Source organism: Alosa sapidissima, chromosome 21 (assembly GCF_018492685.1).
Source record: "Alosa sapidissima isolate fAloSap1 chromosome 21, fAloSap1.pri, whole genome shotgun sequence".
Classification (NCBI taxonomy): domain Eukaryota; kingdom Metazoa; phylum Chordata; class Actinopteri; order Clupeiformes; family Clupeidae; genus Alosa; species Alosa sapidissima.
In genome coordinates, this window is record NC_055977.1 from 31,648,278 (window position 1) to 31,792,456 (window position 144,179).

Below are 144,179 nucleotides of genomic sequence, written 5' to 3' on the forward strand. Positions count from 1 at the left end.
AGACAGATTTTTGACAAATTTCAAAATCTGTCAAATATTGTCCAAATTATTTTTTAATTCACGTCTAGACATGTGAAATGCATAAACTATGGGAAAAAAAGTGAAAAGAAATTGGTCTGATTTTTTTCGTTCTTTTCAGATTTTCTTAGTTTTCACATAAGGTCCGGGGTCAGGAAAAAAGACAGATTTTTGACAAATTTCAAAATATGTCAGATATTGTCCAAATTATTTTTTAATTCACGTCTAGACATGTGAAATGCATGAACTATGGGAAAAAATGTAAAAAAAAATTGGTCTGATTTTTTTCATACTTTTCAGATGTTCTTAGTTTTTCGCGGTCAGGATGAGAGACAGATTTTTTAACAAATTTAAAAATCTGTAAGATATTATCCAAATTATTTTTTATTTCACTTCTAGACATGTGAAATGCATGAACTATAGCAAAAAAAACGTAAAAAAAAAATTGGTGTGATTTTTTCGTACTTTTCAGATTTTCTTAGTTTTCACATAAGGTCCGGGGTCAGGAAAAAAGATAGATTTTTGACAAATTTCAAAATCTGTCAAATATTGTCCAAATTATTTTTTAATTCACGTCTAGACATGTGAAATGCATGAACTATTGCAAAAAAATGTGAAAAAAAAATGGTGTGATTTTTTCGTACTTTTCAGATTTTCTTAGTTTTCACATAAGGTCCGGGGTCAGGAAAAAAGACAGATTTTTGACAAATTTCAAAATCTGTCAAATATTGTCCAAATTATTTTTTTAATTCACGTCTAGACATGTGAAATGCATGAACTATGGGAAAAAAAGTGAAAAAAAAATTGGTCTGATTTTTTTCATACTTTTCAGATTTTCTTAGTTTTCACATAAGGTCCGGGGTCAGGAAAAAAGACAGATTTTTGACAAATTTCAAAATATGTCAGATATTGTCCAAATTATTTTTTATTTCACTTCTAGACATGTGAAATGAATGAACCATGGTGAATAAAGTGAAAAAAAATTGGTCTGATTTTTTTCGTACTTTTCAGATTTTCTTAGTTTTCACATAAGGTCCGGGGTCAGGAAAAAAGACAGATTTTTGACAAATTTCAAAATCTGTCAAATATTGTCCAAATTATTTTTTAATTCACAACTAGACATGTGAAATGCATGAACTATGGCAAAAAAATGTGAAAAAAAATTGGTCTGATTTTTTTCATACTTTTCAGATTTTCTTAGTTTTTCGCGGTCAGGATGAGAGACAGATTTTTTAACAAATTTAAAAATCTGTTAGATATTTTCCAAATTATTTTTTATTTCACTTCTAGACATGTGAAATGCATGAACTATGGCAAAAAAAGTGAAAAAAAAATTGGTCTGATTTTTTTCGTTCTTTTCAGATTTTCTTAGTTTTCACATAAGGTCCGGGGTCAGGAAAAAAGACAGATTTTTGACAAATTTCAAAATATGTCAGATATTGTCCAAATTATTTTTTAATTCACGTCTAGACATGTGAAATGCATGAACTATGGGAAAAAATTTAAAAAAAAATTGGTCTGATTTTTTTCATACTTTTCAGATTTTCTTAGTTTTTCGCGGTCAGGATGAGAGACAGATTTTTTAACAAATTTAAAAATCTGTAAGATATTATCCAAATTATTTTTTATTTCACTTCTAGACATGTGAAATGCATGAACTATAGCAAAAAAAACGTGAAAAAAAATTGGTGTGATTTTTTCGTACTTTTCAGATTTTCTTAGTTTTCACATAAGGTCCGGGGTCAGGAAAAAAGACAGATTTTTGACAAATTTCAAAATATGTCAGATATTGTCCAAATTATTTTTTAATTCACGTCTAGACATGTGAAATGCATGAACTATGGGAAAAAATGTAAAAAAAAAATTGGTCTGATTTTTTTCATACTTTTCAGATTTTCTTAGTTTTTCGCGGTCAGGATGAGAGACAGATTTTTTAACAAATTTAAAAATCTGTAAGATATTATCCAAATTATTTTTTATTTCACTTCTAGACATGTGAAATGCATGAACTATAGCAAAAAAAACGTGAAAAAAAATTGGTGTGATTTTTTCGTACTTTTCAGATTTTCTTAGTTTTCACATAAGGTCCGGGGTCAGGAAAAAAGACAGATTTTTGACAAATTTCAAAATATGTCAGATATTGTCCAAATTATTTTTTAATTCACGTCTAGACATGTGAAATGCATGAACTATGGGAAAAAATGTAAAAAAAAATTGGTCTGATTTTTTTCATACTTTTCAGATTTTCTTAGTTTTTCGCGGTCAGGATGAGAGACAGATTTTTTAACAAATTTAAAAATCTGTAAGATATTATCCAAATTATTTTTTATTTCACTTCTAGACATGTGAAATGCATGAACTATAGCAAAAAAAACGTGAAAAAAAATTGGTGTGATTTTTTCGTACTTTTCAGATTTTCTTAGTTTTCACATAAGGTCCGGGGTCAGGAAAAAAGACAGATTTTTGACAAATTTCAAAATATGTCAGATATTGTCCAAATTATTTTTTAATTCACGTCTAGACATGTGAAATGCATGAACTATGGGAAAAAATGTAAAAAAAAATTGGTCTGATTTTTTTCATACTTTTCAGATTTTCTTAGTTTTTCGCGGTCAGGATGAGAGACAGATTTTTTAACAAATTTAAAAATCTGTAAGATATTATCCAAATTATTTTTTATTTCACTTCTAGACATGTGAAATGCATGAACTATGGCAAAAAAAGTGAAAAAAAATTGGTCTGATTTTTTTCATTCTTTTCAGATTTTCTTAGTTTTCACATAAGGTCCGGGGTCAGGAAAAAAGACAGATTTTTGACAAATTTCAAAATATGTCAGATATTGTCCAAATTATTTTTTAATTCACGTCTAGACATGTGAAATGCATGAACTATGGGAAAAAATGTAAAAAAAAATTGGTCTGATTTTTTTCATACTTTTCAGATTTTCTTAGTTTTTCGCGGTCAGGATGAGAGACAGATTTTTTAACAAATTTAAAAATCTGTAAGATATTATCCAAATTATTTTTTATTTCACTTCTAGACATGTGAAATGCATGAACTATAGCAAAAAAAACGTGAAAAAAAATTGGTGTGATTTTTTCGTACTTTTCAGATTTTCTTAGTTTTCACATAAGGTCCGGGGTCAGGAAAAAAGACAGATTTTTGACAAATTTCAAAATATGTCAGATATTGTCCAAATTATTTTTTAATTCACGTCTAGACATGTGAAATGCATGAACTATGGGAAAAAAAGTGAAAAAAAATTGGTCTGATTTTTTTCGTTCTTTTCAGATTTTCTTTGTTTTCACATAAGGTCCGGGGTCAGGAAAAAAGACAGATTTTTGACAAATTTCAAAATATGTCAGATATTGTCCAAATTATTTTTTAATTCACGTCTAGACATGTGAAATGCATGAACTATGGGAAAAAATGTAAAAAAAAATTGGTCTGATTTTTTTCATACTTTTCAGATTTTCTTAGTTTTTCGCGGTCAGGATGAGAGACAGATTTTTTAACAAATTTAAAAATCTGTAAGATATTATCCAAATTATTTTTTATTTCACTTCTAGACATGTGAAATGCATGAACTATAGCAAAAAAAACGTGAAAAAAAATTGGTGTGATTTTTTCGTACTTTTCAGATTTTCTTAGTTTTCACATAAGGTCCGGGGTCAGGAAAAAAGACAGATTTTTGACAAATTTCAAAATATGTCAGATATTGTCCAAATTATTTTTTAATTCACCTCTAGACATGTGAAATGCATGAACTATGGGAAAAAATGTAAAAAAAAAATTGGTCTGATTTTTTTCATACTTTTCAGATTTTCTTAGTTTTTCGCGGTCAGGATGAGAGACAGATTTTTTAACAAATTTAAAAATCTGTAAGATATTATCCAAATTATTTTTTATTTCACTTCTAGACATGTGAAATGCATGAACTATAGCAAAAAAAACGTGAAAAAAAATTGGTGTGATTTTTTCGTACTTTTCAGATTTTCTTAGTTTTCACATAAGGTCCGGGGTCAGGAAAAAAGACAGATTTTTGACAAATTTCAAAATATGTCAGATATTGTCCAAATTATTTTTTAATTCACGTCTAGACATGTGAAATGCATGAACTATGGGAAAAAATGTAAAAAAAAATTGGTCTGATTTTTTTCATACTTTTCAGATTTTCTTAGTTTTTCGCGGTCAGGATGAGAGACAGATTTTTTAACAAATTTAAAAATCTGTAAGATATTATCCAAATTATTTTTTATTTCACTTCTAGACATGTGAAATGCATGAACTATAGCAAAAAAAACGTGAAAAAAAATTGGTGTGATTTTTTCGTACTTTTCAGATTTTCTTAGTTTTCACATAAGGTCCGGGGTCAGGAAAAAAGACAGATTTTTGACAAATTTCAAAATATGTCAGATATTGTCCAAATTATTTTTTAATTCACGTCTAGACATGTGAAATGCATGAACTATGGGAAAAAATGTAAAAAAAAATTGGTCTGATTTTTTTCATACTTTTCAGATTTTCTTAGTTTTTCGCGGTCAGGATGAGAGACAGATTTTTTAACAAATTTAAAAATCTGTAAGATATTATCCAAATTATTTTTTATTTCACTTCTAGACATGTGAAATGCATGAACTATAGCAAAAAAAACGTGAAAAAAAATTGGTGTGATTTTTTCGTACTTTTCAGATTTTCTTAGTTTTCACATAAGGTCCGGGGTCAGGAAAAAAGACAGATTTTTGACAAATTTCAAAATCTGTCAAATATTGTCCAAATTATTTTTTATTTCACTTCTAGACATGTGAAATGCATGAACTATGGAAAAAAAAACGTGAAAAAAAATTGTGTGATTTTTTCGTACTTTTCAGATTTTCTTAGTTTTCACATAAGGTCCGGGGTCAGGAAAAAAGACAGATTTTTGACAAATTTCAAAATCTGTCAAATATTGTCCAAATTATTTTTTAATTCACGTCTAGACATGTGAAATGCATGAACTATGGGAAAAAAAGTGAAAAGAAATTGGTCTGATTTTTTTCGTTCTTTTCAGATTTTCTTAGTTTTCACATAAGGTCCGGGGTCAGGAAAAAAGACAGATTTTTGACAAATTTCAAAATATGTCAGATATTGTCCAAATTATTTTTTAATTCACGTCTAGACATGTGAAATGCATGAACTATGGGAAAAAATGTAAAAAAATATTGGTCTGATTTTTTTCATACTTTTCAGATTTTCTTAGTTTTTCGCGGTCAGGATGAGAGACAGATTTTTTAACAAATTTAAAAATCTGTAAGATATTATCCAAATTATTTTTTATTTCACTTCTAGACATGTGAAATGCATGAACTATAGCAAAAAAAACGTGAAAAAAAATTGGTGTGATTTTTTCGTACTTTTCAGATTTTCTTAGTTTTCACATAAGGTCCGGGGTCAGGAAAAAAGACAGATTTTTGACAAATTTCAAAATATGTCAGATATTGTCCAAATTATTTTTTAATTCACGTCTAGACATGTGAAATGCATGAACTATGGGAAAAAATGTAAAAAAAAATTGGTCTGATTTTTTTCATACTTTTCAGATTTTCTTAGTTTTTCGCGGTCAGGATGAGAGACAGATTTTTTAACAAATTTAAAAATCTGTAAGATATTATCCAAATTATTTTTTATTTCACTTCTAGACATGTGAAATGCATGAACTATAGCAAAAAAAACGTGAAAAAAAATTGGTGTGATTTTTTCGTACTTTTCAGATTTTCTTAGTTTTCACATAAGGTCCGGGGTCAGGAAAAAAGACAGATTTTTGACAAATTTCAAAATATGTCAGATATTGTCCAAATTATTTTTTAATTCACGTCTAGACATGTGAAATGCATGAACTATGGGAAAAAATGTAAAAAAAAATTGGTCTGATTTTTTTCATACTTTTCAGATTTTCTTAGTTTTTCGCGGTCAGGATGAGAGACAGATTTTTTAACAAATTTAAAAATCTGTAAGATATTATCCAAATTATTTTTTATTTCACTTCTAGACATGTGAAATGCATGAACTATAGCAAAAAAAACGTGAAAAAAAATTGGTGTGATTTTTTCGTACTTTTCAGATTTTCTTAGTTTTCACATAAGGTCCGGGGTCAGGAAAAAAGACAGATTTTTGACAAATTTCAAAATCTGTCAAATATTGTCCAAATTATTTTTTAATTCACGTCTAGACATGTGGAATGCATGAACTATGGGAAAAAAAGTGAAAAAAAATTGGTCTGATTTTTTTCGTTCTTTTCAGATTTTCTTTGTTTTCACATAAGGTCCGGGGTCAGGAAAAAAGACAGATTTTTGACAAATTTCAAAATATGTCAGATATTGTCCAAATTATTTTTTAATTCACGTCTAGACATGTGAAATGCATGAACTATGGGAAAAAATGTAAAAAAAAATTGGTCTGATTTTTTTCATACTTTTCAGATTTTCTTAGTTTTTCGCGGTCAGGATGAGAGACAGATTTTTTAACAAATTTAAAAATCTGTAAGATATTATCCAAATTATTTTTTATTTCACTTCTAGACATGTGAAATGCATGAACTATAGCAAAAAAAACGTGAAAAAAAATTGGTGTGATTTTTTTCGTTCTTTTCAGATTTTCTTAGTTTTCACATAAGGTCCGGGGTCAGGAAAAAAGACAGATTTTTGACAAATTTCAAAATATGTCAGATATTGTCCAAATTATTTTTTAATTCACCTCTAGACATGTGAAATGCATGAACTATGGGAAAAAATGTAAAAAAAAAATTGGTCTGATTTTTTTCATACTTTTCAGATTTTCTTAGTTTTTCGCGGTCAGGATGAGAGACAGATTTTTTAACAAATTTAAAAATCTGTAAGATATTATCCAAATTATTTTTTATTTCACTTCTAGACATGTGAAATGCATGAACTATAGCAAAAAAAACGTGAAAAAAAATTGGTGTGATTTTTTCGTACTTTTCAGATTTTCTTAGTTTTCACATAAGGTCCGGGGTCAGGAAAAAAGACAGATTTTTGACAAATTTCAAAATCTGTCAAATATTGTCCAAATTATTTTTTATTTCACTTCTAGACATGTGAAATGCATGAACTATGGAAAAAAAAACGTGAAAAAAAATTGGTGTGATTTTTTCGTACTTTTCAGATTTTCTTAGTTTTCACATAAGGTCCGGGGTCAGGAAAAAAGACAGATTTTTGACAAATTTCAAAATATGTCAGATATTGTCCAAATTATTTTTTAATTCACGTCTAGACATGTGAAATGCATGAACTATGGGAAAAAATTTTAAAAAAAATTGGTCTGATTTTTTTCATACTTTTCAGATTTTCTTAGTTTCTCGCGGTCAGGATGAGAGACAGATTTTTTAACAAATTTAAAAATCTGTAAGATATTATCCAAATTATTTTTTATTTCACTTCTAGACATGTGAAATGCATGAACTATAGCAAAAAAAACGTGAAAAAAAATTGGTGTGATTTTTTCGTACTTTTCAGATTTTCTTAGTTTTCACATAAGGTCCGGGGTCAGGAAAAAAGACAGATTTTTGACAAATTTCAAAATCTGTCAAATATTGTCCAAATTATTTTTTAATTCACAACTAGACATGTGAAATGCATGAACTATGGCAAAAAAACATGAAAAAAAAATTGTGTGATTTTTTCGTACTTTTCAGATTTTCTTAGTTTTCACATAAGGTCCGGGGTCAGGAAAAAAGACAGATTTTTGACAAATTTCAAAATATGTCAGATATTGTCCAAATTATTTTTTAATTCACGTCTAGACATGTGAAATGCATGAACTATGGGAAAAAATGTAAAAAAAAATTGGTCTGATTTTTTTCATACTTTTCAGATTTTCTTAGTTTTTCGCGGTCAGGATGAGAGACAGATTTTTTAACAAATTTAAAAATCTGTAAGATATTATCCAAATTATTTTTTATTTCACTTCTAGACATGTGAAATGCATTAACTATAGCAAAAAAACCGTGAAAAAAAATTGGTGTGATTTTTTCGTACTTTTCAGATTTTCTTAGTTTTCACATAAGGTCCGGGGTCAGGAAAAAAGACAGATTTTTGACAAATTTCAAAATCTGTCAAATATTGTCCAAATTATTTTTTAATTCACGTCTAGACATGTGGAATGCATGAACTATGGGAAAAAAAGTGAAAAAAAATTGGTCTGATTTTTTTCGTTCTTTTCAGATTTTCTTTGTTTTCACATAAGGTCCGGGGTCAGGAAAAAAGACAGATTTTTGACAAATTTCAAAATATGTCAGATATTGTCCAAATTATTTTTTAATTCACGTCTAGACATGTGAAATGCATGAACTATGGGAAAAAATGTAAAAAAAAATTGGTCTGATTTTTTTCATACTTTTCAGATTTTCTTAGTTTTTCGCGGTCAGGATGAGAGACAGATTTTTTAACAAATTTAAAAATCTGTAAGATATTATCCAAATTATTTTTTATTTCACTTCTAGACATGTGAAATGCATGAACTATAGCAAAAAAAACGTGAAAAAAAATTGGTGTGATTTTTTCGTACTTTTCAGATTTTCTTAGTTTTCACATAAGGTCCGGGGTCAGGAAAAAAGACAGATTTTTGACAAATTTCAAAATCTGTCAAATATTGTCCAAATTATTTTTTAATTCACAACTAGACATGTGAAATGCATGAACTATGGCAAAAAAACATGAAAAAAAAATTGTGTGATTTTTTCGTACTTTTCAGATTTTCTTAGTTTTCACATAAGGTCCGGGGTCAGGAAAAAAGACAGATTTTTGACAAATTTCAAAATCTGTCAAATATTGTCCAAATTATTTTTTAATTCACGTCTAGACATGTGAAATGCATGAACTATGGGAAAAAAAGTGAAAAGAAATTGGTCTGATTTTTTTAGTTCTTTTCAGATTTTCTTAGTTTTCACATAAGGTCCGGGGTCAGGAAAAAAGACAGATTTTTGACAAATTTCAAAATATGTCAGATATTGTCCAAATTATTTTTTAATTCACGTCTAGACATGTGAAATGCATGAACTATGGGAAAAAATGTAAAAAAAAATTGGTCTGATTTTTTTCATACTTTTCAGATTTTCTTAGTTTTTCGCGGTCAGGATGAGAGACAGATTTTTTAACAAATTTAAAAATCTGTAAGATATTATCCAAATTATTTTTTATTTCACTTCTAGACATGTGAAATGCATGAACTATGGAAAAAAAAACGTGAAAAAAAATTGGTGTGATTTTTTCGTACTTTTCAGATTTTCTTAGTTTTCACATAAGGTCCGGGGTCAGGAAAAAAGACAGATTTTTGACAAATTTCTAAATATGTCAGATATTGTCCAAATTATTTTTTAATTCACGTCTAGACATGTGAAATGCATGAACTATGGGAAAAAATGTAAAAAAAAATTGGTCTGATTTTTTTCATACTTTTCAGATTTTCTTAGTTTCTCGCGGTCAGGATGAGAGACAGATTTTTTAACAAATTTAAAAATCTGTAAGATATTATCCAAATTATTTTTTATTTCACTTCTAGACATGTGAAATGCATGAACTATAGCAAAAAAAACGTGAAAAAAAATTGGTGTGATTTTTTCGTACTTTTCAGATTTTCTTAGTTTTCACATAAGGTCCGGGGTCAGGAAAAAAGACAGATTTTTGACAAATTTCAAAATCTGTCAAATATTGTCCAAATTATTTTTTAATTCACAACTAGACATGTGAAATGCATGAACTATGGCAAAAAAACATGAAAAAAAAATTGTGTGATTTTTTCGTACTTTTCAGATTTTCTTAGTTTTCACATAAGGTCCGGGGTCAGGAAAAAAGACAGATTTTTGACAAATTTCAAAATCTGTCAAATATTGTCCAAATTATTTTTTAATTCACGTCTAGACATGTGAAATGCATGAACTATGGGAAAAAAAGTGAAAAGAAATTGGTCTGATTTTTTTCGTTCTTTTCAGATTTTCTTAGTTTTCACATAAGGTCCGGGGTCAGGAAAAAAGACAGATTTTTGACAAATTTCAAAATATGTCAGATATTGTCCAAATTATTTTTTAATTCACGTCTAGACATGTGAAATGCATGAACTATGGGAAAAAATGTAAAAAAAAATTGGTCTGATTTTTTTCATACTTTTCAGATTTTCTTAGTTTTTCGCGGTCAGGATGAGAGACAGATTTTTTAACAAATTTAAAAATCTGTAAGATATTATCCAAATTATTTTTTATTTCACTTCTAGACATGTGAAATGCATGAACTATAGCAAAAAAAACGTGAAAAAAAATTGGTGTGATTTTTTCGTACTTTTCAGATTTTCTTAGTTTTCACATAAGGTCCGGGGTCAGGAAAAAAGACAGATTTTTGACAAATTTCAAAATCTGTCAAATATTGTCCAAATTATTTTTTAATTCACGTCTAGACATGTGGAATGCATGAACTATGGGAAAAAAAGTGAAAAAAAATTGGTCTGATTTTTTTCGTTCTTTTCAGATTTTCTTTGTTTTCACATAAGGTCCGGGGTCAGGAAAAAAGACAGATTTTTGACAAATTTCAAAATATGTCAGATATTGTCCAAAATATTTTTTAATTCACGTCTAGACATGTGAAATGCATGAACTATGGGAAAAAATGTAAAAAAAAATTGGTCTGATTTTTTTCATACTTTTCAGATTTTCTTAGTTTTTCGCGGTCAGGATGAGAGACAGATTTTTTAACAAATTTAAAAATCTGTAAGATATTATCCAAATTATTTTTTATTTCACTTCTAGACATGTGAAATGCATGAACTATGGAAAAAAAAACGTGAAAAAAAATTGGTGTGATTTTTTCGTACTTTTCAGATTTTCTTAGTTTTCACATAAGGTCCGGGGTCAGGAAAAAAGACAGATTTTTGACAAATTTCAAAATATGTCAGATATTGTCCAAATTATTTTTTAATTCACGTCTAGACATGTGAAATGCATGAACTATGGGAAAAAATGTAAAAAAAAATTGGTCTGATTTTTTTCATACTTTTCAGATTTTCTTAGTTTTTCGCGGTCAGGATGAGAGACAGATTTTTTAACAAATTTAAAAATCTGTAAGATATTATCCAAATTATTTTTTATTTCACTTCTAGACATGTGAAATGCATGAACTATAGCAAAAAAAACGTGAAAAAAAATTGGTGTGATTTTTTCGTACTTTTCAGATTTTCTTAGTTTTCACATAAGGTCCGGGGTCAGGAAAAAAGACAGATTTTTGACAAATTTCAAAATCTGTCAAATATTGTCCAAATTATTTTTTAATTCACAACTAGACATGTGAAATGCATGAACTATGGCAAAAAAACATGAAAAAAAAATTGTGTGATTTTTTCGTACTTTTCAGATTTTCTTAGTTTTCACATAAGGTCCGGGGTCAGGAAAAAAGACAGATTTTTGACAAATTTCAAAATCTGTCAAATATTGTCCAAATTATTTTTTAATTCACGTCTAGACATGTGGAATGCATGAACTATGGGAAAAAAAGTGAAAAAAAATTGGTCTGATTTTTTTCGTTCTTTTCAGATTTTCTTTGTTTTCACATAAGGTCCGGGGTCAGGAAAAAAGACAGATTTTTGACAAATTTCAAAATATGTCAGATATTGTCCAAATTATTTTTTAATTCACGTCTAGACATGTGAAATGCATGAACTATGGGAAAAAATGTAAAAAAAAATTGGTCTGATTTTTTTCATACTTTTCAGATTTTCTTAGTTTTTCGCGGTCAGGATGAGAGACAGATTTTTTAACAAATTTAAAAATCTGTAAGATATTATCCAAATTATTTTTTATTTCACTTCTAGACATGTGAAATGCATGAACTATAGCAAAAAAAACGTGAAAAAAAATTGGTGTGATTTTTTCGTACTTTTCAGATTTTCTTAGTTTTCACATAAGGTCCGGGGTCAGGAAAAAAGACAGATTTTTGACAAATTTCAAAATCTGTCAAATATTGTCCAAATTATTTTTTAATTCACAACTAGACATGTGAAATGCATGAACTATGGCAAAAAAACATGAAAAAAAAATTGTGTGATTTTTTCGTACTTTTCAGATTTTCTTAGTTTTCACATAAGGTCCGGGGTCAGGAAAAAAGACAGATTTTTGACAAATTTCAAAATCTGTCAAATATTGTCCAAATTATTTTTTAATTCACGTCTAGACATGTGAAATGCATGAACTATGGGAAAAAAAGTGAAAAGAAATTGGTCTGATTTTTTTCGTTCTTTTCAGATTTTCTTAGTTTTCACATAAGGTCCGGGGTCAGGAAAAAAGACAGATTTTTGACAAATTTCAAAATATGTCAGATATTGTCCAAATTATTTTTTAATTCACGTCTAGACATGTGAAATGCATGAACTATGGGAAAAAATGTAAAAAAAAATTGGTCTGATTTTTTTCATACTTTTCAGATTTTCTTAGTTTTTCGCGGTCAGGATGAGAGACAGATTTTTTAACAAATTTAAAAATCTGTAAGATATTATCCAAATTATTTTTTATTTCACTTCTAGACATGTGAAATGCATGAACTATAGCAAAAAAAACGTGAAAAAAAATTGGTGTGATTTTTTCGTACTTTTCAGATTTTCTTAGTTTTCACATAAGGTCCGGGGTCAGGAAAAAAGACAGATTTTTGACAAATTTCAAAATCTGTCAAATATTGTCCAAATTATTTTTTAATTCACGTCTAGACATGTGGAATGCATGAACTATGGGAAAAAAAGTGAAAAAAAATTGGTCTGATTTTTTTCGTTCTTTTCAGATTTTCTTTGTTTTCACATAAGGTCCGGGGTCAGGAAAAAAGACAGATTTTTGACAAATTTCAAAATATGTCAGATATTGTCCAAATTATTTTTTAATTCACGTCTAGACATGTGAAATGCATGAACTATGGGAAAAAATGTAAAAAAAAATTGGTCTGATTTTTTTCATACTTTTCAGATTTTCTTAGTTTTTCGCGGTCAGGATGAGAGACAGATTTTTTAACAAATTTAAAAATCTGTAAGATATTATCCAAATTATTTTTTATTTCACTTCTAGACATGTGAAATGCATGAACTATAGCAAAAAAAACGTGAAAAAAAAATTGGTGTGATTTTTTCGTACTTTTCAGATTTTCTTAGTTTTCACATAAGGTCCGGGGTCAGGAAAAAAGACAGATTTTTGACAAATTTCAAAATCTGTCAAATATTGTCCAAATTATTTTTTAATTCACAACTAGACATGTGAAATGCATGAACTATGGCAAAAAAACATGAAAAAAAAATTGTGTGATTTTTTCGTACTTTTCAGATTTTCTTAGTTTTCACATAAGGTCCGGGGTCAGGAAAAAAGACAGATTTTTGACAAATTTCAAAATCTGTCAAATATTGTCCAAATTATTTTTTAATTCACCTCTAGACATGTGAAATGCATGAACTATGGGAAAAAATGTAAAAAAAAAATTGGTCTGATTTTTTTCATACTTTTCAGATTTTCTTAGTTTTTCGCGGTCAGGATGAGAGACAGATTTTTTAACAAATTTAAAAATCTGTAAGATATTATCCAAATTATTTTTTATTTCACTTCTAGACATGTGAAATGCATGAACTATAGCAAAAAAAACGTGAAAAAAAATTGGTGTGATTTTTTCGTACTTTTCAGATTTTCTTAGTTTTCACATAAGGTCCGGGGTCAGGAAAAAAGACAGATTTTTGACAAATTTCAAAATCTGTCAAATATTGTCCAAATTATTTTTTAATTCACGTCTAGACATGTGAAATGCATGAACTATGGGGAAAAAAGTGAAAAGAAATTGGTCTGATTTTTTTCGTTCTTTTCAGATTTTCTTAGTTTTCACATAAGGTCCGGGGTCAGGAAAAAAGACAGATTTTTGACAAATTTCAAAATATGTCAGATATTGTCCAAATTATTTTTTAATTCACGTCTAGACATGTGAAATGCATGAACTATGGGAAAAAATGTAAAAAAAAAATTGGTCTGATTTTTTTCATACTTTTCAGATTTTCTTAGTTTTTCGCGGTCAGGATGAGAGACAGATTTTTTAACAAATTTAAAAATCTGTAAGATATTATCCAAATTATTTTTTATTTCACTTCTAGACATGTGAAATGCATGAACTATAGCAAAAAAAACGTGAAAAAAAATTGGTGTGATTTTTTCGTACTTTTCAGATTTTCTTAGTTTTCACATAAGGTCCGGGGTCAGGAAAAAAGACAGATTTTTGACAAATTTCAAAATATGTCAGATATTGTCCAAATTATTTTTTAATTCACGTCTAGACATGTGAAATGCATGAACTATGGGAAAAAATGTAAAAAAAAATTGGTCTGATTTTTTTCATACTTTTCAGATTTTCTTAGTTTTTCGCGGTCAGGATGAGAGACAGATTTTTTAACAAATTTAAAAATCTGTAAGATATTATCCAAATTATTTTTTATTTCACTTCTAGACATGTGAAATGCATGAACTATAGCAAAAAAAACGTGAAAAAAAATTGGTGTGATTTTTTCGTACTTTTCAGATTTTCTTAGTTTTCACATAAGGTCCGGGGTCAGGAAAAAAGACAGATTTTTGACAAATTTCAAAATCTGTCAAATATTGTCCAAATTATTTTTTAATTCACAACTAGACATGTGAAATGCATGAACTATGGCAAAAAAACATGAAAAAAAAATTGTGTGATTTTTTCGTACTTTTCAGATTTTCTTAGTTTTCACATAAGGTCCGGGGTCAGGAAAAAAGACAGATTTTTGACAAATTTCAAAATCTGTCAAATATTGTCCAAATTATTTTTTAATTCACGTCTAGACATGTGAAATGCATGAACTATGGGAAAAAAAGTGAAAAAAAATTGGTCTGATTTTTTTCGTTCTTTTCAGATTTTCTTAGTTTTCACATAAGGTCCGGGGTCAGGAAAAAAGACAGATTTTTGACAAATTTCAAAATATGTCAGATATTGTCCAAATTATTTTTTAATTCACGTCTAGACATGTGAAATGCATGAACTATGGGAAAAAATGTAAAAAAAAATTGGTCTGATTTTTTTCATACTTTTCAGATTTTCTTAGTTTTTCGCGGTCAGGATGAGAGACAGATTTTTTAACAAATTTAAAAATCTGTAAGATATTATCCAAATTATTTTTTATTTCACTTCTAGACATGTGAAATGCATGAACTATAGCAAAAAAAACGTGAAAAAAAATTGGTGTGATTTTTTCGTACTTTTCAGATTTTCTTAGTTTTCACATAAGGTCCGGGGTCAGGAAAAAAGACAGATTTTTGACAAATTTCAAAATCTGTCAAATATTGTCCAAATTATTTTTTAATTCACAACTAGACATGTGAAATGCATGAACTATGGCAAAAAAACATGAAAAAAAAATTGTGTGATTTTTTCGTACTTTTCAGATTTTCTTAGTTTTCACATAAGGTCCGGGGTCAGGAAAAAAGACAGATTTTTGACAAATTTCAAAATCTGTCAAATATTGTCCAAATTATTTTTTAATTCACGTCTAGACATGTGGAATGCATGAACTATGGGAAAAAAAGTGAAAAAAAATTGGTCTGATTTTTTTCGTTCTTTTCAGATTTTCTTTGTTTTCACATAAGGTCCGGGGTCAGGAAAAAAGACAGATTTTTGACAAATTTCAAAATATGTCAGATATTGTCCAAATTATTTTTTAATTCACGTCTAGACATGTGAAATGCATGAACTATGGGAAAAAATGTAAAAAAAAATTGGTCTGATTTTTTTCATACTTTTCAGATTTTCTTAGTTTTTCGCGGTCAGGATGAGAGACAGATTTTTTAACAAATTTAAAAATCTGTAAGATATTATCCAAATTATTTTTTATTTCACTTCTAGACATGTGAAATGCATGAACTATAGCAAAAAAAACGTGAAAAAAAATTGGTGTGATTTTTTCGTACTTTTCAGATTTTCTTAGTTTTCACATAAGGTCCGGGGTCAGGAAAAAAGACAGATTTTTGACAAATTTCAAAATCTGTCAAATATTGTCCAAATTATTTTTTAATTCACGTCTAGACATGTGGAATGCATGAACTATGGGAAAAAAAGTGAAAAAAAATTGGTCTGATTTTTTTCGTTCTTTTCAGATTTTCTTTGTTTTCACATAAGGTCCGGGGTCAGGAAAAAAGACAGATTTTTGACAAATTTCAAAATATGTCAGATATTGTCCAAATTATTTTTTAATTCACGTCTAGACATGTGAAATGCATGAACTATGGGAAAAAATGTAAAAAAAAATTGGTCTGATTTTTTTCATACTTTTCAGATTTTCTTAGTTTTTCGCGGTCAGGATGAGAGACAGATTTTTTAACAAATTTAAAAATCTGTAAGATATTATCCAAATTATTTTTTATTTCACTTCTAGACATGTGAAATGCATGAACTATAGCAAAAAAAACGTGAAAAAAAAATTGGTGTGATTTTTTCGTACTTTTCAGATTTTCTTAGTTTTCACATAAGGTCCGGGGTCAGGAAAAAAGACAGATTTTTGACAAATTTCAAAATCTGTCAAATATTGTCCAAATTATTTTTTAATTCACAACTAGACATGTGAAATGCATGAACTATGGCAAAAAAACATGAAAAAAAAATTGTGTGATTTTTTCGTACTTTTCAGATTTTCTTAGTTTTCACATAAGGTCCGGGGTCAGGAAAAAAGACAGATTTTTGACAAATTTCAAAATCTGTCAAATATTGTCCAAATTATTTTTTAATTCACCTCTAGACATGTGAAATGCATGAACTATGGGAAAAAATGTAAAAAAAAAATTGGTCTGATTTTTTTCATACTTTTCAGATTTTCTTAGTTTTTCGCGGTCAGGATGAGAGACAGATTTTTTAACAAATTTAAAAATCTGTAAGATATTATCCAAATTATTTTTTATTTCACTTCTAGACATGTGAAATGCATGAACTATAGCAAAAAAAACGTGAAAAAAAATTGGTGTGATTTTTTCGTACTTTTCAGATTTTCTTAGTTTTCACATAAGGTCCGGGGTCAGGAAAAAAGACAGATTTTTGACAAATTTCAAAATCTGTCAAATATTGTCCAAATTATTTTTTAATTCACGTCTAGACATGTGAAATGCATGAACTATGGGGAAAAAAGTGAAAAGAAATTGGTCTGATTTTTTTCGTTCTTTTCAGATTTTCTTAGTTTTCACATAAGGTCCGGGGTCAGGAAAAAAGACAGATTTTTGACAAATTTCAAAATATGTCAGATATTGTCCAAATTATTTTTTAATTCACGTCTAGACATGTGAAATGCATGAACTATGGGAAAAAATGTAAAAAAAAATTGGTCTGATTTTTTTCATACTTTTCAGATTTTCTTAGTTTTTCGCGGTCAGGATGAGAGACAGATTTTTTAACAAATTTAAAAATCTGTAAGATATTATCCAAATTATTTTTTATTTCACTTCTAGACATGTGAAATGCATGAACTATAGCAAAAAAAACGTGAAAAAAAATTGGTGTGATTTTTTCGTACTTTTCAGATTTTCTTAGTTTTCACATAAGGTCCGGGGTCAGGAAAAAAGACAGATTTTTGACAAATTTCAAAATCTGTCAAATATTGTCCAAATTATTTTTTAATTCACAACTAGACATGTGAAATGCATGAACTATGGCAAAAAAACATGAAAAAAAAATTGTGTGATTTTTTCGTACTTTTCAGATTTTCTTAGTTTTCACATAAGGTCCGGGGTCAGGAAAAAAGACAGATTTTTGACAAATTTCAAAATCTGTCAAATATTGTCCAAATTATTTTTTAATTCACGTCTAGACATGTGAAATGCATGAACTATGGGAAAAAAAGTGAAAAAAAATTGGTCTGATTTTTTTCGTTCTTTTCAGATTTTCTTAGTTTTCACATAAGGTCCGGGGTCAGGAAAAAAGACAGATTTTTGACAAATTTCAAAATATGTCAGATATTGTCCAAATTATTTTTTAATTCACGTCTAGACATGTGAAATGCATGAACTATGGGAAAAAATGTAAAAAAAAATTGGTCTGATTTTTTTCATACTTTTCAGATTTTCTTAGTTTTTCGCGGTCAGGATGAGAGACAGATTTTTTAACAAATTTAAAAATCTGTAAGATATTATCCAAATTATTTTTTATTTCACTTCTAGACATGTGAAATGCATGAACTATGGAAAAAAAAACGTGAAAAAAAATTGGTGTGATTTTTTCGTACTTTTCAGATTTTCTTAGTTTTCACATAAGGTCCGGGGTCAGGAAAAAAGACAGATTTTTGACAAATTTCAAAATATGTCAGATATTGTCCAAATTATTTTTTAATTCACGTCTAGACATGTGAAATGCATGAACTATGGGAAAAAAAGTGAAAAAAAATTGGTCTGATTTTTTTCATACTTTTCAGATTTTCTTAGTTTTTCGCGGTCAGGATGAGAGACAGATTTTTTAACAAATTTAAAAATCTGTAAGATATTATCCAAATTATTTTTTATTTCACTTCTAGACATGTGAAATGCATGAACTATAGCAAAAAAAACGTGAAAAAAAATTGGTGTGATTTTTTCGTACTTTTCAGATTTTTTTAGTTTTCACATAAGGTCCGGGGTCAGGAAAAAAGACAGATTTTTGACAAATTTCAAAATCTGTCAAATATTGTCCAAATTATTTTTTAATTCACAACTAGACATGTGAAATGCATGAACTATGGCAAAAAAACATGAAAAAAAAATTGTGTGATTTTTTCGTACTTTTCAGATTTTCTTAGTTTTCACATAAGGTCCGGGGTCAGGAAAAAAGACAGATTTTTGACAAATTTCAAAATCTGTCAAATATTGTCCAAATTATTTTTTAATTCACGTCTAGACATGTGAAATGCATGAACTATGGGAAAAAAAGTGAAAAGAAATTGGTCTGATTTTTTTAGTTCTTTTCAGATTTTCTTAGTTTTCACATAAGGTCCGGGGTCAGGAAAAAAGACAGATTTTTGACAAATTTCAAAATATGTCAGATATTGTCCAAATTATTTTTTAATTCACGTCTAGACATGTGAAATGCATGAACTATGGGAAAAAATGTAAAAAAAAATTGGTCTGATTTTTTTCATACTTTTCAGATTTTCTTAGTTTTTCGCGGTCAGGATGAGAGACAGATTTTTTTAACAAATTTAAAAATCTGTAAGATATTATCCAAATTATTTTTTATTTCACTTCTAGACATGTGAAATGCATGAACTATGGAAAAAAAAAACGTGAAAAAAAATTGGTGTGATTTTTTCGTACTTTTCAGATTTTCTTAGTTTTCACATAAGGTCCGGGGTCAGGAAAAAAGACAGATTTTTGACAAATTTCTAAATATGTCAGATATTGTCCAAATTATTTTTTAATTCACGTCTAGACATGTGAAATGCATGAACTATGGGAAAAAATGTAAAAAAAAATTGGTCTGATTTTTTTCATACTTTTCAGATTTTCTTAGTTTCTCGCGGTCAGGATGAGAGACAGATTTTTTAACAAATTTAAAAATCTGTAAGATATTATCCAAATTATTTTTTATTTCACTTCTAGACATGTGAAATGCATGAACTATAGCAAAAAAAACGTGAAAAAAAATTGGTGTGATTTTTTCGTACTTTTCAGATTTTCTTAGTTTTCACATAAGGTCCGGGGTCAGGAAAAAAGACAGATTTTTGACAAATTTCAAAATCTGTCAAATATTGTCCAAATTATTTTTTAATTCACAACTAGACATGTGAAATGCATGAACTATGGCAAAAAAACATGAAAAAAAAATTGTGTGATTTTTTCGTACTTTTCAGATTTTCTTAGTTTTCACATAAGGTCCGGGGTCAGGAAAAAAGACAGATTTTTGACAAATTTCAAAATCTGTCAAATATTGTCCAAATTATTTTTTAATTCACGTCTAGACATGTGAAATGCATGAACTATGGGAAAAAAAGTGAAAAGAAATTGGTCTGATTTTTTTCATACTTTTCAGATTTTCTTAGTTTTTCGCGGTCAGGATGAGAGACAGATTTTTTAACAAATTTAAAAATCTGTAAGATATTATCCAAATTATTTTTTATTTCACTTCTAGACATGTGAAATGCATGAACTATAGCAAAAAAAACGTGAAAAAAAATTGGTGTGATTTTTTCGTACTTTTCAGATTTTCTTAGTTTTCACATAAGGTCCGGGGTCAGGAAAAAAGACAGATTTTTGACAAATTTCAAAATCTGTCAAATATTGTCCAAATTATTTTTTAATTCACGTCTAGACATGTGGAATGCATGAACTATGGGAAAAAAAGTGAAAAAAAATTGGTCTGATTTTTTTCGTTCTTTTCAGATTTTCTTTGTTTTCACATAAGGTCCGGGGTCAGGAAAAAAGACAGATTTTTGACAAATTTCAAAATATGTCAGATATTGTCCAAATTATTTTTTAATTCACGTCTAGACATGTGAAATGCATGAACTATGGGAAAAAATGTAAAAAAAAATTGGTCTGATTTTTTTCATACTTTTCAGATTTTCTTAGTTTTTCGCGGTCAGGATGAGAGACAGATTTTTTAACAAATTTAAAAATCTGTAAGATATTATCCAAATTATTTTTTATTTCACTTCTAGACATGTGAAATGCATGAACTATGGAAAAAAAAACGTGAAAAAAAATTGGTGTGATTTTTTCGTACTTTTCAGATTTTCTTAGTTTTCACATAAGGTCCGGGGTCAGGAAAAAAGACAGATTTTTGACAAATTTCTAAATATGTCAGATATTGTCCAAATTATTTTTTAATTCACGTCTAGACATGTGAAATGCATGAACTATGGGAAAAAATGTAAAAAAAAATTGGTCTGATTTTTTTCATACTTTTCAGATTTTCTTAGTTTCTCGCGGTCAGGATGAGAGACAGATTTTTTAACAAATTTAAAAATCTGTAAGATATTATCCAAATTATTTTTTATTTCACTTCTAGACATGTGAAATGCATGAACTATAGCAAAAAAAACGTGAAAAAAAATTGGTGTGATTTTTTCGTACTTTTCAGATTTTCTTAGTTTTCACATAAGGTCCGGGGTCAGGAAAAAAGACAGATTTTTGACAAATTTCAAAATCTGTCAAATATTGTCCAAATTATTTTTTAATTCACAACTAGACATGTGAAATGCATGAACTATGGCAAAAAAACATGAAAAAAAAATTGTGTGATTTTTTCGTACTTTTCAGATTTTCTTAGTTTTCACATAAGGTCCGGGGTCAGGAAAAAAGACAGATTTTTGACAAATTTCAAAATCTGTCAAATATTGTCCAAATTATTTTTTAATTCACGTCTAGACATGTGAAATGCATGAACTATGGGAAAAAAAGTGAAAAGAAATTGGTCTGATTTTTTTCATACTTTTCAGATTTTCTTAGTTTTTCGCGGTCAGGATGAGAGACAGATTTTTTAACAAATTTAAAAATCTGTAAGATATTATCCAAATTATTTTTTATTTCACTTCTAGACATGTGAAATGCATGAACTATAGCAAAAAAAACGTGAAAAAAAATTGGTGTGATTTTTTCGTACTTTTCAGATTTTCTTAGTTTTCACATAAGGTCCGGGGTCAGGAAAAAAGACAGATTTTTGACAAATTTCAAAATCTGTCAAATATTGTCCAAATTATTTTTTAATTCACGTCTAGACATGTGGAATGCATGAACTATGGGAAAAAAAGTGAAAAAAAATTGGTCTGATTTTTTTCGTTCTTTTCAGATTTTCTTTGTTTTCACATAAGGTCCGGGGTCAGGAAAAAAGACAGATTTTTGACAAATTTCAAAATATGTCAGATATTGTCCAAATTATTTTTTAATTCACGTCTAGACATGTGAAATGCATGAACTATGGGAAAAAATGTAAAAAAAAATTGGTCTGATTTTTTTCATACTTTTCAGATTTTCTTAGTTTTTCGCGGTCAGGATGAGAGACAGATTTTTTAACAAATTTAAAAATCTGTAAGATATTATCCAAATTATTTTTTATTTCACTTCTAGACATGTGAAATGCATGAACTATAGCAAAAAAAACGTGAAAAAAAATTGGTGTGATATTTTCGTACTTTTCAGATTTTTTTAGTTTTCACATAAGGTCCGGGGTCAGGAAAAAAGACAGATTTTTGACAAATTTCAAAATCTGTCAAATATTGTCCAAATTATTTTTTAATTCACAACTAGACATGTGAAATGCATGAACTATGGCAAAAAAACATGAAAAAAAAATTGTGTGATTTTTTCGTACTTTTCAGATTTTCTTAGTTTTCACATAAGGTCCGGGGTCAGGAAAAAAGACAGATTTTTGACAAATTTCAAAATCTGTCAAATATTGTCCAAATTATTTTTTAATTCACGTCTAGACATGTGAAATGCATGAACTATGGGAAAAAAAGTGAAAAGAAATTGGTCTGATTTTTTTAGTTCTTTTCAGATTTTCTTAGTTTTCACATAAGGTCCGGGGTCAGGAAAAAAGACAGATTTTTGACAAATTTCAAAATATGTCAGATATTGTCCAAATTATTTTTTAATTCACGTCTAGACATGTGAAATGCATGAACTATGGGAAAAAATGTAAAAAAAAATTGGTCTGATTTTTTTCATACTTTTCAGATTTTCTTAGTTTTTCGCGGTCAGGATGAGAGACAGATTTTTTTAACAAATTTAAAAATCTGTAAGATATTATCCAAATTATTTTTTATTTCACTTCTAGACATGTGAAATGCATGAACTATGGAAAAAAAAACGTGAAAAAAAATTGGTGTGATTTTTTCGTACTTTTCAGATTTTCTTAGTTTTCACATAAGGTCCGGGGTCAGGAAAAAAGACAGATTTTTGACAAATTTCTAAATATGTCAGATATTGTCCAAATTATTTTTTAATTCACGTCTAGACATGTGAAATGCATGAACTATGGGAAAAAATGTAAAAAAAAATTGGTCTGATTTTTTTCATACTTTTCAGATTTTCTTAGTTTCTCGCGGTCAGGATGAGAGACAGATTTTTTAACAAATTTAAAAATCTGTAAGATATCCAAATTATTTTTTATTTCACTTCTAGACATGTGAAATGCATGAACTATAGCAAAAAAAACGTGAAAAAAAATTGGTGTGATTTTTTCGTACTTTTCAGATTTTCTTAGTTTTCACATAAGGTCCGGGGTCAGGAAAAAAGACAGATTTTTGACAAATTTCAAAATCTGTCAAATATTGTCCAAATTATTTTTTAATTCACAACTAGACATGTGAAATGCATGAACTATGGCAAAAAAACATGAAAAAAAAATTGTGTGATTTTTTCGTACTTTTCAGATTTTCTTAGTTTTCACATAAGGTCCGGGGTCAGGAAAAAAGACAGATTTTTGACAAATTTCAAAATCTGTCAAATATTGTCCAAATTATTTTTTAATTCACGTCTAGACATGTGAAATGCATGAACTATGGGAAAAAAAGTGAAAAGAAATTGGTCTGATTTTTTTCGTTCTTTTCAGATTTTCTTAGTTTTCACATAAGGTCCGGGGTCAGGAAAAAAGACAGATTTTTGACAAATTTCAAAATATGTCAGATATTGTCCAAATTATTTTTTAATTCACGTCTAGACATGTGAAATGCATGAACTATGGGAAAAAATGTAAAAAAAAATTGGTCTGATTTTTTTCATACTTTTCAGATTTTCTTAGTTTTTCGCGGTCAGGATGAGAGACAGATTTTTTAACAAATTTCAAAATATGTCAGATATTGTCCAAATTATTTTTTAATTCACGTCTAGACATGTGAAATGCATGAACTATGGGAAAAAATGTAAAAAAAAATTGGTCTGATTTTTTTCATACTTTTCAGATTTTCTTAGTTTCTCGCGGTCAGGATGAGAGACAGATTTTTTAACAAATTTAAAAATCTGTAAGATATCCAAATTATTTTTTATTTCACTTCTAGACATGTGAAATGCATGAACTATAGCAAAAAAAACGTGAAAAAAAATTGGTGTGATTTTTTCGTACTTTTCAGATTTTCTTAGTTTTCACATAAGGTCCGGGGTCAGGAAAAAAGACAGATTTTTGACAAATTTCAAAATCTGTCAAATATTGTCCAAATTATTTTTTAATTCACAACTAGACATGTGAAATGCATGAACTATGGCAAAAAAACATGAAAAAAAAATTGTGTGATTTTTTCGTACTTTTCAGATTTTCTTAGTTTTCACATAAGGTCCGGGGTCAGGAAAAAAGACAGATTTTTGACAAATTTCAAAATCTGTCAAATATTGTCCAAATTATTTTTTAATTCACGTCTAGACATGTGAAATGCATGAACTATGGGAAAAAAAGTGAAAAGAAATTGGTCTGATTTTTTTCGTTCTTTTCAGATTTTCTTAGTTTTCACATAAGGTCCGGGGTCAGGAAAAAAGACAGATTTTTGACAAATTTCAAAATATGTCAGATATTGTCCAAATTATTTTTTAATTCACGTCTAGACATGTGAAATGCATGAACTATGGGAAAAAATGTAAAAAAAAATTGGTCTGATTTTTTTCATACTTTTCAGATTTTCTTAGTTTTTCGCGGTCAGGATGAGAGACAGATTTTTTAACAAATTTAAAAATCTGTAAGATATTATCCAAATTATTTTTTATTTCACTTCTAGACATGTGAAATGCATGAACTATGGAAAAAAAAACGTGAAAAAAAATTGGTGTGATTTTTTCGTACTTTTCAGATTTTCTTAGTTTTCACATAAGGTCCGGGGTCAGGAAAAAAGACAGATTTTTGACAAATTTCAAAATATGTCAGATATTGTCCAAATTATTTTTTAATTCACGTCTAGACATGTGAAATGCATGAACTATGGGAAAAAATGTAAAAAAAAATTGGTCTGATTTTTTTCATACTTTTCAGATTTTCTTAGTTTTTCGCGGTCAGGATGAGAGACAGATTTTTTAACAAATTTAAAAATCTGTAAGATATTATCCAAATTATTTTTTATTTCACTTCTAGACATGTGAAATGCATGAACTATAGCAAAAAAAACGTGAAAAAAAATTGGTGTGATTTTTTCGTACTTTTCAGATTTTCTTAGTTTTCACATAAGGTCCGGGGTCAGGAAAAAAGACAGATTTTTGACAAATTTCAAAATATGTCAGATATTGTCCAAATTATTTTTTAATTCACGTCTAGACATGTGAAATGCATGAACTATGGGAAAAAATGTAAAAAAAAATTGGTCTGATTTTTTTCATACTTTTCAGATTTTCTTAGTTTTTCGCGGTCAGGATGAGAGACAGATTTTTTAACAAATTTAAAAATCTGTAAGATATTATCCAAATTATTTTTTATTTCACTTCTAGACATGTGAAATGCATGAACTATAGCAAAAAAAACGTGAAAAAAAATTGGTGTGATTTTTTCGTACTTTTCAGATTTTCTTAGTTTTCACATAAGGTCCGGGGTCAGGAAAAAAGACAGATTTTTGACAAATTTCAAAATATGTCAGATATTGTCCAAATTATTTTTTAATTCACGTCTAGACATGTGAAATGCATGAACTATGGGAAAAAATGTAAAAAAAAATTGGTCTGATTTTTTTCATACTTTTCAGATTTTCTTAGTTTTTCGCGGTCAGGATGAGAGACAGATTTTTTAACAAATTTAAAAATCTGTAAGATATTATCCAAATTATTTTTTATTTCACTTCTAGACATGTGAAATGCATGAACTATAGCAAAAAAAACGTGAAAAAAAATTGGTGTGATTTTTTCGTACTTTTCAGATTTTCTTAGTTTTCACATAAGGTCCGGGGTCAGGAAAAAAGACAGATTTTTGACAAATTTCAAAATATGTCAGATATTGTCCAAATTATTTTTTAATTCACGTCTAGACATGTGAAATGCATGAACTATGGGAAAAAATGTAAAAAAAAATTGGTCTGATTTTTTTCATACTTTTCAGATTTTCTTAGTTTTTCGCGGTCAGGATGAGAGACAGATTTTTTAACAAATTTAAAAATCTGTAAGATATTATCCAAATTATTTTTTATTTCACTTCTAGACATGTGAAATGCATGAACTATAGCAAAAAAAACGTGAAAAAAAATTGGTGTGATTTTTTCGTACTTTTCAGATTTTCTTAGTTTTCACATAAGGTCCGGGGTCAGGAAAAAAGACAGATTTTTGACAAATTTCAAAATATGTCAGATATTGTCCAAATTATTTTTTAATTCACGTCTAGACATGTGAAATGCATGAACTATGGGAAAAAATGTAAAAAAAAATTGGTCTGATTTTTTTCATACTTTTCAGATTTTCTTAGTTTTTCGCGGTCAGGATGAGAGACAGATTTTTTAACAAATTTAAAAATCTGTAAGATATTATCCAAATTATTTTTTATTTCACTTCTAGACATGTGAAATGCATGAACTATAGCAAAAAAAACGTGAAAAAAAATTGGTGTGATTTTTTCGTACTTTTCAGATTTTCTTAGTTTTCACATAAGGTCCGGGGTCAGGAAAAAAGACAGATTTTTGACAAATTTCAAAATATGTCAGATATTGTCCAAATTATTTTTTAATTCACGTCTAGACATGTGAAATGCATGAACTATGGGAAAAAATGTAAAAAAAAATTGGTCTGATTTTTTTCATACTTTTCAGATTTTCTTAGTTTTTCGCGGTCAGGATGAGAGACAGATTTTTTAACAAATTTAAAAATCTGTAAGATATTATCCAAATTATTTTTTATTTCACTTCTAGACATGTGAAATGCATGAACTATAGCAAAAAAAACGTGAAAAAAAATTGGTGTGATTTTTTCGTACTTTTCAGATTTTCTTAGTTTTCACATAAGGTCCGGGGTCAGGAAAAAAGACAGATTTTTGACAAATTTCAAAATATGTCAGATATTGTCCAAATTATTTTTTAATTCACGTCTAGACATGTGAAATGCATGAACTATGGGAAAAAATGTAAAAAAAAATTGGTCTGATTTTTTTCATACTTTTCAGATTTTCTTAGTTTTTCGCGGTCAGGATGAGAGACAGATTTTTTAACAAATTTAAAAATCTGTAAGATATTATCCAAATTATTTTTTATTTCACTTCTAGACATGTGAAATGCATGAACTATAGCAAAAAAAACGTGAAAAAAAATTGGTGTGATTTTTTCGTACTTTTCAGATTTTCTTAGTTTTCACATAAGGTCCGGGGTCAGGAAAAAAGACAGATTTTTGACAAATTTCAAAATATGTCAGATATTGTCCAAATTATTTTTTAATTCACGTCTAGACATGTGAAATGCATGAACTATGGGAAAAAATGTAAAAAAAAATTGGTCTGATTTTTTTCATACTTTTCAGATTTTCTTAGTTTTTCGCGGTCAGGATGAGAGACAGATTTTTTAACAAATTTAAAAATCTGTAAGATATTATCCAAATTATTTTTTATTTCACTTCTAGACATGTGAAATGCATGAACTATAGCAAAAAAAACGTGAAAAAAAATTGGTGTGATTTTTTCGTACTTTTCAGATTTTCTTAGTTTTCACATAAGGTCCGGGGTCAGGAAAAAAGACAGATTTTTGACAAATTTCAAAATATGTCAGATATTGTCCAAATTATTTTTTAATTCACGTCTAGACATGTGAAATGCATGAACTATGGGAAAAAATGTAAAAAAAAATTGGTCTGATTTTTTTCATACTTTTCAGATTTTCTTAGTTTTTCGCGGTCAGGATGAGAGACAGATTTTTTAACAAATTTAAAAATCTGTAAGATATTATCCAAATTATTTTTTATTTCACTTCTAGACATGTGAAATGCATGAACTATAGCAAAAAAAACGTGAAAAAAAATTGGTGTGATTTTTTCGTACTTTTCAGATTTTCTTAGTTTTCACATAAGGTCCGGGGTCAGGAAAAAAGACAGATTTTTGACAAATTTCAAAATATGTCAGATATTGTCCAAATTATTTTTTAATTCACGTCTAGACATGTGAAATGCATGAACTATGGGAAAAAATGTAAAAAAAAATTGGTCTGATTTTTTTCATACTTTTCAGATTTTCTTAGTTTTTCGCGGTCAGGATGAGAGACAGATTTTTTAACAAATTTAAAAATCTGTAAGATATTATCCAAATTATTTTTTATTTCACTTCTAGACATGTGAAATGCATGAACTATAGCAAAAAAAACGTGAAAAAAAATTGGTGTGATTTTTTCGTACTTTTCAGATTTTCTTAGTTTTCACATAAGGTCCGGGGTCAGGAAAAAAGACAGATTTTTGACAAATTTCAAAATATGTCAGATATTGTCCAAATTATTTTTTAATTCACGTCTAGACATGTGAAATGCATGAACTATGGGAAAAAATGTAAAAAAAAATTGGTCTGATTTTTTTCATACTTTTCAGATTTTCTTAGTTTTTCGCGGTCAGGATGAGAGACAGATTTTTTAACAAATTTAAAAATCTGTAAGATATTATCCAAATTATTTTTTATTTCACTTCTAGACATGTGAAATGCATGAACTATAGCAAAAAAAACGTGAAAAAAAATTGGTGTGATTTTTTCGTACTTTTCAGATTTTCTTAGTTTTCACATAAGGTCCGGGGTCAGGAAAAAAGACAGATTTTTGACAAATTTCAAAATATGTCAGATATTGTCCAAATTATTTTTTAATTCACGTCTAGACATGTGAAATGCATGAACTATGGGAAAAAATGTAAAAAAAAATTGGTCTGATTTTTTTCATACTTTTCAGATTTTCTTAGTTTTTCGCGGTCAGGATGAGAGACAGATTTTTTAACAAATTTAAAAATCTGTAAGATATTATCCAAATTATTTTTTATTTCACTTCTAGACATGTGAAATGCATGAACTATAGCAAAAAAAACGTGAAAAAAAATTGGTGTGATTTTTTCGTACTTTTCAGATTTTCTTAGTTTTCACATAAGGTCCGGGGTCAGGAAAAAAGACAGATTTTTGACAAATTTCAAAATCTGTCAAATATTGTCCAAATTATTTTTTAATTCACAACTAGACATGTGAAATGCATGAACTATGGCAATAAAACATGAAAAAAAAATTGTGTGATTTTTTCGTACTTTTCAGATTTTCTTAGTTTTCACATAAGGTCCGGGGTCAGGAAAAAAGACAGATTTTTGACAAATTTCAAAATCTGTCAAATATTGTCCAAATTATTTTTTAATTCACGTCTAGACATGTGGAATGCATGAACTATGGGAAAAAAAGTGAAAAAAAATTGGTCTGATTTTTTTCGTTCTTTTCAGATTTTCTTTGTTTTCACATAAGGTCCGGGGTCAGGAAAAAAGACAGATTTTTGACAAATTTCAAAATATGTCAGATATTGTCCAAATTATTTTTTAATTCACGTCTAGACATGTGAAATGCATGAACTATGGGAAAAAATGTAAAAAAAAATTGGTCTGATTTTTTTCATACTTTTCAGATTTTCTTAGTTTTTCGCGGTCAGGATGAGAGACAGATTTTTTAACAAATTTAAAAATCTGTAAGATATTATCCAAATTATTTTTTATTTCACTTCTAGACATGTGAAATGCATGAACTATAGCAAAAAAAACGTGAAAAAAAATTGGTGTGATTTTTTCGTACTTTTCAGATTTTCTTAGTTTTCACATAAGGTCCGGGGTCAGGAAAAAAGACAGATTTTTGACAAATTTCAAAATCTGTCAAATATTGTCCAAATTATTTTTTAATTCACAACTAGACATGTGAAATGCATGAACTATGGCAAAAAAACATGAAAAAAAAATTGTGTGATTTTTTCGTACTTTTCAGATTTTCTTAGTTTTCACATAAGGTCCGGGGTCAGGAAAAAAGACAGATTTTTGACAAATTTCAAAATCTGTCAAATATTGTCCAAATTATTTTTTAATTCACGTCTAGACATGTGAAATGCATGAACTATGGGAAAAAATGTAAAAAAAAATTGGTCTGATTTTTTTCATACTTTTCAGATTTTCTTAGTTTTTCGCGGTCAGGATGAGAGACAGATTTTTTAACAAATTTAAAAATCTGTAAGATATTATCCAAATTATTTTTTATTTCACTTCTAGACATGTGAAATGCATGAACTATAGCAAAAAAAAACGTGAAAAAAAAATTGTGTGATTTTTTCGTACTTTTCAGATTTTCTTAGTTTTCACATAAGGTCCGGGGTCAGGAAAAAAGACAGATTTTTGACAAATTTCAAAATCTGTCAAATATTGTCCAAATTATTTTTTAATTCACGTCTAGACATGTGAAATGCATGAACTATGGGAAAAAAAGTGAAAAAAAATTGGTCTGATTTTTTTCGTTCTTTTCAGATTTTCTTTGTTTTCACATAAGGTCCGGGGTCAGGAAAAAAGACAGATTTTTGACAAATTTCAAAATATGTCAGATATTGTCCAAATTATTTTTTAATTCACGTCTAGACATGTGAAATGCATGAACTATGGGAAAAAATGTAAAAAAAAATTGGTCTGATTTTTTTCATACTTTTCAGATTTTCTTAGTTTTTCGCGGTAAGGATGAGAGACAGATTTTTTAACAAATTTAAAAATCTGTAAGATATTATCCAAATTATTTTTTATTTCACTTCTAGACATATGAAATGCATGAACTATAGCAAAAAAAACGTGAAAAAAAATTGGTGTGATTTTTTCGTACTTTTCAGATTTTCTTAGTTTTCACATAAGGTCCGGGGTCAGGAAAAAAGACAGATTTTTGACAAATTTCAAAATATGTCAGATATTGTCCAAATTATTTTTTAATTCACGTCTAGACATGTGAAATGCATGAACTATGGGAAAAAATGTAAAAAAAAATTGGTCTGATTTTTTTCATACTTTTCAGATTTTCTTAGTTTTTCGCGGTCAGGATGAGAGACAGATTTTTTAACAAATTTAAAAATCTGTAAGATATTATCCAAATTATTTTTTATTTCACTTCTAGACATGTGAAATGCATGAACTATAGCAAAAAAAACGTGAAAAAAAAATTGTGTGATTTTTTCGTACTTTTCAGATTTTCTTAGTTTTCACATAAGGTCCGGGGTCAGGAAAAAAGACAGATTTTTGACAAATTTCAAAATCTGTCAAATATTGTCCAAATTATTTTTTAATTCACGTCTAGACATGTGAAATGCATGAACTATGGGAAAAAAAGTGAAAAAAAATTGGTCTGATTTTTTTCGTACTTTCCAGATTTTCTTAGTTTTCACATAAGGTCCGGGGTCAGGAAAAAAGACAGATTTTTGACAAATTTCAAAATATGTCAGATATTGTCCAAATTATTTTTTAATTCACGTCTAGACATGTGAAATGCATGAACTATGGGAAAAAATGTAAAAAAAAATTGGTCTGATTTTTTTCATACTTTTCAGATTTTCTTAGTTTTTCGCGGTCAGGATGAGAGACAGATTTTTTAACAAATTTAAAAATCTGTAAGATATTATCCAAATTATTTTTTATTTCACTTCTAGACATTTGAAATGCATGAACTATAGCAAAAAAAACGTGAAAAAAAATTGGTGTGATTTTTTCGTACTTTTCAGATTTTCTTAGTTTTCACATAAGGTCCGGGGTCAGGAAAAAAGACAGATTTTTGACAAATTTCAAAATCTGTCAAATATTGTCCAAATTATTTTTTAATTCACAACTAGACATGTGAAATGCATGAACTATGGCAAAAAAACATGAAAAAAAAATTGTGTGATTTTTTCGTACTTTTCAGATTTTCTTAGTTTTCACATAAGGTCCTGGGTCAGGAAAAAAGACAGATTTTTGACAAATTTCAAAATCTGTCAAATATTGTCCAAATTATTTTTTAATTCACGTCTAGACATGTGAAATGCATGAACTATGGGAAAAAAAGTGAAAAAAAATTGGTCTGATTTTTTTCGTTCTTTTCAGATTTTCTTAGTTTTCACATAAGGTCCGGGGTCAGGAAAAAAGACAGATTTTTGACAAATTTCAAAATATGTCAGATATTGTCCAAATTATTTTTTAATTCACGTCTAGACATGTGAAATGCATGAACTATGGGAAAAAATGTAAAAAAAAATTGGTCTGATTTTTTTCATACTTTTCAGATTTTCTTAGTTTTTCGCGGTCAGGATGAGAGACAGATTTTTTAACAAATTTAAAAATCTGTAAGATATTATCCAAATTATTTTTTATTTCACTTCTAGACATGTGAAATGCATGAACTATAGCAAAAAAAACGTGAAAAAAAATTGGTGTGATTTTTTCGTACTTTTCAGATTTTCTTAGTTTTCACATAAGGTCCGGGGTCAGGAAAAAAGACAGATTTTTGACAAATTTCAAAATCTGTCAAATATTGTCCAAATTATTTTTTAATTCACAACTAGACATGTGAAATGCATGAACTATGGCAAAAAAACATGAAAAAAAAATTGTGTGATTTTTTCGTACTTTTCAGATTTTCTTAGTTTTCACATAAGGTCCGGGGTCAGGAAAAAAGACAGATTTTTGACAAATTTCAAAATCTGTCAAATATTGTCCAAATTATTTTTTAATTCACGTCTAGACATGTGAAATGCATGAACTATGGGAAAAAAAGTGAAAAAAAATTGGTCTGATTTTTTTCGTTCTTTTCAGATTTTCTTAGTTTTCACATAAGGTCCGGGGTCAGGAATAAAGACAGATTTTTGACAAATTTCAAAATATGTCAGATATTGTCCAAATTATTTTTTAATTCACGTCTAGACATGTGAAATGCATGAACTATGGGAAAAAATGTAAAAAAAAATTGGTCTGATTTTTTTCATACTTTTCAGATTTTCTTAGTTTTTCGCGGTCAGGATGAGAGACAGATTTTTTAACAAATTTAAAAATCTGTAAGATATTATCCAAATTATTTTTTATTTCACTTCTAGACATGTGAAATGCATGAACTATAGCAAAAAAAACGTGAAAAAAAATTGGTGTGATTTTTTCGTACTTTTCAGATTTTCTTAGTTTTCACATAAGGTCCGGGGTCAGGAAAAAAGACAGATTTTTGACAAATTTCAAAATATGTCAGATATTGTCCAAATTATTTTTTAATTCACGTCTAGACATGTGAAATGCATGAACTATGGGAAAAAATGTAAAAAAAAATTGGTCTGATTTTTTTCATACTTTTCAGATTTTCTTAGTTTTTCGCGGTCAGGATGAGAGACAGATTTTTTAACAAATTTAAAAATCTGTAAGATATTATCCAAATTATTTTTTATTTCACTTCTAGACATGTGAAATGCATGAACTATAGCAAAAAAAACGTGAAAAAAAAATTGTGTGATTTTTTCGTACTTTTCAGATTTTCTTAGTTTTCACATAAGGTCCGGGGTCAGGAAAAAAGACAGATTTTTGACAAATTTCAAAATCTGTCAAATATTGTCCAAATTATTTTTTAATTCACGTCTAGACATGTGAAATGCATGAACTATGGGAAAAAATGTAAAAAAAAATTGGTCTGATTTTTTTCATACTTTTCAGATTTTCTTAGTTTTTCGCGGTCAGGATGAGAGACAGATTTTTTAACAAATTTAAAAATCTGTAAGATATTATCCAAATTATTTTTTATTTCACTTCTAGACATTTGAAATGCATGAACTATAGCAAAAAAAACGTGAAAAAAAATTGGTGTGATTTTTTCGTACTTTTCAGATTTTCTTAGTTTTCACATAAGGTCCGGGGTCAGGAAAAAAGACAGATTTTTGACAAATTTCAAAATCTGTCAAATATTGTCCAAATTATTTTTTAATTCACAACTAGACATGTGAAATGCATGAACTATGGCAAAAAAACATGAAAAAAAAATTGTGTGATTTTTTCGTACTTTTCAGATTTTCTTAGTTTTCACATAAGGTCCTGGGTCAGGAAAAAAGACAGATTTTTGACAAATTTCAAAATCTGTCAAATATTGTCCAAATTATTTTTTAATTCACGTCTAGACATGTGAAATGCATGAACTATGGGAAAAAAAGTGAAAAAAAATTGGTCTGATTTTTTTCGTTCTTTTCAGATTTTCTTAGTTTTCACATAAGGTCCGGGGTCAGGAAAAAAGACAGATTTTTGACAAATTTCAAAATATGTCAGATATTGTCCAAATTATTTTTTAATTCACGTCTAGACATGTGAAATGCATGAACTATGGGAAAAAATGTAAAAAAAAATTGGTCTGATTTTTTTCATACTTTTCAGATTTTCTTAGTTTTTCGCGGTCAGGATGAGAGACAGATTTTTTAACAAATTTAAAAATCTGTAAGATATTATCCAAATTATTTTTTATTTCACTTCTAGACATGTGAAATGCATGAACTATAGCAAAAAAAACGTGAAAAAAAATTGGTGTGATTTTTTCGTACTTTTCAGATTTTCTTAGTTTTCACATAAGGTCCGGGGTCAGGAAAAAAGACAGATTTTTGACAAATTTCAAAATCTGTCAAATATTGTCCAAATTATTTTTTAATTCACAACTAGACATGTGAAATGCATGAACTATGGCAAAAAAACATGAAAAAAAAATTGTGATTTTTTCGTACTTTTCAGATTTTCTTAGTTTTCACATAAGGTCCGGGGTCAGGAAAAAAGACAGATTTTTGACAAATTTCAAAATCTGTCAAATATTGTCCAAATTATTTTTTAATTCACGTCTAGACATGTGAAATGCATGAACTATGGGAAAAAAAGTGAAAAAAAATTGGTCTGATTTTTTTCGTTCTTTTCAGATTTTCTTAGTTTTCACATAAGGTCCGGGGTCAGGAAAAAAGACAGATTTTTGACAAATTTCAAAATATGTCAGATATTGTCCAAATTATTTTTTAATTCACGTCTAGACATGTGAAATGCATGAACTATGGGAAAAAATGTAAAAAAAAATTGGTCTGATTTTTTTCATACTTTTCAGATTTTCTTAGTTTTTCGCGGTCAGGATGAGAGACAGATTTTTTAACAAATTTAAAAATCTGTAAGATATTATCCAAATTATTTTTTATTTCACTTCTAGACATGTGAAATGCATGAACTATAGCAAAAAAAACGTGAAAAAAAATTGGTGTGATTTTTTCGTACTTTTCAGATTTTCTTAGTTTTCACATAAGGTCCGGGGTCAGGAAAAAAGACAGATTTTTGACAAATTTCAAAATATGTCAGATATTGTCCAAATTATTTTTTAATTCACGTCTAGACATGTGAAATGCATGAACTATGGGAAAAAATGTAAAAAAAAATTGGTCTGATTTTTTTCATACTTTTCAGATTTTCTTAGTTTTTCGCGGTCAGGATGAGAGACAGATTTTTTAACAAATTTAAAAATCTGTAAGATATTATCCAAATTATTTTTTATTTCACTTCTAGACATGTGAAATGCATGAACTATAGCAAAAAAAACGTGAAAAAAAAATTGTGTGATTTTTTCGTACTTTTCAGATTTTCTTAGTTTTCACATAAGGTCCGGGGTCAGGAAAAAAGACAGATTTTTGACAAATTTCAAAATCTGTCAAATATTGTCCAAATTATTTTTTAATTCACGTCTAGACATGTGAAATGCATGAACTATGGGAAAAAAAGTGAAAAAAAATTGGTCTGATTTTTTTCGTTCTTTTCAGATTTTCTTTGTTTTCACATAAGGTCCGGGGTCAGGAAAAAAGACAGATTTTTGACAAATTTCAAAATATGTCAGATATTGTCCAAATTATTTTTTAATTCACGTCTAGACATGTGAAATGCATGAACTATGGGAAAAAATGTAAAAAAAAATTGGTCTGATTTTTTTCATACTTTTCAGATTTTCTTAGTTTTTCGCGGTAAGGATGAGAGACAGATTTTTTAACAAATTTAAAAATCTGTAAGATATTATCCAAATTATTTTTTATTTCACTTCTAGACATATGAAATGCATGAACTATAGCAAAAAAAACGTGAAAAAAAATTGGTGTGATTTTTTCGTACTTTTCAGATTTTCTTAGTTTTCACATAAGGTCCGGGGTCAGGAAAAAAGACAGATTTTTGACAAATTTCAAAATATGTCAGATATTGTCCAAATTATTTTTTAATTCACGTCTAGACATGTGAAATGCATGAACTATGGGAAAAAATGTAAAAAAAAATTGGTCTGATTTTTTTCATACTTTTCAGATTTTCTTAGTTTTTCGCGGTCAGGATGAGAGACAGATTTTTTAACAAATTTAAAAATCTGTAAGATATTATCCAAATTATTTTTTATTTCACTTCTAGACATGTGAAATGCATGAACTATAGCAAAAAAAACGTGAAAAAAAAATTGTGTGATTTTTTCGTACTTTTCAGATTTTCTTAGTTTTCACATAAGGTCCGGGGTCAGGAAAAAAGACAGATTTTTGACAAATTTCAAAATCTGTCAAATATTGTCCAAATTATTTTTTAATTCACGTCTAGACATGTGAAATGCATGAACTATGGGAAAAAAAGTGAAAAAAAATTGGTCTGATTTTTTTCGTACTTTTCAGATTTTCTTAGTTTTCACATAAGGTCCGGGGTCAGGAAAAAAGACAGATTTTTGACAAATTTCAAAATATGTCAGATATTGTCCAAATTATTTTTTAATTCACGTCTAGACATGTGAAATGCATGAACTATGGGAAAAAATGTAAAAAAAAATTGGTCTGATTTTTTTCATACTTTTCAGATTTTCTTAGTTTTTCGCGGTCAGGATGAGAGACAGATTTTTTAACAAATTTAAAAATCTGTAAGATATTATCCAAATTATTTTTTATTTCACTTCTAGACATTTGAAATGCATGAACTATAGCAAAAAAAACGTGAAAAAAAATTGGTGTGATTTTTTCGTACTTTTCAGATTTTCTTAGTTTTCACATAAGGTCCGGGGTCAGGAAAAAAGACAGATTTTTGACAAATTTCAAAATCTGTCAAATATTGTCCAAATTATTTTTTAATTCACAACTAGACATGTGAAATGCATGAACTATGGCAAAAAAACATGAAAAAAAAATTGTGTGATTTTTTCGTACTTTTCAGATTTTCTTAGTTTTCACATAAGGTCCTGGGTCAGGAAAAAAGACAGATTTTTGACAAATTTCAAAATCTGTCAAATATTGTCCAAATTATTTTTTAATTCACGTCTAGACATGTGAAATGCATGAACTATGGGAAAAAAAGTGAAAAAAAATTGGTCTGATTTTTTTCGTTCTTTTCAGATTTTCTTAGTTTTCACATAAGGTCCGGGGTCAGGAAAAAAGACAGATTTTTGACAAATTTCAAAATATGTCAGATATTGTCCAAATTATTTTTTAATTCACGTCTAGACATGTGAAATGCATGAACTATGGGAAAAAATGTAAAAAAAAATTGGTCTGATTTTTTTCATACTTTTCAGATTTTCTTAGTTTTTCGCGGTCAGGATGAGAGACAGATTTTTTAACAAATTTAAAAATCTGTAAGATATTATCCAAATTATTTTTTATTTCACTTCTAGACATGTGAAATGCATGAACTATAGCAAAAAAAACGTGAAAAAAAATTGGTGTGATTTTTTCGTACTTTTCAGATTTTCTTAGTTTTCACATAAGGTCCGGGGTCAGGAAAAAAGACAGATTTTTGACAAATTTCAAAATATGTCAGATATTGTCCAAATTATTTTTTAATTCACGTCTAGACATGTGAAATGCATGAACTATGGGAAAAAATGTAAAAAAAAATTGGTCTGATTTTTTTCATACTTTTCAGATTTTCTTAGTTTTTCGCGGTCAGGATGAGAGACAGATTTTTTAACAAATTTAAAAATCTGTAAGATATTATCCAAATTATTTTTTATTTCACTTCTAGACATGTGAAATGCATGAACTATGGCAAAAAAACATGAAAAAAAAATTGTGTGATTTTTTCGTACTTTTCAGATTTTCTTAGTTTTCACATAAGGTCCGGGGTCAGGAAAAAAGACAGATTTTTGACAAATTTCAAAATCTGTCAAATATTGTCCAAATTATTTTTTAATTCACGTCTAGACATGTGAAATGCATGAACTATGGGAAAAAAAGTGAAAAAAAATTGGTCTGATTTTTTTCGTTCTTTTCAGATTTTCTTAGTTTTCACATAAGGTCCGGGGTCAGGAAAAAAGACAGATTTTTGACAAATTTCAAAATATGTCAGATATTGTCCAAATTATTTTTTAATTCACGTCTAGACATGTGAAATGCATGAACTATGGGAAAAAATGTAAAAAAAAATTGGTCTGATTTTTTTCATACTTTTCAGATTTTCTTAGTTTTTCGCGGTCAGGATGAGAGACAGATTTTTTAACAAATTTAAAAATCTGTAAGATATTATCCAAATTATTTTTTATTTCACTTCTAGACATGTGAAATGCATGAACTATAGCAAAAAAAACGTGAAAAAAAATTGGTGTGATTTTTTCGTACTTTTCAGATTTTCTTAGTTTTCACATAAGGTCCGGGGTCAGGAAAAAAGACAGATTTTTGACAAATTTCAAAATATGTCAGATATTGTCCAAATTATTTTTTAATTCACGTCTAGACATGTGAAATGCATGAACTATGGGAAAAAATGTAAAAAAAAATTGGTCTGATTTTTTTCATACTTTTCAGATTTTCTTAGTTTTTCGCGGTCAGGATGAGAGACAGATTTTTTAACAAATTTAAAAATCTGTAAGATATTATCCAAATTATTTTTATTTCACATCTAGACATGTGAAATGTATGAACTATGGCAAAAAAAGTGAAAAAAAAATTGGTCTGATTTTTTCGTACTTTTCAGATTTTTTTAATTTCCGCGGTCAGGATGAGAGAAAGTTTTTTTTTTACAGATTTCAAAATCTGTCAATTATTGTCCAAATTATATTCATATTTCACATCTAGACATGTGAAATGTATGAACTATGGCAAAAAATTTGAAAAAAAATTGGTCTGATTTTTTCGTACTTTTCAGATTTTTTTAATTTCCGCGGTCAGGATGAGAGAAAGTTTTTTTTTTACAAATTTCAAAATCTGTCAATTATTGTCCAAATTATATTTATATTTCACATCTAGACATGTGAAATGTATGAACTATGCCAAAAAAAGTGAAAGAAATTTGGTTTGATTTTTTCGTACTTTTCAGATTTTCTTAGTTTTCATTTAAGGTCCGTGGTCAGGAAAAAAGACAGATTTTTGAAAAATTTAAAAATCTGTCAATTATTGTCCAAATTATTTTTATTTCACATCTAGACATGTGAAATGTATGAACTATGGCAAAAAATTTGAAAAAAAATTGGTTTGATTTTTTCGTACTTTTCAGATTTTCTTAGTTTTCATTTAAGGTCCGTGGTCAGGAAAAAAGACAGATTTTTGAAAAATTTCAAAATCTGTCAATTATTGGCCAAATTATTTTTATTTCACATCTAGACATGTGAAATGTATGAACTATGGCAAAAAAGTGAAAAAAAAATTGGTTTGATTTTTTCGTACTTTTCAGATTTTCTTAGTTTTCATTTAAGGTCCGTGGTCAGGAAAAAAGACAGATTTTTGAAAAATTTCAAAATCTGTCAATTATTGTCCAAATTATATTTATATTTCACATCTAGACATGTGAAATGTATGAACTATGGCAAAAAATTTGAAAAAAAATTGGTCTGATTTTTTCGTACTTTTCAGATTTTTTTAATTTCCGCGGTCAGGATGAGAGAAAGTTTTTTTTTACAGATTTCAAAATCTGTCAATTATTGTCCAAATTATATTTATATTTCACATCTAGACATGTGAAATGTATGAACTATGGCAAAAAATTTGAAAAAAAATTGGTTTGATTTTTTCGTACTTTTCAGATTTTCTTAGTTTTCATTTAAGGTCCGTGGTCAGGAAAAAAGACAGATTTTTGAAAAATTTCAAAATCTGTCAATTATTGTCCAAATTATATTTATATTTCACATCTAGACATGTGAAATGTATGAACTATGGCAAAAAATTTGAAAAAAAATTGGTCTGATTTTTTCGTACTTTTCAGATTTTCTTAATTTCCGCGGTCAGGATGAGAGAAAGTTTTTTTTTTACAAATTTCAAAATCTGTCAATTATTGTCCAAATTATTTTTATTTCACATCTAGACATGTGAAATGTATGAACTATGGCAAAAAATTTGAAAAAAAATTGGTTTGATTTTTTCGTACTTTTCAGATTTTCTTAGTTTTCATTTAAGGTCCGTGGTCAGGAAAAAAGACAGATTTTTGAAAAATTTCAAAATCTGTCAATTATTGTCCAAATTATTTTTATTTCACATCTAGACATGTGAAATGTATGAACTATGGGAAAAAAGTGAAAAAAAAATTGGTTTGAGTTTTTCGTACTTTTCAGATTTTCTTAGTTTTCATTTAAGGTCCGTGGTCAGGAAAAAAGACAGATTTTTGAAAAATTTCAAAATCTGTCAATTATTGTCAAAATTATTTTTATTTCACATCTAGACATGTGAAATGTATGAACTATGGCAAAAAAAGTGAAAAAAAATTGGTCTGATTTTTTCGTACTTTTCAGATTTTTTTAATTTCCGCGGTCAGGATGAGAGAAAGTTTTTTTTTTACAAATTTCAAAATCTGTCAATTATTGTCCAAATTATATTTATATTTCACATCTAGACATGTGAAATGTATGAACTATGCCAAAAAAAGTGAAAGAAATTTGGTTTGATTTTTTCGTACTTTTCAGATTTTCTTAGTTTTCATTTAAGGTCCGTGGTCAGGAAAAAAGACAGATTTTTGAAAAATTTCAAAATCTGTCAATTATTGTCCAAATTATTTTTATTTCACATCTAGACATGTGAAATGTATGAACTATGGCAAAAAAAGTGAAAAAAAAATTGGTCTGATTTTTTCGTACTTTTCAGATTTTTTTAATTTCCGCGGTCAGGATGAGAGAAAGTTTTTTTTTTACAGATTTCAAAATCTGTCAATTATTGTCCAAATTATATTTATATTTCACATCTAGACATGTGAAATGTATGAACTATGGCAAAAAATTTGAAAAAAAATTGGTCTGATTTTTTCGTACTTTTCAGATTTTTTTAATTTCCGCGGTCAGGATGAGAGAAAGTTTTTTTTTTACAAATTTCAAAATCTGTCAATTATTGTCCAAATTATATTTATATTTCACATCTAGACATGTGAAATGTATGAACTATGCCAAAAAAAGTGAAAGAAATTTGGTTTGATTTTTTCGTACTTTTCAGATTTTCTTAGTTTTCATTTAAGGTCCGTGGTCAGGAAAAAAGACAGATTTTTGAAAAATTTAAAAATCTGTCAATTATTGTCCAAATTATTTTTATTTCACATCTAGACATGTGAAATGTATGAACTATGGCAAAAAATTTGAAAAAAAATTGGTTTGATTTTTTCGTACTTTTCAGATTTTCTTAGTTTTCATTTAAGGTCCGTGGTCAGGAAAAAAGACAGATTTTTGAAAAATTTCAAAATCTGTCAATTATTGGCCAAATTATTTTTATTTCACATCTAGACATGTGAAATGTATGAACTATGGCAAAAAAGTGAAAAAAAAATTGGTTTGATTTTTTCGTACTTTTCAGATTTTCTTAGTTTTCATTTAAGGTCCGTGGTCAGGAAAAAAGACAGATTTTTGAAAAATTTCAAAATCTGTCAATTATTGTCCAAATTATATTTATATTTCACATCTAGACATGTGAAATGTATGAACTATGGCAAAAAATTTGAAAAAAAATTGGTCTGATTTTTTCGTACTTTTCAGATTTTTTTAATTTCCGCGGTCAGGATGAGAGAAAGTTTTTTTTTTACAAATTTCAAAATCTGTCAATTATTGTCCAAATTATTTTTATTTCACATCTAGACATGTGAAATGTATGAACTATGGCAAAAAATTTGAAAAAAAATTGGTTTGATTTTTTCGTACTTTTCAGATTTTCTTAGTTTTCATTTAAGGTCCGTGGTCAGGAAAAAAGACAGATTTTTGAAAAATTTCCAAATCTGTCAATTATTGTCCAAATTATTTTTATTTCACATCTAGACATGTGAAATGTATGAACTATGGCAAAAAAAGTGAAAAAAAATTGGTCTGATTTTTTCGTACTTTTCAGATTTTTTTAATTTCCGCGGTCAGGATGAGAGAAAGTTTTTTTTTTACAAATTTCAAAATCTGTCAATTATTGTCCAAATTATATTTATATTTCACATCTAGACATGTGAAATGTATGAACTATGCCAAAAAAAGTGAAAGAAATTTGGTTTGATTTTTTCGTACTTTTCAGATTTTCTTAGTTTTCATTTAAGGTCCGTGGTCAGGAAAAAAGACAGATTTTTGAAAAATTTAAAAATCTGTCAATTATTGTCCAAATTATTTTTATTTCACATCTAGACATGTGAAATGTATGAACTATGGCAAAAAAAGTGAAAAAAAAATTGGTCTGATTTTTTCGTACTTTTCAGATTTTTTTAATTTCCGCGGTCAGGATGAGAGAAAGTTTTTTTTTTTACAGATTTCAAAATCTGTCAATTATTGTCCAAATTATATTTATATTTCACATCTAGACATGTGAAATGTATGAACTATGGCAAAAAATTTGAAAAAAAATTGGTTTGATTTTTTCGTACTTTTCAGATTTTCTTAGTTTTCATTTAAGGTCCGTGGTCAGGAAAAAAGACAGATTTTTGAAAAATTTCAAAATCTGTCAATTATTGGCCAAATTATTTTTATTTCACATCTAGACATGTGAAATGTATGAACTATGGCAAAAAAGTGAAAAAAAAATTGGTTTGATTTTTTCGTACTTTTCAGATTTTCTTAGTTTTCATTTAAGGTCCGTGGTCAGGAAAAAAGACAGATTTTTGAAAAATTTCAAAATCTGTCAATTATTGTCAAAATTATTTTTATTTCACATCTAGACATGTGAAATGTATGAACTATGGCAAAAAAAGTGAAAAAAAAATTGGTCTGATTTTTTCGTACTTTTCAGATTTTTTTTAATTTCCGCGGTCAGGATGAGAGAAAGTTTTTTTTTTACAAATTTCAAAATCTGTCAATTATTGTCCAAATTATATTTATATTTCACATCTAGACATGTGAAATGTATGAACTATGCCAAAAAAAGTGAAAGAAATTTGGTTTGATTTTTTCGTACTTTTCAGATTTTCTTAGTTTTCATTTAAGGTCCGTGGTCAGGAAAAAAGACAGATTTTTGAAAAATTTCAAAATCTGTCAATTATTGTCCAAATTATTTTTATTTCACATCTAGACATGTGAAATGTATGAACTATGGCAAAAAAAGTGAAAAAAAAATTGGTCTGATTTTTTTGTACTTTTCAGATTTTTTTAATTTCCGCGGTCAGGATGAGAGAAAGTTTTTTTTTTACAGATTTCAAAATCTGTCAATTATTGTCCAAATTATATTTATATTTCACATCTAGACATGTGAAATGTATGAACTATGGCAAAAAATTTGAAAAAAAATTGGTTTGATTTTTTCGTACTTTTCAGATTTTCTTAGTTTTCATTTAAGGTCCGTGGTCAGGAAAAAAGACAGATTTTTGAAAAATTTCAAAATCTGTCAATTATTGGCCAAATTATTTTTATTTCACATCTAGACATGTGAAATGTATGAACTATGGCAAAAAAGTGAAAAAAAAATTGGTTTGATTTTTTCGTACTTTTCAGATTTTCTTAGTTTTCATTTAAGGTCCGTGGTCAGGAAAAAAGACAGATTTTTGAAAAATTTCAAAATCTGTCAATTATTGTCCAAATTATTTTTATTTCACATCTAGACATGTGAAATGTATGAACTATGGCAAAAAAAGTGAAAAAAAAATTGGTCTGATTTTTTCGTACTTTTCAGATTTTTTTAATTTCCGCGGTCAGGATGAGAGAAAGTTTTTTTTTTACAGATTTCAAAATCTGTCAATTATTGTCCAAATTATTTTTATTTCACATCTAGACATGTGAAATGTATGAACTATGGCAAAAAAGTGAAAAAAAAATTGGTTTGAGTTTTTCGTACTTTTCAGATTTTCTTAGTTTTCATTTAAGGTCCGTGGTCAGGAAAAAAGACCGATTTTTGAAAAATTTCAAAATCTGTCAATTATTGTCAAAATTATTTTTATTTCACATCTAGACATGTGAAATGTATGAACTATGGCAAAAAAAGTGAAAAAAAATTGGTCTGATTTTTTCGTACTTTTCAGATTTTATTAATTTCCGCGGTCAGGATGAGAGAAAGTTTTTTTTTTACAAATTTCAAAATCTGTCAATTATTGTCCAAATTATATTTATATTTCACATCTAGACATGTGAAATGTATGAACTATGGCAAAAAATTTGAAAAAAAATTGGTTTGATTTTTTCGTACTTTTCAGATTTTCTTAGTTTTCATTTAAGGTCCGTGGTCAGGAAAAAAGACAGATTTTTGAAAAATTTCAAAATCTGTCAATTATTGGCCAAATTATTTTTATTTCACATCTAGACATGTGAAATGTATGAACTATGGCAAAAAAGTGAAAAAAAAATTGGTTTGATTTTTTCGTACTTTTCAGATTTTCTTAGTTTTCATTTAAGGTCCGTGGTCAGGAAAAAAGACAGATTTTTGAAAAATTTCAAAATCTGTCAATTATTGTCAAAATTATTTTTATTTCACATCTAGACATGTGAAATGTATGAACTATGGCAAAAAAAGTGAAAAAAAATTGGTCTGATTTTTTCGTACTTTTCAGATTTTTTTAATTTCCGCGGTCAGGATGAGAGAAAGTTTTTTTTTTACAAATTTCAAAATCTGTCAATTATTGTCCAAATTATATTTATATTTCACATCTAGACATGTGAAATGTATGAACTATGCCAAAAAAAGTGAAAGAAATTTGGTTTGATTTTTTCGTACTTTTCAGATTTTCTTAGTTTTCATTTAAGGTCCGTGGTCAGGAAAAAAGACAGATTTTTGAAAAATTTCAAAATCTGTCAATTATTGTCCAAATTATTTTTATTTCACATCTAGACATGTGAAATGTATGAACTATGGCAAAAAATTTGAAAAAAAATTGGTTTGATTTTTTCGTACTTTTCAGATTTTCTTAGTTTTCATTTAAGGTCCGTGGTCAGGAAAAAAGACAGATTTTTGAAAAATTTCAAAATCTGTCAATTATTGGCCAAATTATTTTTATTTCACATCTAGACATGTGAAATGTATGAACTATGGCAAAAAAGTGAAAAAAAAATTGGTTTGATTTTTTCGTACTTTTCAGATTTTCTTAGTTTTCATTTAAGGTCCGTGGTCAGGAAAAAAGACAGATTTTTGAAAAATTTCAAAATCTGTCAATTATTGTCAAAATTATTTTTATTTCACATCTAGACATGTGAAATGTATGAACTATGGCAAAAAAAGTGAAAAAAAATTGGTCTGATTTTTTCGTACTTTTCAGATTTTTTTAATTTCCGCGGTCAGGATGAGAGAAAGTTTTTTTTTTACAAATTTCAAAATCTGTCAATTATTGTCCAAATTATATTTATATTTCACATCTAGACATGTGAAATGTATGAACTATGCCAAAAAAAGTGAAAGAAATTTGGTTTGATTTTTTCGTACTTTTCAGATTTTCTTAGTTTTCATTTAAGGTCCGTGGTCAGGAAAAAAGACAGATTTTTGAAAAATTTCAAAATCTGTCAATTATTGTCCAAATTATTTTTATTTCACATCTAGACATGTGAAATGTATGAACTATGGCAAAAAATTTGAAAAAAAATTGGTTTGATTTTTTCGTACTTTTCAGATTTTCTTAGTTTTCATTTAAGGTCCGTGGTCAGGAAAAAAGACAGATTTTTGAAAAATTTCAAAATCTGTCAATTATTGGCCAAATTATTTTTATTTCACATCTAGACATGTGAAATGTATGAACTATGGCAAAAAAAGTGAAAAAAAAATTGGTTTGATTTTTTCGTACTTTTCAGATTTTTTTAATTTCCGCGGTCAGGATGAGAGAAAGTTTTTTTTTTACAAATTTCAAAATCTGTCAATTATTGTCCAAATTATATTTATATTTCACATCTAGACATGTGAAATGTATGAACTATGGCAAAAAATTTGAAAAAAAATTGGTCTGATTTTTTCGTACTTTTCAGATTTTTTTAATTTCCGCGGTCAGGATGAGAGAAAGTTTTTTTTTTACAAATTTCAAAATCTGTCAATTATTGTCCAAATTATATTTATATTTCACATCTAGACATGTGAAATGTATGAACTATGCCAAAAAAAGTGAAAGAAATTTGGTTTGATTTTTTCGTACTTTTCAGATTTTCTTAGTTTTCATTTAAGGTCCGTGGTCAGGAAAAAAGACAGATTTTTGAAAAATTTAAAAATCTGTCAATTATTGTCCAAATTATTTTTATTTCACATCTAGACATGTGAAATGTATGAACTATGGCAAAAAATTTGAAAAAAAATTGGTTTGATTTTTTCGTACTTTTCAGATTTTCTTAGTTTTCATTTAAGGTCCGTGGTCAGGAAAAAAGACAGATTTTTGAAAAATTTCAAAATCTGTCAATTATTGGCCAAATTATTTTTATTTCACATCTAGACATGTGAAATGTATGAACTATGGCAAAAAAGTGAAAAAAAAATTGGTTTGATTTTTTCGTACTTTTCAGATTTTCTTAGTTTTCATTTAAGGTCCGTGGTCAGGAAAAAAGACAGATTTTTGAAAAATTTCAAAATCTGTCAATTATTGTCAAAATTATTTTTATTTCACATCTAGACATGTGAAATGTATGAACTATGGCAAAAAAAGTGAAAAAAAATTGGTCTGATTTTTTCGTACTTTTCAGATTTTTTTAATTTCCGCGGTCAGGATGAGAGAAAGTTTTTTTTTTACAAATTTCAAAATCTGTCAATTATTGTCCAAATTATATTTATATTTCACATCTAGACATGTGAAATGTATGAACTATGCCAAAAAAAGTGAAAGAAATTTGGTTTGATTTTTTCGTACTTTTCAGATTTTCTTAGTTTTCATTTAAGGTCCGTGGTCAGGAAAAAAGACAGATTTTTGAAAAATTTCAAAATCTGTCAATTATTGTCCAAATTATATTTATATTTCACATCTAGACATGTGAAATGTATGAACTATGCCAAAAAAAGTGAAAGAAATTTGGTTTGATTTTTTCGTACTTTTCAGATTTTCTTAGTTTTCATTTAAGGTCCGTGGTCAGGAAAAAAGACAGATTTTTGAAAAATTTCAAAATCTGTCAATTATTGTCCAAATTATTTTTATTTCACATCTAGACATGTGAAATGTATGAACTATGGCAAAAAATTTGAAAAAAAATTGGTTTGATTTTTTCGTACTTTTCAGATTTTCTTAGTTTTCATTTAAGGTCCGTGGTCAGGAAAAAAGACAGATTTTTGAAAAATTTCAAAATCTGTCAATTATTGGCCAAATTATTTTTATTTCACATCTAGACATGTGAAATGTATGAACTATGGCAAAAAAGTGAAAAAAAAATTGGTTTGATTTTTTCGTACTTTTCAGATTTTCTTAGTTTTCATTTAAGGTCCGTGGTCAGGAAAAAAGACAGATTTTTGAAAAATTTCAAAATCTGTCAATTATTGTCAAAATTATTTTTATTTCACATCTAGACATGTGAAATGTATGAACTATGGCAAAAAAAGTGAAAAAAAATTGGTCTGATTTTTTCGTACTTTTCAGATTTTTTTAATTTCCGCGGTCAGGATGAGAGAAAGTTTTTTTTTTACAAATTTCAAAATCTGTCAATTATTGTCCAAATTATATTTATATTTCACATCTAGACATGTGAAATGTATGAACTATGCCAAAAAAAGTGAAAGAAATTTGGTTTGATTTTTTCGTACTTTTCAGATTTTCTTAGTTTTCATTTAAGGTCCGTGGTCAGGAAAAAAGACAGATTTTTGAAAAATTTAAAAATCTGTCAATTATTGTCCAAATTATTTTTATTTCACATCTAGACATGTGAAATGTATGAACTATGGCAAAAAATTTGAAAAAAAATTGGTTTGATTTTTTCGTACTTTTCAGATTTTCTTAGTTTTCATTTAAGGTCCGTGGTCAGGAAAAAAGACAGATTTTTGAAAAATTTCAAAATCTGTCAATTATTGTCCAAATTATATTTATATTTCACATCTAGACATGTGAAATGTATGAACTATGCCAAAAAAAGTGAAAGAAATTTGGTTTGATTTTTTCGTACTTTTCAGATTTTCTTAGTTTTCATTTAAGGTCCGTGGTCAGGAAAAAAGACAGATTTTTGAAAAATTTCAAAATCTGTCAATTATTGTCCAAATTATTTTTATTTCACATCTAGACATGTGAAATGTATGAACTATGGCAAAAAATTTGAAAAAAAATTGGTTTGATTTTTCCGTACTTTTCAGATTTTCTTAGTTTTCATTTAAGGTCCGTGGTCAGGAAAAAAGACAGATTTTTGAAAAATTTCAAAATCTGTCAATTATTGGCCAAATTATTTTTATTTCACATCTAGACATGTGAAATGTATGAACTATGGCAAAAAAGTGAAAAAAAAATTGGTTTGATTTTTTCGTACTTTTCAGATTTTCTTAGTTTTCATTTAAGGTCCGTGGTCAGGAAAAAAGACAGATTTTTGAAAAATTTCAAAATCTGTCAATTATTGTCAAAATTATTTTTATTTCACATCTAGACATGTGAAATGTATGAACTATGGCAAAAAAAGTGAAAAAAAATTGGTCTGATTTTTTCGTACTTTTCAGATTTTTTTAATTTCCGCGGTCAGGATGAGAGAAAGTTTTTTTTTTACAAATTTCAAAATCTGTCAATTATTGTCCAAATTATATTTATATTTCACATCTAGACATGTGAAATGTATGAACTATGCCAAAAAAAGTGAAAGAAATTTGGTTTGATTTTTTCGTACTTTTCAGATTTTCTTAGTTTTCATTTAAGGTCCGTGGTCAGGAAAAAAGACAGATTTTTGAAAAATTTAAAAATCTGTCAATTATTGTCCAAATTATTTTTATTTCACATCTAGACATGTGAAATGTATGAACTATGGCAAAAAATTTGAAAAAAAATTGGTTTGATTTTTTCGTACTTTTCAGATTTTCTTAGTTTTCATTTAAGGTCCGTGGTCAGGAAAAAAGACAGATTTTTGAAAAATTTCAAAATCTGTCAATTATTGGCCAAATTATTTTTATTTCACATCTAGACATGTGAAATGTATGAACTATGGCAAAAAAGTGAAAAAAAAATTGGTTTGATTTTTTCGTACTTTTCAGATTTTCTTAGTTTTCATTTAAGGTCCGTGGTCAGGAAAAAAGACAGATTTTTGAAAAATTTCAAAATCTGTCAATTATTGTCAAAATTATTTTTATTTCACATCTAGACATGTGAAATGTATGAACTATGGCAAAAAAAGTGAAAAAAAATTGGTCTGATTTTTTCGTACTTTTCAGATTTTTTTAATTTCCGCGGTCAGGATGAGAGAAAGTTTTTTTTTTACAAATTTCAAAATCTGTCAATTATTGTCCAAATTATATTTATATTTCACATCTAGACATGTGAAATGTATGAACTATGCCAAAAAAAGTGAAAGAAATTTGGTTTGATTTTTTCGTACTTTTCAGATTTTCTTAGTTTTCATTTAAGGTCCGTGGTCAGGAAAAAAGACAGATTTTTGAAAAATTTAAAAATCTGTCAATTATTGTCCAAATTATTTTTATTTCACATCTAGACATGTGAAATGTATGAACTATGGCAAAAAATTTGAAAAAAAATTGGTTTGATTTTTTCGTACTTTTCAGATTTTCTTAGTTTTCATTTAAGGTCCGTGGTCAGGAAAAAAGACAGATTTTTGAAAAATTTAAAAATCTGTCAATTATTGTCCAAATTATTTTTATTTCACATCTAGACATGTGAAATGTATGAACTATGGCAAAAAATTTGAAAAAAAATTGGTTTGATTTTTTCGTACTTTTCAGATTTTCTTAGTTTTCATTTAAGGTCCGTGGTCAGGAAAAAAGACAGATTTTTGAAAAATTTAAAAATCTGTCAATTATTGTCCAAATTATTTTTATTTCACATCTAGACATGTGAAATGTATGAACTATGGCAAAAAATTTGAAAAAAAATTGGTTTGATTTTTTCGTACTTTTCAGATTTTCTTAGTTTTCATTTAAGGTCCGTGGTCAGGAAAAAAGACAGATTTTTGAAAAATTTCAAAATCTGTCAATTATTGGCCAAATTATTTTTATTTCACATCTAGACATGTGAAATGTATGAACTATGGCAAAAAAGTGAAAAAAAAATTGGTTTGATTTTTTCGTACTTTTCAGATTTTCTTAGTTTTCATTTAAGGTCCGTGGTCAGGAAAAAAGACAGATTTTTGAAAAATTTCAAAATCTGTCAATTATTGTCAAAATTATTTTTATTTCACATCTAGACATGTGAAATGTATGAACTATGGCAAAAAAAGTGAAAAAAAATTGGTCTGATTTTTTCGTACTTTTCAGATTTTTTTAATTTCCGCGGTCAGGATGAGAGAAAGTTTTTTTTTTACAAATTTCAAAATCTGTCAATTATTGTCCAAATTATATTTATATTTCACATCTAGACATGTGAAATGTATGAACTATGCCAAAAAAAGTGAAAGAAATTTGGTTTGATTTTTTCGTACTTTTCAGATTTTCTTAGTTTTCATTTAAGGTCCGTGGTCAGGAAAAAAGACAGATTTTTGAAAAATTTAAAAATCTGTCAATTATTGTCCAAATTATTTTTATTTCACATCTAGACATGTGAAATGTATGAACTATGGCAAAAAATTTGAAAAAAAATTGGTTTGATTTTTTCGTACTTTTCAGATTTTCTTAGTTTTCATTTAAGGTCCGTGGTCAGGAAAAAAGACAGATTTTTGAAAAATTTCAAAATCTGTCAATTATTGGCCAAATTATTTTTATTTCACATCTAGACATGTGAAATGTATGAACTATGGCAAAAAAGTGAAAAAAAAATTGGTTTGATTTTTTCGTACTTTTCAGATTTTCTTAGTTTTCATTTAAGGTCCGTGGTCAGGAAAAAAGACAGATTTTTGAAAAATTTCAAAATCTGTCAATTATTGTCAAAATTATTTTTATTTCACATCTAGACATGTGAAATGTATGAACTATGGCAAAAAAAGTGAAAAAAAATTGGTCTGATTTTTTCGTACTTTTCAGATTTTTTTAATTTCCGCGGTCAGGATGAGAGAAAGTTTTTTTTTTACAAATTTCAAAATCTGTCAATTATTGTCCAAATTATATTTATATTTCACATCTAGACATGTGAAATGTATGAACTATGCCAAAAAAAGTGAAAGAAATTTGGTTTGATTTTTTCGTACTTTTCAGATTTTCTTAGTTTTCATTTAAGGTCCGTGGTCAGGAAAAAAGACAGATTTTTGAAAAATTTAAAAATCTGTCAATTATTGTCCAAATTATTTTTATTTCACATCTAGACATGTGAAATGTATGAACTATGGCAAAAAATTTGAAAAAAAATTGGTTTGATTTTTTCGTACTTTTCAGATTTTCTTAGTTTTCATTTAAGGTCCGTGGTCAGGAAAAAAGACAGATTTTTGAAAAATTTAAAAATCTGTCAATTATTGTCCAAATTATTTTTATTTCACATCTAGACATGTGAAATGTATGAACTATGGCAAAAAATTTGAAAAAAAATTGGTTTGATTTTTTCGTACTTTTCAGATTTTCTTAGTTTTCATTTAAGGTCCGTGGTCAGGAAAAAAGACAGATTTTTGAAAAATTTAAAAATCTGTCAATTATTGTCCAAATTATTTTTATTTCACATCTAGACATGTGAAATGTATGAACTATGGCAAAAAATTTGAAAAAAAATTGGTTTGATTTTTTCGTACTTTTCAGATTTTCTTAGTTTTCATTTAAGGTCCGTGGTCAGGAAAAAAGACAGATTTTTGAAAAATTTCAAAATCTGTCAATTATTGGCCAAATTATTTTTATTTCACATCTAGACATGTGAAATGTATGAACTATGGCAAAAAAGTGAAAAAAAAATTGGTTTGATTTTTTCGTACTTTTCAGATTTTCTTAGTTTTCATTTAAGGTCCGTGGTCAGGAAAAAAGACAGATTTTTGAAAAATTTCAAAATCTGTCAATTATTGTCAAAATTATTTTTATTTCACATCTAGACATGTGAAATGTATGAACTATGGCAAAAAAAGTGAAAAAAAATTGGTCTGATTTTTTCGTACTTTTCAGATTTTTTTAATTTCCGCGGTCAGGATGAGAGAAAGTTTTTTTTTTACAAATTTCAAAATCTGTCAATTATTGTCCAAATTACATTTATATTTCACATCTAGACATGTGAAATGTATGAACTATGCCAAAAAAAGTGAAAGAAATTTGGTTTGATTTTTTCGTACTTTTCAGATTTTCTTAGTTTTCATTTAAGGTCCGTGGTCAGGAAAAAAGACAGATTTTTGAAAAATTTAAAAATCTGTCAATTATTGTCCAAATTATTTTTATTTCACATCTAGACATGTGAAATGTATGAACTATGGCAAAAAATTTGAAAAAAAATTGGTTTGATTTTTTCGTACTTTTCAGATTTTCTTAGTTTTCATTTAAGGTCCGTGGTCAGGAAAAAAGACAGATTTTTGAAAAATTTCAAAATCTGTCAATTATTGGCCAAATTATTTTTATTTCACATCTAGACATGTGAAATGTATGAACTATGGCAAAAAAGTGAAAAAAAAATTGGTTTGATTTTTTCGTACTTTTCAGATTTTCTTAGTTTTCATTTAAGGTCCGTGGTCAGGAAAAAAGACAGATTTTTGAAAAATTTCAAAATCTGTCAATTATTGTCAAAATTATTTTTATTTCACATCTAGACATGTGAAATGTATGAACTATGGCAAAAAAAGTGAAAAAAAATTGGTCTGATTTTTTCGTACTTTTCAGATTTTTTTAATTTCCGCGGTCAGGATGAGAGAAAGTTTTTTTTTTACAAATTTCAAAATCTGTCAATTATTGTCCAAATTATATTTATATTTCACATCTAGACATGTGAAATGTATGAACTATGCCAAAAAAAGTGAAAGAAATTTGGTTTGATTTTTTCGTACTTTTCAGATTTTCTTAGTTTTCATTTAAGGTCCGTGGTCAGGAAAAAAGACAGATTTTTGAAAAATTTCAAAATCTGTCAATTATTGTCCAAATTATTTTTATTTCACATCTAGACATGTGAAATGTATGAACTATGGCAAAAAATTTGAAAAAAAATTGGTTTGATTTTTTCGTACTTTTCAGATTTTCTTAGTTTTCATTTAAGGTCCGTGGTCAGGAAAAAAGACAGATTTTTGAAAAATTTCAAAATCTGTCAATTATTGGCCAAATTATTTTTATTTCACATCTAGACATGTGAAATGTATGAACTATGGCAAAAAAGTGAAAAAAAAATTGGTTTGATTTTTTCGTACTTTTCAGATTTTCTTAGTTTTCATTTAAGGTCCGTGGTCAGGAAAAAAGACAGATTTTTGAAAAATTTCAAAATCTGTCAATTATTGTCAAAATTATTTTTATTTCACATCTAGACATGTGAAATGTATGAACTATGGCAAAAAAAGTGAAAAAAAATTGGTCTGATTTTTTCGTACTTTTCAGATTTTTTTAATTTCCGCGGTCAGGATGAGAGAAAGTTTTTTTTTTACAAATTTCAAAATCTGTCAATTATTGTCCAAATTATATTTATATTTCACATCTAGACATGTGAAATGTATGAACTATGCCAAAAAAAGTGAAAGAAATTTGGTTTGATTTTTTCGTACTTTTCAGATTTTCTTAGTTTTCATTTAAGGTCCGTGGTCAGGAAAAAAGACAGATTTTTGAAAAATTTCAAAATCTGTCAATTATTGTCCAAATTATTTTTATTTCACATCTAGACATGTGAAATGTATGAACTATGGCAAAAAATTTGAAAAAAAATTGGTTTGATTTTTTCGTACTTTTCAGATTTTCTTAGTTTTCATTTAAGGTCCGTGGTCAGGAAAAAAGACAGATTTTTGAAAAATTTCAAAATCTGTCAATTATTGTCAAAATTATTTTTATTTCACATCTAGACATGTGAAATGTATGAACTATGGCAAAAAAAGTGAAAAAAAATTGGTCTGATTTTTTCGTACTTTTCAGATTTTTTTAATTTCCGCGGTCAGGATGAGAGAAAGTTTTTTTTTTACAAATTTCAAAATCTTTCAATTATTGTCCAAATTATATTTATATTTCACATCTAGACATGTGAAATGTATGAACTATGCCAAAAAAAGTGAAAGAAATTTGGTTTGATTTTTTCGTACTTTTCAGATTTTCTTAGTTTTCATTTAAGGTCCGTGGTCAGGAAAAAAGACAGATTTTTGAAAAATTTCAAAATCTGTCAATTATTGTCAAAATTATTTTTATTTCACATCTAGACATGTGAAATGTATGAACTATGGCAAAAAAAGTGAAAAAAAATTGGTCTGATTTTTTCGTACTTTTCAGATTTTTTTAATTTCCGCGGTCAGGATGAGAGAAAGTTTTTTTTTTACAAATTTCAAAATCTGTCAATTATTGTCCAAATTATATTTATATTTCACATCTAGACATGTGAAATGTATGAACTATGCCAAAAAAAGTGAAAGAAATTTGGTTTGATTTTTTCGTACTTTTCAGATTTTCTTAGTTTTCATTTAAGGTCCGTGGTCAGGAAAAAAGACAGATTTTTGAAAAATTTCAAAATCTGTCAATTATTGTCCAAATTATTTTTATTTCACATCTAGACATGTGAAATGTATGAACTATGGCAAAAAAAGTGAAAAAAAAATTGGTCTGATTTTTTCGTACTTTTCAGATTTTTTTAATTTCCGCGGTCAGGATGAGAGAAAGTTTTTTTTTTACAGATTTCAAAATCTGTCAATTATTGTCCAAATTATATTTATATTTCACATCTAGACATGTGAAATGTATGAACTATGGCAAAAAATTTGAAAAAAAATTGGTCTGATTTTTTCGTACTTTTCAGATTTTTTTAATTTCCGCGGTCAGGATGAGAGAAAGTTTTTTTTTTACAAATTTCAAAATCTGTCAATTATTGTCCAAATTATATTTATATTTCACATCTAGACATGTGAAATGTATGAACTATGCCAAAAAAAGTGAAAGAAATTTGGTTTGATTTTTTCGTACTTTTCAGATTTTCTTAGTTTTCATTTAAGGTCCGTGGTCAGGAAAAAAGACAGATTTTTGAAAAATTTAAAAATCTGTCAATTATTGTCCAAATTATTTTTATTTCACATCTAGACATGTGAAATGTATGAACTATGGCAAAAAATTTGAAAAAAAATTGGTTTGATTTTTTCGTACTTTTCAGATTTTCTTAGTTTTCATTTAAGGTCCGTGGTCAGGAAAAAAGACAGATTTTTGAAAAATTTCAAAATCTGTCAATTATTGGCCAAATTATTTTTATTTCACATCTAGACATGTGAAATGTATGAACTATGGCAAAAAAAGTGAAAAAAAATTGGTTTGATTTTTTCGTACTTTTCAGATTTTCTTAGTTTTCATTTAAGGTCCGTGGTCAGGAAAAAAGACAGATTTTTGAAAAATTTCAAAATCTGTCAATTATTGTCAAAATTATTTTTATTTCACATCTAGACATGTGAAATGTATGAACTATGGCAAAAAAAGTGAAAAAAAATTGGTCTGATTTTTTCGTACTTTTCAGATTTTTTTAATTTCCGCGGTCAGGATGAGAGAAAGTTTTTTTTTTACAAATTTCAAAATCTGTCAATTATTGTCCAAATTATATTTATATTTCACATCTAGACATGTGAAATGTATGAACTATGCCAAAAAAAGTGAAAGAAATTTGGTTTGATTTTTTCGTACTTTTCAGATTTTCTTAGTTTTCATTTAAGGTCCGTGGTCAGGAAAAAAGACAGATTTTTGAAAAATTTAAAAATCTGTCAATTATTGTCCAAATTATTTTTATTTCACATCTAGACATGTGAAATGTATGAACTATGGCAAAAAATTTGAAAAAAAATTGGTTTGATTTTTTCGTACTTTTCAGATTTTCTTAGTTTTCATTTAAGGTCCGTGGTCAGGAAAAAAGACAGATTTTTGAAAAATTTCAAAATCTGTCAATTATTGGCCAAATTATTTTTATTTCACATCTAGACATGTGAAATGTATGAACTATGGCAAAAAAAGTGAAAAAAAAATTGGTTTGATTTTTTCGTACTTTTCAGATTTTCTTAGTTTTCATTTAAGGTCCGTGGTCAGGAAAAAAGACAGATTTTTGAAAAATTTCAAAATCTGTCAATTATTGTCAAAATTATTTTTATTTCACATCTAGACATGTGAAATGTATGAACTATGGCAAAAAAAGTGAAAAAAAATTGGTCTGATTTTTTCGTACTTTTCAGATTTTTTTAATTTCCGCGGTCAGGATGAGAGAAAGTTTTTTTTTTACAAATTTCAAAATCTGTCAATTATTGTCCAAATTATATTTATATTTCACATCTAGACATGTGAAATGTATGAACTATGCCAAAAAAAGTGAAAGAAATTTGGTTTGATTTTTTCGTACTTTTCAGATTTTCTTAGTTTTCATTTAAGGTCCGTGGTCAGGAAAAAAGACAGATTTTTGAAAAATTTAAAAATCTGTCAATTATTGTCCAAATTATTTTTATTTCACATCTAGACATGTGAAATGTATGAACTATGGCAAAAAATTTGAAAAAAAATTGGTTTGATTTTTTCGTACTTTTCAGATTTTCTTAGTTTTCATTTAAGGTCCGTGGTCAGGAAAAAAGACAGATTTTTGAAAAATTTCAAAATCTGTCAATTATTGGCCAAATTATTTTTATTTCACATCTAGACATGTGAAATGTATGAACTATGGCAAAAAAAGTGAAAAAAAAATTGGTTTGATTTTTTCGTACTTTTCAGATTTTCTTAGTTTTCATTTAAGGTCCGTGGTCAGGAAAAAAGACAGATTTTTGAAAAATTTCAAAATCTGTCAATTATTGTCAAAATTATTTTTATTTCACATCTAGACATGTGAAATGTATGAACTATGGCAAAAAAAGTGAAAAAAAATTGGTCTGATTTTTTCGTACTTTTCAGATTTTTTTAATTTCCGCGGTCAGGATGAGAGAAAGTTTTTTTTTTACAAATTTCAAAATCTGTCAATTATTGTCCAAATTATATTTATATTTCACATCTAGACATGTGAAATGTATGAACTATGCCAAAAAAAGTGAAAGAAATTTGGTTTGATTTTTTCGTACTTTTCAGATTTTCTTAGTTTTCATTTAAGGTCCGTGGTCAGGAAAAAAGACAGATTTTTGAAAAATTTCAAAATCTGTCAATTATTGTCCAAATTATTTTTATTTCACATCTAGACATGTGAAATGTATGAACTATGGCAAAAAATTTGAAAAAAAATTGGTTTGATTTTTTCGTACTTTTCAGATTTTCTTAGTTTTCATTTAAGGTCCGTGGTCAGGAAAAAAGACAGATTTTTGAAAAATTTCAAAATCTGTCAATTATTGGCCAAATTATTTTTATTTCACATCTAGACATGTGAAATGTATGAACTATGGCAAAAAAGTGAAAAAAAAATTGGTTTGATTTTTTCGTACTTTTCAGATTTTCTTAGTTTTCATTTAAGGTCCGTGGTCAGGAAAAAAGACAGATTTTTGAAAAATTTCAAAATCTGTCAATTATTGTCAAAATTATTTTTATTTCACATCTAGACATGTGAAATGTATGAACTATGGCAAAAAAAGTGAAAAAAAATTGGTCTGATTTTTTCGTACTTTTCAGATTTTTTTAATTTCCGCGGTCAGGATGAGAGAAAGTTTTTTTTTTACAAATTTCAAAATCTGTCAATTATTGTCCAAATTATATTTATATTTCACATCTAGACATGTGAAATGTATGAACTATGCCAAAAAAAGTGAAAGAAATTTGGTTTGATTTTTTCGTACTTTTCAGAGTTTCTTAGTTTTCATTTAAGGTCCGTGGTCAGGAAAAAAGACAGATTTTTGAAAAATTTCAAAATCTGTCAATTATTGTCCAAATTATTTTTATTTCACATCTAGACATGTGAAATGTATGAACTATGGCAAAAAAAGTGAAAAAAAAATTGGTCTGATTTTTTCGTACTTTTCAGATTTTTTTAATTTCCGCGGTCAGGATGAGAGAAAGTTTTTTTTTTACAGATTTCAAAATCTGTCAATTATTGTCCAAATTATATTTATATTTCACATCTAGACATGTGAAATGTATGAACTATGGCAAAAAATTTGAAAAAAAATTGGTCTGATTTTTTCGTACTTTTCAGATTTTTTTAATTTCCGCGGTCAGGATGAGAGAAAGTTTTTTTTTTACAAATTTCAAAATCTGTCAATTATTGTCCAAATTATATTTATATTTCACATCTAGACATGTGAAATGTATGAACTATGCCAAAAAAAGTGAAAGAAATTTGGTTTGATTTTTTCGTACTTTTCAGATTTTCTTAGTTTTCATTTAAGGTCCGTGGTCAGGAAAAAAGACAGATTTTTGAAAAATTTAAAAATCTGTCAATTATTGTCCAAATTATTTTTATTTCACATCTAGACATGTGAAATGTATGAACTATGGCAAAAAATTTGAAAAAAAATTGGTTTGATTTTTTCGTACTTTTCAGATTTTCTTAGTTTTCATTTAAGGTCCGTGGTCAGGAAAAAAGACAGATTTTTGAAAAATTTCAAAATCTGTCAATTATTGGCCAAATTATTTTTATTTCACATCTAGACATGTGAAATGTATGAACTATGGCAAAAAAAGTGAAAAAAAATTGGTCTGATTTTTTCGTACTTTTCAGATTTTTTTAATTTCCGCGGTCAGGATGAGAGAAAGTTTTTTTTTTACAAATTTCAAAATCTGTCAATTATTGTCCAAATTATATTTATATTTCACATCTAGACATGTGAAATGTATGAACTATGCCAAAAAAAGTGAAAGAAATTTGGTTTGATTTTTTCGTACTTTTCAGATTTTCTTAGTTTTCATTTAAGGTCCGTGGTCAGGAAAAAAGACAGATTTTTGAAAAATTTAAAAATCTGTCAATTATTGTCCAAATTATTTTTATTTCACATCTAGACATGTGAAATGTATGAACTATGGCAAAAAATTTGAAAAAAAATTGGTTTGATTTTTTCGTACTTTTCAGATTTTCTTAGTTTTCATTTAAGGTCCGTGGTCAGGAAAAAAGACAGATTTTTGAAAAATTTCAAAATCTGTCAATTATTGGCCAAATTATTTTTATTTCACATCTAGACATGTGAAATGTATGAACTATGGCAAAAAAAGTGAAAAAAAATTGGTCTGATTTTTTCGTACTTTTCAGATTTTTTTAATTTCCGCGGTCAGGATGAGAGAAAGTTTTTTTTTTACAAATTTCAAAATCTGTCAATTATTGTCCAAATTATATTTATATTTCACATCTAGACATGTGAAATGTATGAACTATGCCAAAAAAAGTGAAAGAAATTTGGTTTGATTTTTTCGTACTTTTCAGATTTTCTTAGTTTTCATTTAAGGTCCGTGGTCAGGAAAAAAGACAGATTTTTGAAAAATTTCAAAATCTGTCAATTATTGTCCAAATTATTTTTATTTCACATCTAGACATGTGAAATGTATGAACTATGGCAAAAAAAGTGAAAAAAAAATTGGTCTGATTTTTTCGTACTTTTCAGATTTTTTTAATTTCCGCGGTCAGGATGAGAGAAAGTTTTTTTTTTACAGATTTCAAAATCTGTCAATTATTGTCCAAATTATATTTATATTTCACATCTAGACATGTGAAATGTATGAACTATGGCAAAAAAGTGAAAAAAAAATTGGTTTGATTTTTTCGTACTTTTCAGATTTTCTTAGTTTTCATTTAAGGTCCGTGGTCAGGAAAAAAGACAGATTTTTGAAAAATTTCAAAATCTGTCAATTATTGTCAAAATTATTTTTATTTCACATCTAGACATGTGAAATGTATGAACTATGGCAAAAAAAGTGAAAAAAAATTGGTCTGATTTTTTCGTACTTTTCAGATTTTTTTAATTTCCGCGGTCAGGATGAGAGAAAGTTTTTTTTTTACAAATTTCAAAATCTGTCAATTATTGTCCAAATTATATTTATATTTCACATCTAGACATGTGAAATGTATGAACTATGCCAAAAAAAGTGAAAGAAATTTGGTTTGATTTTTTCGTACTTTTCAGATTTTCTTAGTTTTCATTTAAGGTCCGTGGTCAGGAAAAAAGACAGATTTTTGAAAAATTTCAAAATCTGTCAATTATTGGCCAAATTATTTTTATTTCACATCTAGACATGTGAAATGTATGAACTATGGCAAAAAAAGTGAAAAAAAATTGGTCTGATTTTTTCGTACTTTTCAGATTTTTTTAATTTCCGCGGTCAGGATGAGAGAAAGTTTTTTTTTTACAAATTTCAAAATCTGTCAATTATTGTCCAAATTATATTTATATTTCACATCTAGACATGTGAAATGTATGAACTATGCCAAAAAAAGTGAAAGAAATTTGGTTTGATTTTTTCGTACTTTTCAGATTTTCTTAGTTTTCATTTAAGGTCCGTGGTCAGGAAAAAAGACAGATTTTTGAAAAATTTCAAAATCTGTCAATTATTGTCCAAATTATTTTTATTTCACATCTAGACATGTGAAATGTATGAACTATGGCAAAAAATTTGAAAAAAAATTGGTTTGATTTTTTCGTACTTTTCAGATTTTCTTAGTTTTCATTTAAGGTCCGTGGTCAGGAAAAAAGACAGATTTTTGAAAAATTTCAAAATCTGTCAATTATTGGCCAAATTATTTTTATTTCACATCTAGACATGTGAAATGTATGAACTATGGCAAAAAAAGTGAAAAAAAATTGGTCTGATTTTTTCGTACTTTTCAGATTTTTTTAATTTCCGCGGTCAGGATGAGAGAAAGTTTTTTTTTTACAAATTTCAAAATCTGTCAATTATTGTCCAAATTATATTTATATTTCACATCTAGACATGTGAAATGTATGAACTATGCCAAAAAAAGTGAAAGAAATTTGGTTTGATTTTTTCGTACTTTTCAGATTTTCTTAGTTTTCATTTAAGGTCCGTGGTCAGGAAAAAAGACAGATTTTTGAAAAATTTCAAAATCTGTCAATTATTGTCCAAATTATTTTTATTTCACATCTAGACATGTGAAATGTATGAACTATGGCAAAAAAAGTGAAAAAAAAATTGGTCTGATTTTTTCGTACTTTTCAGATTTTTTTAATTTCCGCGGTCAGGATGAGAGAAAGTTTTTTTTTTACAGATTTCAAAATCTGTCAATTATTGTCCAAATTATATTTATATTTCACATCTAGACATGTGAAATGTATGAACTATGGCAAAAAAGTGAAAAAAAAATTGGTTTGATTTTTTCGTACTTTTCAGATTTTCTTAGTTTTCATTTAAGGTCCGTGGTCAGGAAAAAAGACAGATTTTTGAAAAATTTCAAAATCTGTCAATTATTGTCAAAATTATTTTTATTTCACATCTAGACATGTGAAATGTATGAACTATGGCAAAAAAAGTGAAAAAAAATTGGTCTGATTTTTTCGTACTTTTCAGATTTTTTTAATTTCCGCGGTCAGGATGAGAGAAAGTTTTTTTTTTACAAATTTCAAAATCTGTCAATTATTGTCCAAATTATATTTATATTTCACATCTAGACATGTGAAATGTATGAACTATGCCAAAAAAAGTGAAAGAAATTTGGTTTGATTTTTTCGTACTTTTCAGATTTTCTTAGTTTTCATTTAAGGTCCGTGGTCAGGAAAAAAGACAGATTTTTGAAAAATTTCAAAATCTGTCAATTATTGTCCAAATTATTTTTATTTCACATCTAGACATGTGAAATGTATGAACTATGGCAAAAAAAGTGAAAAAAAAATTGGTCTGATTTTTTCGTACTTTTCAGATTTTTTTAATTTCCGCGGTCAGGATGAGAGAAAGTTTTTTTTTTACAGATTTCAAAATCTGTCAATTATTGTCCAAATTATATTTATATTTCACATCTAGACATGTGAAATGTATGAACTATGGCAAAAAAGTGAAAAAAAAATTGGTTTGATTTTTTCGTACTTTTCAGATTTTCTTAGTTTTCATTTAAGGTCCGTGGTCAGGAAAAAAGACAGATTTTTGAAAAATTTCAAAATCTGTCAATTATTGTCAAAATTATTTTTATTTCACATCTAGACATGTGAAATGTATGAACTATGGCAAAAAAAGTGAAAAAAAATTGGTCTGATTTTTTCGTACTTTTCAGATTTTTTTAATTTCCGCGGTCAGGATGAGAGAAAGTTTTTTTTTTACAAATTTCAAAATCTGTCAATTATTGTCCAAATTATATTTATATTTCACATCTAGACATGTGAAATGTATGAACTATGCCAAAAAAAGTGAAAGAAATTTGGTTTGATTTTTTCGTACTTTTCAGATTTTCTTAGTTTTCATTTAAGGTCCGTGGTCAGGAAAAAAGACAGATTTTTGAAAAACTTAAAAATCTGTCAATTATTGTCCAAATTATTTTTATTTCACATCTAGACATGTGAAATGTATGAACTATGGCAAAAAATTTGAAAAAAAATTGGTTTGATTTTTTCGTACTTTTCAGATTTTCTTAGTTTTCATTTAAGGTCCGTGGTCAGGAAAAAAGACAGATTTTTGAAAAATTTCAAAATCTGTCAATTATTGGCCAAATTATTTTTATTTCACATCTAGACATGTGAAATGTATGAACTATGGCAAAAAAGTGAAAAAAAAATTGGTTTGATTTTTTCGTACTTTTCAGATTTTCTTAGTTTTCATTTAAGGTCCGTGGTCAGGAAAAAAGACAGATTTTTGAAAAATTTCAAAATCTGTCAATTATTGTCAAAATTATTTTTATTTCACATCTAGACATGTGAAATGTATGAACTATGGCAAAAAAAGTGAAAAAAAATTGGTCTGATTTTTTCGTACTTTTCAGATTTTTTTAATTTCCGCGGTCAGGATGAGAGAAAGTTTTTTTTTTACAAATTTCAAAATCTGTCAATTATTGTCCAAATTATATTTATATTTCACATCTAGACATGTGAAATGTATGAACTATGCCAAAAAAAGTGAAAGAAATTTGGTTTGATTTTTTCGTACTTTTCAGATTTTCTTAGTTTTCATTTAAGGTCCGTGGTCAGGAAAAAAGACAGATTTTTGAAAAATTTCAAAATCTGTCAATTATTGTCCAAATTATTTTTATTTCACATCTAGACATGTGAAATGTATGAACTATGGCAAAAAAAGTGAAAAAAAAATTGGTCTGATTTTTTCGTACTTTTCAGATTTTTTTAATTTCCGCGGTCAGGATGAGAGAAAGTTTTTTTTTTACAGATTTCAAAATCTGTCAATTATTGTCCAAATTATATTTATATTTCACATCTAGACATGTGAAATGTATGAACTATGGCAAAAAAGTGAAAAAAAAATTGGTTTGATTTTTTCGTACTTTTCAGATTTTCTTAGTTTTCATTTAAGGTCCGTGGTCAGGAAAAAAGACAGATTTTTGAAAAATTTCAAAATCTGTCAATTATTGTCAAAATTATTTTTATTTCACATCTAGACATGTGAAATGTATGAACTATGGCAAAAAAAGTGAAAAAAAATTGGTCTGATTTTTTCGTACTTTTCAGATTTTTTTAATTTCCGCGGTCAGGATGAGAGAAAGTTTTTTTTTTACAAATTTCAAAATCTGTCAATTATTGTCCAAATTATATTTATATTTCACATCTAGACATGTGAAATGTATGAACTATGCCAAAAAAAGTGAAAGAAATTTGGTTTGATTTTTTCGTACTTTTCAGATTTTCTTAGTTTTCATTTAAGGTCCGTGGTCAGGAAAAAAGACAGATTTTTGAAAAACTTAAAAATCTGTCAATTATTGTCCAAATTATTTTTATTTCACATCTAGACATGTGAAATGTATGAACTATGGCAAAAAATTTGAAAAAAAATTGGTTTGATTTTTTCGTACTTTTCAGATTTTCTTAGTTTTCATTTAAGGTCCGTGGTCAGGAAAAAAGACAGATTTTTGAAAAATTTCAAAATCTGTCAATTATTGGCCAAATTATTTTTATTTCACATCTAGACATGTGAAATGTATGAACTATGGCAAAAAAGTGAAAAAAAAATTGGTTTGATTTTTTCGTACTTTTCAGATTTTCTTAGTTTTCATTTAAGGTCCGTGGTCAGGAAAAAAGACAGATTTTTGAAAAATTTCAAAATCTGTCAATTATTGGCCAAATTATTTTTATTTCACATCTAGACATGTGAAATGTATGAACTATGGCAAAAAAGTGAAAAAAAAATTGGTTTGATTTTTTCGTACTTTTCAGATTTTCTTAGTTTTCATTTAAGGTCCGTGGTCAGGAAAAAAGACAGATTTTTGAAAAATTTCAAAATCTGTCAATTATTGTCAAAATTATTTTTATTTCACATCTAGACATGTGAAATGTATGAACTATGGCAAAAAAAGTGAAAAAAAATTGGTCTGATTTTTTCGTACTTTTCAGATTTTTTTAATTTCCGCGGTCAGGATGAGAGAAAGTTTTTTTTTTACAAATTTCAAAATCTGTCAATTATTGTCCAAATTATATTTATATTTCACATCTAGACATGTGAAATGTATGAACTATGCCAAAAAAAGTGAAAGAAATTTGGTTTGATTTTTTCGTACTTTTCAGATTTTCTTAGTTTTCATTTAAGGTCCGTGGTCAGGAAAAAAGACAGATTTTTGAAAAATTTCAAAATCTGTCAATTATTGTCCAAATTATTTTTATTTCACATCTAGACATGTGAAATGTATGAACTATGGCAAAAAATTTGAAAAAAAATTGGTTTGATTTTTTCGTACTTTTCAGATTTTCTTAGTTTTCATTTAAGGTCCGTGGTCAGGAAAAAAGACAGATTTTTGAAAAATTTCAAAATCTGTCAATTATTGGCCAAATTATTTTTATTTCACATCTAGACATGTGAAATGTATGAACTATGGCAAAAAAGTGAAAAAAAAATTGGTTTGATTTTTTCGTACTTTTCAGATTTTCTTAGTTTTCATTTAAGGTCCGTGGTCAGGAAAAAAGACAGATTTTTGAAAAATTTAAAAATCTGTCAATTATTGTCCAAATTATTTTTATTTCACATCTAGACATGTGAAATGTATGAACTATGGCAAAAAATTTGAAAAAAAATTGGTTTGATTTTTTCGTACTTTTCAGATTTTCTTAGTTTTCATTTAAGGTCCGTGGTCAGGAAAAAAGACAGATTTTTGAAAAATTTCAAAATCTGTCAATTATTGTCCAAATTATTTTTATTTCACATCTAGACATGTGAAATGTATGAACTATGGCAAAAAATTTGAAAAAAAATTGGTTTGATTTTTTCGTACTTTTCAGATTTTCTTAGTTTTCATTTAAGGTCCGTGGTCAGGAAAAAAGACAGATTTTTGAAAAATTTAAAAATCTGTCAATTATTGGCCAAATTATTTTTATTTCACATCTAGACATGTGAAATGTATGAACTATGGCAAAAAAGTGAAAAAAAAATTGGTATGATTTTTTCGTACTTTTCAGATTTTCTTAGTTTTCATTTAAGGTCCGTGGTCAGGAAAAAAGACAGATTTTTGAAAAATTTAAAAATCTGTCAATTATTGTCCAAATTATTTTTATTTCACATCTAGACATGTGAAATGTATGAACTATGGCAAAAAATTTGAAAAAAAATTGGTTTGATTTTTTCGTACTTTTCAGATTTTCTTAGTTTTCATTTAAGGTCCGTGGTCAGGAAAAAAGACAGATTTTTGAAAAATTTCAAAATCTGTCAATTATTGGCCAAATTATTTTTATTTCACATCTAGACATGTGAAATGTATGAACTATGGCAAAAAATTTGAAAAAAAATTGGTCTGATTTTTTCGTACTTTTCAGATTTTTTTAATTTCCGCGGTCAGGATGAGAGAAAGTTTTTTTTTACAAATTTCAAAATCTGTCAATTATTGTCCAAATTATTTTTATTTCACATCTAGACATGTGAAATGTATGAACTATGGCAAAAAAGTGAAAAAAAAATTGGTTTGAGTTTTTCGTACTTTTCAGATTTTCTTAGTTTTCATTTAAGGTCCGTGGTCAGGAAAAAAGACCGATTTTTGAAAAATTTCAAAATCTGTCAATTATTGTCAAAATTATTTTTATTTCACATCTAGACATGTGAAATGTATGAACTATGGCAAAAAAAGTGAAAAAAAATTGGTCTGATTTTTTCGTACTTTTCAGATTTTTTTAATTTCCGCGGTCAGGATGAGAGAAAGTTTTTTTTTTACAAATTTCAAAATCTGTCAATTATTGTCCAAATTATTTTTATTTCACATCTAGACATGTGAAATGTATGAACTATGGCAAAAAAAGTGAAAAAAAATTGGTCTGATTTTTTCGTACTTTTCAGATTTTTTTAATTTCCGCGGTCAGGATGAGAGAAAGTTTTTTTTTTACAAATTTCAAAATCTGTCAATTATTGTCCAAATTATATTTATATTTCACATCTAGACATGTGAAATGTATGAACTATGGCAAAAAATTTGAAAAAAAATTGGTTTGATTTTTTCGTACTTTTCAGATTTTCTTAGTTTTCATTTAAGGTCCGTGGTCAGGAAAAAAGACAGATTTTTGAAAAATTTCAAAATCTGTCAATTATTGTCAAAATTATTTTTATTTCACATCTAGACATGTGAAATGTATGAACTATGGCAAAAAAAGTGAAAAAAAAATTGGTCTGATTTATTCGTACTTTTCAGATTTTTTTAATTTCCGCGGTCAGGATGAGAGAAAGTTTTTTTTTTACAAATTTCAAAATCTGTCAATTATTGTCCAAATTATATTTATATTTCACATCTAGACATGTGAAATGTATGAACTATGCCAAAAAAAGTGAAAGAAATTTGGTTTGATTTTTTCGTACTTTTCACATTTTCTTAGTTTTCATTTAAGGTCCGTGGTCAGGAAAAAAGACAGATTTTTGAAAAATTTAAAAATCTGTCAATTATTGTCCAAATTATTTTTATTTCACATCTAGACATGTGAAATGTATGAACTATGGCAAAAAAAGTGAAAAAAAAATTGGTCTGATTTTTTCGTACTTTTCAGATTTTTTTAATTTCCGCGGTAAGGATGAGAGAAAGTTTTTTTTTTACAAATTTCAAAATCTGTCAATTATTGTCCAAATTATATTTATATTTCACATCTAGACAAGTGAAATGTATGAACTATGCCAAAAAAAGTGAAAGAAATTTGGTTTGATTTTTTCGTACTTTTCAGATTTTCTTAGTTTTCATTTAAGGTCCGTGGTCAGGAAAAAAGACAGATTTTTGAAAAATTTAAAAATCTGTCAATTATTGTCCAAATTATTTTTATTTCACATCTAGACATGTGAAATGTATGAACTATGGCAAAAAATTTGAAAAAAAATTGGTTTGATTTTTTCGTACTTTTCAGATTTTCTTAGTTTTCATTTAAGGTCCGTGGTTAGGAAAAAAGACAGATTTTTGAAAAATTTCAAAATCTGTCAATTATTGGCCAAATTATTTTTATTTCACATCTAGACATGTGAAATGTATGAACTATGGCAAAAAAGTGAAAAAAAAATTGGTTTGATTTTTTCGTACTTTTCAGATTTTCTTAGTTTTCATTTAAGGTCCGTGGTCAGGAAAAAAGACAGATTTTTGAAAAATTTCAAAATCTGTCAATTATTGTCAAAATTATTTTTATTTCACATCTAGACATGTGAAATGTATGAACTATGGCAAAAAAAGTGAAAAAAAAAATTGGTCTGATTTTTTCGTACTTTTCAGATTTTTTTAATTTCCGCGGTCAGGATGAGAGAAAGTTTTTTTTTTACAAATTTCAAAATCTGTCAATTATTGTCCAAATTATATTTATATTTCACATCTAGACATGTGAAATGTATGAACTATGGCAAAAAATTTGAAAAAAAATTGGTTTGATTTTTTCGTACTTTTCAGATTTTCTTAGTTTTCATTTAAGGTCCGTGGTCAGGAAAAAAGACAGATTTTTGAAAAATTTCAAGATCTGTCAATTATTGTCCAAATTATTTTTATTTCACATCTAGACATGTGAAATGTATGAACTATGGCAAAAAAGTGAAAAAAAATTGGTTTGATTTTTTCGTACTTTTCAGATTTTCTTAGTTTTCATGTAAGGTCCGTGGTCAGGAAAAAAGACAGATTTTTGAAAAATTTCAAAATCTGTCAATTATTGTCCAAATTATTTTCATTTCACATCTAGACATGTGAAATGTATGAACTATGGCAAAAAAAGTGAAAAAAAAATTGGTCTGATTTTTTCGTACTTTTCAGATTTTTTTAATTTTCGTGGTCAGGATGAGAGAAAGTTTTTTTTTTACAAATTTCAAAATCTGTAAATTATTGTCCAAATTATTTTTATTTCACATCTAGACATGTGAAATGTATGAACTATGGCAAAAAATTTGAAAAAAAATTGGTTTGATTTTTTCGTACTTTTCAGATTTTCTTAGTTTTCATTTAAGGTCCGTGGTCAGGAAAAAAGACAGATTTTTGAAAAATTTCAAGATCTGTCAATTATTGTCCAAATTATTTTTATTTCACATCTAGACATGTGAAATGTATGAACTATGGCAAAAAAGTGAAAAAAAAATTGGTTTGATTTTTTCGTACTTTTCAGATTTTCTTAGTTTTCATTTAAGGTCCGTGGTCAGGAAAAAAGACAGATTTTTGAAAAATTTCAAAATCTGTCAATTATTGTCAAAATTATTTTTATTTCACATCTAGACATGTGAAATGTATGAACTATGGCAAAAAAAGTGAAAAAAAAATTGGTCTGATTTTTTCGTACTTTTCAGATTTTTTTAATTTCCGCGGTCAGGATGAGAGAAAGTTTTTTTTTTACAAATTTCAAAATCTGTCAATTATTGTCCAAATTATATTTATATTTCACATCTAGACATGTGAAATGTATGAACTATGCCAAAAAGAGTGAAAGAAATTTGGTTTGATTTTTTCGTACTTTTCACATTTTCTTAGTTTTCATTTAAGGTCCGTGGTCAGGAAAAAAGACAGATTTTTGAAAAATTTCAAAATCTGTCAATTATTGTCCAAATTATTTTCATTTCACATCTAGACATGTGAAATGTATGAACTATGGCAAAAAAGTGAAAAAAAAATTGGTTTGATTTTTTCGTACTTTTCAGATTTTCTTAGTTTTCATTTAAGGTCCGTGGTCAGGAAAAAAGACAGATTTTTGAAAAATTTCAAAATCTGTCAATTATTGTCCAAATTATTTTTATTTCACATCTAGACATGTGAAATGTATGAACTATGGCAAAAAAGTGAAAAAAAAATTGGTTTGATTTTTTCGTACTTTTCAGATTTTCTTAGTTTTCATTTAAGGTCCGTGGTCAGGAAAAAAGACAGATTTTTGAAAAATTTCAAAATCTGTCAATTATTGTCAAAATTATTTTTATTTCACATCTAGACATGTGAAATGTATGAACTATGGCAAAAAAAGTGAAAAAAAAATTGGTCTGATTTTTTCGTACTTTTCAGATTTTTTTAATTTCCGCAGTCAGGATGAAAGAAAGTTTTTTTTTTACAAATTTCAAAATCTGTCAATTATTGTCCAAATTATTTTTATTTCACATCTAGACATGTGAAATGTATGAACTATGGCAAAAAAGTGAAAAAAAAATTGGTTTGATTTTTTCGTACTTTTCAGATTTTCTTAGTTTTCATTTAAGGTCCGTAGTCAGGAAAAAAGACAGATTTTTGAAAAATTTCAAAATCTGTCAATTATTGTCAAAATTATTTTTATTTCACATCTAGACATGTGAAATGTATGAACTATGGCAAAAAAAGTGAAAAAAAAATTGGTCTGATTTTTTCGTACTTTTCAGATTTTTTTAATTTCCGCGGTCAGGATGAAAGAAAGTTTTTTTTTTACAAATTTCAAAATCTGTAAATTATTGTCCAAATTATTTTTATTTCACATCTAGACATGTGAAATGTATGAACTATGGCAAAAAATTTGAAAAAAAATTGGTTTGATTTTTTCGTACTTTTCAGATTTTCTTAGTTTTCATTTAAGGTCCGTGGTCAGGAAAAAAGACAGATTTTTGAAAAATTTCAAGATCTGTCAATTATTGTCCAAATTATTTTTATTTCACATCTAGACATGTGAAATGTATGAACTATGGCAAAAAAGTGAAAAAAAAATTGGTTTGATTTTTTCGTACTTTTCAGATTTTCTTAGTTTTCATTTAAGGTCCTTGGTCAGGAAAAAAGACAGATTTTTGAAAAATTTCAAAATCTGTCAATTATTGTCAAAATTATTTTTATTTCACATCTAGACATGTGAAATGTATGAACTATGGCAAAAAAGTGAAAAAAAAATTGGTTTGATTTTTTCGTACTTTTCAGATTTTCTTAGTTTTCATTTAAGGTCCGTAGTCAGGAAAAAAGACAGATTTTTGAAAAATTTCAAAATCTGTCAATTATTGTCAAAATTATTTTTATTTCACATCTAGACATGTGAAATGTATGAACTATGGCAAAAAAGTGAAAAAAAAATTGGTCTGATTTTTTCGTACTTTTCAGATTTTTTTAATTTCCGCAGTCAGGATGAAAGAAAGTTTTTTTTTTACAAATTTCAAAATCTGTCAATTATTGTCCAAATTATTTTTATTTCACATCTAGACATGTGAAATGTATGAACTATGGCAAAAAAGTGAAAAAAAAATTGGTTTGATTTTTTCGTACTTTTCAGATTTTCTTAGTTTTCATTTAAGGTCCGTGGTCAGGAAAAAAGACAGATTTTTGAAAAATTTCAAAATCTTTCAATTATTGTCCAAATTATTTTTATTTCACATCTAGACATGTGAAATGTATGAACTATGGCAAAAAATTTGAAAAAAAATTGGTTTGATTTTTTCGTACTTTTCAGATTTTCTTAGTTTTCATTTAAGGTCCGTGGTCAGGAAAAAAGACAGATTTTTGAAAAATTTCAAAATCTGTCAATTATTGTCAAAATTATTTTTATTTCACATCTAGACATGTGAAATGTATGAACTATGGCAAAAAAGTGAAAAAAAAATTGGTTTGATTTTTTCGTACTTTTCAGATTTTCTTAGTTTTCATTTAAGGTCCGTGGTCAGGAAAAAAGACAGATTTTTGAAAAATTTCAAAATCTGTCAATTATTGTCAAAATTATTTTTATTTCACATCTAGACATGTGAAATGTATGAACTATGGCAAAAAAAGTGAAAAAAAAATTGGTCTGATTTTTTCGTACTTTTCAGATTTTTTTAATTTCCGCGGTCAGGATGAAAGAAAGTTTTTTTTTTACAAATTTCAAAATCTGTAAATTATTGTCCAAATTATTTTTATTTCACATCTAGACATGTGAAATGTATGAACTATGGCAAAAAATTTGAAAAAAAATTGGTTTGATTTTTTCGTACTTTTCAGATTTTCTTAGTTTTCATTTAAGGTCCGTGGTCAGGAAAAAAGACAGATTTTTGAAAAATTTCAAAATCTGTCAATTATTGTCAAAATTATTTTTATTTCACATCTAGACATGTGAAATGTATGAACTATGGCAAAAAAGTGAAAAAAAAATTGGTTTGATTTTTTCGTACTTTTCAGATTTTCTTAGTTTTCATTTAAGGTCCGTGGTCAGGAAAAAAGACAGATTTTTGAAAAATTTCAAAATCTGTCAATTATTGTCAAAATTATTTTTATTTCACATCTAGACATGTGAAATGTATGAACTATGGCAAAAAAAGTGAAAAAAAAATTGGTCTGATTTTTTCGTACTTTTCAGATTTTTTTAATTTCCGCGGTCAGGATGAAAGAAAGTTTTTTTTTTACAAATTTCAAAATCTGTCAATTATTGTCCAAATTATTTTTATTTCACATCTAGACATGTGAAATGTATGAACTATGGCAAAAAAAGTGAAAAAAAAATTGGTCTGATTTTTTCGTACTTTTCAGATTTTTTTAATTTTCGTGGTCAGGATGAGAGAAAGTTTTTTTTTTACAAATTTCAAAATCTGTAAATTATTGTCCAAATTATTTTTATTTCACATCTAGACATGTGAAATGTATGAACTATGGCAAAAAATTTGAAAAAAAATTGGTTTGATTTTTTCGTACTTTTCAGATTTTCTTAGTTTTCATTTAAGGTCCGTGGTCAGGAAAAAAGACAGATTTTTGAAAAATTTCAAAATCTGTCAATTATTGTCCAAATTGTTTTTATTTCACATCTAGACATGTGAAATGTATGAACTATGGCAAAAAAGTGAAAAAAAAATTGGTTTGATTTTTTCGTACTTTTCAGATTTTCTTAGTTTTCATTTAAGGTCCGTGGTCAGGAAAAAAGACAGATTTTTGAAAAATTTCAAAATCTGTCAATTATTGTCCAAATTATTTTTATTTCACATCTAGACATGTGAAATGTATGAACTATGGCAAAAAAGTGAAAAAAAAATTGGTCTGATTTTTTCGTACTTTTCAGATTTTTTTAATTTCCGCAGTCAGGATGAAAGAAAGTTTTTTTTTTACAAATTTCAAAATCTGTCAATTATTGTCCAAATTATTTTTATTTCACATCTAGACATGTGAAATGTATGAACTATGGCAAAAAAGTGAAAAAAAAATTGGTTTGATTTTTTCGTACTTTTCAGATTTTCTTAGTTTTCATTTAAGGTCCGTGGTCAGGAAAAAAGACAGATTTTTGAAAAATTTCAAAATCTGTCAATTATTGTCCAAATTATTTTTATTTCACATCTAGACATGTGAAATGTATGAACTATGGCAAAAAAAGTGAAAAAAAAAATTAGTTTGATTTTTTCGTACTTTTCAGATTTTCTTCGTTTTCATTTAAGGTCCGTGGTCAGGAAAAAAGACAGATTTTTGAAAAATTTCAAAATCTGTCAATTATTGTCAAAATTATTTTTATTTCACATCTAGACATGTGAAATGTATGAACTATGGCAAAAAAAAGTGAAAAAAAAATTGGTCTGATTTTTTCGTACTTTTCAGATTTTTTTAATTTCCGCAGTCAGGATGAAAGAAAGTTTTTTTTTTTCAAATTTCAAAATCTGTCAATTATTGTCCAAATTATTTTTATTTCACATCTAGACATGTGAAATGTATGAACTATGGCAAAAAAGTGAAAAAAAAATTGGTTTGATTTTTTCGTACTTTTCAGATTTTCTTAGTTTTCATTTAAGGTCCGTGGTCAGGAAAAAAGACAGATTTTTGAAAAATTTCAAAATCTGTCAATTATTGTCCAAATTATTTTTATTTCACATCTAGACATGTGAAATGTATGAACTATGGCAAAAAAGTGAAAAAAAAATTGGTTTGATTTTTTCGTACTTTTCAGATTTTCTTAGTTTTCATTTAAGGTCCGTGGTCAGGAAAAAAGACAGATTTTTGAAAAATTTCAAAATCTGTCAATTATTGTCAAAATTATTTTTATTTCACATCTAGACATGTGAAATGTATGAACTATGGCAAAAAAAGTGAAAAAAAAATTGGTCTGATTTTTTCGTACTTTTCAGATTTTTTTAATTTTCGTGGTCAGGATGAGAGAAAGTTTTTTTTTTACAAATTTCAAAATCTGTAAATTATTGTCCAAATTATTTTTATTTCACATCTAGACATGTGAAATGTATGAACTATGGCAAAAAATTTGAAAAAAAATTGGTTTGATTTTTTCGTACTTTTCAGATTTTCTTAGTTTTCATTTAAGGTCCGTGGTCAGGAAAAAAGACAGATTTTTGAAAAATTTCAAAATCTGTCAATTATTGTCCAAATTGTTTTTATTTCACATCTAGACATGTGAAATGTATGAACTATGGCAAAAAAGTGAAAAAAAAATTGGTTTGATTTTTTCGTACTTTTCAGATTTTCTTAGTTTTCATTTAAGGTCCGTGGTCAGGAAAAAAGACAGATTTTTGAAAAATTTCAAAATCTGTCAATTATTGTCCAAATTATTTTTATTTCACATCTAGACATGTGAAATGTATGAACTATGGCAAAAAAGTGAAAAAAAAATTGGTCTGATTTTTTCGTACTTTTCAGATTTTTTTCATTTCCGCAGTCAGGATGAAAGAAAGTTTTTTTTTTACAAATTTCAAAATCTGTCAATTATTGTCCAAATTATTTTTATTTCACATCTAGACATGTGAAATGTATGAACTATGGCAAAAAAAGTGAAAAAAAAATTAGTTTGATTTTTTCGTACTTTTCAGATTTTCTTAGTTTTCATTTAAGGTCCGTGGTCAGGAAAAAAGACAGATTTTTGAAAAATTTCAAAATCTGTCAATTATTGTCCAAATTATTTTTATTTCACATCTAGACATGTGAAATGTATGAACTATGGCAAAAAAGTGAAAAAAAAATTGGTTTGATTTTTTCGTACTTTTCAGATTTTCTTAGTTTTCATTTAAGGTCCGTGGTCAGGAAAAAAGACAGATTTTTGAAAAATTTCAAAATCTGTCAATTATTGTCAAAATTATTTTTATTTCACATCTAGACATGTGAAATGTATGAACTATGGCAAAAAAAGTGAAAAAAAAATTGGTCTGATTTTTTCGTACTTTTCAGATTTTTTTAATTTCCGCAGTCAGGATGAAAGAAAGTTTTTTTTTTTCAAATTTCAAAATCTGTCAATTATTGTCCAAATTATTTTTATTTCACATCTAGACATGTGAAATGTATGAACTATGGCAAAAAAGTGAAAAAAAAATTGGTTTGATTTTTTCGTACTTTTCAGATTTTCTTAGTTTTCATTTAAGGTCCGTGGTCAGGAAAAAAGACAGATTTTTGAAAAATTTCAAAATCTGTCAATTATTGTCCAAATTATTTTTATTTCACATCTAGACATGTGAAATGTATGAACTATGGCAAAAAAGTGAAAAAAAAATTGGTTTGATTTTTTCGTACTTTTCAGATTTTCTTAGTTTTCATTTAAGGTCCGTGGTCAGGAAAAAAGACAGATTTTTGAAAAATTTCAAAATCTGTCAATTATTGTCAAAATTATTTTTATTTCACATCTAGACATGTGAAATGTATGAACTATGGCAAAAAAAGTGAAAAAAAAATTGGTCTGATTTTTTCGTACTTTTCAGATTTTTTTAATTTCCGCAGTCAGGATGAAAGAAAGTTTTTTTTTTTCAAATTTCAAAATCTGTCAATTATTGTCCAAATTATTTTTATTTCACATCTAGACATGTGAAATGTATGAACTATGGCAAAAAAGTGAAAAAAAAATTGGTTTGATTTTTTCGTACTTTTCAGATTTTCTTAGTTTTCATTTAAGGTCCGTGGTCAGGAAAAAAGACAGATTTTTGAAAAATTTCAAAATCTGTCAATTATTGTCCAAATTATTTTTATTTCACATCTAGACATGTGAAATGTATGAACTATGGCAAAAAAGTGAAAAAAAAATTGGTTTGATTTTTTCGTACTTTTCAGATTTTCTTAGTTTTCATTTAAGGTCCGTGGTCAGGAAAAAAGACAGATTTTTGAAAAATTTCAAAATCTGTCAATTATTGTCAAAATTATTTTTATTTCACATCTAGACATGTGAAATGTATGAACTATGGCAAAAAAAGTGAAAAAAAAATTGGTCTGATTTTTTCGTACTTTTCAGATTTTTTTAATTTCCGCAGTCAGGATGAAAGAAAGTTTTTTTTTTTCAAATTTCAAAATCTGTCAATTATTGTCCAAATTATTTTTATTTCACATCTAGACATGTGAAATGTATGAACTATGGCAAAAAAGTGAAAAAAAAATTGGTTTGATTTTTTCGTACTTTTCAGATTTTCTTAGTTTTCATTTAAGGTCCTTGGTCAGGAAAAAAGACAGATTTTTGAAAAATTTCAAAATCTGTCAATTATTGTCCAAATTATTTTTATTTCACATCTAGACATGTGAAATGTATGAACTATGGCAAAAAAGTGAAAAAAAAATTGGTTTGATTTTTTCGTACTTTTCAGATTTTCTTAGTTTTCATTTAAGGTCCGTGGTCAGGAAAAAAGACAGATTTTTGAAAAATTTCAAAATCTGTCAATTATTGTCAAAATTATTTTTATTTCACATCTAGACATGTGAAATGTATGAACTATGGCAAAAAAAGTGAAAAAAAAATTGGTCTGATTTTTTCGTACTTTTCAGATTTTTTTAATTTCCGCGGTCAGGATGAAAGAAAGTTTTTTTTTTACAAATTTCAAAATCTGTCAATTATTGTCCAAATTATTTTTATTTCACATCTAGACATGTGAAATGTATGAACTATGGCAAAAAAGTGAAAAAAAAATTGGTTTGATTTTTTCGTACTTTTCAGATTTTCTTAGTTTTCATTTAAGGTCCGTGGTCAGGAAAAAAGACAGATTTTTGAAAAATTTCAAAATCTGTCAATTATTGTCCAAATTATTTTTATTTCACATCTAGACATGTGAAATGTATGAACTATGGCAAAAAAAGTGAAAAAAAAATTGGTCTGATTTTTTCGTACTTTTCAGATTTTTTTAATTTTCGTGGTCAGGATGAGAGAAAGTTTTTTTTTTACAAATTTCAAAATCTGTAAATTATTGTCCAAATTATTTTTATTTCACATCTAGACATGTGAAATGTATGAACTATGGCAAAAAATTTGAAAAAAAATTGGTTTGATTTTTTCGTACTTTTCAGATTTTCTTAGTTTTCATTTAAGGTCCGTGGTCAGGAAAAAAGACAGATTTTTGAAAAATTTCAAAATCTGTCAATTATTGTCCAAATTGTTTTTATTTCACATCTAGACATGTGAAATGTATGAACTATGGCAAAAAAGTGAAAAAAAAATTGGTTTGATTTTTTCGTACTTTTCAGATTTTCTTAGTTTTCATTTAAGGTCCGTGGTCAGGAAAAAAGACAGATTTTTGAAAAATTTCAAAATCTGTCAATTATTGTCCAAATTATTTTTATTTCACATCTAGACATGTGAAATGTATGAACTATGGCAAAAAAGTGAAAAAAAAATTGGTCTGATTTTTTCGTACTTTTCAGATTTTTTTAATTTCCGCGGTCAGGATGAAAGAAAGTTTTTTTTTTACAAATTTCAAAATCTGTCAATTATTGTCCAAATTATTTTTATTTCACATCTAGACATGTGAAATGTATGAACTATGGCAAAAAAGTGAAAAAAAAATTGGTTTGATTTTTTCGTACTTTTCAGATTTTCTTAGTTTTCATTTAAGGTCCGTGGTCAGGAAAAAAGACAGATTTTTGAAAAATTTCAAAATCTGTCAATTATTGTCAAAATTATTTTTATTTCACATCTAGACATGTGAAATGTATGAACTATGGCAAAAAAGTGAAAAAAAAATTGGTTTGATTTTTTCGTACTTTTCAGATTTTCTTAGTTTTCATTTAAGGTCCGTGGTCAGGAAAAAAGACAGATTTTTGAAAAATTTCAAAATCTGTCAATTATTGTCAAAATTATTTTTATTTCACATCTAGACATGTGAAATGTATGAACTATGGCAAAAAAAGTGAAAAAAAAATTGGTCTGATTTTTTCGTACTTTTCAGATTTTTTTAATTTCCGCGGTCAGGATGAAAGAAAGTTTTTTTTTTACAAATTTCAAAATCTGTCAATTATTGTCCAAATTATTTTTATTTCACATCTAGACATGTGAAATGTATGAACTATGGCAAAAAAGTGAAAAAAAAATTGGTTTGATTTTTTCGTACTTTTCAGATTTTCTTAGTTTTCATTTAAGGTCCTTGGTCAGGAAAAAAGACAGATTTTTGAAAAATTTCAAAATCTGTCAATTATTGTCCAAATTATTTTTATTTCACATCTAGACATGTGAAATGTATGAACTATGGCAAAAAAGTGAAAAAAAAATTGGTTTGATTTTTTCGTACTTTTCAGATTTTCTTAGTTTTCATTTAAGGTCCGTGGTCAGGAAAAAAGACAGATTTTTGAAAAATTTCAAAATCTGTCAATTATTGTCCAAATTATTTTTATTTCACATCTAGACATGTGAAATGTATGAACTATGGCAAAAAAAGTGAAAAAAAAATTGGTCTGATTTTTTCGTACTTTTCAGATTTTTTTAATTTTCGTGGTCAGGATGAGAGAAAGTTTTTTTTTTACAAATTTCAAAATCTGTAAATTATTGTCCAAATTATTTTTATTTCACATCTAGACATGTGAAATGTATGAACTATGGCAAAAAATTTGAAAAAAAATTGGTTTGATTTTTTCGTACTTTTCAGATTTTCTTAGTTTTCATTTAAGGTCCGTGGTCAGGAAAAAAGACAGATTTTTGAAAAATTTCAAAATCTGTCAATTATTGTCCAAATTGTTTTTATTTCACATCTAGACATGTGAAATGTATGAACTATGGCAAAAAAGTGAAAAAAAAATTGGTTTGATTTTTTCGTACTTTTCAGATTTTCTTAGTTTTCATTTAAGGTCCGTGGTCAGGAAAAAAGACAGATTTTTGAAAAATTTCAAAATCTGTCAATTATTGTCCAAATTATTTTTATTTCACATCTAGACATGTGAAATGTATGAACTATGGCAAAAAAGTGAAAAAAAAATTGGTCTGATTTTTTCGTACTTTTCAGATTTTTTTCATTTCCGCAGTCAGGATGAAAGAAAGTTTTTTTTTTTCAAATTTCAAAATCTGTCAATTATTGTCCAAATTATTTTTATTTCACATCTAGACATGTGAAATGTATGAACTATGGCAAAAAAGTGAAAAAAAAATTGGTTTGATTTTTTCGTACTTTTCAGATTTTCTTAGTTTTCATTTAAGGTCCTTGGTCAGGAAAAAAGACAGATTTTTGAAAAATTTCAAAATCTGTCAATTATTGTCCAAATTATTTTTATTTCACATCTAGACATGTGAAATGTATGAACTATGGCAAAAAAGTGAAAAAAAAATTGGTTTGATTTTTTCGTACTTTTCAGATTTTCTTAGTTTTCATTTAAGGTCCGTGGTCAGGAAAAAAGACAGATTTTTGAAAAATTTCAAAATCTGTCAATTATTGTCCAAATTATTTTTATTTCACATCTAGACATGTGAAATGTATGAACTATGGCAAAAAAAGTGAAAAAAAAATTGGTCTGATTTTTTCGTACTTTTCAGATTTTTTTAATTTTCGTGGTCAGGATGAGAGAAAGTTTTTTTTTTACAAATTTCAAAATCTGTAAATTATTGTCCAAATTATTTTTATTTCACATCTAGACATGTGAAATGTATGAACTATGGCAAAAAATTTGAAAAAAAATTGGTTTGATTTTTTCGTACTTTTCAGATTTTCTTAGTTTTCATTTAAGGTCCGTGGTCAGGAAAAAAGACAGATTTTTGAAAAATTTCAAAATCTGTCAATTATTGTCCAAATTGTTTTTATTTCACATCTAGACATGTGAAATGTATGAACTATGGCAAAAAAGTGAAAAAAAAATTGGTTTGATTTTTTCGTACTTTTCAGATTTTCTTAGTTTTCATTTAAGGTCCGTGGTCAGGAAAAAAGACAGATTTTTGAAAAATTTCAAAATCTGTCAATTATTGTCCAAATTATTTTTATTTCACATCTAGACATGTGAAATGTATGAACTATGGCAAAAAAGTGAAAAAAAAATTGGTCTGATTTTTTCGTACTTTTCAGATTTTTTTAATTTCCGCAGTCAGGATGAAAGAAAGTTTTTTTTTTACAAATTTCAAAATCTGTCAATTATTGTCCAAATTATTTTTATTTCACATCTAGACATGTGAAATGTATGAACTATGGCAAAAAATTTGAAAAAAAATTGGTTTGATTTTTTCGTACTTTTCAGATTTTCTTAGTTTTCATTTAAGGTCCGTGGTCAGGAAAAAAGACAGATTTTTGAAAAATTTCAAGATCTGTCAATTATTGTCCAAATTATTTTTATTTCACATCTAGACATGTGAAATGTATGAACTATGGCAAAAAAGTGAAAAAAAAATTGGTTTGATTTTTTCGTACTTTTCAGATTTTCTTAGTTTTCATTTAAGGTCCGTGGTCAGGAAAAAAGACAGATTTTTGAAAAATTTCAAAATCTGTCAATTATTGTCAAAATTATTTTTATTTCACATCTAGACATGTGAAATGTATGAACTATGGCAAAAAAAGTGAAAAAAAAATTGGTCTGATTTTTTCGTACTTTTCAGATTTTTTTAATTTCCGCGGTCAGGATGAAAGAAAGTTTTTTTTTTACAAATTTCAAAATCTGTAAATTATTGTCCAAATTATTTTTATTTCACATCTAGACATGTGAAATGTATGAACTATGGCAAAAAATTTGAAAAAAAATTGGTTTGATTTTTTCGTACTTTTCAGATTTTCTTAGTTTTCATTTAAGGTCCGTGGTCAGGAAAAAAGACAGATTTTTGAAAAATTTCAAAATCTGTCAATTATTGTCAAAATTATTTTTATTTCACATCTAGACATGTGAAATGTATGAACTATGGCAAAAAAGTGAAAAAAAAATTGGTTTGATTTTTTCGTACTTTTCAGATTTTCTTAGTTTTCATTTAAGGTCCGTGGTCAGGAAAAAAGACAGATTTTTGAAAAATTTCAAAATCTGTCAATTATTGTCAAAATTATTTTTATTTCACATCTAGACATGTGAAATGTATGAACTATGGCAAAAAAGTGAAAAAAAAATTGGTTTGATTTTTTCGTACTTTTCAGATTTTCTTAGTTTTCATTTAAGGTCCGTGGTCAGGAAAAAAGACAGATTTTTGAAAAATTTCAAAATCTGTCAATTATTGTCAAAATTATTTTTATTTCACATCTAGACATGTGAAATGTATGAACTATGGCAAAAAAGTGAAAAAAAAATTGGTTTGATTTTTTCGTACTTTTCAGATTTTCTTAGTTTTCATTTAAGGTCCGTGGTCAGGAAAAAAGACAGATTTTTGAAAAATTTCAAAATCTGTCAATTATTGTCAAAATTATTTTTATTTCACATCTAGACATGTGAAATGTATGAACTATGGCAAAAAAAGTGAAAAAAAAATTGGTCTGATTTTTTCGTACTTTTCAGATTTTTTTAATTTCCGCGGTCAGGATGAAAGAAAGTTTTTTTTTTACAAATTTCAAAATCTGTCAATTATTGTCCAAATTATTTTTATTTCACATCTAGACATGTGAAATGTATGAACTATGGCAAAAAAGTGAAAAAAAAATTGGTTTGATTTTTTCGTACTTTTCAGATTTTCTTAGTTTTCATTTAAGGTCCGTGGTCAGGAAAAAAGACAGATTTTTGAAAAATTTCAAAATCTGTCAATTATTGTCAAAATTATTTTTATTTCACATCTAGACATGTGAAATGTATGAACTATGGCAAAAAAGTGAAAAAAAAATTGGTTTGATTTTTTCGTACTTTTCAGATTTTCTTAGTTTTCATTTAAGGTCCGTGGTCAGGAAAAAAGACAGATTTTTGAAAAATTTCAAAATCTGTCAATTATTGTCAAAATTATTTTTATTTCACATCTAGACATGTGAAATGTATGAACTATGGCAAAAAAAGTGAAAAAAAAATTGGTCTGATTTTTTCGTACTTTTCAGATTTTTTTAATTTCCGCGGTCAGGATGAAAGAAAGTTTTTTTTTTACAAATTTCAAAATCTGTCAATTATTGTCCAAATTATTTTTATTTCACATCTAGACATGTGAAATGTATGAACTATGGCAAAAAAGTGAAAAAAAAATTGGTTTGATTTTTTCGTACTTTTCAGATTTTCTTAGTTTTCATTTAAGGTCCTTGGTCAGGAAAAAAGACAGATTTTTGAAAAATTTCAAAATCTGTCAATTATTGTCCAAATTATTTTTATTTCACATCTAGACATGTGAAATGTATGAACTATGGCAAAAAAGTGAAAAAAAAATTGGTTTGATTTTTTCGTACTTTTCAGATTTTCTTAGTTTTCATTTAAGGTCCGTGGTCAGGAAAAAAGACAGATTTTTGAAAAATTTCAAAATCTGTCAATTATTGTCCAAATTATTTTTATTTCACATCTAGACATGTGAAATGTATGAACTTTGGCAAAAAAAGTGAAAAAAAAATTGGTCTGATTTTTTCGTACTTTTCAGATTTTTTTAATTTTCGTGGTCAGGATGAGAGAAAGTTTTTTTTTTACAAATTTCAAAATCTGTAAATTATTGTCCAAATTATTTTTATTTCACATCTAGACATGTGAAATGTATGAACTATGGCAAAAAATTTGAAAAAAAATTGGTTTGATTTTTTCGTACTTTTCAGATTTTCTTAGTTTTCATTTAAGGTCCGTGGTCAGGAAAAAAGACAGATTTTTGAAAAATTTCAAAATCTGTCAATTATTGTCCAAATTGTTTTTATTTCACATCTAGACATGTGAAATGTATGAACTATGGCAAAAAAGTGAAAAAAAAATTGGTTTGATTTTTTCGTACTTTTCAGATTTTCTTAGTTTTCATTTAAGGTCCGTGGTCAGGAAAAAAGACAGATTTTTGAAAAATTTCAAAATCTGTCAATTATTGTCAAAATTATTTTTATTTCACATCTAGACATGTGAAATGTATGAACTATGGCAAAAAAGTGAAAAAAAAATTGGTCTGATTTTTTCGTACTTTTCAGATTTTTTTAATTTCCGCGGTCAGGATGAAAGAAAGTTTTTTTTTTACAAATTTCAAAATCTGTCAATTATTGTCCAAATTATTTTTATTTCACATCTAGACATGTGAAATGTATGAACTATGGCAAAAAAGTGAAAAAAAAATTGGTTTGATTTTTTCGTACTTTTCAGATTTTCTTAGTTTTCATTTAAGGTCCGTGGTCAGGAAAAAAGACAGATTTTTGAAAAATTTCAAAATCTGTCAATTATTGTCAAAATTATTTTTATTTCACATCTAGACATGTGAAATGTATGAACTATGGCAAAAAAGTGAAAAAAAAATTGGTTTGATTTTTTCGTACTTTTCAGATTTTCTTAGTTTTCATTTAAGGTCCGTGGTCAGGAAAAAAGACAGATTTTTGAAAAATTTCAAAATCTGTCAATTATTGTCAAAATTATTTTTATTTCACATCTAGACATGTGAAATGTATGAACTATGGCAAAAAAAGTGAAAAAAAAATTGGTCTGATTTTTTCGTACTTTTCAGATTTTTTTAATTTCCGCGGTCAGGATGAAAGAAAGTTTTTTTTTTACAAATTTCAAAATCTGTCAATTATTGTCCAAATTATTTTTATTTCACATCTAGACATGTGAAATGTATGAACTATGGCAAAAAAGTGAAAAAAAAATTGGTTTGATTTTTTCGTACTTTTCAGATTTTCTTAGTTTTCATTTAAGGTCCTTGGTCAGGAAAAAAGACAGATTTTTGAAAAATTTCAAAATCTGTCAATTATTGTCCAAATTATTTTTATTTCACATCTAGACATGTGAAATGTATGAACTATGGCAAAAAAGTGAAAAAAAAATTGGTTTGATTTTTTCGTACTTTTCAGATTTTCTTAGTTTTCATTTAAGGTCCGTGGTCAGGAAAAAAGACAGATTTTTGAAAAATTTCAAAATCTGTCAATTATTGTCCAAATTATTTTTATTTCACATCTAGACATGTGAAATGTATGAACTATGGCAAAAAAAGTGAAAAAAAAATTGGTCTGATTTTTTCGTACTTTTCAGATTTTTTTAATTTTCGTGGTCAGGATGAGAGAAAGTTTTTTTTTTACAAATTTCAAAATCTGTAAATTATTGTCCAAATTATTTTTATTTCACATCTAGACATGTGAAATGTATGAACTATGGCAAAAAATTTGAAAAAAAATTGGTTTGATTTTTTCGTACTTTTCAGATTTTCTTAGTTTTCATTTAAGGTCCGTGGTCAGGAAAAAAGACAGATTTTTGAAAAATTTCAAAATCTGTCAATTATTGTCCAAATTGTTTTTATTTCACATCTAGACATGTGAAATGTATGAACTATGGCAAAAAAGTGAAAAAAAAATTGGTTTGATTTTTTCGTACTTTTCAGATTTTCTTAGTTTTCATTTAAGGTCCGTGGTCAGGAAAAAAGACAGATTTTTGAAAAATTTCAAAATCTGTCAATTATTGTCCAAATTATTTTTATTTCACATCTAGACATGTGAAATGTATGAACTATGGCAAAAAAGTGAAAAAAAAATTGGTTTGATTTTTTCGTACTTTTCAGATTTTCTTAGTTTTCATTTAAGGTCCGTGGTCAGGAAAAAAGACAGATTTTTGAAAAATTTCAAAATCTGTCAATTATTGTCCAAATTATTTTTATTTCACATCTAGACATGTGAAATGTATGAACTATGGCAAAAAAGTGAAAAAAAAATTGGTCTGATTTTTTCGTACTTTTCAGATTTTTTTCATTTCCGCAGTCAGGATGAAAGAAAGTTTTTTTTTTACAAATTTCAAAATCTGTCAATTATTGTCCAAATTATTTTTATTTCACATCTAGACATGTGAAATGTATGAACTATGGCAAAAAAGTGAAAAAAAAATTGGTTTGATTTTTTCGTACTTTTCAGATTTTCTTAGTTTTCATTTAAGGTCCGTGGTCAGGAAAAAAGACAGATTTTTGAAAAATTTCAAAATCTGTCAATTATTGTCAAAATTATTTTTATTTCACATCTAGACATGTGAAATGTATGAACTATGGCAAAAAAAGTGAAAAAAAAATTGGTCTGATTTTTTCGTACTTTTCAGATTTTTTTAATTTCCGCGGTCAGGATGAAAGAAAGTTTTTTTTTTACAAATTTCAAAATCTGTCAATTATTGTCCAAATTATTTTTATTTCACATCTAGACATGTGAAATGTATGAACTATGGCAAAAAAGTGAAAAAAAAATTGGTTTGATTTTTTCGTACTTTTCAGATTTTCTTAGTTTTCATTTAAGGTCCTTGGTCAGGAAAAAAGACAGATTTTTGAAAAATTTCAAAATCTGTCAATTATTGTCCAAATTATTTTTATTTCACATCTAGACATGTGAAATGTATGAACTATGGCAAAAAAGTGAAAAAAAAATTGGTTTGATTTTTTCGTACTTTTCAGATTTTCTTAGTTTTCATTTAAGGTCCGTGGTCAGGAAAAAAGACAGATTTTTGAAAAATTTCAAAATCTGTCAATTATTGTCCAAATTATTTTTATTTCACATCTAGACATGTGAAATGTATGAACTATGGCAAAAAAAGTGAAAAAAAAATTGGTCTGATTTTTTCGTACTTTTCAGATTTTTTTAATTTTCGTGGTCAGGATGAGAGAAAGTTTTTTTTTTACAAATTTCAAAATCTGTAAATTATTGTCCAAATTATTTTTATTTCACATCTAGACATGTGAAATGTATGAACTATGGCAAAAAATTTGAAAAAAAATTGGTTTGATTTTTTCGTACTTTTCAGATTTTCTTAGTTTTCATTTAAGGTCCGTGGTCAGGAAAAAAGACAGATTTTTGAAAAATTTCAAAATCTGTCAATTATTGTCCAAATTGTTTTTATTTCACATCTAGACATGTGAAATGTATGAACTATGGCAAAAAAGTGAAAAAAAAAATTGGTTTGATTTTTTCGTACTTTTCAGATTTTCTTAGTTTTCATTTAAGGTCCGTGGTCAGGAAAAAAGACAGATTTTTGAAAAATTTCAAAATCTGTCAATTATTGTCCAAATTATTTTTATTTCACATCTAGACATGTGAAATGTATGAACTATGGCAAAAAAGTGAAAAAAAAATTGGTCTGATTTTTTCGTACTTTTCAGATTTTTTTCATTTCCGCAGTCAGGATGAAAGAAAGTTTTTTTTTACAAATTTCAAAATCTGTCAATTATTGTCCAAATTATTTTTATTTCACATCTAGACATGTGAAATGTATGAACTATGGCAAAAAAGTGAAAAAAAAATTGGTTTGATTTTTTCGTACTTTTCAGATTTTCTTAGTTTTCATTTAAGGTCCTTGGTCAGGAAAAAAGACAGATTTTTGAAAAATTTCAAAATCTGTCAATTATTGTCCAAATTATTTTTATTTCACATCTAGACATGTGAAATGTATGAACTATGGCAAAAAAGTGAAAAAAAAATTGGTTTGATTTTTTCGTACTTTTCAGATTTTCTTAGTTTTCATTTAAGGTCCGTGGTCAGGAAAAAAGACAGATTTTTGAAAAATTTCAAAATCTGTCAATTATTGTCCAAATTATTTTTATTTCACATCTAGACATGTGAAATGTATGAACTATGGCAAAAAAAGTGAAAAAAAAATTGGTCTGATTTTTTCGTACTTTTCAGATTTTTTTAATTTTCGTGGTCAGGATGAGAGAAAGTTTTTTTTTTACAAATTTCAAAATCTGTAAATTATTGTCCAAATTATTTTTATTTCACATCTAGACATGTGAAATGTATGAACTATGGCAAAAAATTTGAAAAAAAATTGGTTTGATTTTTTCGTACTTTTCAGATTTTCTTAGTTTTCATTTAAGGTCCGTGGTCAGGAAAAAAGACAGATTTTTGAAAAATTTCAAAATCTGTCAATTATTGTCCAAATTGTTTTTATTTCACATCTAGACATGTGAAATGTATGAACTATGGCAAAAAAGTGAAAAAAAAATTGGTTTGATTTTTTCGTACTTTTCAGATTTTCTTAGTTTTCATTTAAGGTCCGTGGTCAGGAAAAAAGACAGATTTTTGAAAAATTTCAAAATCTGTCAATTATTGTCCAAATTATTTTTATTTCACATCTAGACATGTGAAATGTATGAACTATGGCAAAAAAGTGAAAAAAAAATTGGTCTGATTTTTTCGTACTTTTCAGATTTTTTTCATTTCCGCAGTCAGGATGAAAGAAAGTTTTTTTTTTACAAATTTCAAAATCTGTCAATTATTGTCCAAATTATTTTTATTTCACATCTAGACATGTGAAATGTATGAACTATGGCAAAAAAGTGAAAAAAAAATTGGTTTGATTTTTTCGTACTTTTCAGATTTTCTTAGTTTTCATTTAAGGTCCGTGGTCAGGAAAAAAGACAGATTTTTGAAAAATTTCAAAATCTGTCAATTATTGTCCAAATTATTTTTATTTCACATCTAGACATGTGAAATGTATGAACTATGGCAAAAAAAGTGAAAAAAAAATTGGTTTGATTTTTTCGTACTTTTCAGATTTTCTTAGTTTTCATTTAAGGTCCGTGGTCAGGAAAAAAGACAGATTTTTGAAAAATTTCAAAATCTGTCAATTATTGTCCAAATTATTTTTATTTCACATCTAGACATGTGAAATGTATGAACTATGGCAAAAAAGTGAAAAAAAAATTGGTCTGATTTTTTCGTACTTTTCAGATTTTTTTAATTTCCGCAGTCAGGATGAAAGAAAGTTTTTTTTTTACAAATTTCAAAATCTGTCAATTATTGTCCAAATTATTTTTATTTCACATCTAGACATGTGAAATGTATGAACTATGGCAAAAAATTTGAAAAAAAATTGGTTTGATTTTTTCGTACTTTTCAGATTTTCTTAGTTTTCATTTAAGGTCCGTGGTCAGGAAAAAAGACAGATTTTTGAAAAATTTCAAGATCTGTCAATTATTGTCCAAATTATTTTTATTTCACATCTAGACATGTGAAATGTATGAACTATGGCAAAAAAGTGAAAAAAAAATTGGTTTGATTTTTTCGTACTTTTCAGATTTTCTTAGTTTTCATTTAAGGTCCGTGGTCAGGAAAAAAGACAGATTTTTGAAAAATTTCAAAATCTGTCAATTATTGTCAAAATTATTTTTATTTCACATCTAGACATGTGAAATGTATGAACTATGGCAAAAAAAGTGAAAAAAAAATTGGTCTGATTTTTTCGTACTTTTCAGATTTTTTTAATTTCCGCGGTCAGGATGAAAGAAAGTTTTTTTTTTACAAATTTCAAAATCTGTAAATTATTGTCCAAATTATTTTTATTTCACATCTAGACATGTGAAATGTATGAACTATGGCAAAAAATTTGAAAAAAAATTGGTTTGATTTTTTCGTACTTTTCAGATTTTCTTAGTTTTCATTTAAGGTCCGTGGTCAGGAAAAAAGACAGATTTTTGAAAAATTTCAAAATCTGTCAATTATTGTCCAAATTGTTTTTATTTCACATCTAGACATGTGAAATGTATGAACTATGGCAAAAAAGTGAAAAAAAAATTGGTTTGATTTTTTCGTACTTTTCAGATTTTCTTAGTTTTCATTTAAGGTCCGTGGTCAGGAAAAAAGACAGATTTTTGAAAAATTTCAAAATCTGTCAATTATTGTCCAAATTATTTTTATTTCACATCTAGACATGTGAAATGTATGAACTATGGCAAAAAAGTGAAAAAAAAATTGGTCTGATTTTTTCGTACTTTTCAGATTTTTTTCATTTCCGCAGTCAGGATGAAAGAAAGTTTTTTTTTTACAAATTTCAAAATCTGTCAATTATTGTCCAAATTATTTTTATTTCACATCTAGACATGTGAAATGTATGAACTATGGCAAAAAAGTGAAAAAAAAATTGGTTTGATTTTTTCGTACTTTTCAGATTTTCTTAGTTTTCATTTAAGGTCCGTGGTCAGGAAAAAAGACAGATTTTTGAAAAATTTCAAAATCTGTCAATTATTGTCCAAATTATTTTTATTTCACATCTAGACATGTGAAATGTATGAACTATGGCAAAAAAAGTGAAAAAAAAATTGGTTTGATTTTTTCGTACTTTTCAGATTTTCTTAGTTTTCATTTAAGGTCCGTGGTCAGGAAAAAAGACAGATTTTTGAAAAATTTCAAAATCTGTCAATTATTGTCCAAATTATTTTTATTTCACATCTAGACATGTGAAATGTATGAACTATGGCAAAAAAGTGAAAAAAAAATTGGTCTGATTTTTTCGTACTTTTCAGATTTTTTTAATTTCCGCAGTCAGGATGAAAGAAAGTTTTTTTTTTACAAATTTCAAAATCTGTCAATTATTGTCCAAATTATTTTTATTTCACATCTAGACATGTGAAATGTATGAACTATGGCAAAAAATTTGAAAAAAAATTGGTTTGATTTTTTCGTACTTTTCAGATTTTCTTAGTTTTCATTTAAGGTCCGTGGTCAGGAAAAAAGACAGATTTTTGAAAAATTTCAAGATCTGTCAATTATTGTCCAAATTATTTTTATTTCACATCTAGACATGTGAAATGTATGAACTATGGCAAAAAAGTGAAAAAAAAATTGGTTTGATTTTTTCGTACTTTTCAGATTTTCTTAGTTTTCATTTAAGGTCCGTGGTCAGGAAAAAAGACAGATTTTTGAAAAATTTCAAAATCTGTCAATTATTGTCAAAATTATTTTTATTTCACATCTAGACATGTGAAATGTATGAACTATGGCAAAAAAAGTGAAAAAAAAATTGGTCTGATTTTTTCGTACTTTTCAGATTTTTTTAATTTCCGCGGTCAGGATGAAAGAAAGTTTTTTTTTTACAAATTTCAAAATCTGTAAATTATTGTCCAAATTATTTTTATTTCACATCTAGACATGTGAAATGTATGAACTATGGCAAAAAATTTGAAAAAAAATTGGTTTGATTTTTTCGTACTTTTCAGATTTTCTTAGTTTTCATTTAAGGTCCGTGGTCAGGAAAAAAGACAGATTTTTGAAAAATTTCAAAATCTGTCAATTATTGTCAAAATTATTTTTATTTCACATCTAGACATGTGAAATGTATGAACTATGGCAAAAAAGTGAAAAAAAAATTGGTTTGATTTTTTCGTACTTTTCAGATTTTCTTAGTTTTCATTTAAGGTCCGTGGTCAGGAAAAAAGACAGATTTTTGAAAAATTTCAAAATCTGTCAATTATTGTCCAAATTATTTTTATTTCACATCTAGACATGTGAAATGTATGAACTATGGCAAAAAATTTGAAAAAAAATTGGTTTGATTTTTTCGTACTTTTCAGATTTTCTTAGTTTTCATTTAAGGTCCGTGGTCAGGAAAAAAGACAGATTTTTGAAAAATTTCAAAATCTGTCAATTATTGTCAAAATTATTTTTATTTCACATCTAGACATGTGAAATGTATGAACTATGGCAAAAAAGTGAAAAAAAAATTGGTTTGATTTTTTCGTACTTTTCAGATTTTCTTAGTTTTCATTTAAGGTCCGTGGTCAGGAAAAAAGACAGATTTTTGAAAAATTTCAAAATCTGTCAATTATTGTCCAAATTATTTTTATTTCACATCTAGACATGTGAAATGTATGAACTATGGCAAAAAATTTGAAAAAAAATTGGTTTGATTTTTTCGTACTTTTCAGATTTTCTTAGTTTTCATTTAAGGTCCGTGGTCAGGAAAAAAGACAGATTTTTGAAAAATTTCAAAATCTGTCAATTATTGTCAAAATTATTTTTATTTCACATCTAGACATGTGAAATGTATGAACTATGGCAAAAAAGTGAAAAAAAAATTGGTTTGATTTTTTCGTACTTTTCAGATTTTCTTAGTTTTCATTTAAGGTCCGTGGTCAGGAAAAAAGACAGATTTTTGAAAAATTTCAAAATCTGTCAATTATTGTCCAAATTATTTTTATTTCACATCTAGACATGTGAAATGTATGAACTATGGCAAAAAAGTGAAAAAAAAATTGGTCTGATTTTTTCGTACTTTTCAGATTTTTTTCATTTCCGCAGTCAGTATGAAAGAAAGTTTTTTTTTACAAATTTCAAAATCTGTCAATTATTGTCCAAATTATTTTTATTTCACATCTAGACATGTGAAATGTATGAACTATGGCAAAAAAGTGAAAAAAAAATTGGTTTGATTTTTTCGTACTTTTCAGATTTTCTTAGTTTTCATTTAAGGTCCTTGGTCAGGAAAAAAGACAGATTTTTGAAAAATTTCAAAATCTGTCAATTATTGTCCAAATTATTTTTATTTCACATCTAGACATGTGAAATGTATGAACTATGGCAAAAAAGTGAAAAAAAAATTGGTTTGATTTTTTCGTACTTTTCAGATTTTCTTAGTTTTCATTTAAGGTCCGTGGTCAGGAAAAAAGACAGATTTTTGAAAAATTTCAAAATCTGTCAATTATTGTCCAAATTATTTTTATTTCACATCTAGACATGTGAAATGTATGAACTATGGCAAAAAAAGTGAAAAAAAAATTGGTCTGATTTTTTCGTACTTTTCAGATTTTTTTAATTTTCGTGGTCAGGATGAGAGAAAGTTTTTTTTTTACAAATTTCAAAATCTGTAAATTATTGTCCAAATTATTTTTATTTCACATCTAGACATGTGAAATGTATGAACTATGGCAAAAAATTTGAAAAAAAATTGGTTTGATTTTTTCGTACTTTTCAGATTTTCTTAGTTTTCATTTAAGGTCCGTGGTCAGGAAAAAAGACAGATTTTTGAAAAATTTCAAAATCTGTCAATTATTGTCCAAATTGTTTTTATTTCACATCTAGACATGTGAAATGTATGAACTATGGCAAAAAAGTGAAAAAAAAATTGGTTTGATTTTTTCGTACTTTTCAGATTTTCTTAGTTTTCATTTAAGGTCCGTGGTCAGGAAAAAAGACAGATTTTTGAAAAATTTCAAAATCTGTCAATTATTGTCCAAATTATTTTTATTTCACATCTAGACATGTGAAATGTATGAACTATGGCAAAAAAGTGAAAAAAAAATTGGTCTGATTTTTTCGTACTTTTCAGATTTTTTTCATTTCCGCAGTCAGGATGAAAGAAAGTTTTTTTTTTACAAATTTCAAAATCTGTCAATTATTGTCCAAATTATTTTTATTTCACATCTAGACATGTGAAATGTATGAACTATGGCAAAAAAGTGAAAAAAAAATTGGTTTGATTTTTTCGTACTTTTCAGATTTTCTTAGTTTTCATTTAAGGTCCGTGGTCAGGAAAAAAGACAGATTTTTGAAAAATTTCAAAATCTGTCAATTATTGTCCAAATTATTTTTATTTCACATCTAGACATGTGAAATGTATGAACTATGGCAAAAAAAGTGAAAAAAAAATTGGTTTGATTTTTTCGTACTTTTCAGATTTTCTTAGTTTTCATTTAAGGTCCGTGGTCAGGAAAAAAGACAGATTTTTGAAAAATTTCAAAATCTGTCAATTATTGTCCAAATTATTTTTATTTCACATCTAGACATGTGAAATGTATGAACTATGGCAAAAAAGTGAAAAAAAAATTGGTCTGATTTTTTCGTACTTTTCAGATTTTTTTAATTTCCGCAGTCAGGATGAAAGAAAGTTTTTTTTTTACAAATTTCAAAATCTGTCAATTATTGTCCAAATTATTTTTATTTCACATCTAGACATGTGAAATGTATGAACTATGGCAAAAAATTTGAAAAAAAATTGGTTTGATTTTTTCGTACTTTTCAGATTTTCTTAGTTTTCATTTAAGGTCCGTGGTCAGGAAAAAAGACAGATTTTTGAAAAATTTCAAGATCTGTCAATTATTGTCCAAATTATTTTTATTTCACATCTAGACATGTGAAATGTATGAACTATGGCAAAAAAGTGAAAAAAAAATTGGTTTGATTTTTTCGTACTTTTCAGATTTTCTTAGTTTTCATTTAAGGTCCGTGGTCAGGAAAAAAGACAGATTTTTGAAAAATTTCAAAATCTGTCAATTATTGTCAAAATTATTTTTATTTCACATCTAGACATGTGAAATGTATGAACTATGGCAAAAAAAGTGAAAAAAAAATTGGTCTGATTTTTTCGTACTTTTCAGATTTTTTTAATTTCCGCGGTCAGGATGAAAGAAAGTTTTTTTTTTACAAATTTCAAAATCTGTAAATTATTGTCCAAATTATTTTTATTTCACATCTAGACATGTGAAATGTATGAACTATGGCAAAAAATTTGAAAAAAAATTGGTTTGATTTTTTCGTACTTTTCAGATTTTCTTAGTTTTCATTTAAGGTCCGTGGTCAGGAAAAAAGACAGATTTTTGAAAAATTTCAAAATCTGTCAATTATTGTCAAAATTATTTTTATTTCACATCTAGACATGTGAAATGTATGAACTATGGCAAAAAAGTGAAAAAAAAATTGGTTTGATTTTTTCGTACTTTTCAGATTTTCTTAGTTTTCATTTAAGGTCCGTGGTCAGGAAAAAAGACAGATTTTTGAAAAATTTCAAAATCTGTCAATTATTGTCCAAATTATTTTTATTTCACATCTAGACATGTGAAATGTATGAACTATGGCAAAAAATTTGAAAAAAAATTGGTTTGATTTTTTCGTACTTTTCAGATTTTCTTAGTTTTCATTTAAGGTCCGTGGTCAGGAAAAAAGACAGATTTTTGAAAAATTTCAAAATCTGTCAATTATTGTCAAAATTATTTTTATTTCACATCTAGACATGTGAAATGTATGAACTATGGCAAAAAAGTGAAAAAAAAATTGGTTTGATTTTTTCGTACTTTTCAGATTTTCTTAGTTTTCATTTAAGGTCCGTGGTCAGGAAAAAAGACAGATTTTTGAAAAATTTCAAAATCTGTCAATTATTGTCCAAATTATTTTTATTTCACATCTAGACATGTGAAATGTATGAACTATGGCAAAAAATTTGAAAAAAAATTGGTTTGATTTTTTCGTACTTTTCAGATTTTCTTAGTTTTCATTTAAGGTCCGTGGTCAGGAAAAAAGACAGATTTTTGAAAAATTTCAAAATCTGTCAATTATTGTCAAAATTATTTTTATTTCACATCTAGACATGTGAAATGTATGAACTATGGCAAAAAAGTGAAAAAAAAATTGGTTTGATTTTTTCGTACTTTTCAGATTTTCTTAGTTTTCATTTAAGGTCCGTGGTCAGGAAAAAAGACAGATTTTTGAAAAATTTCAAAATCTGTCAATTATTGTCAAAATTATTTTTATTTCACATCTAGACATGTGAAATGTATGAACTATGGCAAAAAAAGTGAAAAAAAAATTGGTCTGATTTTTTCGTACTTTTCAGATTTTTTTAATTTCCGCGGTCAGGATGAAAGAAAGTTTTTTTTTTACAAATTTCAAAATCTGTCAATTATTGTCCAAATTATTTTTATTTCACATCTAGACATGTGAAATGTATGAACTATGGCAAAAAAGTGAAAAAAAAATTGGTTTGATTTTTTCGTACTTTTCAGATTTTCTTAGTTTTCATTTAAGGTCCTTGGTCAGGAAAAAAGACAGATTTTTGAAAAATTTCAAAATCTGTCAATTATTGTCCAAATTATTTTTATTTCACATCTAGACATGTGAAATGTATGAACTATGGCAAAAAAGTGAAAAAAAAATTGGTTTGATTTTTTCGTACTTTTCAGATTTTCTTAGTTTTCATTTAAGGTCCGTGGTCAGGAAAAAAGACAGATTTTTGAAAAATTTCAAAATCTGTCAATTATTGTCCAAATTATTTTTATTTCACATCTAGACATGTGAAATGTATGAACTATGGCAAAAAAAGTGAAAAAAAAATTGGTCTGATTTTTTCGTACTTTTCAGATTTTTTTAATTTTCGTGGTCAGGATGAGAGAAAGTTTTTTTTTTACAAATTTCAAAATCTGTAAATTATTGTCCAAATTATTTTTATTTCACATCTAGACATGTGAAATGTATGAACTATGGCAAAAAAGTGAAAAAAAAATTGGTTTGATTTTTTCGTACTTTTCAGATTTTCTTAGTTTTCATTTAAGGTCCGTGGTCAGGAAAAAAGACAGATTTTTGAAAAATTTCAAAATCTGTCAATTATTGTCCAAATTATTTTTATTTCACATCTAGACATGTGAAATGTATGAACTATGGCAAAAAAGTGAAAAAAAAATTGGTTTGATTTTTTCGTACTTTTCAGATTTTCTTAGTTTTCATTTAAGGTCCGTGGTCAGGAAAAAAGACAGATTTTTGAAAAATTTCAAAATCTGTCAATTATTGTCAAAATTATTTTTATTTCACATCTAGACATGTGAAATGTATGAACTATGGCAAAAAAAGTGAAAAAAAAATTGGTCTGATTTTTTCGTACTTTTCAGATTTTTTTAATTTCCGCAGTCAGGATGAAAGAAAGTTTTTTTTTTTCAAATTTCAAAATCTGTCAATTATTGTCCAAATTATTTTTATTTCACATCTAGACATGTGAAATGTATGAACTATGGCAAAAAAGTGAAAAAAAAATTGGTTTGATTTTTTCGTACTTTTCAGATTTTCTTAGTTTTCATTTAAGGTCCGTGGTCAGGAAAAAAGACAGATTTTTGAAAAATTTCAAAATCTGTCAATTATTGTCCAAATTATTTTTATTTCACATCTAGACATGTGAAATGTATGAACTATGGCAAAAAAGTGAAAAAAAAATTGGTTTGATTTTTTCGTACTTTTCAGATTTTCTTAGTTTTCATTTAAGGTCCGTGGTCAGGAAAAAAGACAGATTTTTGAAAAATTTCAAAATCTGTCAATTATTGTCAAAATTATTTTTATTTCACATCTAGACATGTGAAATGTATGAACTATGGCAAAAAAAGTGAAAAAAAAATTGGTCTGATTTTTTCGTACTTTTCAGATTTTTTTAATTTCCGCAGTCAGGATGAAAGAAAGTTTTTTTTTTTCAAATTTCAAAATCTGTCAATTATTGTCCAAATTATTTTTATTTCACATCTAGACATGTGAAATGTATGAACTATGGCAAAAAAGTGAAAAAAAAATTGGTTTGATTTTTTCGTACTTTTCAGATTTTCTTAGTTTTCATTTAAGGTCCTTGGTCAGGAAAAAAGACAGATTTTTGAAAAATTTCAAAATCTGTCAATTATTGTCCAAATTATTTTTATTTCACATCTAGACATGTGAAATGTATGAACTATGGCAAAAAAGTGAAAAAAAAATTGGTTTGATTTTTTCGTACTTTTCAGATTTTCTTAGTTTTCATTTAAGGTCCGTGGTCAGGAAAAAAGACAGATTTTTGAAAAATTTCAAAATCTGTCAATTATTGTCCAAATTATTTTTATTTCACATCTAGACATGTGAAATGTATGAACTATGGCAAAAAAAGTGAAAAAAAAATTGGTCTGATTTTTTCGTACTTTTCAGATTTTTTTAATTTTCGTGGTCAGGATGAAAGAAAGTTTTTTTTTTACAAATTTCAAAATCTGTCAATTATTGTCCAAATTATTTTTATTTCACATCTAGACATGTGAAATGTATGAACTATGGCAAAAAAGTGAAAAAATAATTGGTTTGATTTTTTCGTACTTTTCAGATTTTCTTAGTTTTCATTTAAGGTCCGTGGTCAGGAAAAAAGACAGATTTTTGAAAAATTTCAAAATCTGTCAATTATTGTCCAAATTATTTTTATTTCACATCTAGACATGTGAAATGTATGAACTATGGCAAAAAATTTGAAAAAAAATTGGTTTGATTTTTTCGTACTTTTCAGATTTTCTTAGTTTTCATTTAAGGTCCGTGGTCAGGAAAAAAGACAGATTTTTGAAAAATTTCAAAATCTGTCAATTATTGTCAAAATTATTTTTATTTCACATCTAGACATGTGAAATGTATGAACTATGGCAAAAAAAGTGAAAAAAAAATTGGTCTGATTTTTTCGTACTTTTCAGATTTTTTTAATTTTCGTGGTCAGGATGAAAGAAAGTTTTTTTTTTACAAATTTCAAAATCTGTCAATTATTGTCCAAATTATTTTTATTTCACATCTAGACATGTGAAATGTATGAACTATGGCAAAAAAGTGAAAAAATAATTGGTTTGATTTTTTCGTACTTTTCAGATTTTCTTAGTTTTCATTTAAGGTCCGTGGTCAGGAAAAAAGACAGATTTTTGAAAAATTTCAAAATCTGTCAATTATTGTCCAAATTATTTTTATTTCACATCTAGACATGTGAAATGTATGAACTATGGCAAAAAATTTGAAAAAAAATTGGTTTGATTTTTTCGTACTTTTCAGATTTTCTTAGTTTTCATTTAAGGTCCGTGGTCAGGAAAAAAGACAGATTTTTGAAAAATTTCAAAATCTGTCAATTATTGTCAAAATTATTTTTATTTCACATCTAGACATGTGAAATGTATGAACTATGGCAAAAAAGTGAAAAAAAAATTGGTTTGATTTTTTCGTACTTTTCAGATTTTCTTAGTTTTCATTTAAGGTCCGTGGTCAGGAAAAAAGACAGATTTTTGAAAAATTTCAAAATCTGTCAATTATTGTCAAAATTATTTTTATTTCACATCTAGACATGTGAAATGTATGAACTATGGCAAAAAAGTGAAAAAAAAATTGGTTTGATTTTTTCGTACTTTTCAGATTTTCTTAGTTTTCATTTAAGGTCCGTGGTCAGGAAAAAAGACAGATTTTTGAAAAATTTCAAAATCTGTCAATTATTGTCAAAATTATTTTTATTTCACATCTAGACATGTGAAATGTATGAACTATGGCAAAAAAAGTGAAAAAAAAATTGGTCTGATTTTTTCGTACTTTTCAGATTTTTTTAATTTCCGCGGTCAGGATGAAAGAAAGTTTTTTTTTTACAAATTTCAAAATCTGTCAATTATTGTCCAAATTATTTTTATTTCACATCTAGACATGTGAAATGTATGAACTATGGCAAAAAAGTGAAAAAAAAATTGGTTTGATTTTTTCGTACTTTTCAGATTTTCTTAGTTTTCATTTAAGGTCCTTGGTCAGGAAAAAAGACAGATTTTTTAAAAATTTCAAAATCTGTCAATTATTGTCCAAATTATTTTTATTTCACATCTAGACATGTGAAATGTATGAACTATGGCAAAAAAGTGAAAAAAAAATTGGTTTGATTTTTTCGTACTTTTCAGATTTTCTTAGTTTTCATTTAAGGTCCGTGGTCAGGAAAAAAGACAGATTTTTGAAAAATTTCAAAATCTGTCAATTATTGTCCAAATTATTTTTATTTCACATCTAGACATGTGAAATGTATGAACTATGGCAAAAAAAGTGAAAAAAAAATTGGTCTGATTTTTTGGTACTTTTCAGATTTTTTTAATTTTCGTGGTCAGGATGAGAGAAAGTTTTTTTTTTACAAATTTCAAAATCTGTCAATTATTGTCCAAATTATTTTTATTTCACATCTAGACATGTGAAATGTATGAACTATGGCAAAAAATTTGAAAAAAAATTGGTTTGATTTTTTCGTACTTTTCAGATTTTCTTAGTTTTCATTTAAGGTCCGTGGTCAGGAAAAAAGACAGATTTTTGAAAAATTTCAAAATCTGTCAATTATTGTCCAAATTGTTTTTATTTCACATCTAGACATGTGAAATGTATGAACTATGGCAAAAAAGTGAAAAAAAAATTGGTTTGATTTTTTCGTACTTTTCAGATTTTCTTAGTTTTCATTTAAGGTCCGTGGTCAGGAAAAAAGACAGATTTTTGAAAAATTTCAAAATCTGTCAATTATTGTCCAAATTATTTTTATTTCACATCTAGACATGTGAAATGTATGAACTATGGCAAAAAAAGTGAAAAAAAAATTGGTCTGATTTTTTCGTACTTTTCAGATTTTTTTAATTTTCGTGGTCAGGATGAAAGAAAGTTTTTTTTTTACAAATTTCAAAATCTGTCAATTATTGTCCAAATTATTTTTATTTCACATCTAGACATGTGAAATGTATGAACTATGGCAAAAAAGTGAAAAAAAAATTGGTTTGATTTTTTCGTACTTTTCAGATTTTCTTAGTTTTCATTTAAGGTCCGTGGTCAGGAAAAAAGACAGATTTTTGAAAAATTTCAAAATCTGTCAATTATTGTCCAAATTATTTTTATTTCACATCTAGACATGTGAAATGTATGAACTATGGCAAAAAAAGTGAAAAAAAAATTAGTTTGATTTTTTCGTACTTTTCATACTTTCTTAGTTTTCATTTAAGGTCCGTGGTCAGGAAAAAAGACAGATTTTTGAAAAATTTCAAAATCTGTCAATTATTGTCAAAATTATTTTTATTTCACATCTAGACATGTGAAATGTATGAACTATGGCAAAAAAAGTGAAAAAAAAATTGGTCTGATTTTTTCGTACTTTTCAGATTTTTTTAATTTCCGCAGTCAGGATGAAAGAAAGTTTTTTTTTTCAAATTTCAAAATCTGTCAATTATTGTCCAAATTATTTTTATTTCACATCTAGACATGTGAAATGTATGAACTATGGCAAAAAAGTGAAAAAAAAATTGGTTTGATTTTTTCGTACTTTTCAGATTTTCTTAGTTTTCATTTAAGGTCCGTGGTCAGGAAAAAAGACAGATTTTTGAAAAATTTCAAAATCTGTCAATTATTGTCCAAATTATTTTTATTTCACATCTAGACATGTGAAATGTATGAACTATGGCAAAAAAGTGAAAAAAAAATTGGTTTGATTTTTTCGTACTTTTCAGATTTTCTTAGTTTTCATTTAAGGTCCGTGGTCAGGAAAAAAGACAGATTTTTGAAAAATTTCAAAATCTGTCAATTATTGTCAAAATTATTTTTATTTCACATCTAGACATGTGAAATGTATGAACTATGGCAAAAAAAGTGAAAAAAAAATTGGTCTGATTTTTTCGTACTTTTCAGATTTTTTTAATTTCCGCAGTCAGGATGAAAGAAAGTTTTTTTTTTTCAAATTTCAAAATCTGTCAATTATTGTCCAAATTATTTTTATTTCACATCTAGACATGTGAAATGTATGAACTATGGCAAAAAAGTGAAAAAAAAATTGGTTTGATTTTTTCGTACTTTTCAGATTTTCTTAGTTTTCATTTAAGGTCCGTGGTCAGGAAAAAAGACAGATTTTTGAAAAATTTCAAAATCTGTCAATTATTGTCCAAATTATTTTTATTTCACATCTAGACATGTGAAATGTATGAACTATGGCAAAAAAAGTGAAAAAAAAATTAGTTTGATTTTTTCGTACTTTTCAGATTTTCTTAGTTTTCATTTAAGGTCCGTGGTCAGGAAAAAAGACAGATTTTTGAAAAATTTCAAAATCTGTCAATTATTGTCCAAATTATTTTTATTTCACATCTAGACATGTGAAATGTATGAACTATGGCAAAAAAGTGAAAAAAAAATTGGTTTGATTTTTTCGTACTTTTCAGATTTTCTTAGTTTTCATTTAAGGTCCGTGGTCAGGAAAAAAGACAGATTTTTGAAAAATTTCAAAATCTGTCAATTATTGTCAAAATTATTTTTATTTCACATCTAGACATGTGAAATGTATGAACTATGGCAAAAAAAGTGAAAAAAAAATTGGTCTGATTTTTTCGTACTTTTCAGATTTTTTTAATTTCCGCAGTCAGGATGAAAGAAAGTTTTTTTTTTTCAAATTTCAAAATCTGTCAATTATTGTCCAAATTATTTTTATTTCACATCTAGACATGTGAAATGTATGAACTATGGCAAAAAAGTGAAAAAAAAATTGGTTTGATTTTTTCGTACTTTTCAGATTTTCTTAGTTTTCATTTAAGGTCCGTGGTCAGGAAAAAAGACAGATTTTTGAAAAATTTCAAAATCTGTCAATTATTGTCCAAATTATTTTTATTTCACATCTAGACATGTGAAATGTATGAACTATGGCAAAAAAAGTGAAAAAAAAATTGGTTTGATTTTTTCGTACTTTTCAGATTTTCTTAGTTTTCATTTAAGGTCCGTGGTCAGGAAAAAAGACAGATTTTTGAAAAATTTCAAAATCTGTCAATTATTGTCCAAATTATTTTTATTTCACATCTAGACATGTGAAATGTATGAACTATGGCAAAAAAGTGAAAAAAAAATTGGTCTGATTTTTTCGTACTTTTCAGATTTTTTTAATTTCCGCAGTCAGGATGAAAGAAAGTTTTTTTTTTACAAATTTCAAAATCTGTCAATTATTGTCCAAATTATTTTTATTTCACATCTAGACATGTGAAATGTATGAACTATGGCAAAAAATTTGAAAAAAAATTGGTTTGATTTTTTCGTACTTTTCAGATTTTCTTAGTTTTCATTTAAGGTCCGTGGTCAGGAAAAAAGACAGATTTTTGAAAAATTTCAAGATCTGTCAATTATTGTCCAAATTATTTTTATTTCACATCTAGACATGTGAAATGTATGAACTATGGCAAAAAAGTGAAAAAAAAATTGGTTTGATTTTTTCGTACTTTTCAGATTTTCTTAGTTTTCATTTAAGGTCCGTGGTCAGGAAAAAAGACAGATTTTTGAAAAATTTCAAAATCTGTCAATTATTGTCAAAATTATTTTTATTTCACATCTAGACATGTGAAATGTATGAACTATGGCAAAAAAAGTGAAAAAAAAATTGGTCTGATTTTTTCGTACTTTTCAGATTTTTTTAATTTCCGCGGTCAGGATGAAAGAAAGTTTTTTTTTTACAAATTTCAAAATCTGTAAATTATTGTCCAAATTATTTTTATTTCACATCTAGACATGTGAAATGTATGAACTATGGCAAAAAATTTGAAAAAAAATTGGTTTGATTTTTTCGTACTTTTCAGATTTTCTTAGTTTTCATTTAAGGTCCGTGGTCAGGAAAAAAGACAGATTTTTGAAAAATTTCAAAATCTGTCAATTATTGTCAAAATTATTTTTATTTCACATCTAGACATGTGAAATGTATGAACTATGGCAAAAAAGTGAAAAAAAAATTGGTTTGATTTTTTCGTACTTTTCAGATTTTCTTAGTTTTCATTTAAGGTCCGTGGTCAGGAAAAAAGACAGATTTTTGAAAAATTTCAAAATCTGTCAATTATTGTCCAAATTATTTTTATTTCACATCTAGACATGTGAAATGTATGAACTATGGCAAAAAATTTGAAAAAAAATTGGTTTGATTTTTTCGTACTTTTCAGATTTTCTTAGTTTTCATTTAAGGTCCGTGGTCAGGAAAAAAGACAGATTTTTGAAAAATTTCAAAATCTGTCAATTATTGTCAAAATTATTTTTATTTCACATCTAGACATGTGAAATGTATGAACTATGGCAAAAAAGTGAAAAAAAAATTGGTTTGATTTTTTCGTACTTTTCAGATTTTCTTAGTTTTCATTTAAGGTCCGTGGTCAGGAAAAAAGACAGATTTTTGAAAAATTTCAAAATCTGTCAATTATTGTCCAAATTATTTTTATTTCACATCTAGACATGTGAAATGTATGAACTATGGCAAAAAATTTGAAAAAAAATTGGTTTGATTTTTTCGTACTTTTCAGATTTTCTTAGTTTTCATTTAAGGTCCGTGGTCAGGAAAAAAGACAGATTTTTGAAAAATTTCAAAATCTGTCAATTATTGTCAAAATTATTTTTATTTCACATCTAGACATGTGAAATGTATGAACTATGGCAAAAAAGTGAAAAAAAAATTGGTTTGATTTTTTCGTACTTTTCAGATTTTCTTAGTTTTCATTTAAGGTCCGTGGTCAGGAAAAAAGACAGATTTTTGAAAAATTTCAAAATCTGTCAATTATTGTCAAAATTATTTTTATTTCACATCTAGACATGTGAAATGTATGAACTATGGCAAAAAAAGTGAAAAAAAAATTGGTCTGATTTTTTCGTACTTTTCAGATTTTTTTAATTTCCGCGGTCAGGATGAAAGAAAGTTTTTTTTTTTACAAATTTCAAAATCTGTCAATTATTGTCCAAATTATTTTTATTTCACATCTAGACATGTGAAATGTATGAACTATGGCAAAAAAGTGAAAAAAAAAATTGGTTTGATTTTTTCGTACTTTTCAGATTTTCTTAGTTTTCATTTAAGGTCCTTGGTCAGGAAAAAAGACAGATTTTTGAAAAATTTCAAAATCTGTCAATTATTGTCCAAATTATTTTTATTTCACATCTAGACATGTGAAATGTATGAACTATGGCAAAAAAGTGAAAAAAAAATTGGTTTGATTTTTTCGTACTTTTCAGATTTTCTTAGTTTTCATTTAAGGTCCGTGGTCAGGAAAAAAGACAGATTTTTGAAAAATTTCAAAATCTGTCAATTATTGTCCAAATTATTTTTATTTCACATCTAGACATGTGAAATGTATGAACTATGGCAAAAAAAGTGAAAAAAAAATTGGTCTGATTTTTTCGTACTTTTCAGATTTTTTTAATTTTCGTGGTCAGGATGAGAGAAAGTTTTTTTTTTACAAATTTCAAAATCTGTAAATTATTGTCCAAATTATTTTTATTTCACATCTAGACATGTGAAATGTATGAACTATGGCAAAAAAGTGAAAAAAAAATTGGTTTGATTTTTTCGTACTTTTCAGATTTTCTTAGTTTTCATTTAAGGTCCGTGGTCAGGAAAAAAGACAGATTTTTGAAAAATTTCAAAATCTGTCAATTATTGTCCAAATTATTTTTATTTCACATCTAGACATGTGAAATGTATGAACTATGGCAAAAAAGTGAAAAAAAAATTGGTTTGATTTTTTCGTACTTTTCAGATTTTCTTAGTTTTCATTTAAGGTCCGTGGTCAGGAAAAAAGACAGATTTTTGAAAAATTTCAAAATCTGTCAATTATTGTCAAAATTATTTTTATTTCACATCTAGACATGTGAAATGTATGAACTATGGCAAAAAAAGTGAAAAAAAAATTGGTCTGATTTTTTCGTACTTTTCAGATTTTTTTAATTTCCGCAGTCAGGATGAAAGAAAGTTTTTTTTTTTCAAATTTCAAAATCTGTCAATTATTGTCCAAATTATTTTTATTTCACATCTAGACATGTGAAATGTATGAACTATGGCAAAAAAGTGAAAAAAAAATTGGTTTGATTTTTTCGTACTTTTCAGATTTTCTTAGTTTTCATTTAAGGTCCGTGGTCAGGAAAAAAGACAGATTTTTGAAAAATTTCAAAATCTGTCAATTATTGTCCAAATTATTTTTATTTCACATCTAGACATGTGAAATGTATGAACTATGGCAAAAAAGTGAAAAAAAAATTGGTTTGATTTTTTCGTACTTTTCAGATTTTCTTAGTTTTCATTTAAGGTCCGTGGTCAGGAAAAAAGACAGATTTTTGAAAAATTTCAAAATCTGTCAATTATTGTCAAAATTATTTTTATTTCACATCTAGACATGTGAAATGTATGAACTATGGCAAAAAAAGTGAAAAAAAAATTGGTCTGATTTTTTCGTACTTTTCAGATTTTTTTAATTTCCGCAGTCAGGATGAAAGAAAGTTTTTTTTTTTTCAAATTTCAAAATCTGTCAATTATTGTCCAAATTATTTTTATTTCACATCTAGACATGTGAAATGTATGAACTATGGCAAAAAAGTGAAAAAAAAATTGGTTTGATTTTTTCGTACTTTTCAGATTTTCTTAGTTTTCATTTAAGGTCCTTGGTCAGGAAAAAAGACAGATTTTTGAAAAATTTCAAAATCTGTCAATTATTGTCCAAATTATTTTTATTTCACATCTAGACATGTGAAATGTATGAACTATGGCAAAAAAGTGAAAAAAAAATTGGTTTGATTTTTTCGTACTTTTCAGATTTTCTTAGTTTTCATTTAAGGTCCGTGGTCAGGAAAAAAGACAGATTTTTGAAAAATTTCAAAATCTGTCAATTATTGTCCAAATTATTTTTATTTCACATCTAGACATGTGAAATGTATGAACTATGGCAAAAAAAGTGAAAAAAAAATTGGTCTGATTTTTTCGTACTTTTCAGATTTTTTTAATTTTCGTGGTCAGGATGAAAGAAAGTTTTTTTTTTACAAATTTCAAAATCTGTCAATTATTGTCCAAATTATTTTTATTTCACATCTAGACATGTGAAATGTATGAACTATGGCAAAAAAGTGAAAAAATAATTGGTTTGATTTTTTCGTACTTTTCAGATTTTCTTAGTTTTCATTTAAGGTCCGTGGTCAGGAAAAAAGACAGATTTTTGAAAAATTTCAAAATCTGTCAATTATTGTCCAAATTATTTTTATTTCACATCTAGACATGTGAAATGTATGAACTATGGCAAAAAATTTGAAAAAAAATTGGTTTGATTTTTTCGTACTTTTCAGATTTTCTTAGTTTTCATTTAAGGTCCGTGGTCAGGAAAAAAGACAGATTTTTGAAAAATTTCAAAATCTGTCAATTATTGTCAAAATTATTTTTATTTCACATCTAGACATGTGAAATGTATGAACTATGGCAAAAAAAGTGAAAAAAAAATTGGTCTGATTTTTTCGTACTTTTCAGATTTTTTTAATTTTCGTGGTCAGGATGAAAGAAAGTTTTTTTTTTACAAATTTCAAAATCTGTCAATTATTGTCCAAATTATTTTTATTTCACATCTAGACATGTGAAATGTATGAACTATGGCAAAAAAGTGAAAAAATAATTGGTTTGATTTTTTCGTACTTTTCAGATTTTCTTAGTTTTCATTTAAGGTCCGTGGTCAGGAAAAAAGACAGATTTTTGAAAAATTTCAAAATCTGTCAATTATTGTCCAAATTATTTTTATTTCACATCTAGACATGTGAAATGTATGAACTATGGCAAAAAATTTGAAAAAAAATTGGTTTGATTTTTTCGTACTTTTCAGATTTTCTTAGTTTTCATTTAAGGTCCGTGGTCAGGAAAAAAGACAGATTTTTGAAAAATTTCAAAATCTGTCAATTATTGTCAAAATTATTTTTATTTCACATCTAGACATGTGAAATGTATGAACTATGGCAAAAAAGTGAAAAAAAAATTGGTTTGATTTTTTCGTACTTTTCAGATTTTCTTAGTTTTCATTTAAGGTCCGTGGTCAGGAAAAAAGACAGATTTTTGAAAAATTTCAAAATCTGTCAATTATTGTCAAAATTATTTTTATTTCACATCTAGACATGTGAAATGTATGAACTATGGCAAAAAAGTGAAAAAAAAATTGGTTTGATTTTTTCGTACTTTTCAGATTTTCTTAGTTTTCATTTAAGGTCCGTGGTCAGGAAAAAAGACAGATTTTTGAAAAATTTCAAAATCTGTCAATTATTGTCAAAATTATTTTTATTTCACATCTAGACATGTGAAATGTATGAACTATGGCAAAAAAAGTGAAAAAAAAATTGGTCTGATTTTTTCGTACTTTTCAGATTTTTTTAATTTCCGCGGTCAGGATGAAAGAAAGTTTTTTTTTTACAAATTTCAAAATCTGTCAATTATTGTCCAAATTATTTTTATTTCACATCTAGACATGTGAAATGTATGAACTATGGCAAAAAAGTGAAAAAAAAATTGGTTTGATTTTTTCGTACTTTTCAGATTTTCTTAGTTTTCATTTAAGGTCCGTGGTCAGGAAAAAAGACAGATTTTTGAAAAATTTCAAAATCTGTCAATTATTGTCCAAATTATTTTTATTTCACATCTAGACATGTGAAATGTATGAACTATGGCAAAAAAAGTGAAAAAAAAATTGGTCTGATTTTTTGGTACTTTTCAGATTTTTTTAATTTTCGTGGTCAGGATGAGAGAAAGTTTTTTTTTTACAAATTTCAAAATCTGTCAATTATTGTCCAAATTATTTTTATTTCACATCTAGACATGTGAAATGTATGAACTATGGCAAAAAATTTGAAAAAAAATTGGTTTGATTTTTTCGTACTTTTCAGATTTTCTTAGTTTTCATTTAAGGTCCGTGGTCAGGAAAAAAGACAGATTTTTGAAAAATTTCAAAATCTGTCAATTATTGTCCAAATTGTTTTTATTTCACATCTAGACATGTGAAATGTATGAACTATGGCAAAAAAGTGAAAAAAAAATTGGTTTGATTTTTTCGTACTTTTCAGATTTTCTTAGTTTTCATTTAAGGTCCGTGGTCAGGAAAAAAGACAGATTTTTGAAAAATTTCAAAATCTGTCAATTATTGTCCAAATTATTTTTATTTCACATCTAGACATGTGAAATGTATGAACTATGGCAAAAAAAGTGAAAAAAAAATTGGTCTGATTTTTTCGTACTTTTCAGATTTTTTTAATTTTCGTGGTCAGGATGAAAGAAAGTTTTTTTTTTACAAATTTCAAAATCTGTCAATTATTGTCCAAATTATTTTTATTTCACATCTAGACATGTGAAATGTATGAACTATGGCAAAAAAGTGAAAAAAAAATTGGTTTGATTTTTTCGTACTTTTCAGATTTTCTTAGTTTTCATTTAAGGTCCGTGGTCAGGAAAAAAGACAGATTTTTGAAAAATTTCAAAATCTGTCAATTATTGTCCAAATTATTTTTATTTCACATCTAGACATGTGAAATGTATGAACTATGGCAAAAAAAGTGAAAAAAAAATTAGTTTGATTTTTTCGTACTTTTCAGATTTTCTTAGTTTTCATTTAAGGTCCGTGGTCAGGAAAAAAGACAGATTTTTGAAAAATTTCAAAATCTGTCAATTATTGTCAAAATTATTTTTATTTCACATCTAGACATGTGAAATGTATGAACTATGGCAAAAAAAGTGAAAAAAAAATTGGTCTGATTTTTTCGTACTTTTCAGATTTTTTTAATTTCCGCAGTCAGGATGAAAGAAAGTTTTTTTTTTCAAATTTCAAAATCTGTCAATTATTGTCCAAATTATTTTTATTTCACATCTAGACATGTGAAATGTATGAACTATGGCAAAAAAGTGAAAAAAAAATTGGTTTGATTTTTTCGTACTTTTCAGATTTTCTTAGTTTTCATTTAAGGTCCGTGGTCAGGAAAAAAGACAGATTTTTGAAAAATTTCAAAATCTGTCAATTATTGTCCAAATTATTTTTATTTCACATCTAGACATGTGAAATGTATGAACTATGGCAAAAAAGTGAAAAAAAAATTGGTTTGATTTTTTCGTACTTTTCAGATTTTCTTAGTTTTCATTTAAGGTCCGTGGTCAGGAAAAAAGACAGATTTTTGAAAAATTTCAAAATCTGTCAATTATTGTCAAAATTATTTTTATTTCACATCTAGACATGTGAAATGTATGAACTATGGCAAAAAAAGTGAAAAAAAAATTGGTCTGATTTTTTCGTACTTTTCAGATTTTTTTAATTTCCGCAGTCAGGATGAAAGAAAGTTTTTTTTTTCAAATTTCAAAATCTGTCAATTATTGTCCAAATTATTTTTATTTCACATCTAGACATGTGAAATGTATGAACTATGGCAAAAAAGTGAAAAAAAAATTGGTTTGATTTTTTCGTACTTTTCAGATTTTCTTAGTTTTCATTTAAGGTCCGTGGTCAGGAAAAAAGACAGATTTTTGAAAAATTTCAAAATCTGTCAATTATTGTCCAAATTATTTTTATTTCACATCTAGACATGTGAAATGTATGAACTATGGCAAAAAAAGTGAAAAAAAAATTAGTTTGATTTTTTCGTACTTTTCAGATTTTCTTAGTTTTCATTTAAGGTCCGTGGTCAGGAAAAAAGACAGATTTTTGAAAAATTTCAAAATCTGTCAATTATTGTCCAAATTATTTTTATTTCACATCTAGACATGTGAAATGTATGAACTATGGCAAAAAAGTGAAAAAAAAATTGGTTTGATTTTTTCGTACTTTTCAGATTTTCTTAGTTTTCATTTAAGGTCCGTGGTCAGGAAAAAAGACAGATTTTTGAAAAATTTCAAAATCTGTCAATTATTGTCAAAATTATTTTTATTTCACATCTAGACATGTGAAATGTATGAACTATGGCAAAAAAAGTGAAAAAAAAATTGGTCTGATTTTTTCGTACTTTTCAGATTTTTTTAATTTCCGCAGTCAGGATGAAAGAAAGTTTTTTTTTTTCAAATTTCAAAATCTGTCAATTATTGTCCAAATTATTTTTATTTCACATCTAGACATGTGAAATGTATGAACTATGGCAAAAAAGTGAAAAAAAAATTGGTTTGATTTTTTCGTACTTTTCAGATTTTCTTAGTTTTCATTTAAGGTCCGTGGTCAGGAAAAAAGACAGATTTTTGAAAAATTTCAAAATCTGTCAATTATTGTCCAAATTATTTTTATTTCACATCTAGACATGTGAAATGTATGAACTATGGCAAAAAAGTGAAAAAAAAATTGGTTTGATTTTTTCGTACTTTTCAGATTTTCTTAGTTTTCATTTAAGGTCCGTGGTCAGGAAAAAAGACAGATTTTTGAAAAATTTCAAAATCTGTCAATTATTGTCAAAATTATTTTTATTTCACATCTAGACATGTGAAATGTATGAACTATGGCAAAAAAAGTGAAAAAAAAATTGGTCTGATTTTTTCGTACTTTTCAGATTTTTTTAATTTCCGCAGTCAGGATGAAAGAAAGTTTTTTTTTTTCAAATTTCAAAATCTGTCAATTATTGTCCAAATTATTTTTATTTCACATCTAGACATGTGAAATGTATGAACTATGGCAAAAAAGTGAAAAAAAAATTGGTTTGATTTTTTCGTACTTTTCAGATTTTCTTAGTTTTCATTTAAGGTCCGTGGTCAGGAAAAAAGACAGATTTTTGAAAAATTTCAAAATCTGTCAATTATTGTCCAAATTATTTTTATTTCACATCTAGACATGTGAAATGTATGAACTATGGCAAAAAAGTGAAAAAAAAATTGGTTTGATTTTTTCGTACTTTTCAGATTTTCTTAGTTTTCATTTAAGGTCCGTGGTCAGGAAAAAAGACAGATTTTTGAAAAATTTCAAAATCTGTCAATTATTGTCAAAATTATTTTTATTTCACATCTAGACATGTGAAATGTATGAACTATGGCAAAAAAAGTGAAAAAAAAATTGGTCTGATTTTTTCGTACTTTTCAGATTTTTTTAATTTCCGCAGTCAGGATGAAAGAAAGTTTTTTTTTTTCAAATTTCAAAATCTGTCAATTATTGTCCAAATTATTTTTATTTCACATCTAGACATGTGAAATGTATGAACTATGGCAAAAAAGTGAAAAAAAAATTGGTTTGATTTTTTCGTACTTTTCAGATTTTCTTAGTTTTCATTTAAGGTCCTTGGTCAGGAAAAAAGACAGATTTTTGAAAAATTTCAAAATCTGTCAATTATTGTCCAAATTATTTTTATTTCACATCTAGACATGTGAAATGTATGAACTATGGCAAAAAAGTGAAAAAAAAATTGGTTTGATTTTTTCGTACTTTTCAGATTTTCTTAGTTTTCATTTAAGGTCCGTGGTCAGGAAAAAAGACAGATTTTTGAAAAATTTCAAAATCTGTCAATTATTGTCCAAATTATTTTTATTTCACATCTAGACATGTGAAATGTATGAACTATGGCAAAAAAAGTGAAAAAAAAATTGGTCTGATTTTTTCGTACTTTTCAGATTTTTTTAATTTTCGTGGTCAGGATGAAAGAAAGTTTTTTTTTTACAAATTTCAAAATCTGTCAATTATTGTCCAAATTATTTTTATTTCACATCTAGACATGTGAAATGTATGAACTATGGCAAAAAAGTGAAAAAATAATTGGTTTGATTTTTTCGTACTTTTCAGATTTTCTTAGTTTTCATTTAAGGTCCGTGGTCAGGAAAAAAGACAGATTTTTGAAAAATTTCAAAATCTGTCAATTATTGTCCAAATTATTTTTATTTCACATCTAGACATGTGAAATGTATGAACTATGGCAAAAAATTTGAAAAAAAATTGGTTTGATTTTTTCGTACTTTTCAGATTTTCTTAGTTTTCATTTAAGGTCCGTGGTCAGGAAAAAAGACAGATTTTTGAAAAATTTCAAAATCTGTCAATTATTGTCAAAATTATTTTTATTTCACATCTAGACATGTGAAATGTATGAACTATGGCAAAAAAAGTGAAAAAAAAATTGGTCTGATTTTTTCGTACTTTTCAGATTTTTTTAATTTTCGTGGTCAGGATGAAAGAAAGTTTTTTTTTTACAAATTTCAAAATCTGTCAATTATTGTCCAAATTATTTTTATTTCACATCTAGACATGTGAAATGTATGAACTATGGCAAAAAAGTGAAAAAATAATTGGTTTGATTTTTTCGTACTTTTCAGATTTTCTTAGTTTTCATTTAAGGTCCGTGGTCAGGAAAAAAGACAGATTTTTGAAAAATTTCAAAATCTGTCAATTATTGTCCAAATTATTTTTATTTCACATCTAGACATGTGAAATGTATGAACTATGGCAAAAAATTTGAAAAAAAATTGGTTTGATTTTTTCGTACTTTTCAGATTTTCTTAGTTTTCATTTAAGGTCCGTGGTCAGGAAAAAAGACAGATTTTTGAAAAATTTCAAAATCTGTCAATTATTGTCAAAATTATTTTTATTTCACATCTAGACATGTGAAATGTATGAACTATGGCAAAAAAGTGAAAAAAAAATTGGTTTGATTTTTTCGTACTTTTCAGATTTTCTTAGTTTTCATTTAAGGTCCGTGGTCAGGAAAAAAGACAGATTTTTGAAAAATTTCAAAATCTGTCAATTATTGTCAAAATTATTTTTATTTCACATCTAGACATGTGAAATGTATGAACTATGGCAAAAAAGTGAAAAAAAAAATTGGTTTGATTTTTTCGTACTTTTCAGATTTTCTTAGTTTTCATTTAAGGTCCGTGGTCAGGAAAAAAGACAGATTTTTGAAAAATTTCAAAATCTGTCAATTATTGTCAAAATTATTTTTATTTCACATCTAGACATGTGAAATGTATGAACTATGGCAAAAAAAGTGAAAAAAAAATTGGTCTGATTTTTTCGTACTTTTCAGATTTTTTTAATTTCCGCGGTCAGGATGAAAGAAAGTTTTTTTTTTACAAATTTCAAAATCTGTCAATTATTGTCCAAATTATTTTTATTTCACATCTAGACATGTGAAATGTATGAACTATGGCAAAAAAGTGAAAAAAAAATTGGTTTGATTTTTTCGTACTTTTCAGATTTTCTTAGTTTTCATTTAAGGTCCGTGGTCAGGAAAAAAGACAGATTTTTGAAAAATTTCAAAATCTGTCAATTATTGTCCAAATTATTTTTATTTCACATCTAGACATGTGAAATGTATGAACTATGGCAAAAAAAGTGAAAAAAAAAATTGGTCTGATTTTTTGGTACTTTTCAGATTTTTTTAATTTTCGTGGTCAGGATGAGAGAAAGTTTTTTTTTTACAAATTTCAAAATCTGTCAATTATTGTCCAAATTATTTTTATTTCACATCTAGACATGTGAAATGTATGAACTATGGCAAAAAATTTGAAAAAAAATTGGTTTGATTTTTCGTACTTTTCAGATTTTCTTAGTTTTCATTTAAGGTCCGTGGTCAGGAAAAAAGACAGATTTTTGAAAAATTTCAAAATCTGTCAATTATTGTCCAAATTGTTTTTATTTCACATCTAGACATGTGAAATGTATGAACTATGGCAAAAAAGTGAAAAAAAAATTGGTTTGATTTTTTCGTACTTTTCAGATTTTCTTAGTTTTCATTTAAGGTCCGTGGTCAGGAAAAAAGACAGATTTTTGAAAAATTTCAAAATCTGTCAATTATTGTCCAAATTATTTTTATTTCACATCTAGACATGTGAAATGTATGAACTATGGCAAAAAAAAGTGAAAAAAAAATTGGTCTGATTTTTTCGTACTTTTCAGATTTTTTTAATTTTCGTGGTCAGGATGAAAGAAAGTTTTTTTTTTACAAATTTCAAAATCTGTCAATTATTGTCCAAATTATTTTTATTTCACATCTAGACATGTGAAATGTATGAACTATGGCAAAAAAGTGAAAAAAAAATTGGTTTGATTTTTTCGTACTTTTCAGATTTTCTTAGTTTTCATTTAAGGTCCGTGGTCAGGAAAAAAGACAGATTTTTGAAAAATTTCAAAATCTGTCAATTATTGTCCAAATTATTTTTATTTCACATCTAGACATGTGAAATGTATGAACTATGGCAAAAAAAGTGAAAAAAAAATTAGTTTGATTTTTTCGTACTTTTCAGATTTTCTTAGTTTTCATTTAAGGTCCGTGGTCAGGAAAAAAGACAGATTTTGAAAAATTTCAAAATCTGTCAATTATTGTCAAAATTATTTTTATTTCACATCTAGACATGTGAAATGTATGAACTATGGCAAAAAAAGTGAAAAAAAAATTGGTCTGATTTTTTCGTACTTTTCAGATTTTTTTAATTTCCGCAGTCAGGATGAAAGAAAGTTTTTTTTTTCAAATTTCAAAATCTGTCAATTATTGTCCAAATTATTTTTATTTCACATCTAGACATGTGAAATGTATGAACTATGGCAAAAAAGTGAAAAAAAAATTGGTTTGATTTTTTCGTACTTTTCAGATTTTCTTAGTTTTCATTTAAGGTCCGTGGTCAGGAAAAAGACAGATTTTTGAAAAATTTCAAAATCTGTCAATTATTGTCCAAATTATTTTTATTTCACATCTAGACATGTGAAATGTATGAACTATGGCAAAAAAGTGAAAAAAAAATTGGTTTGATTTTTTCGTACTTTTCAGATTTTCTTAGTTTTCATTTAAGGTCCGTGGTCAGGAAAAAAGACAGATTTTTGAAAAATTTCAAAATCTGTCAATTATTGTCAAAATTATTTTTATTTCACATCTAGACATGTGAAATGTATGAACTATGGCAAAAAAAAGTGAAAAAAAAATTGGTCTGATTTTTTCGTACTTTTCAGATTTTTTTAATTTCCGCAGTCAGGATGAAAGAAAGTTTTTTTTTTCAAATTTCAAAATCTGTCAATTATTGTCCAAATTATTTTTATTTCACATCTAGACATGTGAAATGTATGAACTATGGCAAAAAAGTGAAAAAAAAATTGGTTTGATTTTTTCGTACTTTTCAGATTTTCTTAGTTTTCATTTAAGGTCCGTGGTCAGGAAAAAAGACAGATTTTTGAAAAATTTCAAAATCTGTCAATTATTGTCCAAATTATTTTTATTTCACATCTAGACATGTGAAATGTATGAACTATGGCAAAAAAAGTGAAAAAAAAATTAGTTTGATTTTTTCGTACTTTTCAGATTTTCTTAGTTTTCATTTAAGGTCCGTGGTCAGGAAAAAAGACAGATTTTTGAAAAATTTCAAAATCTGTCAATTATTGTCCAAATTATTTTTATTTCACATCTAGACATGTGAAATGTATGAACTATGGCAAAAAAGTGAAAAAAAAATTGGTTTGATTTTTTCGTACTTTTCAGATTTTCTTAGTTTTCATTTAAGGTCCGTGGTCAGGAAAAAAGACAGATTTTTGAAAAATTTCAAAATCTGTCAATTATTGTCAAAATTATTTTTATTTCACATCTAGACATGTGAAATGTATGAACTATGGCAAAAAAAGTGAAAAAAAAATTGGTCTGATTTTTTCGTACTTTTCAGATTTTTTTAATTTCCGCAGTCAGGATGAAAGAAAGTTTTTTTTTTTCAAATTTCAAAATCTGTCAATTATTGTCCAAATTATTTTTATTTCACATCTAGACATGTGAAATGTATGAACTATGGCAAAAAAGTGAAAAAAAAATTGGTTTGATTTTTTCGTACTTTTCAGATTTTCTTAGTTTTCATTTAAGGTCCGTGGTCAGGAAAAAAGACAGATTTTTGAAAAATTTCAAAATCTGTCAATTATTGTCCAAATTATTTTTATTTCACATCTAGACATGTGAAATGTATGAACTATGGCAAAAAAGTGAAAAAAAAATTGGTTTGATTTTTTCGTACTTTTCAGATTTTCTTAGTTTTCATTTAAGGTCCGTGGTCAGGAAAAAAGACAGATTTTTGAAAAATTTCAAAATCTGTCAATTATTGTCAAAATTATTTTTATTTCACATCTAGACATGTGAAATGTATGAACTATGGCAAAAAAAGTGAAAAAAAAATTGGTCTGATTTTTTCGTACTTTTCAGATTTTTTTAATTTCCGCAGTCAGGATGAAAGAAAGTTTTTTTTTTTCAAATTTCAAAATCTGTCAATTATTGTCCAAATTATTTTTATTTCACATCTAGACATGTGAAATGTATGAACTATGGCAAAAAAGTGAAAAAAAAATTGGTTTGATTTTTTCGTACTTTTCAGATTTTCTTAGTTTTCATTTAAGGTCCGTGGTCAGGAAAAAAGACAGATTTTTGAAAAATTTCAAAATCTGTCAATTATTGTCCAAATTATTTTTATTTCACATCTAGACATGTGAAATGTATGAACTATGGCAAAAAAGTGAAAAAAAAATTGGTTTGATTTTTTCGTACTTTTCAGATTTTCTTAGTTTTCATTTAAGGTCCGTGGTCAGGAAAAAAGACAGATTTTTGAAAAATTTCAAAATCTGTCAATTATTGTCAAAATTATTTTTATTTCACATCTAGACATGTGAAATGTATGAACTATGGCAAAAAAAGTGAAAAAAAAATTGGTCTGATTTTTTCGTACTTTTCAGATTTTTTTAATTTCCGCAGTCAGGATGAAAGAAAGTTTTTTTTTTACAAATTTCAAAATCTGTCAATTATTGTCCAAATTATTTTTATTTCACATCTAGACATGTGAAATGTATGAACTATGGCAAAAAAGTGAAAAAAAAATTGGTTTGATTTTTTCGTACTTTTCAGATTTTCTTAGTTTTCATTTAAGGTCCGTGGTCAGGAAAAAAGACAGATTTTTGAAAAATTTCAAGATCTGTCAATTATTGTCCAAATTATTTTTATTTCACATCTAGACATGTGAAATGTATGAACTATGGCAAAAAAGTGAAAAAAAAATTGGTTTGATTTTTTCGTACTTTTCAGATTTTCTTAGTTTTCATTTAAGGTCCGTGGTCAGGAAAAAAGACAGATTTTTGAAAAATTTCAAAATCTGTCAATTATTGTCAAAATTATTTTTATTTCACATCTAGACATGTGAAATGTATGAACTATGGCAAAAAAAGTGAAAAAAAAATTGGTCTGATTTTTTCGTACTTTTCAGATTTTTTTAATTTCCGCAGTCAGGATGAAAGAAAGTTTTTTTTTTTCAAATTTCAAAATCTGTCAATTATTGTCCAAATTATTTTTATTTCACATCTAGACATGTGAAATGTATGAACTATGGCAAAAAAGTGAAAAAAAAATTGGTTTGATTTTTTCGTACTTTTCAGATTTTCTTAGTTTTCATTTAAGGTCCGTGGTCAGGAAAAAAGACAGATTTTTGAAAAATTTCAAAATCTGTCAATTATTGTCCAAATTATTTTTATTTCACATCTAGACATGTGAAATGTATGAACTATGGCAAAAAAGTGAAAAAAAAATTGGTTTGATTTTTTCGTACTTTTCAGATTTTCTTAGTTTTCATTTAAGGTCCGTGGTCAGGAAAAAAGACAGATTTTTGAAAAATTTCAAAATCTGTCAATTATTGTCAAAATTATTTTTATTTCACATCTAGACATGTGAAATGTATGAACTATGGCAAAAAAAGTGAAAAAAAAATTGGTCTGATTTTTTCGTACTTTTCAGATTTTTTTAATTTCCGCAGTCAGGATGAAAGAAAGTTTTTTTTTTACAAATTTCAAAATCTGTCAATTATTGTCCAAATTATTTTTATTTCACATCTAGACATGTGAAATGTATGAACTATGGCAAAAAAGTGAAAAAAAAATTGGTTTGATTTTTTCGTACTTTTCAGATTTTCTTAGTTTTCATTTAAGGTCCGTGGTCAGGAAAAAAGACAGATTTTTGAAAAATTTCAAGATCTGTCAATTATTGTCCAAATTATTTTTATTTCACATCTAGACATGTGAAATGTATGAACTATGGCAAAAAAGTGAAAAAAAAATTGGTTTGATTTTTTCGTACTTTTCAGATTTTCTTAGTTTTCATTTAAGGTCCGTGGTCAGGAAAAAAGACAGATTTTTGAAAAATTTCAAAATCTGTCAATTATTGTCCAAATTATTTTTATTTCACATCTAGACATGTGAAATGTATGAACTATGGCAAAAAAAGTGAAAAAAAAATTGGTCTGATTTTTTCGTACTTTTCAGATTTTTTTAATTTCCGCAGTCAGGATGAAAGAAAGTTTTTTTTTTACAAATTTCAAAATCTGTCAATTATTGTCCAAATTATTTTTATTTCACATCTAGACATGTGAAATGTATGAACTATGGCAAAAAAGTGAAAAAAAAATTGGTTTGATTTTTTCGTACTTTTCAGATTTTCTTAGTTTTCATTTAAGGTCCGTGGTCAGGAAAAAAGACAGATTTTTGAAAAATTTCAAGATCTGTCAATTATTGTCCAAATTATTTTTATTTCACATCTAGACATGTGAAATGTATGAACTATGGCAAAAAAGTGAAAAAAAAATTGGTTTGATTTTTTCGTACTTTTCAGATTTTCTTAGTTTTCATTTAAGGTCCGTGGTCAGGAAAAAAGACAGATTTTTGAAAAATTTCAAAATCTGTCAATTATTGTCAAAATTATTTTTATTTCACATCTAGACATGTGAAATGTATGAACTATGGCAAAAAAAGTGAAAAAAAAATTGGTCTGATTTTTTCGTACTTTTCAGATTTTTTTAATTTCCGCGGTCAGGATGAAAGAAAGTTTTTTTTTTACAAATTTCAAAATCTGTAAATTATTGTCCAAATTATTTTTATTTCACATCTAGACATGTGAAATGTATGAACTATGGCAAAAAATTTGAAAAAAAATTGGTTTGATTTTTTCGTACTTTTCAGATTTTCTTAGTTTTCATTTAAGGTCCGTGGTCAGGAAAAAAGACAGATTTTTGAAAAATTTCAAAATCTGTCAATTATTGTCCAAATTATTTTTATTTCACATCTAGACATGTGAAATGTATGAACTATGGCAAAAAAAGTGAAAAAAAAATTGGTTTGATTTTTTCGTACTTTTCAGATTTTCTTAGTTTTCATTTAAGGTCCGTGGTCAGGAAAAAAGACAGATTTTTGAAAAATTTCAAAATCTGTCAATTATTGTCAAAATTATTTTTATTTCACATCTAGACATGTGAAATGTATGAACTATGGCAAAAAAAGTGAAAAAAAAATTGGTCTGATTTTTTCGTACTTTTCAGATTTTTTTAATTTCCGCAGTCAGGATGAAAGAAAGTTTTTTTTTTCAAATTTCAAAATCTGTCAATTATTGTCCAAATTATTTTTATTTCACATCTAGACATGTGAAATGTATGAACTATGGCAAAAAAGTGAAAAAAAAATTGGTTTGATTTTTTCGTACTTTTCAGATTTTCTTAGTTTTCATTTAAGGTCCGTGGTCAGGAAAAAAGACAGATTTTTGAAAAATTTCAAAATCTGTCAATTATTGTCCAAATTATTTTTATTTCACATCTAGACATGTGAAATGTATGAACTATGGCAAAAAAGTGAAAAAAAAATTGGTTTGATTTTTTCGTACTTTTCAGATTTTCTTAGTTTTCATTTAAGGTCCGTGGTCAGGAAAAAAGACAGATTTTTGAAAAATTTCAAAATCTGTCAATTATTGTCAAAATTATTTTTATTTCACATCTAGACATGTGAAATGTATGAACTATGGCAAAAAAAGTGAAAAAAAAATTGGTCTGATTTTTTCGTACTTTTCAGATTTTTTTAATTTCCGCAGTCAGGATGAAAGAAAGTTTTTTTTTTTCAAATTTCAAAATCTGTCAATTATTGTCCAAATTATTTTTATTTCACATCTAGACATGTGAAATGTATGAACTATGGCAAAAAAGTGAAAAAAAAATTGGTTTGATTTTTTCGTACTTTTCAGATTTTCTTAGTTTTCATTTAAGGTCCGTGGTCAGGAAAAAAGACAGATTTTTGAAAAATTTCAAAATCTGTCAATTATTGTCCAAATTATTTTTATTTCACATCTAGACATGTGAAATGTATGAACTATGGCAAAAAAAGTGAAAAAAAAATTAGTTTGATTTTTTCGTACTTTTCAGATTTTCTTAGTTTTCATTTAAGGTCCGTGGTCAGGAAAAAAGACAGATTTTTGAAAAATTTCAAAATCTGTCAATTATTGTCCAAATTATTTTTATTTCACATCTAGACATGTGAAATGTATGAACTATGGCAAAAAAGTGAAAAAAAAATTGGTTTGATTTTTTCGTACTTTTCAGATTTTCTTAGTTTTCATTTAAGGTCCGTGGTCAGGAAAAAAGACAGATTTTTGAAAAATTTCAAAATCTGTCAATTATTGTCAAAATTATTTTTATTTCACATCTAGACATGTGAAATGTATGAACTATGGCAAAAAAGTGAAAAAAAAATTGGTTTGATTTTTTCGTACTTTTCAGATTTTCTTAGTTTTCATTTAAGGTCCGTGGTCAGGAAAAAAGACAGATTTTTGAAAAATTTCAAAATCTGTCAATTATTGTCAAAATTATTTTTATTTCACATCTAGACATGTGAAATGTATGAACTATGGCAAAAAAAGTGAAAAAAAAATTGGTCTGATTTTTTCGTACTTTTCAGATTTTTTTAATTTCCGCAGTCAGGATGAAAGAAAGTTTTTTTTTTTCAAATTTCAAAATCTGTCAATTATTGTCCAAATTATTTTTATTTCACATCTAGACATGTGAAATGTATGAACTATGGCAAAAAAGTGAAAAAAAAATTGGTTTGATTTTTTCGTACTTTTCAGATTTTCTTAGTTTTCATTTAAGGTCCGTGGTCAGGAAAAAAGACAGATTTTTGAAAAATTTCAAAATCTGTCAATTATTGTCCAAATTATTTTTATTTCACATCTAGACATGTGAAATGTATGAACTATGGCAAAAAAAGTGAAAAAAAAATTAGTTTGATTTTTTCGTACTTTTCAGATTTTCTTAGTTTTCATTTAAGGTCCGTGGTCAGGAAAAAAGACAGATTTTTGAAAAATTTCAAAATCTGTCAATTATTGTCCAAATTATTTTTATTTCACATCTAGACATGTGAAATGTATGAACTATGGCAAAAAAGTGAAAAAAAAATTGGTTTGATTTTTTCGTACTTTTCAGATTTTCTTAGTTTTCATTTAAGGTCCGTGGTCAGGAAAAAAGACAGATTTTTGAAAAATTTCAAAATCTGTCAATTATTGTCAAAATTATTTTTATTTCACATCTAGACATGTGAAATGTATGAACTATGGCAAAAAAAGTGAAAAAAAAATTGGTCTGATTTTTTCGTACTTTTCAGATTTTTTTAATTTCCGCAGTCAGGATGAAAGAAAGTTTTTTTTTTTCAAATTTCAAAATCTGTCAATTATTGTCCAAATTATTTTTATTTCACATCTAGACATGTGAAATGTATGAACTATGGCAAAAAAGTGAAAAAAAAATTGGTTTGATTTTTTCGTACTTTTCAGATTTTCTTAGTTTTCATTTAAGGTCCGTGGTCAGGAAAAAAGACAGATTTTTGAAAAATTTCAAAATCTGTCAATTATTGTCAAAATTATTTTTATTTCACATCTAGACATGTGAAATGTATGAACTATGGCAAAAAAAGTGAAAAAAAAATTGGTCTGATTTTTTCGTACTTTTCAGATTTTTTTAATTTCCGCAGTCAGGATGAAAGAAAGTTTTTTTTTTTCAAATTTCAAAATCTGTCAATTATTGTCCAAATTATTTTTATTTCACATCTAGACATGTGAAATGTATGAACTATGGCAAAAAAGTGAAAAAAAAATTGGTTTGATTTTTTCGTACTTTTCAGATTTTCTTAGTTTTCATTTAAGGTCCGTGGTCAGGAAAAAAGACAGATTTTTGAAAAATTTCAAAATCTGTCAATTATTGTCCAAATTATTTTTATTTCACATCTAGACATGTGAAATGTATGAACTATGGCAAAAAAGTGAAAAAAAAATTGGTTTGATTTTTTCGTACTTTTCAGATTTTCTTAGTTTTCATTTAAGGTCCGTGGTCAGGAAAAAAGACAGATTTTTGAAAAATTTCAAAATCTGTCAATTATTGTCAAAATTATTTTTATTTCACATCTAGACATGTGAAATGTATGAACTATGGCAAAAAAAGTGAAAAAAAAATTGGTCTGATTTTTTCGTACTTTTCAGATTTTTTTAATTTCCGCAGTCAGGATGAAAGAAAGTTTTTTTTTTACAAATTTCAAAATCTGTCAATTATTGTCCAAATTATTTTTATTTCACATCTAGACATGTGAAATGTATGAACTATGGCAAAAAAGTGAAAAAAAAATTGGTTTGATTTTTTCGTACTTTTCAGATTTTCTTAGTTTTCATTTAAGGTCCGTGGTCAGGAAAAAAGACAGATTTTTGAAAAATTTCAAGATCTGTCAATTATTGTCCAAATTATTTTTATTTCACATCTAGACATGTGAAATGTATGAACTATGGCAAAAAAGTGAAAAAAAAATTGGTTTGATTTTTTCGTACTTTTCAGATTTTCTTAGTTTTCATTTAAGGTCCGTGGTCAGGAAAAAAGACAGATTTTTGAAAAATTTCAAAATCTGTCAATTATTGTCAAAATTATTTTTATTTCACATCTAGACATGTGAAATGTATGAACTATGGCAAAAAAAGTGAAAAAAAAATTGGTCTGATTTTTTCGTACTTTTCAGATTTTTTTAATTTCCGCGGTCAGGATGAAAGAAAGTTTTTTTTTTACAAATTTCAAAATCTGTAAATTATTGTCCAAATTATTTTTATTTCACATCTAGACATGTGAAATGTATGAACTATGGCAAAAAATTTGAAAAAAAATTGGTTTGATTTTTTCGTACTTTTCAGATTTTCTTAGTTTTCATTTAAGGTCCGTGGTCAGGAAAAAAGACAGATTTTTGAAAAATTTCAAAATCTGTCAATTATTGTCAAAATTATTTTTATTTCACATCTAGACATGTGAAATGTATGAACTATGGCAAAAAAGTGAAAAAAAAATTGGTTTGATTTTTTCGTACTTTTCAGATTTTCTTAGTTTTCATTTAAGGTCCGTGGTCAGGAAAAAAGACAGATTTTTGAAAAATTTCAAAATCTGTCAATTATTGTCAAAATTATTTTTATTTCACATCTAGACATGTGAAATGTATGAACTATGGCAAAAAAAGTGAAAAAAAAATTGGTCTGATTTTTTCGTACTTTTCAGATTTTTTTAATTTCCGCGGTCAGGATGAAAGAAAGTTTTTTTTTTACAAATTTCAAAATCTGTCAATTATTGTCCAAATTATTTTTATTTCACATCTAGACATGTGAAATGTATGAACTATGGCAAAAAAGTGAAAAAAAAATTGGTTTGATTTTTTCGTACTTTTCAGATTTTCTTAGTTTTCATTTAAGGTCCTTGGTCAGGAAAAAAGACAGATTTTTGAAAAATTTCAAAATCTGTCAATTATTGTCCAAATTATTTTTATTTCACATCTAGACATGTGAAATGTATGAACTATGGCAAAAAAGTGAAAAAAAAATTGGTTTGATTTTTTCGTACTTTTCAGATTTTCTTAGTTTTCATTTAAGGTCCGTGGTCAGGAAAAAAGACAGATTTTTGAAAAATTTCAAAATCTGTCAATTATTGTCAAAATTATTTTTATTTCACATCTAGACATGTGAAATGTATGAACTATGGCAAAAAAAGTGAAAAAAAAATTGGTCTGATTTTTTCGTACTTTTCAGATTTTTTTAATTTCCGCGGTCAGGATGAAAGAAAGTTTTTTTTTTACAAATTTCAAAATCTGTCAATTATTGTCCAAATTATTTTTATTTCACATCTAGACATGTGAAATGTATGAACTATGGCAAAAAAAGTGAAAAAAAAATTGGTCTGATTTTTTCGTACTTTTCAGATTTTTTTAATTTTCGTGGTCAGGATGAGAGAAAGTTTTTTTTTTACAAATTTCAAAATCTGTAAATTATTGTCCAAATTATTTTTATTTCACATCTAGACATGTGAAATGTATGAACTATGGCAAAAAATTTGAAAAAAAATTGGTTTGATTTTTTCGTACTTTTCAGATTTTCTTAGTTTTCATTTAAGGTCCGTGGTCAGGAAAAAAGACAGATTTTTGAAAAATTTCAAAATCTGTCAATTATTGTCCAAATTGTTTTTATTTCACATCTAGACATGTGAAATGTATGAACTATGGCAAAAAAGTGAAAAAAAAATTGGTTTGATTTTTTCGTACTTTTCAGATTTTCTTAGTTTTCATTTAAGGTCCGTGGTCAGGAAAAAAGACAGATTTTTGAAAAATTTCAAAATCTGTCAATTATTGTCCAAATTATTTTTATTTCACATCTAGACATGTGAAATGTATGAACTATGGCAAAAAAGTGAAAAAAAAATTGGTCTGATTTTTTCGTACTTTTCAGATTTTTTTAATTTCCGCAGTCAGGATGAAAGAAAGTTTTTTTTTTACAAATTTCAAAATCTGTCAATTATTGTCCAAATTATTTTTATTTCACATCTAGACATGTGAAATGTATGAACTATGGCAAAAAAGTGAAAAAAAAATTGGTTTGATTTTTTCGTACTTTTCAGATTTTCTTAGTTTTCATTTAAGGTCCGTGGTCAGGAAAAAAGACAGATTTTTGAAAAATTTCAAAATCTGTCAATTATTGTCCAAATTATTTTTATTTCACATCTAGACATGTGAAATGTATGAACTATGGCAAAAAAGTGAAAAAAAAATTGGTTTGATTTTTTCGTACTTTTCAGATTTTCTTAGTTTTCATTTAAGGTCCGTGGTCAGGAAAAAAGACAGATTTTTGAAAAATTTCAAAATCTGTCAATTATTGTCAAAATTATTTTTATTTCACATCTAGACATGTGAAATGTATGAACTATGGCAAAAAAAGTGAAAAAAAAATTGGTCTGATTTTTTCGTACTTTTCAGATTTTTTTAATTTCCGCGGTCAGGATGAAAGAAAGTTTTTTTTTTACAAATTTCAAAATCTGTCAATTATTGTCCAAATTATTTTTATTTCACATCTAGACATGTGAAATGTATGAACTATGGCAAAAAAAGTGAAAAAAAAATTGGTCTGATTTTTTCGTACTTTTCAGATTTTTTTAATTTTCGTGGTCAGGATGAGAGAAAGTTTTTTTTTTACAAATTTCAAAATCTGTAAATTATTGTCCAAATTATTTTTATTTCACATCTAGACATGTGAAATGTATGAACTATGGCAAAAAATTTGAAAAAAAATTGGTTTGATTTTTTCGTACTTTTCAGATTTTCTTAGTTTTCATTTAAGGTCCGTGGTCAGGAAAAAAGACAGATTTTTGAAAAATTTCAAAATCTGTCAATTATTGTCCAAATTGTTTTTATTTCACATCTAGACATGTGAAATGTATGAACTATGGCAAAAAAGTGAAAAAAAAATTGGTTTGATTTTTTCGTACTTTTCAGATTTTCTTAGTTTTCATTTAAGGTCCGTGGTCAGGAAAAAAGACAGATTTTTGAAAAATTTCAAAATCTGTCAATTATTGTCCAAATTATTTTTATTTCACATCTAGACATGTGAAATGTATGAACTATGGCAAAAAAGTGAAAAAAAAATTGGTCTGATTTTTTCGTACTTTTCAGATTTTTTTAATTTCCGCAGTCAGGATGAAAGAAAGTTTTTTTTTTACAAATTTCAAAATCTGTCAATTATTGTCCAAATTATTTTTATTTCACATCTAGACATGTGAAATGTATGAACTATGGCAAAAAAGTGAAAAAAAAATTGGTTTGATTTTTTCGTACTTTTCAGATTTTCTTAGTTTTCATTTAAGGTCCGTGGTCAGGAAAAAAGACAGATTTTTGAAAAATTTCAAAATCTGTCAATTATTGTCCAAATTATTTTTATTTCACATCTAGACATGTGAAATGTATGAACTATGGCAAAAAAAGTGAAAAAAAAATTAGTTTGATTTTTTCGTACTTTTCAGATTTTCTTCGTTTTCATTTAAGGTCCGTGGTCAGGAAAAAAGACAGATTTTTGAAAAATTTCAAAATCTGTCAATTATTGTCAAAATTATTTTTATTTCACATCTAGACATGTGAAATGTATGAACTATGGCAAAAAAAGTGAAAAAAAAATTGGTCTGATTTTTTCGTACTTTTCAGATTTTTTTAATTTCCGCAGTCAGGATGAAAGAAAGTTTTTTTTTTTCAAATTTCAAAATCTGTCAATTATTGTCCAAATTATTTTTATTTCACATCTAGACATGTGAAATGTATGAACTATGGCAAAAAAGTGAAAAAAAAATTGGTTTGATTTTTTCGTACTTTTCAGATTTTTTTAATTTCCGCAGTCAGGATGAAAGAAAGTTTTTTTTTTACAAATTTCAAAATCTGTCAATTATTGTCCAAATTATTTTTATTTCACATCTAGACATGTGAAATGTATGAACTATGGCAAAAAAGTGAAAAAAAAATTGGTTTGATTTTTTCGTACTTTTCAGATTTTCTTAGTTTTCATTTAAGGTCCTTGGTCAGGAAAAAAGACAGATTTTTGAAAAATTTCAAAATCTGTCAATTATTGTCAAAATTATTTTTATTTCACATCTAGACATGTGAAATGTATGAACTATGGCAAAAAAGTGAAAAAAAAATTGGTTTGATTTTTTCGTACTTTTCAGATTTTCTTAGTTTTCATTTAAGGTCCGTAGTCAGGAAAAAAGACAGATTTTTGAAAAATTTCAAAATCTGTCAATTATTGTCAAAATTATTTTTATTTCACATCTAGACATGTGAAATGTATGAACTATGGCAAAAAAAGTGAAAAAAAAATTGGTCTGATTTTTTCGTACTTTTCAGATTTTTTTAATTTCCGCGGTCAGGATGAAAGAAAGTTTTTTTTTTACAAATTTCAAAATCTGTAAATTATTGTCCAAATTATTTTTATTTCACATCTAGACATGTGAAATGTATGAACTATGGCAAAAAATTTGAAAAAAAATTGGTTTGATTTTTTCGTACTTTTCAGATTTTCTTAGTTTTCATTTAAGGTCCGTGGTCAGGAAAAAAGACAGATTTTTGAAAAATTTCAAGATCTGTCAATTATTGTCCAAATTATTTTTATTTCACATCTAGACATGTGAAATGTATGAACTATGGCAAAAAAGTGAAAAAAAAATTGGTTTGATTTTTTCGTACTTTTCAGATTTTCTTAGTTTTCATTTAAGGTCCGTGGTCAGGAAAAAAGACAGATTTTTGAAAAATTTCAAAATCTGTCAATTATTGTCAAAATTATTTTTATTTCACATCTAGACATGTGAAATGTATGAACTATGGCAAAAAAAGTGAAAAAAAAATTGGTCTGATTTTTTCGTACTTTTCAGATTTTTTTAATTTCCGCGGTCAGGATGAAAGAAAGTTTTTTTTTTACAAATTTCAAAATCTGTAAATTATTGTCCAAATTATTTTTATTTCACATCTAGACATGTGAAATGTATGAACTATGGCAAAAAATTTGAAAAAAAATTGGTTTGATTTTTTCGTACTTTTCAGATTTTCTTAGTTTTCATTTAAGGTCCGTGGTCAGGAAAAAAGACAGATTTTTGAAAAATTTCAAAATCTGTCAATTATTGTCAAAATTATTTTTATTTCACATCTAGACATGTGAAATGTATGAACTATGGCAAAAAAGTGAAAAAAAAATTGGTTTGATTTTTTCGTACTTTTCAGATTTTCTTAGTTTTCATTTAAGGTCCGTGGTCAGGAAAAAAGACAGATTTTTGAAAAATTTCAAAATCTGTCAATTATTGTCAAAATTATTTTTATTTCACATCTAGACATGTGAAATGTATGAACTATGGCAAAAAAAGTGAAAAAAAAATTGGTCTGATTTTTTCGTACTTTTCAGATTTTTTTAATTTCCGCGGTCAGGATGAAAGAAAGTTTTTTTTTTACAAATTTCAAAATCTGTCAATTATTGTCCAAATTATTTTTATTTCACATCTAGACATGTGAAATGTATGAACTATGGCAAAAAAGTGAAAAAAAAATTGGTTTGATTTTTTCGTACTTTTCAGATTTTCTTAGTTTTCATTTAAGGTCCTTGGTCAGGAAAAAAGACAGATTTTTGAAAAATTTCAAAATCTGTCAATTATTGTCCAAATTATTTTTATTTCACATCTAGACATGTGAAATGTATGAACTATGGCAAAAAAGTGAAAAAAAAATTGGTTTGATTTTTTCGTACTTTTCAGATTTTCTTAGTTTTCATTTAAGGTCCTTGGTCAGGAAAAAAGACAGATTTTTGAAAAATTTCAAAATCTGTCAATTATTGTCCAAATTATTTTTATTTCACATCTAGACATGTGAAATGTATGAACTATGGCAAAAAAGTGAAAAAAAAATTGGTTTGATTTTTTCGTACTTTTCAGATTTTCTTAGTTTTCATTTAAGGTCCGTGGTCAGGAAAAAAGACAGATTTTTGAAAAATTTCAAAATCTGTCAGTTATTGTCAAAATTATTTTTATTTCACATCTAGACATGTGAAATGTATGAACTATGGCAAAAAAGTGAAAAAAAAATTGGTTTGATTTTTTCGTACTTTTCAGATTTTCTTAGTTTTCATTTAAGGTCCGTGGTCAGGAAAAAAGACAGATTTTTGAAAAATTTCAAGATCTGTCAATTATTGTCCAAATTATTTTTATTTCACATCTAGACATGTGAAATGTATGAACTATGGCAAAAAAGTGAAAAAAAAATTGGTTTGATTTTTTCGTACTTTTCAGATTTTCTTAGTTTTCATTTAAGGTCCGTGGTCAGGAAAAAAGACAGATTTTTGAAAAATTTCAAAATCTGTCAATTATTGTCAAAATTATTTTTATTTCACATCTAGACATGTGAAATGTATGAACTATGGCAAAAAAAGTGAAAAAAAAATTGGTCTGATTTTTTCGTACTTTTCAGATTTTTTTAATTTCCGCGGTCAGGATGAAAGAAAGTTTTTTTTTTACAAATTTCAAAATCTGTAAATTATTGTCCAAATTATTTTTATTTCACATCTAGACATGTGAAATGTATGAACTATGGCAAAAAATTTGAAAAAAAATTGGTTTGATTTTTTCGTACTTTTCAGATTTTCTTAGTTTTCATTTAAGGTCCGTGGTCAGGAAAAAAGACAGATTTTTGAAAAATTTCAAAATCTGTCAATTATTGTCAAAATTATTTTTATTTCACATCTAGACATGTGAAATGTATGAACTATGGCAAAAAAGTGAAAAAAAAATTGGTTTGATTTTTTCGTACTTTTCAGATTTTCTTAGTTTTCATTTAAGGTCCGTGGTCAGGAAAAAAGACAGATTTTTGAAAAATTTCAAGATCTGTCAATTATTGTCCAAATTATTTTTATTTCACATCTAGACATGTGAAATGTATGAACTATGGCAAAAAAGTGAAAAAAAAATTGGTTTGATTTTTTCGTACTTTTCAGATTTTCTTAGTTTTCATTTAAGGTCCGTGGTCAGGAAAAAAGACAGATTTTTGAAAAATTTCAAAATCTGTCAGTTATTGTCAAAATTATTTTTATTTCACATCTAGACATGTGAAATGTATGAACTATGGCAAAAAAGTGAAAAAAAAATTGGTTTGATTTTTTCGTACTTTTCAGATTTTCTTAGTTTTCATTTAAGGTCCGTGGTCAGGAAAAAAGACAGATTTTTGAAAAATTTCAAGATCTGTCAATTATTGTCCAAATTATTTTTATTTCACATCTAGACATGTGAAATGTATGAACTATGGCAAAAAAGTGAAAAAAAAATTGGTTTGATTTTTTCGTACTTTTCAGATTTTCTTAGTTTTCATTTAAGGTCCGTGGTCAGGAAAAAAGACAGATTTTTGAAAAATTTCAAAATCTGTCAATTATTGTCAAAATTATTTTTATTTCACATCTAGACATGTGAAATGTATGAACTATGGCAAAAAAAGTGAAAAAAAAATTGGTCTGATTTTTTCGTACTTTTCAGATTTTTTTAATTTCCGCGGTCAGGATGAAAGAAAGTTTTTTTTTTACAAATTTCAAAATCTGTAAATTATTGTCCAAATTATTTTTATTTCACATCTAGACATGTGAAATGTATGAACTATGGCAAAAAAGTGAAAAAAAAATTGGTTTGATTTTTTCGTACTTTTCAGATTTTCTTAGTTTTCATTTAAGGTCCGTGGTCAGGAAAAAAGACAGATTTTTGAAAAATTTCAAAATCTGTCAATTATTGTCAAAATTATTTTTATTTCACATCTAGACATGTGAAATGTATGAACTATGGCAAAAAAAGTGAAAAAAAAATTGGTCTGATTTTTTCGTACTTTTCAGATTTTTTTAATTTCCGCGGTCAGGATGAAAGAAAGTTTTTTTTTTACAAATTTCAAAATCTGTAAATTATTGTCCAAATTATTTTTATTTCACATCTAGACATGTGAAATGTATGAACTATGGCAAAAAATTTGAAAAAAAATTGGTTTGATTTTTTCGTACTTTTCAGATTTTCTTAGTTTTCATTTAAGGTCCGTGGTCAGGAAAAAAGACAGATTTTTGAAAAATTTCAAAATCTGTCAATTATTGTCAAAATTATTTTTATTTCACATCTAGACATGTGAAATGTATGAACTATGGCAAAAAAGTGAAAAAAAAATTGGTTTGATTTTTTCGTACTTTTCAGATTTTCTTAGTTTTCATTTAAGGTCCGTGGTCAGGAAAAAAGACAGATTTTTGAAAAATTTCAAGATCTGTCAATTATTGTCCAAATTATTTTTATTTCACATCTAGACATGTGAAATGTATGAACTATGGCAAAAAAGTGAAAAAAAAATTGGTTTGATTTTTTCGTACTTTTCAGATTTTCTTAGTTTTCATTTAAGGTCCGTGGTCAGGAAAAAAGACAGATTTTTGAAAAATTTCAAAATCTGTCAGTTATTGTCAAAATTATTTTTATTTCACATCTAGACATGTGAAATGTATGAACTATGGCAAAAAATTTGAAAAAAAATTGGTTTGATTTTTTCGTACTTTTCAGATTTTCTTAGTTTTCATTTAAGGTCCGTGGTCAGGAAAAAAGACAGATTTTTGAAAAATTTCAAGATCTGTCAATTATTGTCCAAATTATTTTTATTTCACATCTAGACATGTGAAATGTATGAACTATGGCAAAAAAGTGAAAAAAAAATTGGTTTGATTTTTTCGTACTTTTCAGATTTTCTTAGTTTTCATTTAAGGTCCGTGGTCAGGAAAAAAGACAGATTTTTGAAAAATTTCAAAATCTGTCAATTATTGTCAAAATTATTTTTATTTCACATCTAGACATGTGAAATGTATGAACTATGGCAAAAAAAGTGAAAAAAAAATTGGTCTGATTTTTTCGTACTTTTCAGATTTTTTTAATTTCCGCGGTCAGGATGAAAGAAAGTTTTTTTTTTACAAATTTCAAAATCTGTCAATTATTGTCCAAATTATTTTTATTTCACATCTAGACATGTGAAATGTATGAACTATGGCAAAAAAGTGAAAAAAAAATTGGTTTGATTTTTTCGTACTTTTCAGATTTTCTTAGTTTTCATTTAAGGTCCTTGGTCAGGAAAAAAGACAGATTTTTGAAAAATTTCAAAATCTGTCAATTATTGTCCAAATTATTTTTATTTCACATCTAGACATGTGAAATGTATGAACTATGGCAAAAAAGTGAAAAAAAAATTGGTTTGATTTTTTCGTACTTTTCAGATTTTCTTAGTTTTCATTTAAGGTCCTTGGTCAGGAAAAAAGACAGATTTTTGAAAAATTTCAAGATCTGTCAATTATTGTCCAAATTATTTTTATTTCACATCTAGACATGTGAAATGTATGAACTATGGCAAAAAAGTGAAAAAAAAATTGGTTTGATTTTTTCGTACTTTTCAGATTTTCTTAGTTTTCATTTAAGGTCCGTGGTCAGGAAAAAAGACAGATTTTTGAAAAATTTCAAAATCTGTCAATTATTGTCAAAATTATTTTTATTTCACATCTAGACATGTGAAATGTATGAACTATGGCAAAAAAAGTGAAAAAAAAATTGGTCTGATTTTTTCGTACTTTTCAGATTTTTTTAATTTCCGCGGTCAGGATGAAAGAAAGTTTTTTTTTTACAAATTTCAAAATCTGTAAATTATTGTCCAAATTATTTTTATTTCACATCTAGACATGTGAAATGTATGAACTATGGCAAAAAATTTGAAAAAAAATTGGTTTGATTTTTTCGTACTTTTCAGATTTTCTTAGTTTTCATTTAAGGTCCGTGGTCAGGAAAAAAGACAGATTTTTGAAAAATTTCAAAATCTGTCAATTATTGTCAAAATTATTTTTATTTCACATCTAGACATGTGAAATGTATGAACTATGGCAAAAAAGTGAAAAAAAAATTGGTTTGATTTTTTCGTACTTTTCAGATTTTCTTAGTTTTCATTTAAGGTCCGTGGTCAGGAAAAAAGACAGATTTTTGAAAAATTTCAAGATCTGTCAATTATTGTCCAAATTATTTTTATTTCACATCTAGACATGTGAAATGTATGAACTATGGCAAAAAAGTGAAAAAAAAATTGGTTTGATTTTTTCGTACTTTTCAGATTTTCTTAGTTTTCATTTAAGGTCCGTGGTCAGGAAAAAAGACAGATTTTTGAAAAATTTCAAAATCTGTCAGTTATTGTCAAAATTATTTTTATTTCACATCTAGACATGTGAAATGTATGAACTATGGCAAAAAAGTGAAAAAAAAATTGGTTTGATTTTTTCGTACTTTTCAGATTTTCTTAGTTTTCATTTAAGGTCCGTGGTCAGGAAAAAAGACAGATTTTTGAAAAATTTCAAGATCTGTCAATTATTGTCCAAATTATTTTTATTTCACATCTAGACATGTGAAATGTATGAACTATGGCAAAAAAGTGAAAAAAAAAATGGTTTGATTTTTTCGTACTTTTCAGATTTTCTTAGTTTTCATTTAAGGTCCGTGGTCAGGAAAAAAGACAGATTTTTGAAAAATTTCAAAATCTGTCAATTATTGTCAAAATTATTTTTATTTCACATCTAGACATGTGAAATGTATGAACTATGGCAAAAAAAGTGAAAAAAAAATTGGTCTGATTTTTTCGTACTTTTCAGATTTTTTTAATTTCCGCGGTCAGGATGAAAGAAAGTTTTTTTTTTACAAATTTCAAAATCTGTAAATTATTGTCCAAATTATTTTTATTTCACATCTAGACATGTGAAATGTATGAACTATGGCAAAAAATTTGAAAAAAAATTGGTTTGATTTTTTCGTACTTTTCAGATTTTCTTAGTTTTCATTTAAGGTCCGTGGTCAGGAAAAAAGACAGATTTTTGAAAAATTTCAAGATCTGTCAATTATTGTCCAAATTATTTTTATTTCACATCTAGACATGTGAAATGTATGAACTATGGCAAAAAAGTGAAAAAAAAATTGGTTTGATTTTTTCGTACTTTTCAGATTTTCTTAGTTTTCATTTAAGGTCCGTGGTCAGGAAAAAAGACAGATTTTTGAAAAATTTCAAAATCTGTCAATTATTGTCAAAATTATTTTTATTTCACATCTAGACATGTGAAATGTATGAACTATGGCAAAAAAAGTGAAAAAAAAATTGGTCTGATTTTTTCGTACTTTTCAGATTTTTTTAATTTCCGCGGTCAGGATGAAAGAAAGTTTTTTTTTTACAAATTTCAAAATCTGTCAATTATTGTCCAAATTATTTTTATTTCACATCTAGACATGTGAAATGTATGAACTATGGCAAAAAAGTGAAAAAAAAATTGGTTTGATTTTTTCGTACTTTTCAGATTTTCTTAGTTTTCATTTAAGGTCCTTGGTCAGGAAAAAAGACAGATTTTTGAAAAATTTCAAAATCTGTCAATTATTGTCCAAATTATTTTTATTTCACATCTAGACATGTGAAATGTATGAACTATGGCAAAAAAGTGAAAAAAAAATTGGTTTGATTTTTTCGTACTTTTCAGATTTTCTTAGTTTTCATTTAAGGTCCTTGGTCAGGAAAAAAGACAGATTTTTGAAAAATTTCAAAATCTGTCAATTATTGTCCAAATTATTTTTATTTCACATCTAGACATGTGAAATGTATGAACTATGGCAAAAAAGTGAAAAAAAAATTGGTTTGATTTTTTCGTACTTTTCAGATTTTCTTAGTTTTCATTTAAGGTCCGTGGTCAGGAAAAAAGACAGATTTTTGAAAAATTTCAAAATCTGTCAGTTATTGTCAAAATTATTTTTATTTCACATCTAGACATGTGAAATGTATGAACTATGGCAAAAAAGTGAAAAAAAAATTGGTTTGATTTTTTCGTACTTTTCAGATTTTCTTAGTTTTCATTTAAGGTCCGTGGTCAGGAAAAAAGACAGATTTTTGAAAAATTTCAAGATCTGTCAATTATTGTCCAAATTATTTTTATTTCACATCTAGACATGTGAAATGTATGAACTATGGCAAAAAAGTGAAAAAAAAATTGGTTTGATTTTTTCGTACTTTTCAGATTTTCTTAGTTTTCATTTAAGGTCCGTGGTCAGGAAAAAAGACAGATTTTTGAAAAATTTCAAAATCTGTCAATTATTGTCAAAATTATTTTTATTTCACATCTAGACATGTGAAATGTATGAACTATGGCAAAAAAAGTGAAAAAAAAATTGGTCTGATTTTTTCGTACTTTTCAGATTTTTTTAATTTCCGCGGTCAGGATGAAAGAAAGTTTTTTTTTTACAAATTTCAAAATCTGTCAATTATTGTCCAAATTATTTTTATTTCACATCTAGACATGTGAAATGTATGAACTATGGCAAAAAAGTGAAAAAAAAATTGGTTTGATTTTTTCGTACTTTTCAGATTTTCTTAGTTTTCATTTAAGGTCCTTGGTCAGGAAAAAAGACAGATTTTTGAAAAATTTCAAAATCTGTCAATTATTGTCCAAATTATTTTTATTTCACATCTAGACATGTGAAATGTATGAACTATGGCAAAAAAGTGAAAAAAAAATTGGTTTGATTTTTTCGTACTTTTCAGATTTTCTTAGTTTTCATTTAAGGTCCTTGGTCAGGAAAAAAGACAGATTTTTGAAAAATTTCAAAATCTGTCAATTATTGTCCAAATTATTTTTATTTCACATCTAGACATGTGAAATGTATGAACTATGGCAAAAAAGTGAAAAAAAAATTGGTTTGATTTTTTCGTACTTTTCAGATTTTCTTAGTTTTCATTTAAGGTCCGTGGTCAGGAAAAAAGACAGATTTTTGAAAAATTTCAAAATCTGTCAGTTATTGTCAAAATTATTTTTATTTCACATCTAGACATGTGAAATGTATGAACTATGGCAAAAAAGTGAAAAAAAAATTGGTTTGATTTTTTCGTACTTTTCAGATTTTCTTAGTTTTCATTTAAGGTCCGTGGTCAGGAAAAAAGACAGATTTTTGAAAAATTTCAAAATCTGTCAATTATTGTCAAAATTATTTTTATTTCACATCTAGACATGTGAAATGTATGAACTATGGCAAAAAAAGTGAAAAAAAAATTGGTCTGATTTTTTCGTACTTTTCAGATTTTTTTAATTTCCGCGGTCAGGATGAAAGAAAGTTTTTTTTTTACAAATTTCAAAATCTGTCAATTATTGTCCAAATTATTTTTATTTCACATCTAGACATGTGAAATGTATGAACTATGGCAAAAAAGTGAAAAAAAAATTGGTTTGATTTTTTCGTACTTTTCAGATTTTCTTAGTTTTCATTTAAGGTCCTTGGTCAGGAAAAAAGACAGATTTTTGAAAAATTTCAAAATCTGTCAATTATTGTCCAAATTATTTTTATTTCACATCTAGACATGTGAAATGTATGAACTATGGCAAAAAAGTGAAAAAAAAATTGGTTTGATTTTTTCGTACTTTTCAGATTTTCTTAGTTTTCATTTAAGGTCCGTGGTCAGGAAAAAAGACAGATTTTTGAAAAATTTCAAAATCTGTCAATTATTGTCAAAATTATTTTTATTTCACATCTAGACATGTGAAATGTATGAACTATGGCAAAAAAAGTGAAAAAAAAATTGGTCTGATTTTTTCGTACTTTTCAGATTTTTTTAATTTCCGCGGTCAGGATGAAAGAAAGTTTTTTTTTTACAAATTTCAAAATCTGTCAATTATTGTCCAAATTATTTTTATTTCACATCTAGACATGTGAAATGTATGAACTATGGCAAGAAAGTGAAAAAAAAATTGGTTTGATTTTTTCGTACTTTTCAGATTTTCTTAGTTTTCATTTAAGGTCCTTGGTCAGGAAAAAAGACAGATTTTTGAAAAATTTCAAAATCTGTCAATTATTGTCCAAATTATTTTTATTTCACATCTAGACATGTGAAATGTATGAACTATGGCAAAAAAGTGAAAAAAAAATTGGTTTGATTTTTTCGTACTTTTCAGATTTTCTTAGTTTTCATTTAAGGTCCTTGGTCAGGAAAAAAGACAGATTTTTGAAAAATTTCAAAATCTGTCAATTATTGTCCAAATTATTTTTATTTCACATCTAGACATGTGAAATGTATGAACTATGGCAAAAAAGTGAAAAAAAAATTGGTTTGATTTTTTCGTACTTTTCAGATTTTCTTAGTTTTCATTTAAGGTCCGTGGTCAGGAAAAAAGACAGATTTTTGAAAAATTTCAAAATCTGTCAGTTATTGTCAAAATTATTTTTATTTCACATCTAGACATGTGAAATGTATGAACTATGGCAAAAAAGTGAAAAAAAAATTGGTCTGATTTTTTCGTACTTTTCAGATTTTTTTAATTTCCGCGGTCAGGATGAAAGAAAGTTTTTTTTTTACAAATTTCAAAATCTGTCAATTATTGTCCAAATTATTTTTATTTCACATCTAGACATGTGAAATGTATGAACTATGGCAAAAAAGTGAAAAAAAAATTGGTTTGATTTTTTCGTACTTTTCAGATTTTCTTAGTTTTCATTTAAGGTCCTTGGTCAGGAAAAAAGACAGATTTTTGAAAAATTTCAAAATCTGTCAATTATTGTCCAAATTATTTTTATTTCACATCTAGACATGTGAAATGTATGAACTATGGCAAAAAAGTGAAAAAAAAATTGGTTTGATTTTTTCGTACTTTTCAGATTTTCTTAGTTTTCATTTAAGGTCCGTGGTCAGGAAAAAAGACAGATTTTTGAAAAATTTCAAAATCTGTCAATTATTGTCAAAATTATTTTTATTTCACATCTAGACATGTGAAATGTATGAACTATGGCAAAAAAAGTGAAAAAAAAATTGGTCTGATTTTTTCGTACTTTTCAGATTTTTTTAATTTCCGCGGTCAGGATGAAAGAAAGTTTTTTTTTTACAAATTTCAAAATCTGTCAATTATTGTCCAAATTATTTTTATTTCACATCTAGACATGTGAAATGTATGAACTATGGCAAAAAAGTGAAAAAAAAATTGGTTTGATTTTTTCGTACTTTTCAGATTTTCTTAGTTTTCATTTAAGGTCCTTGGTCAGGAAAAAAGACAGATTTTTGAAAAATTTCAAAATCTGTCAATTATTGTCCAAATTATTTTTATTTCACATCTAGACATGTGAAATGTATGAACTATGGCAAAAAAGTGAAAAAAAAATTGGTTTGATTTTTTCGTACTTTTCAGATTTTCTTAGTTTTCATTTAAGGTCCTTGGTCAGGAAAAAAGACAGATTTTTGAAAAATTTCAAAATCTGTCAATTATTGTCCAAATTATTTTTATTTCACATCTAGACATGTGAAATGTATGAACTATGGCAAAAAAGTGAAAAAAAAATTGGTTTGATTTTTTCGTACTTTTCAGATTTTCTTAGTTTTCATTTAAGGTCCGTGGTCAGGAAAAAAGACAGATTTTTGAAAAATTTCAAAATCTGTCAGTTATTGTCAAAATTATTTTTATTTCACATCTAGACATGTGAAATGTATGAACTATGGCAAAAAAGTGAAAAAAAAATTGGTTTGATTTTTTCGTACTTTTCAGATTTTCTTAGTTTTCATTTAAGGTCCGTGGTCAGGAAAAAAGACAGATTTTTGAAAAATTTCAAGATCTGTCAATTATTGTCCAAATTATTTTTATTTCACATCTAGACATGTGAAATGTATGAACTATGGCAAAAAAGTGAAAAAAAAATTGGTTTGATTTTTTCGTACTTTTCAGATTTTCTTAGTTTTCATTTAAGGTCCGTGGTCAGGAAAAAAGACAGATTTTTGAAAAATTTCAAAATCTGTCAATTATTGTCAAAATTATTTTTATTTCACATCTAGACATGTGAAATGTATGAACTATGGCAAAAAAAGTGAAAAAAAAATTGGTCTGATTTTTTCGTACTTTTCAGATTTTTTTAATTTCCGCGGTCAGGATGAAAGAAAGTTTTTTTTTTACAAATTTCAAAATCTGTCAATTATTGTCCAAATTATTTTTATTTCACATCTAGACATGTGAAATGTATGAACTATGGCAAAAAAGTGAAAAAAAAATTGGTTTGATTTTTTCGTACTTTTCAGATTTTCTTAGTTTTCATTTAAGGTCCTTGGTCAGGAAAAAAGACAGATTTTTGAAAAATTTCAAAATCTGTCAATTATTGTCCAAATTATTTTTATTTCACATCTAGACATGTGAAATGTATGAACTATGGCAAAAAAGTGAAAAAAAAATTGGTTTGATTTTTTCGTACTTTTCAGATTTTCTTAGTTTTCATTTAAGGTCCGTGGTCAGGAAAAAAGACAGATTTTTGAAAAATTTCAAAATCTGTCAGTTATTGTCAAAATTATTTTTATTTCACATCTAGACATGTGAAATGTATGAACTATGGCAAAAAAGTGAAAAAAAAATTGGTTTGATTTTTTCGTACTTTTCAGATTTTCTTAGTTTTCATTTAAGGTCCGTGGTCAGGAAAAAAGACAGATTTTTGAAAAATTTCAAGATCTGTCAATTATTGTCCAAATTATTTTTATTTCACATCTAGACATGTGAAATGTATGAACTATGGCAAAAAAGTGAAAAAAAAATTGGTTTGATTTTTTCGTACTTTTCAGATTTTCTTAGTTTTCATTTAAGGTCCGTGGTCAGGAAAAAAGACAGATTTTTGAAAAATTTCAAAATCTGTCAATTATTGTCAAAATTATTTTTATTTCACATCTAGACATGTGAAATGTATGAACTATGGCAAAAAAAGTGAAAAAAAAATTGGTCTGATTTTTTCGTACTTTTCAGATTTTTTTAATTTCCGCGGTCAGGATGAAAGAAAGTTTTTTTTTTACAAATTTCAAAATCTGTAAATTATTGTCCAAATTATTTTTATTTCACATCTAGACATGTGAAATGTATGAACTATGGCAAAAAATTTGAAAAAAAATTGGTTTGATTTTTTCGTACTTTTCAGATTTTCTTAGTTTTCATTTAAGGTCCGTGGTCAGGAAAAAAGACAGATTTTTGAAAAATTTCAAAATCTGTCAATTATTGTCAAAATTATTTTTATTTCACATCTAGACATGTGAAATGTATGAACTATGGCAAAAAAGTGAAAAAAAAATTGGTTTGATTTTTTCGTACTTTTCAGATTTTCTTAGTTTTCATTTAAGGTCCGTGGTCAGGAAAAAAGACAGATTTTTGAAAAATTTCAAAATCTGTCAATTATTGTCAAAATTATTTTTATTTCACATCTAGACATGTGAAATGTATGAACTATGGCAAAAAAAGTGAAAAAAAAATTGGTCTGATTTTTTCGTACTTTTCAGATTTTTTTAATTTCCGCGGTCAGGATGAAAGAAAGTTTTTTTTTTACAAATTTCAAAATCTGTCAATTATTGTCCAAATTATTTTTATTTCACATCTAGACATGTGAAATGTATGAACTATGGCAAAAAAGTGAAAAAAAAATTGGTTTGATTTTTTCGTACTTTTCAGATTTTCTTAGTTTTCATTTAAGGTCCTTGGTCAGGAAAAAAGACAGATTTTTGAAAAATTTCAAAATCTGTCAATTATTGTCCAAATTATTTTTATTTCACATCTAGACATGTGAAATGTATGAACTATGGCAAAAAAGTGAAAAAAAAATTGGTTTGATTTTTTCGTACTTTTCAGATTTTCTTAGTTTTCATTTAAGGTCCGTGGTCAGGAAAAAAGACAGATTTTTGAAAAATTTCAAAATCTGTCAGTTATTGTCAAAATTATTTTTATTTCACATCTAGACATGTGAAATGTATGAACTATGGCAAAAAAGTGAAAAAAAAATTGGTTTGATTTTTTCGTACTTTTCAGATTTTCTTAGTTTTCATTTAAGGTCCGTGGTCAGGAAAAAAGACAGATTTTTGAAAAATTTCAAAATCTGTCAATTATTGTCCAAATTATTTTTATTTCACATCTAGACATGTGAAATGTATGAACTATGGCAAAAAAAGTGAAAAAAAAATTGGTCTGATTTTTTCGTACTTTTCAGATTTTTTTAATTTTCGTGGTCAGGATGAGAGAAAGTTTTTTTTTTACAAATTTCAAAATCTGTAAATTATTGTCCAAATTATTTTTATTTCACATCTAGACATGTGAAATGTATGAACTATGGCAAAAAATTTGAAAAAAAATTGGTTTGATTTTTTCGTACTTTTCAGATTTTCTTAGTTTTCATTTAAGGTCCGTGGTCAGGAAAAAAGACATATTTTTGAAAAATTTCAAAATCTGTCAATTATTGTCAAAATTGTTTTTATTTCACATCTAGACATGTGAAATGTATGAACTATGGCAAAAAAGTGAAAAAAAAATTGGTTTGATTTTTTCGTACTTTTCAGATTTTCTTAGTTTTCATTTAAGGTCCGTGGTCAGGAAAAAAGACAGATTTTTGAAAAATTTCAAAATCTGTCAATTATTGTCAAAATTGTTTTTATTTCACATCTAGACATGTGAAATGTATGAACTATGGCAAAAAAGTGAAAAAAAAATTGGTCTGATTTTTTCGTACTTTTCAGATTTTTTTAATTTCCGCAGTCAGGATGAAAGAAAGTTTTTTTTTTACAAATTTCAAAATCTGTCAATTATTGTCCAAATTATTTTTATTTCACATCTAGACATGTGAAATGTATGAACTATGGCAAAAAAGTGAAAAAAAAATTGGTTTGATTTTTTCGTACTTTTCAGATTTTCTTAGTTTTCATTTAAGGTCCTTGGTCAGGAAAAAAGACAGATTTTTGAAAAATTTCAAAATCTGTCAATTATTGTCCAAATTATTTTTATTTCACATCTAGACATGTGAAATGTATGAACTATGGCAAAAAAGTGAAAAAAAAATTGGTTTGATTTTTTCGTACTTTTCAGATTTTCTTAGTTTTCATTTAAGGTCCGTGGTCAGGAAAAAAGACAGATTTTTGAAAAATTTCAAAATCTGTCAGTTATTGTCAAAATTATTTTTATTTCACATCTAGACATGTGAAATGTATGAACTATGGCAAAAAAGTGAAAAAAAAATTGGTTTGATTTTTTCGTACTTTTCAGATTTTCTTAGTTTTCATTTAAGGTCCGTGGTCAGGAAAAAAGACAGATTTTTGAAAAATTTCAAAATCTGTCAATTATTGTCCAAATTATTTTTATTTCACATCTAGACATGTGAAATGTATGAACTATGGCAAAAAAAGTGAAAAAAAAATTGGTCTGATTTTTTCGTACTTTTCAGATTTTTTTAATTTTCGTGGTCAGGATGAGAGAAAGTTTTTTTTTACAAATTTCAAAATCTGTAAATTATTGTCCAAATTATTTTTATTTCACATCTAGACATGTGAAATGTATGAACTATGGCAAAAAATTTGAAAAAAAATTGGTTTGATTTTTTCGTACTTTTCAGATTTTCTTAGTTTTCATTTAAGGTCCGTGGTCAGGAAAAAAGACATATTTTTGAAAAATTTCAAAATCTGTCAATTATTGTCAAAATTGTTTTTATTTCACATCTAGACATGTGAAATGTATGAACTATGGCAAAAAAGTGAAAAAAAAATTGGTTTGATTTTTTCGTACTTTTCAGATTTTCTTAGTTTTCATTTAAGGTCCGTGGTCAGGAAAAAAGACAGATTTTTGAAAAATTTCAAAATCTGTCAATTATTGTCAAAATTGTTTTTATTTCACATCTAGACATGTGAAATGTATGAACTATGGCAAAAAAGTGAAAAAAAAATTGGTCTGATTTTTTCGTACTTTTCAGATTTTTTTAATTTCCGCAGTCAGGATGAAAGAAAGTTTTTTTTTTACAAATTTCAAAATCTGTCAATTATTGTCCAAATTATTTTTATTTCACATCTAGACATGTGAAATGTATGAACTATGGCAAAAAAGTGAAAAAAAAATTGGTTTGATTTTTTCGTACTTTTCAGATTTTCTTAGTTTTCATTTAAGGTCCGTGGTCAGGAAAAAAGACAGATTTTTGAAAAATTTCAAAATCTGTCAATTATTGTCCAAATTATTTTTATTTCACATCTAGACATGTGAAATGTATGAACTATGGCAAAAAAAGTGAAAAAAAAATTAGTTTGATTTTTTCGTACTTTTCAGATTTTCTTAGTTTTCATTTAAGGTCCGTGGTCAGGAAAAAAGACAGATTTTTGAAAAATTTCAAAATCTGTCAATTATTGTCAAAATTATTTTTATTTCACATCTAGACATGTGAAATGTATGAACTATGGCAAAAAAAAGTGAAAGAAAAATTGGTCTGATTTTTTCGTACTTTTCAGATTTTTTTAATTTTCGTGGTCAGGATGAGAGAAAGTTTTTTTTTTACAAATTTCAAAATCTGTAAATTATTGTCCAAATTATTTTTATTTCACATCTAGACATGTGAAATGTATGAACTATGGCAAAAAAGTGAAAAAAAAATTGGTTTGATTTTTTCGTACTTTTCAGATTTTCTTAGTTTTCATTTAAGGTCCGTGGTCAGGAAAAAAGACAGATTTTTGAAAAATTTCAAAATCTGTCAATTATTGTCAAAATTATTTTTATTTCACATCTAGACATGTGAAATGTATGAACTATGGCAAAAAAGTGAAAAAAAAATTGGTTTGATTTTTTCGTACTTTTCAGATTTTCTTAGTTTTCATTTAAGGTCCGTGGTCAGGAAAAAAGACAGATTTTTGAAAAATTTCAAAATCTGTCAATTATTGTCAAAATTATTTTTATTTCACATCTAGACATGTGAAATGTATGAACTATGGCAAAAAAAGTGAAAAAAAAATTGGTCTGATTTTTTCGTACTTTTCAGATTTTTTTAATTTCCGCAGTCAGGATGAAAGAAAGTTTTTTTTTTTCAAATTTCAAAATCTGTCAATTATTGTCCAAATTATTTTTATTTCACATCTAGACATGTGAAATGTATGAACTATGGCAAAAAAGTGAAAAAAAAATTGGTTTGATTTTTTCGTACTTTTCAGATTTTCTTAGTTTTCATTTAAGGTCCGTGGTCAGGAAAAAAGACAGATTTTTGAAAAATTTCAAAATCTGTCAATTATTGTCCAAATTATTTTTATTTCACATCTAGACATGTGAAATGTATGAACTATGGCAAAAAAGTGAAAAAAAAATTGGTTTGATTTTTTCGTACTTTTCAGATTTTCTTAGTTTTCATTTAAGGTCCGTGGTCAGGAAAAAAGACAGATTTTTGAAAAATTTCAAAATCTGTCAATTATTGTCAAAATTATTTTTATTTCACATCTAGACATGTGAAATGTATGAACTATGGCAAAAAAAGTGAAAAAAAAATTGGTCTGATTTTTTCGTACTTTTCAGATTTTTTTAATTTCCGCAGTCAGGATGAAAGAAAGTTTTTTTTTTTACAAATTTCAAAATCTGTCAATTATTGTCCAAATTATTTTTATTTCACATCTAGACATGTGAAATGTATGAACTATGGTAAAAAAGTGAAAAAAAAATTGGTTTGATTTTTTCGTACTTTTCAGATTTTCTTAGTTTTCATTTAAGGTCCGTAGTCAGGAAAAAAGACAGATTTTTGAAAAATTTCAAAATCTGTCAATTATTGTCAAAATTATTTTTATTTCACATCTAGACATGTGAAATGTATGAACTATGGCAAAAAAGTGAAAAAAAAATTGGTTTGATTTTTTCGTACTTTTCAGATTTTCTTAGTTTTCATTTAAGGTCCGTAGTCAGGAAAAAAGACAGATTTTTGAAAAATTTCAAAATCTGTCAATTATTGTCAAAATTATTTTTATTTCACATCTAGACATGTGAAATGTATGAACTATGGCAAAAAAAGTGAAAAAAAAATTGGTCTGATTTTTTCGTACTTTTCAGATTTTTTTAATTTCCGCGGTCAGGATGAAAGAAAGTTTTTTTTTTACAAATTTCAAAATCTGTAAATTATTGTCCAAATTATTTTTATTTCACATCTAGACATGTGAAATGTATGAACTATGGCAAAAAATTTGAAAAAAAATTGGTTTGATTTTTTCGTACTTTTCAGATTTTCTTAGTTTTCATTTAAGGTCCGTGGTCAGGAAAAAAGACAGATTTTTGAAAAATTTCAAGATCTGTCAATTATTGTCCAAATTATTTTTATTTCACATCTAGACATGTGAAATGTATGAACTATGGCAAAAAAGTGAAAAAAAAATTGGTTTGATTTTTTCGTACTTTTCAGATTTTCTTAGTTTTCATTTAAGGTCCGTGGTCAGGAAAAAAGACAGATTTTTGAAAAATTTCAAGATCTGTCAATTATTGTCAAAATTATTTTTATTTCACATCTAGACATGTGAAATGTATGAACTATGGCAAAAAAGTGAAAAAAAAATTGGTTTGATTTTTTCGTACTTTTCAGATTTTCTTAGTTTTCATTTAAGGTCCGTAGTCAGGAAAAAAGACAGATTTTTGAAAAATTTCAAAATCTGTCAATTATTGTCAAAATTATTTTTATTTCACATCTAGACATGTGAAATGTATGAACTATGGCAAAAAAGTGAAAAAAAAATTGGTTT